This window comes from Chelonus insularis, unplaced genomic scaffold (assembly GCF_013357705.1).
Source record: "Chelonus insularis isolate UGA/USDA-ARS -01 unplaced genomic scaffold, ASM1335770v1 contig_399_pilon, whole genome shotgun sequence".
Classification (NCBI taxonomy): Eukaryota; Metazoa; Arthropoda; class Insecta; order Hymenoptera; family Braconidae; genus Chelonus; species Chelonus insularis.
Window position 1 is genome coordinate 2,310,680 of NW_023276554.1, and position 144,179 is coordinate 2,454,858.

General features: G+C 27.6%; 8 protein-coding genes and 1 non-coding gene across 30 annotated transcripts; 5 read left to right on the top strand and 4 right to left on the bottom strand.

Annotated features, from left to right (window-relative positions):
- Positions 1-5,593: 5,593 nt before the first annotated feature.
- LOC118068102 (homeotic protein spalt-major-like) lies at positions 5,594-80,760 on the top strand. Of its 13 annotated transcripts, none has more exons than XM_035085282.1 (9): positions 5,594-6,484; positions 11,459-13,254; positions 61,087-61,257; positions 62,349-62,432; positions 64,013-64,216; positions 72,896-73,114; positions 76,932-77,099; positions 78,943-78,984; positions 79,372-80,760. In XM_035085282.1, exons 2-9 carry the CDS (start codon positions 13,069-13,071, stop codon positions 80,665-80,667), a joined length of 2,370 nt encoding a protein of 789 aa, XP_034941173.1. In that variant the 5' UTR covers positions 5,594-6,484; positions 11,459-13,068; the 3' UTR covers positions 80,668-80,760. The 13 variants fall into 13 exon arrangements, with proteins under 13 accessions (XP_034941173.1, XP_034941174.1, XP_034941180.1 ...); XM_035085283.1 differs by having other exon boundaries at positions 64,031-64,216; XM_035085289.1 differs by lacking the exon at positions 11,459-13,254 and adding an exon at positions 44,576-44,634.
- Positions 80,761-87,954: 7,194 nt separating this feature from the next.
- LOC118068104 (zinc finger CCCH domain-containing protein 28-like) lies at positions 87,955-94,758 on the top strand. The gene is given in 4 exon segments (XM_035085297.1): positions 87,955-88,794; positions 88,797-88,874; positions 93,690-93,774; positions 94,445-94,758. Coding segments are annotated over 4 exon segments (327 nt in total). The 5' UTR covers positions 87,955-88,779; the 3' UTR covers positions 94,594-94,758.
- Positions 94,759-100,334: 5,576 nt separating this feature from the next.
- LOC118068085 (uncharacterized protein KIAA0513) lies at positions 100,335-103,772 on the bottom strand. 4 transcript variants are annotated; one of them, XM_035085254.1, is made up of 10 exons: positions 103,599-103,772; positions 103,051-103,397; positions 102,682-102,980; positions 102,502-102,543; positions 102,070-102,174; positions 101,859-102,019; positions 101,593-101,779; positions 101,265-101,511; positions 101,089-101,183; positions 100,335-101,009 (listed from the first exon to the last, which is right to left on the bottom strand). In XM_035085254.1, the coding sequence occupies exons 2-10, from the start codon at positions 103,389-103,391 to the stop codon at positions 100,945-100,947; spliced, it is 1,542 nt and encodes a 513-aa protein (XP_034941145.1). In that variant the 5' UTR covers positions 103,392-103,397; positions 103,599-103,772; the 3' UTR covers positions 100,335-100,944. The 4 variants fall into 4 exon arrangements, with proteins under 4 accessions (XP_034941145.1, XP_034941143.1, XP_034941144.1 ...); XM_035085252.1 differs by having other exon boundaries at positions 103,595-103,772; XM_035085253.1 differs by having other exon boundaries at positions 103,574-103,772.
- A 61-nt stretch (positions 103,773-103,833) lies between these two features.
- Positions 103,834-108,755, bottom strand: EMC1 (ER membrane protein complex subunit 1). Of its 2 annotated transcripts, XM_035085250.1 has the most exons (14): positions 108,530-108,755; positions 108,326-108,441; positions 108,072-108,252; positions 107,562-107,717; positions 107,149-107,488; positions 106,750-107,071; positions 106,281-106,304; positions 105,783-105,955; positions 105,555-105,719; positions 105,171-105,473; positions 104,909-105,104; positions 104,483-104,806; positions 104,177-104,404; positions 103,834-104,091 (listed from the first exon to the last, which is right to left on the bottom strand). In XM_035085250.1, exons 1-14 carry the CDS (start codon positions 108,673-108,675, stop codon positions 103,931-103,933), a joined length of 2,835 nt encoding a protein of 944 aa, XP_034941141.1. In that variant the 5' UTR covers positions 108,676-108,755; the 3' UTR covers positions 103,834-103,930. The 2 variants fall into 2 exon arrangements, with proteins under 2 accessions (XP_034941141.1, XP_034941142.1); XM_035085251.1 differs by lacking the exon at positions 106,281-106,304.
- Positions 108,756-108,932: 177 nt separating this feature from the next.
- Positions 108,933-116,103, top strand: LOC118068098 (ubiquitin carboxyl-terminal hydrolase 10-like). Of its 4 annotated transcripts, none has more exons than XM_035085274.1 (14): positions 108,933-109,060; positions 109,740-109,888; positions 110,461-110,674; positions 110,743-110,939; positions 111,049-111,326; positions 111,385-111,655; positions 111,727-112,412; positions 112,791-113,063; positions 113,463-113,723; positions 114,615-114,920; positions 115,027-115,244; positions 115,335-115,451; positions 115,530-115,648; positions 115,760-116,103. In XM_035085274.1, exons 3-14 carry the CDS (start codon positions 110,466-110,468, stop codon positions 115,930-115,932), a joined length of 3,108 nt encoding a protein of 1,035 aa, XP_034941165.1. In that variant the 5' UTR covers positions 108,933-109,060; positions 109,740-109,888; positions 110,461-110,465; the 3' UTR covers positions 115,933-116,103. The 4 variants fall into 4 exon arrangements, with proteins under 4 accessions (XP_034941165.1, XP_034941164.1, XP_034941167.1 ...); XM_035085273.1 differs by having other exon boundaries at positions 108,942-109,077; XM_035085276.1 differs by having other exon boundaries at positions 108,942-109,077; positions 114,627-114,920.
- Positions 116,104-118,547: 2,444 nt separating this feature from the next.
- LOC118068095 (follistatin-related protein 5-like) lies at positions 118,548-143,395 on the bottom strand. The gene is made up of 16 exons (XM_035085268.1): positions 143,312-143,395; positions 128,092-128,236; positions 125,561-125,782; positions 122,777-122,940; positions 122,577-122,711; positions 122,370-122,502; positions 122,114-122,274; positions 121,884-122,007; positions 121,477-121,764; positions 120,761-120,882; positions 120,495-120,632; positions 120,197-120,412; positions 119,928-120,078; positions 119,517-119,717; positions 119,282-119,428; positions 118,548-119,174 (listed from the first exon to the last, which is right to left on the bottom strand). Exons 1-16 carry the CDS (start codon positions 143,393-143,395, stop codon positions 118,945-118,947), a joined length of 2,661 nt encoding a protein of 886 aa, XP_034941159.1. The 3' UTR covers positions 118,548-118,944.
- Positions 125,277-125,378, bottom strand: TRNAY-GUA (transfer RNA tyrosine (anticodon GUA)). The gene is made up of 2 exons: positions 125,342-125,378; positions 125,277-125,312 (listed from the first exon to the last, which is right to left on the bottom strand). It is a non-coding gene; the product is annotated as a tRNA-Tyr (tRNA).
- On the top strand, positions 127,214-128,078 carry LOC118068097 (uncharacterized). The gene is made up of 3 exons (XM_035085272.1): positions 127,214-127,545; positions 127,611-127,714; positions 127,808-128,078. The coding sequence occupies exons 1-3, from the start codon at positions 127,497-127,499 to the stop codon at positions 127,979-127,981; spliced, it is 327 nt and encodes a 108-aa protein (XP_034941163.1). The 5' UTR covers positions 127,214-127,496; the 3' UTR covers positions 127,982-128,078.
- LOC118068096 (hemolymph lipopolysaccharide-binding protein-like) lies at positions 131,441-140,604 on the top strand. 3 transcript variants are annotated; one of them, XM_035085271.1, is made up of 3 exons: positions 131,441-132,084; positions 137,530-138,240; positions 139,629-140,604. In XM_035085271.1, exons 1-3 carry the CDS (start codon positions 131,710-131,712, stop codon positions 139,923-139,925), a joined length of 1,383 nt encoding a protein of 460 aa, XP_034941162.1. In that variant the 5' UTR covers positions 131,441-131,709; the 3' UTR covers positions 139,926-140,604. The 3 variants fall into 3 exon arrangements, with proteins under 3 accessions (XP_034941162.1, XP_034941160.1, XP_034941161.1); XM_035085269.1 differs by lacking the exon at positions 139,629-140,604 and adding an exon at positions 138,328-138,577; XM_035085270.1 differs by lacking the exons at positions 131,441-132,084; positions 137,530-138,240 and adding an exon at positions 139,047-139,560.
- Positions 143,396-144,179: the final 784 nt, after the last annotated feature.

A 144,179-nucleotide genomic window follows, 5' to 3' on the forward strand; every position in this document is an offset into this window, starting at 1 on the left:
AGACTAGGCAAATAGTAAAAACAGCAATAAGAGGAGCAGTGAAGAAAATTAATATTTAATTAATTAAAACTTACTGTCTCTCAAATATTTATTAAGATAACTTTTTTCAACAAAGGACCTTAAATAAATGCAAATAAAATTTTTAATTTTGGTCATATTATTTATGCATACACAAAATCATTTATTAAAAATACACGGAGAAAATTTTCTAGTAATTTTTTCTAATTAATTTATAATCAAATTCACTAGCAAAAAGGATTAAAAATTACTAGGTTGTTTTTTTTAGTAAAAATAGCTAAAAAAAATCAGTAAAAAGTAAGTTTCCTATTTATTTTTAATAAATAAAAATCCTAGTAATTTTTTGTGCTGTAAATTTTACTGTAAATTGACCAGAAAAAATAACTATAAAGTCTTTTTAACTTTTTATTAACAATAATTAAATAATTTTAAATACTTAAAAATCAGGACTTTAAAGTATTAATAAAAAATACCAACATTAAAAAAGAAACTCCAAAATGAGTTATACAACAAGACTTAATGATAAAATTTATTGATAAAGTAATTTTTTTTATCCATTAAAGAAGAAAATGTGCGTAAGATAATAATGTATATTTCTGTATGTATTAAAAACTAATGGTTTTTAGAATCGTTAGGTATGTGAAGTGAGAAGTGGCAAAAACATTTTTAGCTGTAATTTAACCGTGAGTGGTAAGAGCGTGATTTTTCTCGCGGCGTTTTCATCCTCATACTCAAGAACTCTGCTGTACAAGAAGCAGAAAAATAAAGAAAAAATATTAGACACGATGAGCGGTACAACCACTGCACTTTCTTTAACCAACCACCTATTTCAACGATTTGATTGAACATAAGAGCAAAACTTTCGGCAAGCAGAGCGAAAAGTTTTGTGGAATAAAAAAAAAGAAAAAAAAGGTTAGGTTTAAAAAAAAGTGAATAAGATGATGAAAAGGGGCATATGGGAATGGAAACGAAAAGAAGCAAAGAATAGTGGTTACGAAATCTTTTTCTCTTTCTCTTACTCAATTCTGTCGTAATAACGTTCATCTCAGGTCCACACTAAAATACATTATTCAAAAATAATTCCTTTTATCCAACGAAAATATTTATAATTTTTCCACCACTCTAATCATCAACATTACCAATACTCTTCTATATTTCAATTATTTTCTAAACATTTTGAAAATTTTTAACGATCATTATTAAATTTCAAAACAATAATACATATTAAACTATTAATAAAAAAAAAGAGAAAAAACTATTGATTTCTGAAGTTGCTACAGGAGAGAAAGAGACAAAGAGAGAGAGAGAGAGAGAGAGAGAGAGAGAAGAGAAACGCTTTCACAATTGACCTCGTTCTATCGTCTGCATATTCGAAATATTCAAAGGAGGGTCGTCGTCGTTCTTTTCGCGTGAATCGTTGAACCAAGAGTCCTAACCGAGACATAAAGAAATCGCCATGTAGAAAGGGTGATGGACAAGAAATCCGTAAGGGGTATATTTGTTGGACGTCAGAGAGGGAGAAAGTATCAAAGATCACTGCTTGCAAGTATTTGCAGAGAAGTGACCGTGCTAGACTGCTCCTGCTGCTGCTGCTGCTGCTATTACTGCTGTTAGCTCATGAACTTGTTGAGGCAAGAGGGTATATAATATGTGAAAAGAAAGTAAAGAGACAAGGATGCAAAAGGGGTGTAAGCGTGAGACTTTTTTGGACATAATAATTGCCCCCAGTGGTCAGCTATGAGCCCAAACTGACCGTTGAGGAATCTTTCATTTTTAAATATTTCAGTTGCTTTCTCCAACTTCAAATCAACACTCAACATTGTCGAGTGTAATGAGGGTATTGTTAAGACAATTTGTTACTCAGGCATATGTTTCAAATATGCTTAGGAAGGGGGGAGGAGGGGGAATTTTAAATGTATAAACTCTAGCGAAAAATGGATAAAAGAAACAACTGGCAGACAGGCAATAGCAACACCCAACAGTATAGTATAGTGTAGGTAAAAGTTAAATTTCGTGACCACGTCTGACTTTGTTCGTGACTCACTCTTGCGCATTCACTTCAACTAAGATTACAATCCTACCGCGAAAGGCGTCATGACACAAGAGTTTAACCGTTAGATTAAACTTGAAAAAAAGCAAAGAGTATACTACATCAAAATCAACTAAGATCGTTAACCTCGAAACTTCATCTTATTTGCACTCCTTTTAACGTAGCCTACTTTAATTTAGTAATCTACGAAGTTTAACGCATTAGAAAAAATTGTCTCCACTTATTAATTGTGGATAGAGGATTTTATTTTTTATAATATTTCAGTACATTGAGAAACAAATTTTTAGTATAAAAAAAATATTGATTTAATTGATAAAAAGAATTGGAAATATTTTATTGAATTTAATGAAATGTATTTGAATGCAAGTGACATTGGATTACACTGCAAATTTTGAATTTTAAAGTGTTTTAAATGATGTTATCCATTTGATTTTTAAAACACATTCAAGTGCATCAAAATTGACCACAATATAAATCAGATGAATGATGTTTTATTAAAACACTTCTAGTGTATTAAAAGAAAACAATAAGATTTCCATTTTTTTTTTATTTTATTCGAAATGAATAAAAAAATTATTAAGTTTTAATTATTAAATAATTTGATTGTAAAGTAGATTTATTATTTCTCAATATTTACTCGTATAAATGTAAATGGAATTATACAGACATTAATTCCCTGTGCTCTTTGCACTGATCTTATGAACTAGAATTCGTAACCTCGAGACCTATACACGAGCTACTGCAACTAAAATCAAGCCCAAAACAAGTTGTATGTATAGTTTAAAAGGGAAGGTTCAATTATTCCCGTAAAACCGGCTAGTAAAATCATTGTTGAGACTGGTCAGGAATTTGTGCATGAAAAATGAAGAATTATTTCAAAATGGTTAAATCTTGAGTTTTTTTATTCTCTTTTAGAATAATAACCAGACGATAGAAAAAAATCATTGTTAATATACAAATGAATAGAATTAAATGCATATTAAGTAGATAATTGGTTAACATAATTGTTATTACACCTTTCAGTTCTCATTACAACGTCAAACATTAACAAAGAAAATATTACATCATTATGTGTAACAGCAGAATAAAAAAGTAATTGTCAATTATAATCGTAAATTTATTCTTCTCACGTACTCTTAATCTTATTACGAATGTGCCATGACAACTAATACTAAAAAAAAAAAATCACATTGACAGAATTAAAATATATAAAAACTTATTTTATTAAACAATCAAAATTTTTTTATTTAAAATACCATTTGACTTATTAAATAATATTTTTATTAATATATTTATTATTATAATTATTTTATAAATTAACTCATAAAATATATCATTATTTTTAATGATACCAAAAATGTTTGAAGATAATAATTAATTTAAAAATGTATTAATAATAAAAAATATTAAATTAATAAGAGCAAGCTATTAAAATTAAATTTTATGTAGATTTAAATAAAAAATCATTGTTGGTATTTGAAATAATAAGAGTAGAATGTTAAATATAATATTGATGTATATTAATAAATGATTAAATTATAACAAGTTATAACTGACGAGTTCTGGCCTACTCTTTACAACTTATTATATTATTGTAATATTAGTAGAGTTGTGGTGTTTTAAGCAGGTTTCTCATGGATTCACCTCTTCATCTCTTATCCTTTCATTCCAAGCTTTCTACCATAGTTTCAACAAAGTAACCAAACAACTTTGCTTGCAGAGCTGCAGAAGAGAAAGATAGTATGTGAGATTTGTATATTGGAATAACCAATGAAATGACAATGCATAAACCTGAAAGAATAGCTAAGACATCGCTGTAATTATGCTAATTTTTCGAAACTACAACTGTCTATAACTTCAAATGAATACGAATATAGTAAAGAATATTTACCCATTTAAAAAACAAGATTAATAGTTTTTTTTTTTTAAATAGAAATTGTATGTTATAAGTACTCTAGTAAATTAAATGCCAACTGTAACTTTAAATGTCACATTTGAGTATTATTTTTCATGTCGGCTTTTTGTATATCAGATCAGAATTTTCTTTATTTCTTATTTAACTTAATACACATATTTTTAGTACCGACAGACTTAAGTAAACATTTATTACTACATGGCAAAATGTGTTTTTTTTTGTTTATAAACAAAATCACTTTTATTTTATAAAATATCTTGGAAACAACACATCGGAGATCAAAACATGCTAAATATAATTTGTAGAGATTTTTATAAGGAATAAAATGAAATCAGTCTCAACTTTCTACGATTAATAGTTCTTGAGATATTTTTAATTGTTTATAAGAACAAGTGCCGCTGTTTCTTAAACAATTAATTATAACTTATCAACAAATAAACTTTATGAAATTTTTTTTCTTCTATTTGGAAGCTACATTTATGCCGAATCTATAAAACAACTTGAGATTAATTAAATGTCATTACTTTTTAAGATAAAAAATAAAACATGTATCATAAAAATTTGTTTATTTGCAAAAATAGTAATTTAAATTATTTAAATTATGATTAAGTCTCTTTAAAGATATTATTTATCAATATTATTATTCATGCTGTGTTGCTTTTAATTTCTGATAAATAACAAATAATTATAATTAAATTGTTTATTTACTTAAATATTATAATGACATTCCAAATAACTACTTTGGGTGTATTGATAAAAAAGAAATAGCTTACGAGTGAATTTGTTGAAGATCGTAGTATTGGAAAGATATTGTGAATGCGGTGAACGAAAGCTTGCACAAAAAAGAATTTACAAAGTAAAACGCGAGCTGGAGGTGCAGGAAAGCTTCAAAACCTTTCAAGACGATGTACAAAGCATGAAAAATTCTTAGTAAAATATCGACAGCTCACGTCTCGGCGGCTAAAAAACTATAGAGGTAAGGCACACGGCTTATCGGAGTTCACCGAGTTAAAAAGAAATATATATCTGATTTTAATACACCAAATATCGTTTTTTTTTTTAATTATCGAGTTCCTTCCTCTATCCAATAAATCAACTATCACACGTTAATTGTATTATTGTTACCATGTGTGTTTCTTATTGATTATATCATCGTCTTAATCTAAGTGAAAAAGGTATTCTGGGGTCAAGGTTATCACAGGAGAATCAAGTATTTATTGTTGAGAAAGTTTGATTATTTTATTATAATAAATGTAAGAGGAAAGGAGAAGTAAAAAAGGAGAAATGAATAAATGATCTGAGATTGCATCCGCATTACATTGGTGTCAATGTATAAAGAATATTTCTCGAGTTGTTTTTTATCAATTTTTTGGGCCTTGGCATCTGAGTTCTCTTCTTCTCTTTCATTTGGACTTTGTGTCTCTTAGAGTTGGAGAAACGAGATTATGTCGATGTATAGTACAGTGTACTGGTGCGATTCCCCTCGACCTCACAGCGTTATCCCTACCAACTTCAAGTAAGTTCTCCTCATCACGCCGCACCCCGTATGACAATCCACCCACAAGCGAGGGCGATAGTCAGCAGTCGATGTGTAGTGCGTTCTACGAAGTTCAACCGTGTTGCCGGTTTTCCAGCAGCAACGGGCTATCGGCTGTTAAGCAAAAAAGGAGCGACAGAGGAGAAGTTAAGAGAAGTTAAAGAAGGGGGCGTTACGCATGCGCGTTAATACTCTTATCGAACGTCAGAGGGGTAACTAGGTGACGCGGCGCTGTCAGTATAGTATCAAGTTGTATAGTGGGGGTATTCAGTCATAACTACATTGAGTCTAAAGCATGGTTGTTTAAATGGTGGGGATATGAAATTCCGACAATCGAGCTGAATTTGGTATATCGAACACCGAAGGGGGATGGCGCTCAAGTCGTGAGCAGTCGCCGTCGCGCCAGAAACTTGTTCCAGTTCGAGCAGTCGCAATTCCGTCGCCTAACCAGCATTGCTCGCCTCTTTACCTTTCACCCTCTTGTAAACGCATCGAGGCTTTTCGCCGCAAAGCTGCATCAATTTGCCCGTGTTCCCCGTTTCCCCCACTTCCCTGAAGCCTCATCACCGCCACCGCCCCTTCCTGTCACCTCTCGGTCGCGTCGTTGTTCAAAGATTGTCGTAACGCGCCCATCGTTGGCGCTCAGTCGCGAGTGGTGTTAAAACGCTGGTGAGAAAATAATTCAACATTTTACTTTAAAATAGTCATTACAATTGGAATCGTGATCATTAAGTTTACATTTTTATTCAAGTATTAGTCAAATAAACATTGTTTGTGAAATCATCATTATTTATCAATCATCAACAATATTGTCATAAAACCAAACAGGAAGGATACTATAATTCCAGTACAAGGCTGATATGAAACGACGAAACACCAAACGTGAGCATTTGGGCCGGCGTTTTCAGTGAGATAGAGTGTAGTCACGTCGCAGTGTCAATTTCACCGCTTGGGCACGGTTTAAGTAAGTGTGATGACATTGTTTTACCCAAATTTCAAATCAATGTTAAGTGTTCCTTGGAATTAGAATGTTGGAAAGTCGCGTGAGATATAAGTTAACTCAAATCATATTCTATTTCCCCGAGTCACACGTCCACAGAATGTCGGATAATATCAACTCATTTCGAGATACATACTATATAATGTCACTAAAATAAACAAGTGCTAGTTTTGTTATTGTACGCAATATTATCATTTAAAAATTAGTGAACTTTTATTCTTCTCACATACATATATATATATATATATATATATACATGAAAAATACTTCAAGTTTCTCATTAATTTATTTTCAACTCCATAATCATTTTAATGTTATTCAAAATATTACTCCATTTCATGTATATATATTGTAATGAAATTTAATCACATTTTAAAGTTATTTTCACATTTATATTTCTTATACTTATTAAATTTGAATAATTGAATAATATTATGTGTAGTACAAAAAGTACTTAAAATTGAATACATAATATGATCAAAGTAAAATGAATTATTTATTTAAATAATAAATATAAAATAATATCTTTTTAGTATATATTTTATAAATGAGAACATACATAGTTGGAGTTTATGTTTAATACTACAAAACCTGATTCATGGTCGTGCTATCGTAGCACTGATAATCACCGCGTGTTCCGGTTCAAGATATACGTGTTAGCTAGACATTGTCTCGTTTGAGTTCTATGTAAACTTCTATAATCACAATTATTTCTTATTGTTTGAATTTTATTTTACATTATTTCATAAATATTGATTATATCACTATTTTATTTTTATCTTATTTTTAGTCCGTAGTGTAATTTAATACCTCTGAAATACGCAGTTTATTACTTGTCTTCTGTTACTTAAAATGACGTCATTCTTGAGTATTAAATGCTCTGTTTCCTTTTAATATTCTGAATTTATCTGTGCTCCTTCTCTCTCTTTTTATGCAATCAAACTCCCTATTGCTTTTCGTTTTCTTGTTAACACAGATATTAGAAGTCATTGAGAGTTTGATGATTTTTCCCATTTTTCAAACTTTAATATGTTTTCTACTTTTATTTTCACTTTTTTTTATAACATTTCTCTTTTAATTATTGTCACATTTATTTGTTATTATAAATAAATTTTAAAATTAAATGACATTTAAATATAATCAACACATTAGGAGATATTGAATATTAATTATTATTATTTTTAATTTTTGTATTAAGTTTTCTTAAACTTGCAATTAATTTGAATTTACACAGAATCATTTAAAACATTCAATTGACCTAGTAACTAGCTTTAATGTATTGGTCAGTGTCGATGAGGGTCACTGCTGAATAAATTCTAAAATATGTATTGTCTTTTCAAAAGTAATTAATCATCCTCAGTAGAAGGATTTATTAGGTGTGTGTGTGTGTGTGTGTGTGTGTGTGTGGGAGTAGACTATACATATTGAAAAGAAAAAAAAATTCAACTTTATAGATTACAGTAATAAAGTAGTAACAATACATTTACAATCTATCTGTTAATATATAGAGTCGAAAAATTTGTGTTACATATAACAAAAAACAAAAATTGATGTAATCGTGAATCGTGTGAATAACAGAGAGAAATAGCACCAGTTGCATCTTTACATTAAAACGACGTGTGACGGAAGAACCGTGAAAGAGAAAAAGTAAAAAAAGGGAGAAAGCGAATAGGAAAGAGATCTCGAGAGAAAAACGAATGGAGTAGAGAGGATATCACTTTGAGAGGGAGAGTATGAGTGAGAGAGAGAGAGAGAAAGAGAGTTGGGGAGATAGTGAAACGGGGATGCAACCGAGTGAGAAAGCACAAAGAAACGGACGCGTTGGTAACGCGAGCTTAAAGCATTCTTTTCCTGGTGTATGTCATCCTTTCTCTATTATTCTCTCCTATTTATCTTTTTTTTTTCTTCATATTTTGGCTACATTTTTTTTTTACCTTTTATTTATGATTAGACTTGAACGATTATTACAGTTAAAAACCAATAAATTTACAAATCTATCAGATTAATGTTGCCTCTGTTAGATACGTTTCTTCGTACAACGCAATAAGATTTTAAAAAGAACTTTTAATATATTATTTTCAATGACACTGATTTATATAAAAGCGTTAAAGTGTAAATATTTAATAATGTTTTATTTTTTAGAGTAAATTAATATTTTACTAGTTAATATATTGTTATGTAATTAGTGTTATTTGGTTATGAGATAATGATTATTTTAATTTTCAACATTATACCAATTTTTAAAAGTTGAATAAGGAATTAGCTGGGTGTGCCTTGTTTTAATTTTAGCCGTATGACAGAGCTGGTCACGCGTGTGCGAGTTTGTAAAGGGAGCTGAAAAGAAAGGTGCCGTTGACCTGGAGATATAACCTACAAATATTTTCCTCTCTCCGTATCTGTGTATATATTTCGTTGTAATACATCGATTTGACTTTGAGTTTTTTCTTCTTTTATGATTAGGCTATTTTAGAATTCTATCAATCACTATGAATTTATTTTTGAAGTTGAATAAAAATGATTTTAAAGGTTTTTAACAGACGATTTAAAGGCAGACTTGTTAATAAAATATTAAAGACTGATTTAGTTTATTTAAGTAACATATCGAAATGTATGAATGAATGTATAGTTAAAATATTCATTATCTTTCATATTTATGTATATATGAGTAAGGATAAACAAGTTTTAATTTCTTCATTTCTTTAAGGGAAATTTTTTGTTTCATGTCTCAACTGGTTGATAATTTCTTATTTCTGATTAAATATTTTATTCAAGTGTTTTACTCCATTATGATCATTTCTATAATTATTTTATTTAGAAAATCATTAATACATTAAATAATAACATGGTATTATTACGGCGAGAAAAAAATTTAATGTGAGCAAGTAATATTTTTTTTTCTTTAAGATCTACGGAGTCTTAGAAAGTAATAAAAATTAATTTAATGTCACTAGTATTTAAACTCATCACAATTTTAAACCAAATATTAACTTTACAATTTTTTTTAGTCTGAAAAAAATATATGTGATTCAACTCAAGATCTAGACACCTGAGAAAATAATGAAAAAAATTCAAATCCAATAAATCAATAAATATTTTATTTTTAGTTCTCATATTTTTTAGAGCTGTTTTTTAATAATATTGGTTATGCCATATAAGTCATGGGATCCAACGTAAGGTTGAAATAAATTTTTAAACAAAATTTCGTTATATTCCATAAAATATTTTTTTCCAATTTTTTTTTATTGATTAAATAAATTTTTTTCTCAGTGTATATTCATCTTTCACACTTTACGTTCCTTTTTTTATTTTTATTTAATAATAAAAATTAAAATTAAATACATAAAAATGATTTATAAACCCCTTCATTCAACGATTATGATTAATATTATTATTTAATCTAAAATATCATATACTTTGTATTATAAATATTTTAAAATACTGACCCTCACATTTTATTTTGTAGTATCCATTAAATATTATAACATAAATAAGTCATTAAAACTTCAATAATTCCGGTTCAAATTTTTTATTAAATCCTGCAATTAAATGTATATATATATATATTGTAGACGTGCATACTCAATAGTTTAGTATCAATAGTCGATAACGAGGTCTCTATTTTTCTGATTTCAATCCAAGAATATATAAATATGTATAGAACCGGTTTCATTGCAGGACCTTTGAGAGGATGAGTAATATCGTATTTCTCAAATCATAATATTCGTCGAATATTTTCCATCATAATTTTTTTTTTCAACTTTCAATATCAATCCTTCTTTTATAGTGATTCTTCTATTGTAATTCGCAAATAAACAAACAGAAAATAATCATTCAACCTATATAGCTAAATAATCAATAATTTATTGTTAAAAAAATAAGTATTTAGTTTTTTTAAGTGATTAGTATAATTTTAGGTCAAACAATATATTTAACATTTTAAAATCAAAATACGAAAAACTATAATAGATTTTTTGGGATCGATGTGTTTCTATGGTCATTACACAGAGAGAAATTTTCAATAAAAATTATTAGAAACTTCTAGAAAAATTACCGTGTTTTTTTATAAAGTAGATGCAGGAAAAATTACTATGTTAAATTATAAAATATATTACATTTCTCTCTGTGTAGGGGATAGGAGAAGGGAGGGTAAAGTGGAAGGCTCGCGAAAATTTATTAATTTATTAAAATAACTTTAAAAATACTTATTACACTTTTTGTTTATCAATTTTTCAATTTATTAATGCATTAAAAATCATTAACATTCGTAAATATAATGATTAATTTGTTTATTTACGTTTTTTCTTGGTGTTCCACTTTAGCCCACCTTCCCCTACTGGTAAATAATAGAATTAATTCAAAAACTATTAAATAATGGAATTACATAGATCGGTTTGTTAATTAATATATAAAATTGTCAATTTTTGACGTCATCAAAGGGTTAAAGAAGAATAAATCAAAATGAATGATGAAACAAATAGCATGTAAGCTCTGATGATTGCTGTTCCATATATTTTTAGGGTAGTCAGGTAGTCATTACGAATAGTAACAAGTCACTCGTATATACGATTACAAGTCAATAATATCGTGTTCTTAATATAATGGATGAAAATAATAATAATAATAACAAAGAGTCATTAGAGTAACATAATCGCACGAAAGAAAAGAAAGAATTCGTGCAATGGAACTGTTAGAGTAAATTCGCACGCGATATGGTGTTTGGCGTCGATTGATATCATCGATCAAGACTCCCCGCTTTTTTTCGAGCGTGCTTGCCTCGATAGATGCGCTTTCGAAGTAAACTTTAATTTCCCGTGCTTGTTTTTTTCCAACTATTCCTCTTTTGAATACCTTTTGCAAAATAAAAATACTACAATCACCCTGAATGTAAGCTTTTGCATCCGCAGTAACGCGAGATTTTGCTTTTTGGTATGTTTCCAGAAAAGTACCAGAGTACGGCCGCGGCACGTGCCAGGAGTGGACCGAATAAATGACGTAAATCTGAGGAACAGAAAGGGACGTAACGCTAACTCGCTGGTCCCCCCATCCCTCTCTATTCCTTTTACTCTATCTTCATCTCTCTTTCTTTCTCTCTCCTTCTTTTCTTGTTTCCTATATTTTTTACATCCTCCCATCGTCCGCAAACTGGCCACATTGTTTGACCCCATCTGCAACCCAACTCGACCTTCCGACTCATCTCTATAACGACTTACCATCGCATTCACTTCTTCCATCTTTTTTTGTCCATCATCATTCCTTGCTTTTTATCTTTCATTATCATAACCCAATTCGCACATCCTCTTTCCTTTTATACAGCTCCAGTGCAGTCACCAGTCCTGCAACTAAAAGCGAGACACATCAAGACAGCCTGCGCAAAAATCAATAGACAGAGAATTAATCGGTTTCATCACGTTAAAAACGGGGAATTAATCTTCTCACTTTCTGTCTCTTTATATATATATATATACATAGATATATATATATACTCTCTGTCTATACACCTGCTGTTGCTAAAACGCGCCTAGTGAAGTGCACTCGCCGGCCATTCAGCTTCCAAGCTTTTCCCGGGCTTTGGTATTGAAAAAATCATTCAGATTATACTGTGGGACGTCGCTTCTATTCATCGTCACAGATGCTATTCATTGATCTCCGTTTTAATATGGCCTATACTAATTAGAAGACAAAAGAGAATTACAGTGATTACAAAGAGAAAATAAGACGAAAAAAGAAAGAGATAAAGAATTTTTTTGTGCTTTGAAATAAAACACCGTAAAACACCAAATATCGACTGTGTGCAAAAAGGACAGCTTTAACCAATTTAATCTTTGTAAATGAATTTTTTGAGGAGTGATAATTAAACATACCTCACTATTCTACTATTAAGTGGAACTTTAGATTGAATATATTAATAAATATTACTAACGAATCAAGTTATTCTATCAGTCAAGTGAGTCAAGAGAGAGAGAGAAAAAAAAATATTGTTTTAATAAATATTTAAAGTGTGTAAAGAATAATAATCAAAACTGAATCGAGCAATTACGAGACAAAACGAAATAACAAATATAAGAAAAACACATACACACACAAATCATTTGTCATATTTAACGAGAAAAAATCATAAAGCCAGTTCGAATGGTGATAATAAATCTAGTATGATTGATGATTGAGTCAAAAAAAATCAAGAATTGTTGAAGAAAGTGTGGACGAGTAAATACACGTACGTTTAATAATAATCCTTGCTGTATTTATTCCTACAACAGATAAAAAATATTTATTTTTTTTATCATTATTATACGCCAAGAGTGAATGGTGAGGACGACTGTAGATATACTATGTCATTAACACACGACGTTATTTCTTATATATATTCTTAACTCAATCAATGCAAATAAAAATATTTATAGCCAAAAGCAGAATATAAACATTGTTCGATTATACACAAAAACAAATAAATATTAACATTATTGGTGCATGTTAATTTGACGACGTTGTAAAAGAGAGAAATAGTGAAAAACGTCAAGATAATTAAATTCATCAACTACGAACGGAAGATGGCAATGGTCAACATGAACAACTTACTTAATGGTAAAGATTCACGTTGGTTACAATTGGAGGTGTGTCGAGAGTTTCAACGCAACAAGTGTACCAGGCCTGATACAGAGTGTAAATTCGCTCATCCACCAGCCAACGTCGAGGTACAAAATGGACGGGTTACCGCTTGCTACGACAGTATCAAGGTAAAGCCAATTCTTTTCTTTTAACATCCAATGCCTATGTAGTTATTTATTGCATGCTTTTTAATTCGTGTATTTTTATTTTTTTATTACTTACATAAATACATCTTTTATATACATATATATATATACACACTCTATAGCTTGAAGCTTGATCGAAAGATAAGTGAGATAAGCTGATAGGAATTCCCTGTATGTAAGCTGCTTCAGCTTATCGTAAAAAGTGCCTCTTATCGACACGTAAAGTAAATACTATTCCATTTTTACAAATATGAACGAAAAAAAAAATACAAATCATTATTTAGATGAAAAAAATCAAATATAGTAAATAATAAATTTATTTATGATTAATGAATTATCAATAATTATTTTATTGGTTAATTAGTCATTATTTGTTTCAAATTTGAAGATTTATGATCAAGTAAATGTGTTTAAACAAAATGGAATCTTTCTGGTAATTTATGCATCGTTCGTATCATCAGAGATCAAATAGAAAGTTTTTATATTTTTTGGTGTGAGATAACAATATATTTAAATGATCTATTTTAATATTGATTTTAACATTATTTTAATGACTTAATTGTTGAATTGTCAGTCGTATAAAATATGTAATTAAGGTAGGTGAATTTTCAATGTTTTAAATTACTTTTTTTTATCAAACGTTCATGTTTATTTATAATATCGTTTTATAATAATTATAACATGATTGATAGTGATGTCTTTTGAAAGATATTCAAATGTTTTATTGAATGATAAGAAGTACTTGTCGATAAATCTATAAATAAGTCGTTTAATAATTAATTTGGAGTGGGTCATTGATTATAAAGAATTATTATATTTTTTTAGAAGAATAGTTTGAAAATTAGATTTAGTTAATTACATCATGAACTTGATAATTTTAGTATTTTTATATTAAAAATAGTCCACTTGCTTGTTCTATTCACCTAAATGTGGTTTTGATTTTTTATTACTTTAGAATATTAATTAATTCGGTTCTCAAATGTTTCGGTTAATAAGGGAATGAATGATCGATAGCTTGAAACGAAAGGAAATCTTATCTAATCTAGATAAAACAGTTAGGTTTTATAAATACTACAAATCCTTATTTACACTTATTTTTAATTAATGAATCAATTTAATCTTACATAATAATCCACATAGAAATTTAAAATGATCGTATCGTTCTGATAGCTTAGGATAAAATAGTCAGACATTTTCTATCTAGGGAATATCTTAAATTCGTCCATTTCGATTGTAATAAAAATTCTTTATGCTTATTTTATTTAAAAATTTGACTCGAGGAAAAAGTGATAGAAATTTTCTATGCTAGTGGATAAAAAAAAACAGGGTACAGCTGCCACGCCATTACACCTGTCGCGTCTGTTACTATGACTGAAATAATATAAAGGCTGGGAGTCTTCTGGTTTCGTGTTTGAAACTCTAGATATAGATATAGAAATATGAGTTGAAGACGTCAAGGCTTTCTCAAATCGTTCCTTTTTTTTTCGTCATAATCTTTAAAACGACTCGAAAAGTAGATTTTTCTACATTTGGTTATTTCTTTCGTTCTTTATTATGAGTTTGATCTATTTTTAGATGTAACGTAAGTGTCCGAGTAGCAACGAAATGTGACCGCCATGTGTGGGCCTCTTCACTACTTCCTTACTACCCTTCTGCTACCCCACTACTTCTATAGAACTACCCTTCAGCTGTTTTATTATTACACTGTAAATCCAAGTGTTTTAATAATAATAATGTACTTAGATTTGTCGTGTATTATAGAGTACTCGAAAATCAAGTAGACCATGTTTAGGACTCATGAAATAATTTTATTAATAACTCACACCATTTTTTTTTTTTACAATATTTTTACAATTCTAATTTTTGTAATCTTGATTAAAAAATTAACGTACACACTGCAAATCGTAGTGTTTTATTTCAATACACTTGAAGTGATTTAAGATGACGTCACCCATTCAATTAGCATTGTATTCATTTTTTAATCACGTTTAAATGCATCAAAATAAAACACTTGAAAATTTGAAATTTTTAGTGCACGAAGCTATGAATTTTGTAAAAATAAATTCGAATGTCATTCAAATAATAATAATAATCAATTGTAAATAGAAAATAGGGCCAAATTGAAAATGTTACCTAGAAGAGTAAAAATATTTCTTATCAATAAAACAGTCAACTTTTGATTCCAATTATATATTTATAAATCTAAATAATAAATTCATATTCATGTAGATAATAATATATTTCCAGTTTAAATTTTTTTAATATTTTTTCTATTGTTCTATTAAAGTTGATAGATGTGTAGTCCAGTTTTATTATAAATTTAATAAAAAATAAAAATCGTATAGATAATATATTGACATTGGATGAATATTTGAATGACATTAGTCGTTATAGTTGTCACAATGTAATAGAACGTTTCATAAGGAACCACAAAGAGGAATGCAAGAACGAGTGACACATTGCGAGAGAGATGTAAGGGGTTAATTTAGGCACGCAAATAGCATTCCATGGTCAGTATGGTATGTGCCTATATTCTGTTGTATATTATTGATTTTGGGGTGCATTGAACTATAATTGAAATTTACTGTATAACACAGAAAGAAATACATTTTAATAGGTAATTATGATGTTCAGGATTGAATTTCAATACATGATATGATTTTAATTAAAAAATTAATCATTTTATTTATCATGATTTAACGCGTTATTTTTAAAGTTATTAAATATCTATATTATCTAGAAACAGAAATTTCTCAAATGTATGTTCATTAACTACTAATCTTATTTTTAGAAAACTGTTTTAGTCACTTAAATACTGAGGTTATAGTCAAAAGACACTTCCGTCATTACGAGAGAATCTTGTCCCGCCAGTAATATAATATGAAATACAAAATAAAAATACAAAAGTCTCTCCCGGTTTAATAATAGCAATGTACACTATTTATTTTGTCTGTCACTATTTTCGTATTTCACATCTGTAAAGTTGGCAAAAAAAAATTACAAAAATACTTATTTTTCTCCATCTTTTATTTTTTTTTTATTTAAAAAGATATTTTTTCTTTTAAACAAAAAAGTTTAGCAAATTGATGATATTTTTGCACATTATTGCATGATAGTAAATCTTAAATTTAAAAGTGTTTTATTTCAACGCACTTGAATAGTTTTACATAATGACACCCATTTAATTAGCATTGAAGTCATTTTTGAAACACATTTAAATGCATTAAAAGTGAATACAATGATAATCAAATGGGTGACGTCATTTTAAATCACTTCAAGTGTATTGAAATAAAACACTACGATTTGCAGTGAAAATTTTTAATATTTGATATTTTTAAAATAATAAAAATGAGAACAGTAATATTTGACTATTAATGTTGTCGAAAATTTAAATGTGATTTATCAAATTAACTCTAACTATCTTTAATCAGTTTTCTTGTTCATTCTATTTCTCTTACTCACATGTTGGCATACTTTGTGCAGCAAGAGATAGTAGATTAACAATGCATTAATTACCGCATTCTCTTCTGTGCAATCCTTTCTCTTTTACCACTACAACAGGCACGTTACACGTCAGGGACTCACTTGAATTTTCAAATTATACCCGGCAGATTACTCGGATAAAATTCAACCATGGTCGTCGACATTTGCATATCAGAGTCCACACGTTGTTACACCACTCAACCACGACACTATAAAGTTACATTTTTCTTTTTAAAGACTGTGTTTGAGTTATTTCGTTTTCATGGTAGTTATCAATTTTACATTTGAATTAGGATACTGCAGTTTTTGTTACATTTTTTTCCAATTTTTTCTCTGCATTGGACAAGTACATTATTGATTGATGTTCCAGTTGCGATATTACAATGATTTTAATTTAAATTAACAATCAACTGCTGTTAATAGTCAATTTTATTCCATAAAACAAAATATTATGTCATTTATTTTATTGATATCTTTACATACACTGTGAAATAAGAGATTTAAAGTAACGATCGAGTTACTTGAGAATCGGCTTACTTGAGATTGGTATTTTTATCTGGATAGTGTGGAGAAGCGGATAATATACATTTATATGTGTGTGTAAAAGAATAAGATCGCTTTCTTATATTGTTATGTTAAAGACTAAAATTTTACTAAGATCAAAAGGAATAAAATAAACATCACACCCGCAAAAAAATTTTTGTAATTCAATCTTTTGTGGTTTTTAGATTACAGACAAGTACACTTTTACATGCATTGGTCAGATTAGTAAATATATCTCAAAAGTCGGTAATATATCTGTCTCTGTTTAATGATTCATATCACTAAAACATTCACATGTTTTAATATTCCAAAAAAAATTCTATGTAACCTTTTTTTTAACATTTTTTCGAATTTATAAAATTTCGCTTATAATAATTTATTGAATAGCATAAAAAAAAATTAAATACTACTTTTTTTTAGGTTATATCTGCGATTCCCTATACCTAATTGAGACACCATTTATGTTGCGTAGTTTCTTTCAACAAATTCTGTCGTTTGTCAATCATCATGTAAATGGAGATATACATTTATTTTACACTTCAAAAAATTGTTCTTTTTTTACTTTTTTATGCTCGATTAATTTTGACATTTATAGAAAAATGATATATTTGAAATAATGAACAAAAAACTAAAATTAAACGAGCTAAGTAGTTGGACTACAATTAACAAAGCAGCTTCGAGAAAAATTTCAAGTCGATAATATCTGAAAAATATATCATTTTTATCGCTAAAATCGACACTAAGTTTTTATTTGAATATTTCAAAATAAACGAAAAAAAAAAATGGAAGATACATGAATACTGCTTAGCACTATTGCACACATCATGTTGGATAGTGGAGTATCTTCTATGTGGTGGTACATCTATTTCAGTATAATGAGAGCATTGTTCTAGGAAACTATGCTTGCATTGTCGTTAGATATGTCCCTTATATTTTTCTCAATTTTTTTTTATTGTCTTCTCACTATTTTTACCATTTTTTTTTTTTTCGTGTTCGTTATTTCACAATGAATTATATGCTTCTTCGATTTTTTTTTAGAATCTGATAAATATAATAGAAAAAATCTTTTTTTTCTAATCAAATAAAATCAATTTCATAAACTTGAATTTACGAGTATTAATAACAATTTGTTTATAATTATCCAAGAAAAGAATTGAAATTAATTTATTATATAGTGCATTAGTCCATAATAATAATATTACGAATAAGGTCATTGTCCTTTATTTTTTACTTACGAATATATTGATGATGAAGCAGACAAACTTATACTTACACACATATCGCCCACGTTTATGAGGTCATAATTACTTCATCATATTTCCAATTACTCTCCATTTATAGTTGTTCATGTATAGGTCTCAACTACTAATTCAGTGATAATCAAAATTTTATTGTAACAAAAGAAAATAAATTTTAGATTGTTCTACTTGAATAAAACACATACATATTAAAATTAAAAATATAACAATAAAAAAATAATCATGTTTAGTAAAATTAAAATGTGTTATTAGGATGCTTAATATTATTTTTTTAACACTTATGTACTTTAAAATTATAAGTCATTAAGTGTAATCAATTGTGGGAAATATTTAAACACAGTTAATAATATTACTGAGAATATTTAAAAGTAATACATGAAAATCAGAATAATAATGAATGCGCAAGATTAAGTCTGTGTTAAAACCGGTTAACTCTTGAGTCTTCGACCTTCAAGATTTCAAGTATGGCTGCTGTGCAGTTTTTATAGATTCTTTTTTTTTTTATATTTATCACATTCTATTGTTTCATGCTGTTATGTTGCATTTGAAATTTGAAGAAAATTTTAGTTTTAATACACAACTATTATCACAATTATATTTATTATATTTATGCTATCTACACTGTTCAAAGTAAATCTAATTGTTTTCACGAAAATAGAATTTGCTACACGTCTTAAGATAATATATTAAATTCAAGTGTTTAGTAATAAAACATTTAAAGTGCTTACAATGTTAAATGCCATAAATAAATTATAGCATGTTGGTATACATTTAAAATTCGTCTAAAAAATAACTATGGTTTATTTATGGCGTTAAACATTGTAAACACTTTAAATGTTTAGTTTCAAATACTGGGATTTGCAGTGGAATATTATTGCAAAAATAGAGTCAGTTTAAAGTATAATCATAACTATAAAAAATACAATAGATGCAAAAATAGTCGTGAGTCCAGTGGTTTTTAGAGATATGTATCTAAAATCATTTAAAACCAGGAATTTTTTATCATTTTTCTCTGCTTTCTACATTTTTTCCAAGTACCTTTAAAGTCTGAAAATTATTCATGACTGTATTTTAGAGTTTCCATCAAGAGTTCTATCTCCATTGTGCATTTGTAAAATAATTACGTGATAATCAATAGTAGGCTTGGAATCAGTGTAAGGAGACTGATTAAATATGACTAAGTCAAGCATAATATCGCAAGTATAGTGAGTAATAACCAGTAAATTTTCTATGTATATATATAGTTACGTCAAATAATTGAAACCCACGCACATGTAGAAAAAATAATATCAATTTATGCGTATACCACGTAATTCTGATCTTCTGCTGCCATTGTATGCTTGTTGGCCACTGGCGTCAGTCTGACGTACTTAGGGGAATTGTTCCAATAATATGTTACTCACTTTTATACTGTAGTACTTCGTGATCACACAACGTTTGCGCGTTGTACTTTACGGCGCCGCAAGGTCTACGAGTCTCGTCGACGCCAGACTTGTGAATATTTTTTTTTGCTATTTGCGTTATGACTGAGACAGATTCCAAGAACTGTGCTTTATTAATCAATTTAATAATTACAATTATTCCCTTCTAATTATTTATGTACAGTAACATGATACAACAATACATGTATATTGTAGTTGATAAAGAAGAATTCTTTAATTTATTTGTATTTTTTTTTAAATGCTAAATTTGATTTTATTTATTCGAGATTTCGAACGTTTCTTTCATTTCAACCTAATTTAATATTTACCTCATCTTTTATCTGAACAAAAAATATTTTCAACGCCATCTAGTAAACCTCATTACCACCATAAAATGTTTAATAAATAAATAAACTCATGTAAATTGAGTCTTCCCATAAATATAAGACAAATAATATTAAATCAATTTCGATATAAATAAAATAAAAATTAATTCATTTTACATATATTCCAACAAACTAAAGCATAAAATTTATTGCTAATAATTAAATTTCTTCCAATTTTTATCTATCGCTTTTAAGAACTTTACAAATTAATCTTTAATTTTGCTTAATGCAACAACTTCCTTAGATATCTCTTCTCAAACCATTATTTTACGAAGAAAATAACGAAAAAGAATTAATTGAATTTAATTAACAACATAATGATTAATTATGAGTTAATGTATAAATATATAATAATACTTAGAACCGTTTTATTCTAACGGAAATTTTTATTATTAAAAATAACTCGAATCTACTCTTTTTATAATTCATTACCAATCTTTATTATTTTATTTAAACATATATTTAATACATTACTGTTCATTTATATTCATTCTAATACATTTGGCTATTTCTTTCTTTTTCAATGTAGCTGCATCTCTTACTGTTCTTTGGCACTACATGTGGTAGGCGAATGATTTGATTAGTGAACAATAGGTTTCCATTAACAGTTCCCCTTCATCATCTCCTGTACCATCTCCTCTTCTGTCTATATTTCTACTCCGAGTAGGTTTGTCTGTCAGCTGACTTCATCCTCTCTAACTTGTCGCTCTTCTGCTACTAGCGTTTCACCTGCCAGTTCTCCCATGCTGATGGCGTTATAGTTTCAAAAACTTTATCAATATTTTTTCTGATTGTACTTTTGAATTTTCCAAAAGTGTAACACTCAAATCCCTACATTTAATTAAATGAAACAAGAGATGAAATGAATATTTCGTCAATCATCATCTGTAACAATATAATTATTATGAGAATATTATGTATTATAATATTAGATAATTTTTATTCTGGTGTAATTAGTAATTAGGGATTTCAATGGAATGAATTCATTCATACAGATTGACATGATGTGATGATTGTCATCGTATAATGTAGTGGGAAATAGGAATCGTTCTACAATGTCATCTTTTGAAGCAGTTAATCGATAGAGGTCCAGAGTATAGCCAGGAAATAGGGTATCGATCCAGAAATGGAAACCCGGGTCTGTAGCAATGATGACTGTCACTATTTTCTCGGAATTTTTATTTCCAATATCGAATCACGTTTAAGTATTGGCCTTCATTCGCGTTCGGGAATTTGATTCGTGAACATTGAGTTGTGTTTCCTGAATCAAACCGTTCACAAAGTATTATAAAATGTACGGACGAAAAAAAAAACAATTCTCAACCATTCAAATGTGCATAAATAGTATATTAACATAAAGTTCAAAACCTTGTGGATGTAAATTTTTTAATAACAATCACATAAACAAAATACAATCATCAACAATTGTATTGATGACAAAATTATTCGAGTTAAAAATGAAAATAAACAATCCTTTTTATGTCTTTATTTTTAAATGTCATAAGATATTTATTTTTAGATCTATTGAGGGATTTTGGCATTACACAATAATGTTTTTGTTATTTAATTTCAATGAGGTAATTTTAGTCATTAAAAGAATTTTTTCAAAATAAATCAAAATGAAAAATATTTGTGAATTTTTTTCTTTTTGTGATGATGTTGGTTTTTTTTCAATTAAAAAACATTGAGGTAGTTTGGCATTGACAAAATTCACAGTTGACTACCTTTTTTTAAAATTTTTTTTAAAAGACCATACCTCCATGACTTGAGAGAAAAAAGAGAGATTTTTCTACCACTTCGTTTAGGAGATATAATTACTCAAAGTTAAGCAAAAGTATATGACTGTCCTTGTTTAATTTTACCGGAAATGGATGATTTATAAAAAATTTGCACAATTGACCCACAGTTAAAAAGATCTCATTATAAAGAATATTAAACAATCTTAAAAATATTATTTCTTATTAAATTCATTGTCATGATTATCCTTATCATGATAATTGTTATGCCATTCATACTCTCTTATCAAAAGAATAATACAAACAACAATAAAGTATGCAGATGTATGGAGTAAATTTTAATAGGTCTAGTGAAGCATAAAAATAGTTCGTTATGCTTGATCGGTTAATAGAGGTGAAGTTTCCGGTTACAAGTATTCAATAGCTTTGTAATTATGTCCGTGACATGATGACCGAGTCATTTTCGATCGAGAAAATTTGTTAAAAAACTTCATTAACTCTATTAATTTTGTTGCAATTTCATCTATGTGTGTTTTTTAGATTTATTTTTTAAAAAAACAATCTAAATTTCAATTGAAATGAGAATTAAATGTAAAATATTCACTTGTGTAAATGAAAAGATATTGTGGAAACGTGTTCTAGTTCGCAGTGTAATCAGAATGTTGTTTTTCTAGGTTGACAGCACTGCTTATCATCATGATCAACCTAAAATTACTGTAATGAGATTTTTATATTTAGGATTTTTGAACAATTTTTATATCAGTAATTATTATAAAATATATTTATAGCAAAAAAGTATTTAAAAAATATTTTTATTGTACCTAGAAATGATCGTAAATATATTTTGTCTGGTATGAAAATATTAGAGATTACTTTCTTTGTTTAATTATTTTTTTTTTTTTTTAGAAAAGCATATTTCGATTATCTGTTTCTATTCTACATTTTAAGTCATTCTCATTTTCTTTATGTCTGCGAGTCAATGGAGCGCTTGATTGAATTCCCTGCTTTACGCAAATAAGTCGGTCGTTGAATTAATATTGATCGATCACTTTCCCCGAGAGTCCACTTTACAGATAATTATATTAAAAAAATACATTTTTTAGTTTTATTGTTATTGATTTTTTCAATCTTATTTTATAAACATCAATCAAAATTACTCATCTATAATATGGTGGTAAATTTATGATAAAATTAGCGCTTCACTCATTAATGAAAAACCCTTTTAATCACATTATTGATGGATATTTTTATATTTAATACATTTCGAATCATGCAATTATTATCTTGTCATTTTTTTACAAATATAAATTATTAATTGCTATAAATTTTATTTATTTATGTTGACAAAGAAAATCTTCATAAAACTGACTACAAATAATTTTTTTTGTTCATAATAAATTGCTATTGTTGTTTAAATAATATATAATTATTTGAGGACATCAAGTTATTTATGACAACATTTTATAAATATTTATCGAATATAATCATAGTTATTATAATTCAATCAATTAAAACCATTATTAATTGTTTACAACAAATTTAAATTTTAATGCCATGTTTGGTCTGCAAATGTTTAAAGGATTAAATCTATCCTATGTCCTTCACTTTATTACTAACGTGTTATGATTTAGTAAACATTTGAAGTAAAACAGGAATTTCTTAACACATAATGTATGGCTTATCTGGTTAATATTTTTCTAGACATCTTTAGACCATCCATCATACTTGCAATAAATTTATTTTAATACACAAACTCTAAAAAAATATTTGAATATTGAATCAGTAAATATTTTAACAATTGACTTTTCAATGTCAATACATACATCATTACGTATGTCTACGTCGTGTAGAAAATCGAAAGTTCAGAATTATTTTATTTTTGTACAATAAATCTTGACGCTCAATCCTATTATGCAATCTTGTCTGTCATACAGTCTTTGTTAGGAAAATCGCGTAACGCACGAACTAACAAGCGCGAGCTCAGCATTCTATTTACCAGGAAAATGCACTGTAATTGTAAATCGAAAATAGGGGTTGTTGCTATGTATCTCACTGTCGTATCATTAACGCTATGTCACTCTTCTATCTCTTGATTATAATTCACATTATTTTTCATCTACAAACACATATATAAAACACAAAATAATAATAATAATAATGAAATAATAGCTCGAGTATGCATTAATGCAATAGCCAATGATGATGAATAAAAGAAAAGCTTCAATTTAAAATCATTTAAAAGAAAAGGGTTTTCAACTATCCCAAACTATCTTAAGACATAAAAAAAAGCCAATAAAATAAAGAAAATATAGTTAATACATTGAAAACACATTACCTCACGCTTTACTATGTGTGTCCTTTTCTAACGCATGGTATCATGTATAATGCTGTCTCGCTCAGATACATGAGAACACAAAAGTGCTTAAAAACATAGAAGGAAAAAAGATCTCATTTTCGGTCTTGGGCCCATTTTTTCAGTGTATTATAAGGAATATTTTCCCGTTGGAAAATTGAGAATTGCTTGTACCACTAAAAATGTGTCCATAAATGAAGTAAACTCTGTTGGGTTAATTGGACTACATTGGTGGAGACATCCAATTATTCGGCAACATAATGAACTTTTGATAGTGAGATGTTAAAAATCATTGTATTGTTGTCATTGATTTGATGAATAACCCAAGAGACTTTGAGTCCTTGAATAATTTGGACCAAACTTGAGTAAATGTTATTTAATACGGCACAAATTGTCAGTAACGTCTCCTGATCAAACATATGGACTGTCGACTTCTCTACAATCCCGAAGGAGGGTTAATGCATTTGCTTTGGTTTCAGTATGCGAATTGCCATATCCTATCTAGTACTCAAGCTCTCTTGATATCCTTGTATTCCTCTATACCGGTTATGGATCAAAGATTCATTACTGAGTCAACAGTTAGTTCTAATATGAGCTCTTTGATGTATCAATGACTAAACTTTACATTGAAAATTATCCAATTTATTTAACTTCAAACATTTCAATGCATTCTTTAAATTTACATAAATTAAAAGATTCATTATCACATTACTTACATTAGAAAGGATAAAATATATTTATAAAAAATAAAAAGGTTATCTTTCACAACGAATTACGTTTTAATGAATCAAATCTGATGATTCAAGCGTAACTTTTTGAATCGGCAAACTTTTTGTGATCTACTAAAGTAAAAGAGTGGACGTTGGATAGTCTACTCGGGCTGAAATAATGCTAGGACGTGAGATGTTTTAGTGTTGAAGAGATGCAGACGTTTATAACGAAAACGAAGAAGAGAATTGATAGTCGAAGAAATGGAAGAGAGAAAGAATTGAGGAACGTCTCCGTTAGTTAAGTTAAGGTCAGGTTAGATGTTGGAAAAGCAATAAAGAATTATTGCGGTACCATCGACAAACGGTGGCTACGTGGTTGTATTACGAAAGATTTTCGTCATTTCATTTGTCTTACTGGTCTCGAAATTCCCATCTGCTTTTACTATACTTTGCTACTTGCTTTTTTTCTACGTTTTTTCTTATTTCTTCTTTTATCTTACCAATATGTATGTATTACAATGCCTTTACATGCTTTATAAATACTAAATCATTTCCTTGATGATGTTTTATTTTTTTTTTAATCTTTTATTATCAGTCAAAATGATCATTTTTGTTATTAAGAATTGATTGACATTAAGCCATTAAGGATCATGGAATAACCACACAGGCCAACAAAAGAAATGTTTGTGAGAATTTTTTAATCCAATGCACCTAAATTGTATGCATTTTTGGACGCTGAAATCGAATTCGATATCATTTTTTTTAATTAGCCACAATTCTCTTACAATATAACATCAATTATCCATTTAAAAAAATAGGAAAAAATTTGATAAATAAAAATTACGAAATAATTTTTTTATTAGGTTACAATTATCGCATGCAAGAATATTAGGTTACTAAAATTACTGAGTATTTGATGCTTATTTTTTTAGATCTTCTCTTTCTTCTCTGTGTAACGTTTTCTACATAGCTGAAAATTCATGTAAATTAATTTTCTTTAATATTTAAATGTGAAAAATTGGTGAGTGATACAACTTTTTCATTATTTTTACAGAATAAGTATACCAAATTACACAGTAATTAACTACAGTTATTAACAAAGTTTTTTCATCGTTAGCCTGTGCTGTTTTTGTAGGAAAGGTGGAAAAACCCCCAAAGAAGTGCATTTTTAACCATTTTTTTATGCATATTAGAAAATTAAGAAAAAATATTGTGACTCGTGATTTCTCCATGATTTTGCAAACAACAATTTAATAAAAAATTAAGAAATACTTCAACCATTTTGTTTAGCCATGATTCTAACAATTAGTTAAGCGACATTTATGCTGTGTTATCTATGGCCCTTAATGGGTTAAGATATAAAAAAAGAAGATGAGTGTAGGAAATTGGGAAAAAATGTTCAAAGGAGAAATAAAACGAACATGAAGAGATAAACAAGGCATAGTCGAAAATAAAATAATAGTTGAAGGTTACTTGGAGTCTCTTTAGTTTCAACAATTTCGTCACGTACGCGTCATAAGTCGTTGACGTTTCTAAGTAAGAAGTAACACCCTACGAGTACTTGAAGTACAACTTGCTAAGTATCCAAGAGCTTCAACCACCAAGGGTGAGAAGAGAGTATGAGAGAGTGAATTACTTTCTTTTTCGTTTTCTCTCACTTGAAAAGATTCAAGTTAACTCAACAAAGTGGCAAAAGACTTGAAAGACACAAGAAAAAGACATTGGTAGTATTAGCGGTATTAAGTTGATGATGCTGCCAACTATATAGTAGTGTGCTAGTATATAGTGGTCAGGCGTGGTTGGCATACCTAATTCATGGGGGGTATTCTGGTCATGTAGTCTCTCAGGTCGGTAGCTTTGTATCAGTCTGTCGCTTCGACAAAGCGAGTTGTATGAGCTAGAGTATTAATTGGCTTACGAGGCGACACTCATTAGCACTTTAAGTAAGAGCCAACCACTCTCAACTCCCTCGATAGATGAGCGAAAGGTTTAGTGTAGTCAAGACAGTGTTATCGAAAGATGTGTTATCATCATCAGTTTATACTTGTAACTATTCTTCCATTTAAGTTATTTCAATTATATTATTATAATCTTATAAGACTAAACAAAAAGATTGAGTGTTTCCAACTAAGTTTTGTAGTTGAAGAAATTTAATCAACTGAACTAAAATTCAATTCGAATAATAAAAAAACGATTAGTTGATTTAACAACAAAATGTGGTTAAAAAAAATAATTAACTCAACTAAATAATTTATAGATTCAATTAAATGTAACAAATTGTTCGAATTAAATATTTGTTTTAATGTATTTACATTTTTGTTGACTAAATGACATAATTGGTTGGATTCACATATTTTATTCATTATAAATTCTAAAAAAAATTATGCACTATATTATTTATTATATTATAACATTATTATTTATAATTAAAATGTCATATTATCTATTTAAAAATCTTATTTGAATTAATTATAATTTTATTACACGCATATCCATTTACAAGAAATAATTATATCAATATTATAATAATTAAATTCTATTATTAATAAAAAATTTATTCTTATTTCTTATTATATTAACTAAATTTTTTAGTTAGCTTTGAATTTTAGTTGATCCAACTAATTTTTTGTTTTACTAATTACCATTATTATTAATTATATTTATTAAAGTGATAAAAAAACATTAAACTATTATATTACATAAACTAAACTGACCGATAAAGATATTTTTTCGTAATCAAGACGATGTCATATTTTTTTTTTGTTCTTGTTATAAATTCATCGATTTACTTGATGGCCTTAAGGCTTTTCTGCTGTGCTGGGCAACTCTTCGAGAATGTACTACAACTATAGGAGAGATGAGCTGGCAAACAAACTAAACTGTCTGTTTCACAAGCAACGTGCGTCGCATACTACCTACTAAATTGTAGAAGCATTGGTTTTAGTACCTCTAAAGTTGGTTGATTTAGCCTAGAGCAGAAGAGTGATAGTTGGTGAATGGTTTCGATGATGGGAAGTAAAGAGGTGGAAAGATGTATATATATATATATACGTACTTGTATGTATGGATTGATGGAGAACTCAAAAGCATCATAGCATTCATATAGTCGCGGTTTGCCTCAATACTATGAACTCTTGGTAGACTCAATTTGATCAGGGTACCACAATCTATCGTATTGCCGACTTTACTGCCTATCTAACCTCCGAGGGACGGTACAATGGTAACTGGTTGTACGATAGGACTGCTTGCGTACATTTACTTAGCTTGCCGAATATACCGAGTGCTCTTGCTTTCACCGCGGTCTACATCCTACTCTTCTCTTACCATTAATGATGATACTCGATAAGGTATTGTTTAATGTGTTTGCTGCTCTCTCGTTGTATTAGCCTTAGGGTATATAACCAACCATCACTGTACAATATTACTAATATACACGTGTCACTGGCTTTTCGTCTCAGTTTTGGTTTCCACAGTAACATGTATTTCTCCATGGAGAGAAAGGAATTGTAGATTTTACACCGATTCACTGGAATGATTAGAAGTAATTGTTCATAAAGAAGAATTACAATGATTTCTTGTAAAATTTCCATTAAATTATTTCTACAAGCTTAAGCTAGAGTTTTTAGGTGTGAGATTATAGATATTTCTTGAAGACAATTTATAATCAATTTCTCGTAATGTTCTTGTGGAGTTAAGACGTAGATCAATCACACTTTCATGAGTTTGTGATTTCGAGGTAAAAGGTAATCGCAATCAAGCTACTCTATTAGTAGATCCTTCTGAACATGACAACTGGACCGTATAAAATACCAGTTGCACCACAAATATTCCTGCTAGCTATTAGTCTACTGTAAGTTGATTGCAAACTCCGACATCGAAAGCTTTTGAATTAGCTTCTCATCATGTTATTCTCCTATCTTCCCTTGAGACAAACATTGATAGGTAACTAAACTGCACTTGACGCTTGTCACCAATTTCTATTTTCTCTGTCTATTAGATTCCTTTCTGAGTCGCTTTTCTGAACATGTCACTAAACTATCTAGGTATGCTTCTGACACAAACTTTTTTTTTTCAACAAGAATTCTTCTTTTAACAATGTAAATAATTTTTTAAATTACATAGCAAAGATATTTATATTTTTTTAATATATGCATACATTTCTACAGTGGAATAGCTATTTAGATCATAATATGTTTTAATATTACCTCATTATTTTTTAGTTGAATATTATAATTGAAAAAATCTGGTCTAAGTACGACCCCGAAAGTCCACACACGACTAACTTCCCAGTGGAAAGTAACAAAATGTTGAAAAAACAAATGAATAAATTTTGTTTATTAAATTGTGTCAATAGCTAACAGTTGATATTTTTTAACTTGGATTATACAAAAAGAGTTATAAAGGAAACAAATTGATGATGCGTTATGCTCAAGTGCAGTACGACAAGATTTATGCCGTGACCTACGTCTAAATCCGACATCTCGGTCAAACTTTCAAGAAATTGTAAAAATGTTCTGGAAACATCTACACTACGGCTATATAGAAACAGCAAGCTTGCAGTTGTTAACAGCAAACTATTGATAACAATGGTGAATATATTAGTGAGACATAATTATCAATTTGAATTAAATACAAGAAGGAAAAATTTTTTTTTTGAATGACGGATTTATGTTTGGACAACCTAATATAATTATGTATTTAATGAAACTGGTTCTATGTCAATAACATTATTTGTTCTCGAGATACATAAGACTAAAATTGATAACAAACACACACATACATGTGGACTCACAAAGGTCCTGTTAAAAACCACATCACTTGATTCCAAGGACCTTGAAACGTGTGTCTTAGTTATTTCATAATTATTTGAATATTTATATTAGTTTTCAAAATTTGATCCAGTAGATTGTAAACATTGTCTTACAACTTGATCAAACTTTAATTGAAGCTTTTCTTTATTTATATGCCCATTAAAAGACCACCTAGTGTACGAAAAAAAATTTTTTTAATGCCGTCTAATTTCAGTTAACTGAAGCCTCCAAGTTTTGCAAACAAGAATAAAACGAAGAGGCTAATTTATTTTTCACAAAGTCATCTCACTGAGCAGTTTTAATCTTACCAAGTGCACTAAGAAAGAAAAAGCGAATGAGTGAGCAAGTAAGCAAGTGAGTAAAAAAGAAAAGAAAGAGGAAGAGTCTCTTGGTTCGGTAAAAATTTTGCGGCGTCTTTACTCAAAATTATAGACTTGGGTTTTTCCCACAAGGAGATTATATTGTGAATAATCAAATAAAATAAAGATGCTACTTGAAATAGTTATATTATTAATATTTATATCTCAAGAAAGTACTAAAAATGAGTTTGTTTAGTAAATCAATAAATATAATTCACAAAATACTAAATAATGCCAAAAAGTCCGCTTTTTTATGTTGGTATGAGTAATAATTATTGAAGCTTACAATTTAGGGGGATATTCACAGTAATATTATTTATCATTTATTCATCGGTTCCATGTAATTAATTCATGGGTGTTTTTTTCAAGTACTGTTGTCTACTCTTTTAGTTGATAGAGAGTTATAAGAGAAGGGTGAATTGTGTGTACAGAAGATCCATGATAAGAGTATTGAGTCACGTAACTCTCATCCCTTTATCGTTCTATTGTACATGAGTCGCCAATTTTAATGAAATTAATTGAGCTTCCTGAGACATTTTATTGTCAAGATTAGAGTCTACTACAATAATAAATAAAACTCATTATTTCATTTATAATTTCACTTAATAATTGTTTCTAAGTTTTCATCGCCATTTCTTAACCTCAAAAGTTAACATGTTTATGTCAGTTCATTTTTCCTTGTCATGTTTTTACAAGCAACTTTTTTCTGATCTCATTTAAAATTCTAGAGTTACTTTTTTATGACTTGTAATGTTTATCTTTCTAGACTACACTGCAAATGCAAAGTGTGTTACTATGACACATCGGAGCGTGTAATTTCTTTACAGTCATTTTTAATCCCATTTCAAGTGTGTTATCATGAAAACACGCCATATGGTGTATTGTTTTAATCATTTTTATTCTTTAGAAACGTGTTTTTTGTAGTTTTAGGGAAATCTGTAATCTACACATTGATAGAAAATTATAAAATTATTAAATTATTGTTAAAAATACAAAGATTTGACTCTCTAAAAATAAAACAGTGAAAAAAATAAAATGAACTGCAAAATCAGTGAATGTTTATTACAGTGTTAATTAAACCACTGTTTCAATCAGTTGTATAATCTTCACTGATTTTACAGTTCATGCCACTATTTTTATTGTGATATAAAAATTACTTAGGATTTATGTAACTAACTCCAAAGAAAGCAATTAATACAAAAAATTAAATCTTATTCAATTATATGTATTACATAATATAATTTACGATATAATGAACTTTAAAAAATTAAATAAACTATTTTGAGAAATTGAAAAAAAAAAAATAATTAGAAGAACTAGAAACAATGATTTAAGAAAATTATGATCAATTGTTTATTTTTACTGTTATTAATTTAATAAGCATGCATATTTATGGCTATTATTGTTGTTATTATTTTAAAAAAATAAGTAATTATAAGCAGCTTTAACTAATGAATGTTTATTAACGATAGTAAAGTAAGTAAGTAGGATAAAAAAGGTATGGAGAATATAAAAAAAAAAAATTAACGATTATCGAAGAGCCACAATCTAACATCTCGATTGATTTACGTTGCTCGTTACGCGGTCCACTGCTCTGAAGAGAGAAAAATAAATTGATAGAGAGTGAACGTGAGAAAAGTAAATGAAAAAAGTGTCTTAAAGAGATTTTAGCTATTTTCAGTGAATAGATACAAAAAGGAATGTAAGTAAAGCAAGTAAAAAAAAAATGCAGTACTCTGGAAAAATGAAACACTGAAAATCACTACAAAATAATGAAAAATGCAAACTAAAGCATTCCAATTTGTCTCTTGATCTTTTATATATCAAAGTTGTAATAATATTTCAGTATTAAATTAATAAAAATGGAGTAAATACATTATTACAGTTGATGCTTCAAGAGAATAGAAAAAAAAAAAGACATGAGCTATTTGCGCTTTCATTTCTTTCTGTCGACGTGTTTTACGTTTTTTCTCCGCCTTCTTACTTTACTCCACCCTTCTTGTTTTTCTTTTTCATCGCCGCTCCATTTCTTCATACTTATGAGGGTTTTCTCCCTTCTCAACACAGCATAACCCCTTTCTTACAATCGCTTATTTTGCTATACCGCCCTTTTTCAACCCCTAAACCTCGCCCTTGAAAAATTCAAAAAGCCTGACGTTTTGTCGTTTGTCCAGCCAATCGTAAAACCTCGTGTGTGTTCCCTCTAGTTGTGTAAATGACTTCCGTTATGTATGTTGATGATTCATTCTTTGATCTTCATACCAATATATTCCTCTAATTTATATTTTTACGACCAAACTACGACTTTTTTTTCCATCTCATAAATATGTCATTGTTAATTGATGTAATTGCCTTGATAAATGCAATTCACTAAATTCCTTTAAGTTAAGTGAAAATGGACAAGAGATTATTGATAGTTTGAATGTTGGTTATTCGTCGTCGTGATGACATATCGTTGTGAAAAAGCACTAAAGCGCATGCGATAGTATATATAGCATAAGATATACTTAATCTATATTCAGGGCACGATCCCTGCCCAGCCGGATTGCCTAGCCAGTAGAATACAAAATTTCTGTATTCAGATGCTTCGCGACAGAAATTGACTTTATTGAGGTTTATTGATCCGCAATATTGTATGGTTCTATGCTGGTGTTTGTGAGTCAAGCTTTTGGCTTCACCTGGGGCGCAGTCTGCATTGATAAAAAAAACATCAAAGCTTTCTCTGAGAATATAAATTTACGTTAAAGTTGGATAAAAATGTGTTCATTGTTATTTAAAATAAAAAAAAACACTCAAATGATTCATAAGACAAGAATTAAAGAATCATTTCATTGAAATAAATACTGTAATATGACACCAATAGAATAAAGGGAAGGAATTCATTTATAAATTATTATAATTATGATAAAATACATATACACTACCGTTCAAAAGTCTTTGCCCACCCTATAGATTGCACAATATAAGCATGCTCAAGTATGAAGTGAACAAATAATATATAATGACACTTTTGTTTCGAGTAAGATCGTTTTCAACTTAGCTTGACAATTATGAGACGGAAATTCGGAAAAGAGTAATGTATTGAAAGATAATGGTTTAACGGGTGGGCAAAAACTTTTGACCTGTAGTGCATCTAGTCGTGTTTAAATTTAATTTGAAAGTTTTGTGGAATCAGTTGAAGCATCTTAATTAATTATTAAAGCATCTGTCAAGTGAAAAAATACGGGAATTAAGCTTTTGTGTACATTGATTGGAGGATATTGAGTATAAAATTAAAAACATCGGAAAAATTCTGATATGAATAAATAACTAATTATTTAATTATTAATAAACGAGTAAAAATTTAATAATTGAATACGTCGTTGCTAACGGTTTGTGTTGAATTTTCTAAAATACCACTAGAGGTCTTCTCATAGTCGATATTGCAAAAAAAAATATCGAATAAAAAGACTTGATATTGGGAATAATTTATCGATATTTCGATACATCGATAAAATATTTGCAATGTCATTTGGTAAACTTTGTTACCTCTATGCACTGATAGAAGGATTCCTTTGAATGAATCACAATTTATTAGTAGCTAATAAATATTTTATTGAACAAAAAAATCAAATTAATGTTGGTTAATAGTTAAGAGTAGATTTGAACTCAGGGGATAAAGTAGAATTAGCGATTAAAATATTATGTTCTCTTTGTGATGACTTAACAATAAATAAAGTAACAAAATAATTATTATTTTTTGCAAATATTAAAATCACAAGTATTATTCAATACAATAACGATTTTGTAATTTTTAATATTATAATATTTTATCAAACCATAGCTCAACAATTACATTACAACTACTTAATAAAGTTAGATAATCTTGCAAAGAAGATTAAAAATTACTAACAAGTTTTTTTTTTGACCCTACAAAATATGCATTATATACAAAGTAACTTTATTTGTCATTACGATATATTTATTTAATTATAAATAATATTTATTTGTATCAAAAAACTGGTGAAAAATAATTCTAATAAATACATTTATTCTCGTCAAATAAATTCTTCTATCAGTGTAGAACGTTTATAAAACAAATAAACTCGTTTATAGATATAAAGTGAATATTTTTATTAATTTATAACTAAATAATATATAAATTAATTTATTTTATATATATTTCAACAATAAAAAATAGTGGTATTTTTTGATCACCCGTTATATCACGATTTCTTGAAGTAACAACGGTACAGAGAAAACTGTCGAGCTCAGGACTTTGGAAGACCCAAAGGAACATCCAAGCAAGGATCTACTCTGCAAGACTGGTTTCAGTTCTCACAGACTCATCGGTCTTTTTCATCTTTCTCCTCTCTTACTCTACTCTTTTTTTTTCTCTTCTTCTTCTCCATCTTCTTTTCCTTCTCCTTACTTTCATTCTCTTATATAGTAGACTTTTAGTACGTCTCTGACCAATGCACTTTTTATAAGCCCCTACAATAAAATCAGACGGATAAGAAGATTCGGGTATAGCAAGTCGAGGCTACAGCAAATGAGTGGGAGGAAAGAAACGAGTTAAATTCAAGCGTATCTCACACGGAGCTTTCTTTTTCTTTGTCCTATTTGCTCTCTTTCTTTGTTTCTCGCTGACATTATAAAATAAAGGTAAAAAAATTTGCACGGATTTACGAATACTGTTTTACGGAGCAACGATTTATTTTACATCGAAATTACCATGATGGTTAATCTGCTAATAAATTCACGAGGTGAAAAAGATAAAAGTTAAATGTTCACTAATTTTTTTTTATTAAACTCTAAAGCTTTTTAATAGTAAAGATAATAAATTTTTTTTGTTTTTTTTAAACCGTAATGCTTGTGTTATTTTAATAACATTTAGTATTTAATTTATGAGTACTTGAGATGTGTGAAGAAAAGAATGATTAAAAAAAGAAGGAATAGCCTTAGGCTGCTACTGAAGTAAAACAGTTTCTATCAAGAGACCTCGATGAATATTTCTTTGAATATTGTGTAGTGTAATGTTTTCTTTTCTCGTGAGCACAAAAATTCTTTCGCGATTTACACATACTCAACAATGACGTCCGGCCTTCACTATTTCGCTCTCTCTTATGTTTAAGAAATACGAGAGAATGTGAAAGAAAATAAGAGAGACCAAAAGCATGAGAGATCCCTGCTGGAAATATTCGGGCACGACCGTTAAAGTAAATGGTTGGTGAACGGGCTCGCATAAACGTCCCCTAGCCTCTGACAAGAGAACATTTCGCGCGATGAATATCTTCGTCTTTCTTCTTCCCTCTTAGCTAGAGAATTCGTTAGGTCTTTTTTTCTCTTTCACAAACGAAATATTTCTCAGAAGAGCTCGCAAAATTTATTTCACTAGCCCCTTAAGTTCTATGAGCTTTCTATTCATAGCTCTTACTGTGCCACACTTTGTAAATATATGAATAATAAATTTTTCATTTTTGTTAAATACTTTATTCATTAAGTTCAATTAAATAGTTAACAAGACTTTACTGACACTTTATTAGAACATCTGATGATTAAATTAAATATCGATTTATTTCTTTCTTTCATTTATTTACACCAATAAACGGTGCGGTTTTGTGACGACAGAAACAACTAATTATTTAAATACTCTACACCATTGATCAGGATCAGAAGAATCTCTTACTTCCTCTTCTGCTAATGTAAACTCATCAATTGATCAGTAATTTCTCCAATCGATTTACCAAATGTTACACATTTATCTTCGAGTATCACTCCAAAATCAATTCATTCAAATTATTTGAGTTAGCATAAACTATAGATTTTTTTATTTCAACAAAATGGAGATTTCAAGGATGAGCTCAGCTCTGATAATCAATCATATTACATATTAGAAACAAGCTTGTTATAGATATCAATTGAGTCTTGACAAAATATAACCTATTCTATATTTTTTTGGTGTGAATTACGAAATACTTATATTTAGTTTTAGCTTTTAGTATTACAGTTTAGAAATGAACCTGATTTTGCTTCAGATTTAGATTTTTTTCGATAAGGTAACAAATTATACACAATACTGTATATTAGACGCTTTCAAAAATGTTTAAATACTATAACTGAATTTATTTATAAATTAATATTAAGTGTTCATTATAATATTTCATTGTTTTATCTAAATAATATATTCCAACTGTTATTTGACATTTTTTTTTATATTATATGATGACTCCGAGACATGATATTTGATTTTCTCGAGAGATTATAATACCTAGTGAAAATAGCATAGTCGTCATTTGTGCTTTAACAAGTCTGCACTTGAAACAGCGATTATGACGGAAAAGTAAATACTTGGTTGCCAATGGATACATAGGTAAATGTCAGCAGAATTTACTCTACTCAATTCTTCGTCCGTAAATCTCAAATTTGTTTATTACTTAAATTCATTTATTTTTCTTCTTAAATTTCAACTCGAAAAAATATCCAACAATTACTCACAAAAAGAGATGATTTTTTTTTTCATTTCAAAATAATTCCAACATAAAAATACTTTTAAAATATTCATAAATTTGAAATGCTTGAAAGTCTAAAAACTAAATATTTTATTTTGTTCTTACTCACAAGATGTACAAAATACCAGCAACAAAATATTCATTTTAAGCTATTATGAAGATACATAAAGCCAGTTTGAAAGTTTTTTTTTCATTGGTCCCTTCGTAGTGGGGATAAATGAGGATCATGAGCATCGGCTGTAGCTCTCAGCAACATGATAGTACGATGTACTGGCTTGTAAGTCTGTAAGCTTGACTAGCTAATACAAGAGGTCCCAAGACAAAGAAGGACTCTACTTTTCTCATGCTCTACTCAGCTCCTGAAATTAGAAAACTTTTTATGTACGCCAATTTTTAACCAGCAGGCGCTCTTCGGTGGTAATTACTTTTTAAGCTTCTTCTGCGGCCCCTTTTTCTGTTGCCCTATTCGGATACCGATGAACAGACAAATCTCTTTTCCTCTTAAACTCTTTCATGTTATTTTCAATAACAACTTGTGCACGTTATCTTGTTATATTTAAATATAATACATTTATAATAAAAAGTTATAGTACCAAAGATAATGTCGTTGTATCTCAAGCAGGGGCGGCTAAATTGGTGTTATCATCTAGTTATAGCCCAGTCATTTCCTCCGACTGGGTCAATACTAGTTAAAATGTACAATGATGAACTCATTGCATAACTCTGTTTGAGATGATATTTGTTCAGTAGAATATTAAATTTCTTTTTATGGACTAAGCAATTTAATTATATTTCAATGTTACTTATATTGCATATTAGATAAAATTGTTTGCACTTCATCATTTTATTAACGAAAAATATTAGTTTTATATTTTGTTTAACTATGACTTATATTTGCTATCAAGGATATAGTTCTAATCCAATTTTTACCCTTATGTCTTTATTATTATACTTAGAATAAAAGCATTTTATTAAAAATAAGTCCTTCAATATGGTAAAATAATGGAACAAACAGCGATATTTTAAAAGGAAAAATTTATTACAGATGACAGTTTACAATTAATTACTGTAGGGAAAGGTGATTTATATATATAAGACTCCAATTATTTATTATATATTTATTTAATAACAATTACTTATTTAAACATTAACTTTTAATTATAAAAATATAAATGTTGTACATAGAAAAGTATGAACTGAATACAATTTATAAAGTTATGTAGTCAGGAGTGGGGAGATGACCTCCACATTATAATATTTAAAACAAAATGAAAGACTGAATTTTTAAAATAGGTGAACAAAGTCATTAGAGAGTAGAAAAATTGATAGTAACAAATCAGTGATTCGTAAAAAATTTAATGATGTCTATTTCTATTTATGCATTCGAGTTTCTTTAATTTTTCCAGCCAATCAATTGATAAAAGCATTTTTTCTAAAACTACAGAAATCTCGAATAGCAGTTGTTGACTCAACAGATATTCTTTGAACATCAGACAATGTTTGTATCGATTAAGTTTATTCATCCTCTCTCTGTCTCTCTATTTCTCTTTGGTGGTGTTCCCTTGCCAATTAGGTTGTATCTTTCATTGCATGTCGCTCTATACACAAAGCTCTTTGAATACATCAGCTCATCTTGCTGTTGATATCTGTGGTACAAAGCAAATGGTGCAGTAATTAGTGTCATTATTTTCAGAATATCGACAATTTTACATGAATAAGATTTAATCATCATATATTAAACTTTTTTTTTTCCAGAGAAATTGTCATGTTCAATCGTGTGGAAATTTCATTTCGTATTGCTTACACAGTTTCTTGGAGAGTTTGTCGTCTTGAGGATTCTTCTCCTCTCCTTCATGACCCTTGATAGAAGAAAAGTAGGTAGACTTGGTACAAGTCACATAAGAACGTTATTAAAAACGTCGTAAGAAAGTCTTATAGTTTTCTGAAGCAATATACTGCCTGTTTACTCTGTGAGTCATTCGTTTTATGGCAGTAAGTGAGACGAACGTTAGAAAATCAGTGATATACTCTTCTGTACGTGTGTTTTGTTCAATTCACTTTTTTGATCATTTAATTAAATTTTATATAATTAATTATAATTGATAAATTTTAATTATCATAACTTATTTTATATCATTACATTCGCAATTAAATATTTAGGTTTAAATAGAAAATGAGTCACGTATTAAATGTTATCAACATTTTAAGCAGGTATTATTCGTTTCAAAATTAATATTAATCAATTTCGACAGTTATTTACGTGTGTAATATGAAAATGATAATTATTGGATATTTTTAGTATAAAATAATATGAAGAAAATAAAAAGTGGATTTGAAAATAAAATTGGTTCGTTGACTTGAAATTTTATGGTAAATGATTAGATAGAAAACGTTGAGTGTTGTCAAGTGAAAAATGTGAAGAAAGTAATAAGATTGCGTCGAGAGGCATTGCACGTTCTTTCGTTATTTGTTTACACGAACCTGAGAAACTTGTAAAAGGGCAACGTCTATAAATTTTCGTTCAAATGTCGTTGGTACTCTGGGAATCTGAAAGGGCGATCCAATCTCAATCCTTCGTTCAGTTCTTTTTAACTTTTTAACTTTCGTAACTTGGTTATTTATGTACGGCATGAGGTAAAATAGATTTTTCTCTGTCAGAAATTTTTCCTTACTTTTCACAAGTTATTCCAAAGAATTTTTCTGTACTTTACTGGAAGCATGAATTTGCATTTGATCTCGATTAAATTAATTTTTTAAAAATAAAATTATTAACTTATAAAAAACATTTATTGAGCAAAAAATAAAATTACTTTTTATATCTTTCAAGTTATTTGATTTTTATTCAAATAAATATGATAATTTATGTATAATTATATAAGAAATGGGATTTTTATATTTCATTATTTTATTAATAGGTAGCAATTTCTTCCACTACGTGCAACTTTATGTTAGATTATAAAGATGAGAGAGGGAACAACAGAAACTGTGGAGAATCCAGAGAAATTTCATGAGCTTATATACACCTAAGCGCGTATGGAGAGCTTTAAAATTAATCCTCTAGACAATTGATTTAATTTCACAACGGAATTACACTTGGAATTACTCATATTCTCTGAAATGCATAATAATTATCCACTAATTGAATAGAGATCATTGGTAGGGTTTCTATTCGTTAATCAAATTGCTCTTCATCAAAACTTCTAGTTTCGAGTTACTCAGTGCCGACTAAATTCAATATTAAATGCTGCATCATTTATTTATTTCATCATTATTATATTTATTTTCATTTCTTCTATTACATCAAATACTTGCTCATCAATTATCTCATTTTAAAAATATTATAAAATAATTGTAGAGACAGGGAGGGTAAAGTGGAACGCTTGAGAAAATTTATTACTTTATCAAAATAAAATTAAAAAAACTTATTGCACTTTTTGTCTTACTTATTCGTCAATAAACGAATAGAAGAATAGCAACGCACGATTGATTTGTTCATATTGGTTTATGACTGACACTACTGCACATCAATTGTCTTTCTCCATTATAAAAATCTGTCCTGTCATTTTTAATAATTTCTCATGCCATTATTTTACAATATTAAATTACTTATCCTCTATTTATTCCTTGCGAGGATTAATTATGTTCTAATCACAATAATCAACAAGAAGTCTATTTTTTTATTTAGTTTCATTTGTGTTGTGTTTACAGATGAAATATGTAAATAAATAGTCTTTAGTTTCGCTAGTAATTTTCAATATCAATTAAGTCGACTAATTGAAGTTGAGAATATGTCAAGCAACATTTAAATAGGAAGAAAGCCATCTCTTGGTTTTCGGTTTCATATACGAGCGAAATTTTCTAGAAACTTGGTGTCTACTCATAAAATGCAAAACTCGAATCAAGTTTAAGTTGGTGCGACTTTACCTTAGTCTTCTCTATCCTCTTTCCATCTTTGCACGCTTTCGTGCGCCTTAGCGTAACCAACCACAGCCCGACAATAATGAAATCCATAAATCCGTGAGAACGCAAGCGGTACACCAACGACTGTAAGACGTCCGAATGAAGCTGGAAGGGTAGCTTGAGGCGGCAAAGTAGCACGTCTGACGCAACTCCTCCTCTTTCCACTTGGCCGCATTTCTCTTACTCTTCTCCACTCTCTTAAGCTACTTTTCACAACTGTGCCTTTTCTTATTGCTTTTCACGTATGGCAAACCCGCAATACTATGTCCTCAACTTTTATTTTTTTGTGCCAAATCAACTTTTTGGACAGCAAGATATTAGTTTGGGGGAAATTTTTTCATTTGTGAAACAACATGACAATAAAATTCAATTGCTTTCTAATTTCATTCGATCGATTAATTATTTTAATTAATAAACATTTAATTATCGTTAATATCTTTCTATTGAACTTGATTCCCTTTTAGCATTGTAACTATCTCAATAACTCAAGCTTGGTCATTTATTTCACTGATGTGCATTACTATAATTTTACGTACATTAACAAAGAATTTAAATTCTTTTAAGTATCTACAATACGTTCATAATTGTAAATTTTTAAACATTTTTTTAAATACATCGTAAATCTTACATAAAATTCACTTTACGATCCTCATTCGTTCATCTTTGTTCTCCGTTTTACATTTGCATATGCACATTACATTTATTCTCTTTTTCTCTTGTGTTCTTAATCTTTTTTAAAAATAGACGCTCTTACGGACGAACGTTAACGGGGTGAAACCCTGTTTAGAGAACATGAAAGTCTCAAGGGCAATTACCTGCAACTATGCATCGCCTCTGCATATTGATTAATTGACGCGAAAAACCGAGATAGTAAACAGTGGATAGAAATTAAAACAGAATTTTAAAGTCTGTAAGTTATCAATATTGAAAGTGGAATCATGCAGAACACCAAAAAATTATTTCGAAAATTCTGATTTCGCGAGTTAAAAAAAAATATCACTTGTTCACAATTAATTTTTTTTTCTTAATTTTTAAACAGTTATGCTACTAAAATTTGAGTATTGACAATTACAAATGACGTAAGAAAGATAGCAATGATGTCAAGACAATTTGTATTGGCAGGTTGTTCATAAGTAAATAATTGGAAATGTAAATAGGACAGTGTGTTCTCTAATAGTTTGATAATTGATTCTGTTATCAATGAATAAATGTTCAATATTTTTGAACAATCATTCTATATTGATTGATTATATTCAGTGATACTTTTACAGTAAAAATAACGACAACCTTTTTTTTTATGTATGCATTAAATTTTTTTTAGATAAACATAATTATTTTGCTTCTAAAAAATATTAAGTATTAAATATAAAATAATAAATTAAAAATAGGTCTAGGGGCATCTTGTTATAAAAAAATAAATAGATAAAATTACGAATTTTACAAATCGACCCCATTACAATACATTTCCTAATGGAAAAGTTAAAAATTAATCGATAACATTATTTATCTTGTAAGTTTGAATGTATATACATATATATATATATATATTGAAACGCTCAGTAACACCAATGCTTTGTTGTTACAATTACCCACCTATGTTAATTACGCGGCTTTAAACTCATCCGCTCGACTTGATACTTCGCCCTCGGATTTTCCTCCCATTCTACCGTTCAACTCTTCCTCTTGCTCTGTAGCACATTATTTGTCACCAACGTGCGTTTGCATTTTCCTACTTCGTAGACTGATTCGTATTTGGTGTTTCGTGATTACCGCGTTCAACCGAGCGACACATTCTCTTCTGCGCTTTTTCTCTCATTCTTCTTTTGTATTTTATATCGAACATATTACATATGCTTCCTATCTACTTCAATATTCTCTTTCACCGTATAATTTCATATCCAATATCTCTACTAACAATAGAATCAAAAAGTTTTTTAAGTACACTGGAAAATACTATTTAATTGCACAATTTACAAATAAAAGTTTCATTTTTCTCTTCCGTTAATTATATTAAATAAAATTTTATCTTGTATTTATTTGATATTTTTGTATAAATTATTACAATTTATAAAAGTATCCCTGTAAATTATTGAAGTTATTTAAATATTTTAAAAGTGTATATATATATATATTAAATGGCTGTGGTAATTGAATTGAAGATAAATTAACATAAAAAGCAGAGACTCAATAAATCAATCAAATAATATCACAAACTTTATTAACTCAACTTGAAATATTTTCGATATATTTAAGTTTTAAATGAAAGATGATGTTAAATAAATAAATATTAACTAGGGTCAATTAAAAAAAAGTTTTTAATATAATCGATGTTGGCTGGAAGAAAAAAAAGGTTCCATCGTTAATCGTTGAAGTGATCAGTAAAGAAACGTCAAAAATAATTGGATCGTAGAATCACTAGAGAATGTAGACAAAAATAAAAGTCGTTTAAATTCAATTGAAACTCATGTACAGTCCCGGTTGCACCTCAGGGAAATTATATTCAAATACGAAAATGAGAAAGCTTGGAATAGAATATTTTTAACGTCTTTTTCTCATTTATTCCTAATTGTCGATTTCACCATTTATTCAAATATAAATATATTTTAAACTTTTAGTTCTAACTCTTCAGTATTTTATAGTATTTGATTACTTGTAAAATAGAAAAAGTTTTAATCGCGCAATCTCTTTCTATAAAATTCAACACCATTTGCTATTGTTTTGTATCATTGAATAGTCGCCTGAAGAGTAATTGAAATCCAGTCATTTTTTGGAGTCATGAACATGGCCCACTTAATGAGACACTCATAAGGAAAAAAATTCAGACCCAGAGTGATTGAAAAATACAAATCAATATAAATTATTTCAACTCACTAAAGTGTGTTACGTTTTTATATCCACATTTAATCACTTTTAATTATTTAATTAATATAATGTTGATCTTTTAACTTTCAATAGATATTTTATAATGAATAAATTTATCGGGAAGGAATATTTCTTAACCGTTAAAAAGTATTTTTTAACAATTAATAAACCTCCACATATATTTACCAAAACAATCTTATTTATCAATTTGCCTTTCATAACCTAACTTTTCGTCTAAATACAATTGGATGGAATAAGGAAGAATAATTAAGAATTTGGACTACGCATGCGCAGAAGCATCATAATGCAAAAGAATTGGTTTGTGCGCATGCGTAGTCCTAATTCTTAGCTTTTATGCATAAAATGCATAATGTAATAATTGTAAAAAACAACAAAGTCTGTTTGATGAAAACCTGTTTAGATATTATACGAATAGATAACAATATTTTGTAGTTAACATTTCTCATTCATAACGTCGCTAAGCCACAATTAACCACCTTGTTAGAAAGTTACCCTTGCCTGCTTTCCCTCAAAACCACTCGATTTCTCTCTTGCCTTTACCAATTTCTCTGCCTGTCTTTCTACTCTCCAACTATTATACCATCGTTTCAGTATTATGTCTCTCCTTATTCTGTCTTCCATCTCACTCACTTGCTTACCCACTATTCATTTAGGCCTACACATTTTATCGTCATTTACTTCATGCTAGCGGTACTCCCTATGATACTAAATCATATAACTTGAGAATTTTGCGTGCAACACGAGACACCTTTAAGACTTTAAGCCAAACTTGTTTTCAAAGTGTATAAGAGAATACTCTAGTAAACTCGGCAACCTTCTGTTAAATAAGGATATGTTGTTACACTAAAATTAATTCCACCCAAAGTTATCTTTGAATTACAGCTAATTGAAGTTTTATTTTGTTTCAGGTGAGCACCACTAAATCAAACATAATATTTATTTGCTAAATTTTCGGTCATCGAAAGGAGTGAGTAATTATCTATTTCATTATTATGATAAATAAATGCTAACATTATAGCTGACACAATTGCTGATTTAATAATCAGTAATAAAAACATGGGTCTGGGCGCACTTTATTTTTCCCTTTAACAGAAATCCGTAATTTTGTCATCTTTCAATTTTAATTGTTTATAATAAACTGAAATTTTTAGAAACAATATATAATTGTTTAAAGTCATGTGAAGTCATTAACAACCATACTGTATTGATATTGACCTTAGTTTTCAATAATATTAATCACTCAATAAGTTGCGTAATAGAATGTTTAAAAAATGAATATTAATTAACTTTCTAATGAGAAGTTGATAAAGATATTTGTTGAAGTGAATATAAATAATATTTATATAAAATGATACACAGTTGAGGTATATATGATCTTTTGTGGTCATTGGAACTTGATATGGAGGCTGCTTACGTTATTTTTATTTCTGTTCCATTTTTTTTTCCTCTTTTATTCTTCAAACAAACAAGAGAGTTATACACACGCCCTGAGCAAGCAAAGGGCAGATCTCATCACTATGTAGGTATATGTACAGAGAGGGTAGATGCGCTTGGTATGACGCTTTACGTCGTTCTTGCCAATGCATGACTGTTTAATTATGCGAATAATTAAGGGTGTGTCGTTTTTTCTCTTTTGCTTCTTGGTTTTTTGTGTCTTTCCACAGGTAGTCGTTGTTAACTGAAAATAATTGTGTTGATGGATGAAAAAATGAGTCTATAAAAAATCATTGTTCACATTCATCATCTCAACTTTCACTTCTATTGATATTATGAATATTAAATTCTCTTTAGAGACAGCTTGTAGACTTTAAGAATATTTGTTGGTTGTTTCTTAATTGTTTAGAAGAAAAATGGAGAATTGATTGAGTTGCGAATCAAAAAAATTCGATCTGCTGTCTCCAGAGATGAATGTTGCAAAAGAAATAGAAAAGGAACACTAAGAGGAAAAAATGTCAGTAAAACCACTACTGCTTGGCAAAAAGAGGATGAGAAGGGACGACTGACGAGATGGCGCAGGATAGACTGAATTCAATTACTCAGAGAACAATACCGCTTCACCGTCATTGTTTGCTCGACCGTGCAGTTGAGTTTTCCTGGTTCGGGACGCCCTTTCGCATGTTGAAACGTCACCCCCCCTTTTCCCCCACTATCTAGTCAACCACGATATTTTGTTTGCCATCGTAATACCAGCAACTCTATGTATCCTGGTCATGAATTCAATTCTTTTTATTTTCTACTTCAATAGTATTTTCAAACATGTCTATCCATCCTTTATCATATACATTTATAAATACGTATATATGTATATACGAATGATGACACAGCATCAATGGATCTTTAAAAATAATCTGAAAATACTAACGATCTAGCTTTGGATTCAAAACAAATACTAAATCCAAACATTGTGACTCTGTGTCAAATCGAACACAAAAAATCATTCAATTCACTGAAAGAAGAAAAAGCTCAAAGAGTCAAAACCTTTATTTTTTTTAGTTTGACATTGATATTGGTCACGTTTATCACATTAAATCTATCGTTATGCAAGAAATGGAACAAAGTTGAAATGATAAAAAGATGATTCAAAATAATTCAATTCAACTCTTTATTTGTTAAGTGTTTTTAAATGTATTTTTAACTTTTCATTAGAAAGTTATTTTAATAGGCTCAATTATTAAAATTTGTGAAGATAATACAATAAGGAAGATCTGGAATGAGTTTAAATAAATTTAGTTCAGCCATTTTTTTATAAAAAATAAATAGCAAAATAATTGAAAATTAACTTTACTTATTAAATGATAAGAATTGTTGCAAAATTTTTTCAATATTAATAAAACATTGGTGTTAATGATTTTTCTTAATCTAGAACAATTGTATATTGTTTATAAACATTTTGATTTATTATAAACGATTGAAACAATAATAATTCATAAGATTTTCATAAAATTGTAACAAAAAACGTGATTATAATCGATCAATAAGAATGGACATTTCGTGTAGCTGAACCTCATATTTATGGATCTTTTTAAAATTTTATTGCACATTAATATTTAAAATTTAAAATAAAAATAGGCACGTGGCTTCTTGAACGTGTTTTGAAGAAGCCAAAAAGTCTACGATTAATAATACTTTAACCCCTGTCAAGGGTTCTTCTGGTTGGAGTCCAAAAAATGAGATGAGAAAGGTATGGAACTCCAAGGGTTGACAAGGGACCGATATAATGATTATTTGAGTGCATTTAACAATGCATGTTGCCACGTGTCTCATGAATAAAATTTTATCCTCAGAAATGATCCGTTAAATAGGATCATCATGTTAATGACTTGTAAAAAATAAATTATACATTGATTTCGTGGCTTTGTTGAAAGTTGATTTATTCATCAACCACTGCTCTTTTTAATAAACTTCTTATATCGGTGATCTTCAGTTGGTAAATCTTCCGAGAATGTCATTCAGGTCGTAAAAATTTTATTCAAGTCAATATACCATATATAAAATAAAAGTTAAATCAATCAAAATATTTTATTTATGATATGTCCATATTTTTATCATTTTTATCAATACGTTACCTTCCAAGTTTTCAGTATAAATCTTTTATTTTGATCCCCATGTCTATAATATATTCATTTTCCTCTACAATTTGTATGAAATTTTATCATGATATATATTTTTTGAGTCTTCAGAATTATTATTGTGTTGATTTTTGACGTAAACATATTTAAATATGTATTTAAAGTAAAATTATAAATTATTTTGTTAATATCACTACTATATTTACTCTTCTGTGTAGTTAAACCACAATTCTCGTTTATACACTTTCTGAATATTCTCACCTCCCTTAAGTGCTGTGGAAACTTGTGCTCATATTCTCGCACGTACCATTCCACGCCTCCCTTGGGTCTACATTCGATAAGCCGACGTAATTTTACTATAGTACGACGAGATACCCCGAAAATTACCTTTACTCTGTGACAAAACCGATAGCTGGAAACACATTGGTGATAGTAGATCCTGTACACACACACAGACAAATAGAGTCATACACTAAGGCTTGTAGTGTTTCATACTAATCAAAAATTTGCTAACAATCATGGTAAAATTTTTTTCAAAACAACCTTACTATTTTTTATCTTTTTAAAAACAAAATTTTTTTAGAAATTAATTAATTTTATGATTGATTATTGTTATTTATAATTTGAAATATAATCACGAATTAATAGTTTTTTCAATTCAACCTAAATTTAAATAATGTAATATTGGAAATTTAATATGAATAAAAATCATTTCCGTGGTCGGTAATTGCTCATAAGATACAAACCAGATATTAATGCTCTTGAGTTTACCTTCAAGGTTATTTTGTAACGCGAAAAAAAATACTGCATTTCAAATTCTTTTTATTGATTAAATTTAAATTTTATTGCATACAGAAATTTTTTTCTTCAGTGTAATAATAATAATATTATTATTTTATATATCTAAATAGCACTGTCATGACTTACAGACAATTGTTATAAATTGATTTCAAATGGATTCATTACTTGTCACAATATCGGGCAGGTTTTCTTAAATATGGTAATATTCTCATCCTTCTAAATAGCTCAGGCTCTTTGACAAAATCTACTTTTCTTGAGACCCTAACAGCATAAGAATTCGCAGATGTCGAGAACCTTGTAACCCCGGGAATAGCAATGGAAGATATTTTATCCAGTCAACCGTAGCTTCAGCTTCGCTAAAATCCCTGTTTTGGATGCATCCTTTCCAACTCTACATCCTTTTTCCACTAGTCCGCTCACTCGAATTCATTCTCCCTACGTACCTTTTTTATCCTTTGGCTCTTTTTATCCTCCTCCATGCTCTCTCACCTATCCGTTTATATAACAGCAAGATTTCACAAGGGCAAAGAAGAGAAAGATGATTCTAAGCCAGAGACAGACTTTAGTTGCCTCACCAACGCATTTCGTCTCCCTTGTCTTCTTTTTCTCTACTTGGTTGGCTTGTACAGGATTACCAACTACCGCAATGCGCAGTCAACGCGGAAATATTACCACTCGTAAATCGAGTGGAACGAATTTTGAATCTCATAAAATACGTATTTCTTATTTGTCCATCATTTCAATAGTTATTTTCATTGATACAGTCAAGTTATTTTTTTTTTTTAAATTAATTTTATCATAACATTTAATTTTATAATAATTTTTCAATCACAATTAAACTCTATATTCTTCACAGTAAATTTTAAATTAAAAAGTGTTTTATTTCAATTTACTAGAAGTGTTTTAAAATGACGTGACTCATTTGATTAATACACTTTGTCATTAAAAATTGACTGCAATGTTAATTAAAGGGATGACGTCACATTAAAACACTTTAAGTAAATTGAAATGAAACACTACGATTTGCAGTGTTTTTATGATATGAACGACACATATTTGTTTAAATTAATAAATAATTATTGAGTAGTAGAATTATTAAATTTTAAAAATGCTTAAACATATTAACAGTTTCTTGCATCAATATTTGTCAATGTAATGCACTTTTTTTTATTAATAATATTTATTTAACTTAATATTTAAACGCAGCTAAATTCAACAATAGAAAGAAAAATGAAAGACAGAACGTATTATGAATATCTACAGATGACTCAGAGTTTTGAACGAGTTTATTTTTAACCAAATTCCAATTTTCAACTGCCAGAAAGTTTAATTACAGATAAAGTGACTGACGAGTGATATTTGTTAATTATTACTTGTTCGTTTCTGTCGTTTATTAAATAAGAATTGTTACTAAAATAAAATCTAAACCGATAAAAAAATTACTTGAATTTGCTGACTAAATGAAAAATGGTTGAAACTTCATTTTTGAATGTTGAGAAATAACACCGAGATAATTAATGAATTTTTTCAAGTCTCTAATCAGACAACGTTCTTAATGAACAGCTTAAGCAAATATTTGCAAGTTCTTTACTGAAAGGATAAATTGATTTATTAATTAAACTATGATAAAAAAAAAAATTGTTAAATTAAAATTATTAAATAATAAAACAAATGGGATATTTTTTTCTTTCGTAATACAATTTTAGTTGGAACAGGTTCAAATATTGATATAAAGTACTGCCAACTGGGAATTAGTTTATGTCCAGCCCTTTCTTTTGCACGCGCCGGAAGTCCAAGCGGTCGACAGCTCCCAAAGGGTCGTTCGATACAGCCGTCCGCATTTCTCAGAAGACCCGTAAATTTTTCATATATGTATGTATATTTCTTAGTATTCTGGCGTTCATTGCATAACATCCGGTATGCCTCATATCCTGTAAATCCAATCAAACACCCCTATTGTAGGGTTTCTAACATACATATATATTTGCACATGTATCTATTTAAGTACATTTCATTACAAATGGATAATTTTTAGTCATCATTTCTACTTTTTTATTATTCATTCCTTTAATAAACAGTTTCAATCATAAAAATAATATGGTAAAAATAAAATAAAATTTAAATTTAATAATTGTTAAAATATATTGTTTCAAAACAGTGAAATAATAAAACTCGAATCGATACTTTAAAGACAACGCAATTTATTCAAGTTATTGTAATGGGGTCGATTTTTGAAATTCGTCATATTATTATATTTTTACGTTTTGAGACATTTTAAAAATTTATTAGAAGGTTTAAGAATAAATTTACTATCTACTTACGTACAATTATACATACGGAAAATTGTACGTACGTAAAAATATTTATTTTCAAACCTCCTATTCAATTTTTATAAAATTGTAATAAAAAAAAGCGTGATTATAATAAGTCAATGAGAATAGAAAGTTCTTCGTGTGGGCACAAAGTGTACCCAAACCCCAATTGTCCTTTCTCATTTATTCTGTTCATAGCTGCAAAAAATTGCAACAAATCTGAAACTCAATAAAAAAAGAAAAAAAAAACAACATAACAATGCAAAAAAAAGAATATCTTAATTTAATGATGATTGTTACCAATGATAATAAAAATAATATTAATGTCATCATCTTTATAAAGAATGCAGTATGAATCACACGTCGATTGCTGATCGCAATTTCAAACGCAATGTCTCTCATTCCTTTCACCAGTGACGTCGAAATCCGATTCGAATTCACTGAGGGATAAGAATTGCTAAAGCAAGAGAAAAAGCTGAAGGAGACGAAAAACAGTAGAGAAGATAAAGAAGATAAAAAAGAAGGAAAAAGTCTAGCCTTTGGCCTCATCGTTCATTCATGGAGCATTTACTCTCTATTCTCGTAAAGCCCAAAGTCCTTTACTTTCCTGCTGTGTCTTCCGAGTCTATCGATTCTAGTTCTTGTATTCTTCTTTCTCTCTCTCGACCTTCTCCCCCACTCATTTTACCTCTCTCGTGCCTCTATCATTCCACGCCACTATTCCACGTTGAAAATTTCTCTATTATTATTACTTTAATTTCGGCTAATGATACCGAAAATAATTGTTATAATAAAACTCATCATTTTATATATATATCAATGTAATAACTCTAGATTGCATATCTATATATTATATAATATTCGATTGCTTCGTCAATCAATATTTTAAAAACTTTTAAGAAGATTATAAAACGCACATCGTAATGTGCGGGCCTTCGTTGATTCACGAAACCAGTTAAACGTGACAGTTCCGGGAGCAGCTTTTAAAGCTAATAAATTTTCAAACCCCCTCACCACAATTTACGGATTCTTTTTTCATCCTCGTTCGCTACGACCCATCTCATCGGGAAAAAAGATTGAAACTTAGTTGGAGCTAGTGAACGACGATGTAGCTAGATTTAATAATATACCATACCAATAATAAATCAAGTTTATATTTAGTAGCCTCTCGGATCTTGAAGATGAGTGCATGCTAATGGTTTTTTATATTAAATTGTATTTCGAGCATTGATATTAAATTTGTTAAATATACACAAGTTTAGGAAATTAAATAAAACAAAAGCAATATTCGGTTAATAAATGACTCAAGGAGTTATAGACATGATCACGTTCTGCTATGATACATCGTGTGTTGGAGTACTTTCTGATTAGTCTCCAACTGCTAACTAATGACCCTGATCTAATTTTATTTTTCGGATATGAATTTACTCTTCTGCGAGCACAAGAGTCCATTTGTAGATTAAAAGTATTTTTTATTAAATTCTGTAATTATAATTAATGTCTTATTTTTAACGAATTTGCGATTAATTATCATTTATTTTACATCAGTTAAATTAACTCGTGATTTTTTTATTTTTCTACTTGCCACATGATCCAAAACATAACTCTGCTAATGTATATATACATATAGACATAACAGGAGGTCAGAAAACTAGTGGACTCATAAAAAATGAAATAATAAAAAAAAAAAAAAACCTCGAAGGAAATTATACCGTTGGTGTACATTATGACTGGTGCACTTACGATTTATCACGCGATATGAGAACAAATTTCACTGGAAAGGTTATCAGACAATGGGGGAAATCACTTTTGCCTCGATTTTGTTATTTTATATTCAAAAAAAAGAAAAAAAAGATTAAAAATTGAAATCATGTGATTATTTATATTTTAATAATAAATATTGTAAAATAAATCGAAAGTTTTTTTGTTCATTTTGGGTATGCTTTAGGCCTCTTTAGAGCCTATTTAATTTTACTCAGGTAATTAATTCAAAAATTAAAGTAGTAAAATAAAAAATATAATTACTCAACATGTCAGTACTCCGTCATTCTTGCTGTAGCTGTTGTCAACATCATGCTTACATATTTTACTCCATCTAAAGTTTGTTGACGTATCGATTAACGTTTGACTATTTAATGTGTTACGTTCTATTCTTTTCTTGAAAGGACCATCGGCCCGACCGCGAACTGACGCTCTACACCCTTTGTTATATGATTATTGTTTTAATATACCCAAACGAACGCTACGATGGTAAACTCTCTGAACCCTTCGTCGTTTGCCCTAAAGCTATAGTCAGCTAGCTCATTCATTCACTCAAGTACACGTACTACTTTGGTCTTCTCAACTGTTTACTCTCTGCTTCTCGATTTATCTCACCCCTTTCCATCCTTCACTGCCTTGTAGTTAAGGGCTCGTCGACTTTATAAGGTATCCTATTAATTTCACCAATATAACTTTTTTTCTTTTTAATCCACATGAATTCATTAATCCTATTCCATAACTATACTATACTTCTTTCAATTCATAATGCATCTTTGAATATTGTATTTTATACACTTAAGCCACTCCACTATGTTGCCTTCTATTTCGAAATAAATGAGTAAAAATTACTTGAAAAAAATAACACTTAGGGTAGCAATTTAAATCTGGTCTTTTTCTGGAGTTCTGAACATGGTCCACTTAATAATTGAAACCCCTCGCCTGATATGGAGCTTATAGAGGAAAAAATTGAGGCTTAGAAGATACAATAATACCGTTTAGTAATTATTTATGTAGTTGGTAGTTCTACGGTAGTAGTGGAGTAATAGCAGTAGCAAGGTAGTAGTAGAGTAGTAATGAGTAAGGCAGTGCTGAGGTATTGATAGAGTAGTTTTGGATTGTTATTAAATACTGCACTAACATTACATGGTAATAAAGCTCGTGATTAGACCCATATGTAGCTATATTTCATTGCTATTCCAAACAGTTGGATTTATTATTATATATTATTTCGTAATTTGTTATGCTGTGGAAAGGATTCAGGATTTAAGTCAATTTTAACTCACACAAATTTATTGTCACACTAAATGTTTCAATATTTAGCATTCTTGTTACACATTTAAACGTATTGAGTATGATGTCATCCATTTTATCAACATTGTAGTTACTTTTAAATCGTTTCTAAGTGTGTAAAAAGTGTCTACAATTTTAATCAAATGAATGACGTCATATTTAATACGTTTAAATGTATAATAAGAATACACTTGAATGTGCAGTGTACGCTTGAGAAAAATAAGTAAGGATTCTGAGTCTTGGGACAAAAGCGTAAGAACACTAATGTCAGCGTAAATTTAATACATGAACGGTGTAAGGCAATTTCGGCGTAACAAATTCTACATATGATAATAAATTCAGCTGTTATATTTCTTCCAGTGATATATCAGTAACAGCATGATATCTAATTTCATCCTAATATGTAAGAGAATAAAAAAGCTTTGAAGCTTCATTTTTTCCTTTAATCTGTCTAAAGATAATTCCATTCATGCGCAAAATTGGCATCTAATAATCCTTGTTGAAATGTTATGAGAAAAGTATGCAACACCAAAAGTTCATTAACTCGCCTGTCATTTCTTGATGTAAAATAGTTGAAAACTGTTATTAGTTATAAATCATAAACGAGTTTATGGACATAAATAAGAAAAGGTTGTCAATGTAGCATAGGTTGCGTGTAGTCGTAATATAGTTACTTTTTGATGTGTTAAAGAAAGTATAACTTAATTTTAAACTGTTACAATTACGTTATCATGTACATAACATTACATCTTCTCTGCGACATATCATCCAGTATTACATTTTCCTGGTAGAAAACAGGATTGGTCCAACATAGATCCAAGGATGGCTAGACCATCTAAACGATGAGCCAGGAATAAATCAGGATTATTAATATTATAAAACTGGATAAATGTATCAAATATTTAAATATGACTTTTACGATGCTCGTGAATTTCACTGGGTGAAAAATCTAGAGAAGTAAAAATTTATAACATTTGTTGTCACAAAATTTTCGTCATATTGATTTCACGTTTCGATGGCGGCTCTACAAGCAAACCTCTTTAACCACGATCCCAGTAGACGTAAAGGGAATATGAGAGGAGTCGCGATGACGGGGAAGTAAAGAGAGCAAATACATACCATCATGCTAGAAATAACACGCGACTGGTACGGTACCAACAGCATTGGTACTAAATAAAAACTTTATATATGAATTGATTTCGTTCCAAATGTTAGCTGTGTGACTATTAGTTATTTCACTCCCACAAATTGCTTATATTATCATTCTTCAGTATCTTATATCATCCATTAATTATCATGCTATCCTAATAGCATTATATGCCGTGAAATTGACAGGTGAATTCAAAAATAATAAAAACTTTGATTTATTACATAATAGTGTGATAATGAAGGGATATTGGTATTAACATATTTAATATTAAAGCGAATGCATTGGGGAAATATTTAAATTTAAATAAAATCTCATTCACCATCTGAGGATTTCAAGATATTTTCAATCAAACGGTTGGAATGCCCTTAAGCCATGTCTATCAAATACCATGACTGCGAATAATCCTTAATAGTGATTCTCTAGTTTCTAAAAGAATCAGAGATTCTTAATGAACAAAAATGAGCCATTTACAAAGCATCAATGCTATTATAGTTGATGTAAAATGGTTAATCATGATCATGAGAATAATAAAATTGATTAATATCATTAACTTTCTCACGTATAAAATTTTTTTCATACTTCTGTGAGTATCAACAAAAAGTAGAGAGCTAGACCTTAGATTTCAAAAACTCTGCTGGTTAAATAGGTTGGTACTTGAAACTGTCATTACAAAGTTATCATCAAGCCAATATGGACGTGGAACATCTAGCTTTGGGGCTCAGCATGCATTAGCTCAATCCAAGTAATACAACGATTTCAATCCAAAGCTCTTAGCTTCGTTACAAACGAAAATATTCAGGACCTTGGAATGAGCACTGTCAAAGAAGAAATAGCACTATTCAGCATGAGCTACCTCCTGAACAGGATGGTCTCAATGATCCTGGATAGGAGTGATGAAACCACATGAACTCACAGAGAGGTTCAAGTCACTAGATCTACCATTGATAGGGTAAAGTCATACCACATCTCAAGTCGTACTCCAGTAATATCTGATTTTATATTTTTTAAAAAGTGATATCGAGTAGTCTTAAATATGACTATTTAATCGTTCGAGTTAGAAACAATGGAAAAGGTGGTCTGCTGGCTGATAGTAGAATAAATAAAAATAAGTTTTTGTTACATTATTCTACATATTTATTATTATCTAAATATGACATAGGTAATAGAAGGTATGAGTTAGGAAACCAGGTGTCTTAGTTGCACCGGAGATACTTTTTCTAAAAAAGTTTCAAAACTTATTTTGATAAAAGTTTCTATATCTTTCCAAATGTTGATTGATAGCTTAATGGATAAATATTCATTATCACCAAGAAAAAAGTTTTATTTCAATTACTCTAGAAAATACAGCTCAGTATTTTAAAATATTATCCAACTTGATATGCATAAATAAATCATCTTCATTACTTATTTTTGAATCTAAATAGACTGTAATTACAATTAGTTAATAAAAACAATAGGAGATTTTAGTAGGAAATTGACTTATCGATATAATGACAATTAGTGAGTATCATTAAAAATCTCTAATCATAATGAATGAGTCACATGTATGAAAAAAAAGAAAAATACTTAGTGCCACCCTTCTCTCAATCAATCGATTTCCCGACCTCGATTGCAATCGTAAAGAAGCACAACCACGTTTCACACGCCGACATTTTCAAATCCAATCTTCTACCTACTTTATATTCTTAGTAGTCGATCAGCCATCCGCTTGCCTTGTCGATTCGGCATTCATTTAATTCGTTCATCTTATTTCTTATTTTCTAACACACTTTGCACATTCACTCTTTTTTTGCTTTTCATCAAGTCAACATTAAAAATCGTTACTGTCAATTTGTGAAAACAAGTTTAATTCCATCGTATGTACTAAATAAAAAGAAATTAATTTATTACTTTCAGTATCTCGATATCACATCCATTGTCATCTAACTTGATTCAATTAGTTCATTATTGATATTACATTTATCACTATTTTACTGTCAGTATGTTTCAATATGGAAAATAGTTTGCTTTTTTTGTTATACAATATATTCGTACTCTAAATTAAAAATCAATGCAAGGATTATTGTTTACATGTTAATTATTTAAAAAGTTTAGCTTTTTTTAACTACTGTTAATTTTTGTTTTATTCGTAATTAAATTAACAAAAGCTACGAAATTGATAGCAAGATTAATTGGTATATACAAGCGATGTTTTCTGCAGGGTAAAGAGTCGTATGATTTAAATGCTTAATAGTTGATCTTGAACAGAGTGAGAAGTAAATACAAGTTGATGCGTCGGTGTGTGGTACGGCGTGTGTCCGATGTTATCTGTGGTTGCCATGGGGATGCTATTGATTGGCCAACGCGCCGACAGACGTCACGGGAGTCGTGGCGCCACTATGACTACTGCCATCTCCAACAGCACCCTTATACACCACCGTCTAGCCTCACTCTTGACTACTTTTCCTTCGTCCAATAAACCGTTTTAACCCTTATTTGTCGTTTCTTGTTTTTTTTCTTTACTGCTATTATAGTCGCTTACGTGTGTAATGTTTCATCTTCATACAAATATAATCCTCTTTAATCTTCAAAATTATGTATGTGTAATTTTATGGCTGACAAATGATGATCTACATATCTTGGAAATCTATTTTTATATAACCCTAAAGTATATTTTGCACGCACAAAATGCGGGTCGATAATTGGATGATAATATGAATTTTCTAACCAATAAGGGCAAAGTCACTCACTTTTCGATATATTTCGATTATCGGCTAACTTCATGTCTCCATGTTAACTCATAAATAAAATTACTATTCGGTTGGAAAAAAATATCAATTGCAAATCCAGAGAAATTTTAATTTTTAGTTATAACACGCTTAAAGTGTTTAATAATGTAACACCCGAGTGTTTATAATGTAAAAAACACCATAAACGAACTAAAGCATTTTAGTAAACGGAAAGAAGCGTTTAAACTTTGTCTACAAAATTACTATAGTATAATTTTTTTGTGGCATTTAAAATTGTAAACATTTTAAGTGTTTGGTTTTTAAAGATTTGGATTTGTAATAATTTGATTTAATTTTTGACTTTTTATAGAATCGTTAGATTTGAGTTATAAATAAATTTATTTATTTATTCATTGACATACGAGATACTCATTTTTCATGATCATTGATGGAAAGTAGAAAATCTCATAGAAATCCTTTCAGCTTGTCAGATTCCTAGTAGTATAGTAATAATGTTTTTTCTTTCATTACCCTTATGTCACATTTGTTTTATTCTATTTTTCTTTATCTACTTACTGCAAATATCATTGTCGTTTCTATTATTTTCTTTTTCTATTTTTTGACTTTCCAATCATAACGTTGTTATTCTTCAACATCTATAGCATGGTATTCTATCTATCTAGTAAATTTTATAACATGAAAATAGAGTAAGGTGGAACAAGATATATATACACAAAATCTATTGTTAAAATTAATATAAAAATTCAATTCATTATCTAAAAATATACTTTCTCATCTCTCCTATGAAATTTTATTTAAAATACGTGGAATGATGATTCGCTTTCAGTACATTGTAATTATTGTATAAATTAAGACAAAGTTTTCTCTTGCATCTGTTTGTCTGGTTATATATAATCTGCATTTACACTAATTTTGAGAACCACTGGACAGATTTAAATGCAGAATTTCCTAAAAACAATTTATTTATTTGAAATATTTCTTTTAAAATTATAAAATGATTCATCGCTGGTAAATTTATTCAAAAAAAAAATCAATATAAAGCAAATGATGCAATAAAATATACAAAACAGCAAAGATAAGGAGAGACATAGTGAGTAAGAGGAAATAGTTGGCGTTAGTTAGGGATGTGTGGCTCCCTAGTTACGAAAATCGATGTTTCTAGCCAATAACCATACGTTGTAATGTTATCACTCCCTTGGGATATATTGGTACCTCGTACTAACTTTGAGCTCTCTTATATTACTCTTCTCTTACATTTTCATATTAGTTTGCTCATTTTTATCAAGAAAAAAACTTCTAGCTTTACTTTAGAAATAAATGAAGTGGAAAAAAAATAGTTTTCGTTATTGCAAAATTGTTTGAAATCCTTTAAAAAAAGAAAGAAAAAGATATCCTTGACATAGAAGTAAAAAAATTAGCTAAGAGGTAATAAGAGTAATCTCCTCCCTCCAATAAAAAAGTTATCTGTGGTCCAAGTTTGAGAAAAGTAACTTATTTAAGATGCAGATAAATCTAAGATTTGCAAATAATTTTCAAGTATTGAAGCTTCTCCTCAGATACTGCTAGACTATAAAAATAAAAATAATCAATCTGTGATTATTAACTAATCTGTGCAAGCCACATTTTAGCCTCTAAAGATACAACCAACTTTCAGAGTTTTATAAAACTATAATTAGTTTTTATTAATTAATTATCAAGAAACTAGATCTAACAATTTTTTCTCAAAACAACAAAATTAGATCAATTGAAAGTCATTATCACTCTTTTTAGGAATTACCTTGATCCTGAGTTAGATAATTTTTATAACATTTCCAACTTGTTTTCAGATGATCTAAGCTAAAGTATTTATATCCAGCAGTTACAAATTGGAGATTGACCTATTTATATCGTCGGGTTGGATTTGGAACAAAGCTCCAGCATGCACTTACTCCTTTTGTTTTCCCTTCAGGGCTTATTTTTTTAAGGGTTCGTAGAGCCAAGCCTCTACCAAAGGGAGTCAGCAACAAAGCCCTAGTTCAGATAAATGCTGTGCTACAGAAAATTATTCGCAAATCCTTGATTCTACTACGTTTTAAAGCCACAAATTTTCATCTATCTTTTGCCTCGAATAACTTTTTCATCTAGTATATATATATACATTATTACTCTTCTTCTTATTTTATTTCATATTTTCCATTTCCTCAAATAATTTTTTAACCTCAATAATTTTGGTAAATAAAAAAAAATAATCATTCAAGATATTTAATTAATTCTTTTTTAATCCATTAATACACCAGGCAACATTTCACTAGGTGAAAGTTTTGCATAAACTGCAAAATTCAGTTAGGTTACCATTTTTTTTTAGTTTTTGGATTCTGCACGAAAAATGGCTCGACCAAAATTTTCTGAAAGCCTAATCAGTCTTAAGTAGCATTATTATGCATCGAATGCAATTGGTCCCACGTCAATATCATATCTTATTCTCAAGATAATTGAGACGAAATATAATTCCTAACGCACGTAAAAATATACGTACGTACACATATGCATACACACACAGAGACTTCTATTGGAAAGCTGTTGTATTCGACTCTAGAGGCCTTGAAATGTGAAGATGTGTCGAAATTCGGGATTCGCAAAATTGAACGGACTACAATAACTTCCTTCTAGGAAGTTACTAATAATTGTAATGAATTTCAGCTGGACTAAATTGATTGCTTTGAAAAAAAAAGTAATTTTTCGTATGACTGTTAGTTGTGCATTCTGCTTGCAACCTGTTGCTCTCCATCTCTCTTTGACTCTCCTTTTCTTAACAGGTACTCTTATTTGTTCTCATTTAAAACTTTTACTCAATTTTTATCCTTTGAGTTTTTTTAATCAATTATTTTCAAATATTCTTCTACGCATGAACAATTAGAAACTTTCAATATGAACAACACTCAAATAATTCTTACTTCTAGCATTGTATAATATTTTTAGGCTAATTTTTAAACAATACTAGAAAGACAATATTACAACTATCTACGAAAATCATCTTTTCGAAACAACTATTTTAGATACTGTCACTCAACTATCTAGATAATTTCCTACAACAATCTAATGAGATAATTAATCTAAGGGATACAGTTTTATTCCTAAAACTATAATCTTTTTCAATGTAATGTAATATAATAATATTTTTATTCATTAAAAAAAATAATATAATTATTTCTTTTTGCCAGTGTTTCGATACCAAAATACTTTCATTAATTGAAAATGAAATAAAATATTGACTACACTTTTAAATGTAACATTTATACATATTCTTTGACATTTCTAAGTACAAATCCTTTTGAGTTTTGCCATGCATTTACTAAACCCACGTAACGATAGTTTTCTTTTTCTGTTTCTATTCTACCTGACACCTCTTTCGTTCTACTTTCTTAGCATAAAGGGACTGAGTCACTCACATCTAGTGGTGAGTCTCAGCAATATACGTGACTCCATTTTGCTGTTGTTATAGGTGGTGGATCTTTGATGTTTCAAAAAACTTTTAGCACGTTCAACGATAAAAAGCCCTCTCTAGAATACTAGATACTTTGATATATATATAAGCAGTACTAAATAGAGGCATTATCAACTTTCTGTTTATTATTATTATTATTATTATTATTATTATTATTATTATTATTATTATTATTATTATTATTATATTTTTTACTCATTGAAAAAAAATAGTGTGCTTACAAAAAGAAATCAATGGAATAAATACTGTGTATTATTTTTGAAAACAATTTAATTAATTGTTGTTTATATTTATCTTACGTTTAATTACTCTTCTGTTTCCAGGGGCGATGCAACCGAGAGAAACCACCCTGCAAATACTTTCATCCTCCCCAGCATTTAAAGGATCAATTACTTATCAATGGCCGTAATCATTTAGCATTAAAAAATGCACTTATGCAACAAATGGGTCTTACACCAGGACAAGCACTTGTACCTGGTCAGGTGCCGACAGTGGTATGTTAATTCAATGAAACTAAAATAATTATATTTAATTTACTAATTTATTTACATCTTTAGTAGTTATTATTTTCACTAAATAATTATTATCATATAATGTTAATGATATATTTCAAGTATATGACAATTATTTTTTAGTAACCGTTGAATATAACGTGAAGCCTTTCAGACATTTTTCCTTTCTTTGCTGAAGCTTATATGCTTGACTTAATATCTATTTAATCATTTTTGAATATTGTGTTGCATGAATTTATTGTTAAATATTTAGCATTTTATGCACTTCATTAGAATAGTTTTTCTTTTAATCATTTTATCAACTACTAAGCATACAACCATTAGCACTTTAACAGTAGACTCTCGATAGATGTTTCATTTTTCCACTAATCCTTTTTTCGGTCTCCAATTTCACCTCCCACTCTGCTACTTACACCTCCCCCTAATCTGTATCTTCAATTTCCAAATGACTTTTGCACATGTATTTAAACTAATATAAATTTAAAGAAAGTAGATGTCCATTCAAATTTCTTAGAATTAATCGATAGGTTGTATATTTCTAAGAACCTACTCGTGTTTCAGTCCCAATCGTGTACACCTGTCAAGAGTCTACTGTATTATTATTTTTGTGTTAAACTAACGAATTGAATTTGCATTTAATTAATCTCCACTATTGTTTGAAATATTTAAACACAGACAATTAAATAATATTTATTATCATGGTTAAAGTTTCCTTTCAACAAGATTTTTAAAATTATTTTGAATAAAGTAATGAAATAACTAGAAATATTGAAAGGTGCATGTGGATAAAGGCTTATTTACTTCAAAATCAATTTCATATTAGTGAATAAAAGTGAATTATTGAAATGATTGTCGAGTCGCGAATATATTGACAACGTTTTAACCAATAAATCAACTACTCGTTGCATAATTTCACTATGTCGCACAAATTCGAAATTAATGTAGAAAATATTTTTGTTCGATTATTATATTACACGTATGACCGGCTGTCTGTCCCTTATGTTTGCTGCTGTGGTGCTCGTGGTTGTGGTTGATTGTTGGTGTATTCTCCGATCGCTACAAATGGCGAACAGGAGGGTCAACCTCCTCCGTCATCTACGCACCATCACCTCCAACAGCAAATCCAGCAACAACTTCTCGCTACCCACGCCTTTATGGTAACTTTTGGTTTTTGGTTTGGCTTTCACTGAAAATAAATAAATAAATCCATAATAAAGATAAAAATAAAATTTATAGAAACAATATAAATATATAAATAAATAAATGTAGTCTACGTAAATAGGAATAAATTTTATTTAACAACTGCAGAAAGCTTTAGTAATAAATTTAGTGTGGCATAATCTTTTTTATTATTAAATGTTATTTTAAAATGAATTAATGTAAATGAAAATTTAGATGATTATTAAAATTATAATATAATATATGAGTAACTCGTTATCAAGCAGTTTCTAAAGTTTATTCTGTTACGTAGTTAAAGCTTTTCTACGAACGTAAAGTATATTTGTATACGTAAAATCATAAATAAATGTGTTCACGCATGCTTGCAAGTACTAGATATTTTATGATACAACAATTAATATATTTAACATATATATGTATTAATATAAAAAGTAATTATAGTGTAATAGATTAAAAATATTTCTCAAATTTTTTAAGGTAGTTCTAGCTTTGACAAGGGTCTCTAAAATGAGTTAAAACAGGACTAAAAAAGGATTATAATATTTAAAAAAATTTTTAATTGAATAATTACTGTGTTGATACGATATGTGAATCATATGCTTAACCTCGAAGAATTTAAATACTTTTTTTAGTCCTAGCTTTTCGACCAATCGACAAAGAAGAAAGGATCTTCGATTTTTGAAATTTTTATCACTCTTCTGTTTTAAATAAATCTTAGCAAAACTCCAAAAATGACTTTTAGTTATAATCATTAATGTCAATTCTTCAATTTTATTACCATTTATTTTTAACTTTGCTTAAAATTTATTTAATAATCATTTTAATATTTTTTTATCGGTGTTTTAAAATTATCTGCAGTATATAAATCTTGAAAATTGAATAAAAAAAGACAACAAATAAATTTATCTCGCAGAAATCAATTAAAGCAATTAATATTTGCAAATGAATACATTATACTTAAAAATTGTGCTTTTTTGCAGACACTCGTCAAGTGCTAGAACTACCTTAACAACTTAATGAACTATTGTTTTTTTCTTTTTTTAAAAAAAATATCTACAAAAAAACAACTTTATAATTATTCTTTTTTTGAATTTTATTCTAAAAGTGAATATTTTCCTCCTTATTTGATGAGTTTACTTTAATTCAATAATACATATTTTAAATAATTAAATGACAACAATAAAGAAGGGAAGAATGATTGAAAAAAAAAAAAAATAATTAAAATTGTGAGATTAATTTCATCGACACTTGAAAAAAATTTACAGCTGTAGGAACAATATTTTCTAATTAGAAAAAAAAATTATTTTATGCCTGTATGATATTCTTTTTAATTTAACGTGATCTAGATAATTATAATAATTATCTAAATAATCAAAATAGACATAAAGATTCTACCTCGGCTGTACCTTGATTGTTCCTACAATAATAAATTTTTATCGGTATAATTTTGAAATCAAATCAGGAGAAATAAAAAGAATATTTAAATACAATAGACTGATATAAATGTATATATAAAATAATTGTAACTAATTTTGACGCTCCTGAAAATTATCTGGAGCATTTCTTTGTTTCACAGGCTACCAATCCGTACCTGACTGGAATGCCGCAAGTAAATAACACGTACACGCCATATTTCACACCAAGTCCAATAATGCCAGCTATAATGGGGCCAGCTGACCCCACGGGGGTTGGTAGCCCGCTCGGAGTGGTGCCGCAGACAGTAGCGATGCCGCAGAAATTGGCACGAACAGATCGTCTCGAGGTATGTCTACCACCAAACTACATTCAGCACGGCAGCCAACACGGCGCCGGTGCAGCCCAGTGCTCGATGACAGGGCCTAACGCCGTTTACCAGGTCCCAACAGGTCCTCCTAATCAGGTCTCGCCTGTATCCACGATGCAATCAGTCAATCAATCCCCATCGCCCACTATCACAAGTACTGTATGTACACCCCTACACAATCCTCATCCACATCATCATCCTATTCATAATCTTGTTTATGTCCATGCGTACTACTAAAACGTGACATTTTATTTTTTTTTATTTTTAATATTATTGTCATTACTACGAAAATTATTTCTTTATCATTTTCATATAATATATTTAGTTGTTTTTTCATTATTATTCCAACTTGCAATCAAATTAGTGAATGCTCGGAGATCGAACGTTTATTATGGCTTAATTATTTTTATTTCTTAAATGATCTACTTTTTAGATTTCACTAAAATAAATAGACTCTTATGAATTTAGAAGGTTAAATAATGGATATAATTAAATAGATTGGATCAGAAGAATACGTAACGGCCTCTTTTAGTGTCATCGAACACTTTTTCATCCTTTAACATACATAGGATTATACATATACTATAAATACAAAAATTTATTATATATATGCATAAATATATATATATATTTAGAAATACCGTATTGATTTATTAGTTTTGTAAAACAATCTGATAGTTAGAGTATGTGGTAGGAAATGATGATTTTTTAATTTATTATTAAAAAAAAAATTATTGAATTCATTAAACTATTTTGTTAAAATACAAAAAAAAAAAATTGAATTTATCGTTATTTGAAAATTTTATGATGGATTGATATTGATTTTTTATAATGTTATAAAACAAAAGAGTCAAAAAATTTATCTTTATTCGATAATTATTCTACTTTATACTTTACTATATTTTAGATATTCAATTTTCAAATCAATTTAGAATACGAAATATTAAACAGTAAAAAATAATATGCATAATCAGCTGTACATGTATATATATATATATCATGATAAATAATATTTCACTCGACGTAAGTACTTGTCAACGACGATAGATAAACTCAAATTTTCTCATAGAATTTTAATTAATAATTTTAAGTAGAGAACAATGATGATGACGTGAGTAAATAATTTTTAGAAATTCATTAACAAGTCAGATATAAGCCTTAATTTACTCCCGATGAATAATATTGAAAAAAAAAATATTAAGGGTAAATTATGGACGGAAAAAGGATAGATATTACAATAATTTAAAAGTTTAATACACCAAGTATAAGAGCCTGGACATAATAAGAAATAATTTTTAAGAATAACATATTGAAGGAAAAAGTTAATTTTACAAACGGTTTTCAAAATCAATTTAACAAATATAACAAAAATTATAATTGTGCAAAGATAGTTACTATATGCGGATTATAAAATTATCCACGAAAATGGGAAACGTATGAGTGAATCAAAGGCTGATAAGTTGAATTGAAAACATAATTTTTTTCTTTATTTTATTCTTATATTTGTTTATTGTTTTACCAGAGTATTGTAATAGTTTAATAATTTTTTATACAGTTTTTAATGAGTTTAAATTACACATGAAACAACAAATAATAAATTAAAAAATATACTGAGAAAAAAATTTTTGCTATTCAAAAAAATGCTGATTTAATCAATAGAAAAAATTGGAAGTATTCGTAATAAAATATTTTATTCAATTTAACGAGATGTATTTTAATATTTAGTTAAATATTGTATTTCAGTGCGGAAAACTCTAAATTTCTGCAGTGCGGAAAGTAATCGTTTTCTGCACTTAAGTGTTAAAGTGTAATTACTTGAAAAAAAATATTACTTGTTCACAGTACATTTTTTTCTCAGTGTACATAAACTTACATCAGACATAAAAAAGTTTTTTTTTTTCATACAATTTTTTTTAAAAAATTAAAATTATTGTATAATTTGAATAATCATTTGTTCTCTATAAATAATTGAGTTAACTAATGAAAATTCATTCTAAAAATAATTTAAAAATATTGAAAAATTGATTGCTAGTATAATTCGAAATATCATGCCTAACATAAATGTCAGAGGAGATTAATTAGAATATATAAACATATTGCGTGATTCTAAATATTAATATAATGGCAATTTTTTATATATTCTTGTAAACACATAAAATTTTTACATTCACTAATACGTCAAAATAAGAAAAAAAAAATAATAAAAAAAACTGACATTTTTGCTACATGAAAATTTTAAAAACCTGACAATGGTTCGATAGCTACTATATAAAATATAATAAAGTAACATATTTTGTATTTGATGTTTTGAAACGAAACTAAAGAACACGCGTGAAAAAAATAATTGATCTATACATCGTGTAAACTGAGTCAACTGTGACAATGTTATATAAAAATGAAGCATCTTCATACTTTCTTACAATTGAAACAAAACGTTGACTTTGATTGAACACAACTAGAATTTACGTAAATAAATTATAATTTTAAAGGAAAATATCAACGATGTTTTAGGTACCTTTTCATAAATAAATTCCAATCGATAGATTATATAAAAGTCATGAGAAATAAGTATAACTATAATAAGAAAATAATAATTCGTAATACAATTAATATAATTACATTTATTTATTTCATTTTTAATTCGACGTTTTTCCGAGTTGAGATTATTTTCATTTCATTCACATTTCCTCCTTATTACTATAACAATAAAAAAAAAATAAATAAGAATAAATGCTAATAAAATATAATATTCAATATAATATTTCTTAAAACAACGCCGAAGTAATTTAATTAATTAATTAATTAAATAGAAAGAATAATGAATTTGATGACTTATCATGCAATACAATTGAATAAAAACGAATATTATGGACGAATTTTTATAAATATTAAATATTAAATATCATTTTAAATTAATTATGTGTAAGCAGAATGAAGTTAAATCTGGATGTTTAAAATTGAAATATACGGAAAATAGGCCTGTCGTTTACTCTGTACTTGTTTTATTCAATCAATTTTCTATGCTTTAGTTGTCTTAATACATATTGAATTGTATTCAAAGACAAAAACTATGAATAATTATTTATATAATTCATGAGTGCACGTTTGATAAAATATTAAATTATAAAATCCACAAAAATGTACATGTACGTATGCAATTTAATAACTAAGTGTATTACATTTAATGTAAAATGCTAAAAACAAATGTTATGGCTATAAAAGTCATGTGAAATGTGTTACTATATGCATACGCACATTGAAATAAAACATATTTCATATGTATATAGTTAGGTAGGATAACAAATTAATCAATTATATTTTGTATTAATAATTAAACCGGTAGCAAAAATCGAAAAAAATTTAAAAAGAACGAAAGGAAAATTTTTTACCCTTAGCTATTGAAATAAAATCAGTTGAAAAAAATTATGTTCATAATAATTGTCTTTGTTTATTATAAAAATTTTTTTTATTTTCAATAATTGATTATTAGTAATAAAATTTTGGTAGAATTGTATTGTGATAAAAAATATATTTATATATATAATAAATATAACTAGACGATTAGAACGTGTCAATACTCTAAAACAAATTTTCGAAATTTGCTTCCGGAAGTGACATGATTAAAGTGTTTATTACTTGCCGTGATAATTAAACATTCCTCATATAGTTTGTGCATTATAATTATTTATTTTATATTTAAAAAAAAAAAAAAAATAATTCATGTACTAATAATAATGATAATAATAACAATTCCCTATGTTATATTTGGATATTTTTTTGTTTAATATCTGACATGAGAATGCAAACAAGCCCATTAGAATTACTTGTAGTAAATTTGATCGATAATTAATAACAATAATTAATAAATAATACAGCGGGCCATACGTCATAAATATTATTAAACATTGAAAAAAGAAAAAAATTAACAAATAATTTTAAAAAATAAAAAAAATGCAATAAAAACAAAAAATAAACTAAAAGAAAAAAATATACACAATGTGATATTGTTAATTGGATGATATTAACTACATTATTACTCATTTATTAAGTTAAGATAAAAAAAAATAATAAAAAATGAAACTATCGGAATGATCGATTGTTTAACTAATCACAATTGGTTTAACAATAACATTTATTATACTATTAAATAATTTAATAAAATTAATTATGATTGGAAAACAATAATCATATTCATACCTAATTGTGATCATGTATTGCGATGACTTGCACTAAGTCCGGGTCACGCGAAATCTTTTAATGATGGAATTCAAATAAAAACAAATGTAATTCAACTAAAATTACTTGCTTAAATTGTTTATTATACATCAAATTCAATTATTTTATTAATTACATTTTTTTATTCATTATATTTTATACGTTAAATAATATTTTACTTTATTAATCATTATTTTATTTAATTATATTTATGTTTTTTCTCTCTTCAACATAAATTGTTAATATTATGTTAATATTCAATTTTATCAACCGTGATGAAATTTGAAAAAGCTTTGCTAGAATTAATTATAACAATTTTTGAATGCATTTTTTAGTATGCTTTCATAGTAATTTTGTTCTATAAAATTTAAATATTAACTTAACAACAAATTTAAGTTTAATGAGAAATTTATTGGTTTAAAAAACAATTATAATTTAATACCCCACGTATAAAATACATTTGTTAAGTCCTTTTTACAACGAAGAAAAAAAAAAATCACAATTGATTGCTTAATCACTGCAAAATTTAAAATCACTTATACTTTACATCAAATTCATATCAATTAAATAAAAATATTACTAATTATATTCTATTTAAAAAGCAAAACAGATGATTAATTTATATATAATAATAGAATACAAATTTAAAAAAAAAGAAAAAAAAACAAATGATGAATAGCAATAAATATTAATTGAAATATATATATATATAAAAAAAAGAACGGATGCAATGCTGATTTAAGTGGTGATAGAATGTACACCAAGTAGACATGCGCAATTTGCTGTTGTTATTTTCACTTTTGGTATCTTTCTGTCTATCTATTCATCTCTGTCTATATATACATACTTTGAGCTGTCGTAGAACAATTGATAATATTTATATTTCCTAATAATACAATGCTCTGTATCTTCTTTTACAAAAACATATTTTTTCTAGCTTTTTTAATGTATCATATCCAATTCTACATGACATTCGGAATCTTCAGATTTTGCTAATAATTATAGCTGTCTTTTTTTCAAACATTATAGCCGCAAATATTATTTTAAATGATTGATATTAAATATATTTTGTTTTTACAATAATTTTAAGGTCGATATAATTTTTAGTGTCGATGGAAAAAATTTATTGCAATTATGAATGATAATTTTAGTTGTAGTAATGGATAAAATCTTGTTATATTACCAAGTGTTATTTTTATTATTTTTATTTTATTGTAATATATACATAGTGTATTATAAAAGTGATATAAAAAAATCGAGATTATTGTAAGAACAGAATTTCTGCATTGATAGAAGAGATTTATGACTGTTAAAAAATGATTTATTCATACAATTGAATGGAATAAGGAATAAAAACTAAAAATTAGGTCTACACATGCGCAGAAGCATCGTAACGCAAAAAAATTGGTTTGTGCGCATGCGTAGTCCTAATTCTTAGCTTTTATCCTTTATTCCATCCAATTGTTTGAGGGCCTTATCGTTTATTAATCGAAATATGCATAAAATGGAACCAAATTCTAACCTTATTTTAATATTAACAAACATTTTTTAACAGTAAAGAAGCCTTCTTCACCATTATAAATCTCTTCTATCAGTGTTTCTAAACTCATGACAACGTAATTTATTTTGAATTGAATGTCAATTATTTAAATATTTAATTTACATTATTTAGTACTAATCAATCGACTAATAAGACTCTATGTCTACTGCATTTACTATAAATATGGTATCTAAGTAATTTTATAATCAATTAAAAAAAAAAAAAAAACTTAATTTACACATTACAGCCAAATGAATGCATGTAACTTAAAATATACATTACAGTAACGGAGCTTGTATACATTTTTATACACTCTGATTGCATACATATAAATTGACTTTTGCTCTAAAATACTCACGTCACGCATTGCTAATACGTGTTACATCTCTATATTAGTACGCACAGTGTCATTTACAATTTATAATCATGCTCGTAATGTCAATTAACGATATTTCGATATGATTGATCAGCTAAAGTACTCGAATGACATTTTATTATATTCGTAGATTAGTTGCTTATTTATTTTTATACTTTACATTTAATTACATTCGTTAAATAATTTTTATTCAACCGTGTAATAATGTATTATTTAATTCACGCCATTATAAAACAAGACGATAACACTGATTAACGTTTTGTACATTCGGACATTCATAGACATAACTTGATGTCATAAGACATGATTCGCATATCATATAGAAAATAATTGAATATAAATTCCAACATCATATTAACGTGAATTCAACACACGTACTCATTTAATTATGTTACAACGGTAATTCATAACCATATTAAAAATAATTGAAAAAGATCTGGAAATTAATTAATATACATTTAAATATTTAATTCAATAAATTATTTATTTTATTTATATATATTAAATAATATTTTTAGCGGTTAATTACTTAATTTTCTCCATTTTTTAAAATGAAAAAATTTTTCTTGTTTGAATATGAGTATCAATATTAAAGGAACATGAATGTATCTTATTAAAGATCAATCGATTAATTAATTAAATTGATTTTTTATTGTCTGCTTTAACGCACGTGTTTATTTATATCTTGCTTTATAATTCCATCTATATATGACATATATACGTTCGTATTTTTCGTATCTATTATGCACACACAAACAATTATAATATTTGTTTATAAAAAATATTATTATCCATTAATCAATTGTAACAGTAGCACATATAATTAGTTTATTTCGTAAGTGTTTGTGTGTATATATGTTCTGTAATATTTTTTATTACCTTTTGTGTATTGTATTACACTGACAATGATGTTATTTTATACATAGAGTAATGATTATTATATTAAAAATATCTCAAAGAGTCAAATTTCGATCGTTATTATTTTTATTGTGAAATAATTATATAAAACATGTGTTTAAACTCTTTCTAAAATTGCTATTATATTCTCAATCTGTCAAATAATATCAGAATAATATTTTTATTATTAGTTATTGCACTACAGATTATCTAATTATTATTTTTCTTTAAATAGAATAAATGCTTCAATCTAGATATGATTATGAGATTTAATAGAATGATTATTAGTATGTGCTTTTTATGAACTTATTAACGAGTTCTGATAATAAATTCAATTTATCATTGTCGTTAAATTGAAAATTGTATAAAAAAATAATACGATACATCTAGAGAGGTAATCACTCATTAATAATTGATTCAAAATAGCTAGAAGTATATTATTAATTTTATTTAATTCCAATTAAGATATTTAAAAATATAAATTATTTAGTATAATAACTGAAAGGTAATATCTGATAAATATTTATCTGTTAATAAGCTGAGAATAATATTATAGTTACTAAAGAAAATCAGTTAAACATTTTGTTTTTATCATATTTAACTATGTATTCGTATTTTCTTTTCTTTTAATTTATCCATCGTTCAATATTTTCATTCACAATGTATTTACATCACTCTGTAATATTATGACACATAATAACCGGACAATATAGTCTCCCTAAATGCTCAGTGAACTTATTTAAAATGATATGAATTCATTATTACTGCTACCACCGAGCACTCGTATAGAATTAGTAACATTAGCAATTAAGTTCTTATTGTGGATATTATTTAATTTATTAACTTCCCATTAGAAAGTGTATTGAGGTCGATTTTTGAAATTCGTAATTTTATCATATTTTTATGTTTTCAGACATTTGAAAGCATGTTTGAAGGTTTAAATATAAATTTATATACGTACGTAAAATTGTCCATACGTATAATTGTACGCACGTATGTCCGGCTTTTTTTCATTTTCGATATCTCGAGAACTACTGAAGATATCGACCCCAAATTTATTTTATTGGACATACATACGTATGATACGTACGGACAATAAAATTGCTAATGACTTCACATGAATGTAAACAATTCTATATTATTTATAACAATAACTATTTATTATAAACAAAAAAATTGAAAGATGACAAAATTACGGATTTCAATTAAAGGGAAGTTCGTCGTCAGGATACATAGTAAGCCCGGATTCATTTTTTAATAAATGTTATCATGAATATTCTATTATTTATAGATGAATAATATTGAAAATGTTGATAATTAAAATGATATCCACTTGATAAAGAGCTAAAGTTTATGTAGATTAATGATATAATGATTATTAATGATTTAAATGAAGTTAATTTAATTCACAGTCGTATACAAAATTGATAGAATTTGTTCATTTTAGATGATAATTTGTTCATAATATTCATAAATTACTTTTATAGATTAATTTAAAAATCCTTTTGAACCCTTTTTCCATTTTATATCCCGAAGCTAATAAGCCATAAAGTAATTCACACGCCCTTTACTCACAACAATGACCCTCATAGATAGAGTGCTATGCCATGCGTGTTCGCTCTTGCTGTAGGTATGTCGCGAGTTTCAACGTGGGGCGTGCAAACGCGGCGAGACGGAGTGCCGGTTTGCGCACCCCCTCGAGACGGTGCAGGCGAACGAGGACGGTTCTGTGACGGTCTGCATGGACGCTGTCAAGGGCCGATGCAATCGGGACCCCTGCCGCTATTTCCACCCCCCTCTGCACCTTCAAGCCCACATTAAGGCCGCACAATCTCGGGCTAGCATTGCGGTAATGCATTCTCTCTCTCTCTCTCTCTCTCTCTCTCTCTCAAACACTCTTTCTTTCTCTCTCTTTCTCTCTTTTTATTTTTTTTTTTTGCTTTCATTCATTCTATTTATTTTTTGTTGAAATTTGAAATTTTATCTTAAAAATAAAATATAAAAAAATTTTTGTTTTGATTATTTATTTTGTATTATAATATTTACTTATTTTATAATTTCTTAATCAACTATATAAATTAATAATAAGTTGAATAATTATAAGTAATAATGAATATTTGAAATATTAATTTTTTTTTTTTCTTTAAAATAAAATTTTTTTATTAAATTTCTAATGAAAATTAAAAAATTTTTTCTTAATTTCTGATTATTTATATTATATTATATTAAATCTATTTTATTTTTCTTTTCATCCTTTCCTAATTTGCTAAATTTTGCATAAAAAAGCTTCAACCACTGTGTCGCATTTTATCAATACTCAGTATGTTATGTGTTTTTTAATAAGATTTGCCCATCCATTATAAGAAATTAAATATTTATCTATATTAAAAAAATAAAAATTAATATTACAAGAGATATTAATAAAAAATATTGATCATTAATACTTAAGATGATCAAAAATGATATACAGTGGTTACGTTAACGAATTTGATCAAGATACGAGAATTATAATGATAATTAAATTGAAAATAAAATTAATCGAATTGAATAAAATGGATGATAAAAAGAATTAGTGATGAAATAAAAATTGACAGAGTCTCATATCTCGATATATTCTAGTTTGTTGCTTTAGTGTATGTTCATCTGATGTCTTTTTTGTTTAACGTTTAGTCATGAAAGTAGTATGTAGTGAGTAGATAGAAAACCCGAAAATTATCTCTCTGTTATCACAAATACCACTATTTCTATTTCTATTTCTGTCTTTCTAGCAGCCTCTCGCAGTTATCCAGGTGCAAAATACCTAGTTGCATAAATACACCAATCACCTGTTTGATTATTTAGATTATAATAAATTATTACTTTACTGTTATAATTCAACCGTTTCATTTTCACTTATTTTCACAAAATAAAAATTCATTAAGTCTAAATATCTTATTGGTAATATTATTTATCAATTGATATAATCAAAATTTAATTTTATTTTAAAAGAATGAGGATTAGAAAAAATAATTGTTATTGAAATAAAGTGAAAATGACAAACAATATGAAATTGTAAATAAATGTAGTTAAATTACCATGAATGACACATCTGAAACACAACCTTGCTGACAAGCTGTGCTGCACGAATCCTGGCTATCAACCCCGCTGCTGTTTGCTGCTCAAAATTTAAAAAAAGAAAAAACAAACGCCTACACATATTTCAAAATTATCTTAAAGAAAGACTAAATAAATCATTAATTGATTTTAAAAAAATACGATTGTGGATTTAACAGTAAAAATATCAAATTTGATCAATCGGTGTTGTTACACATTTTCAAAACATCTTGACAGTCTAAAATAGCTTTGATATTATTTTTTATTCTATACTATTATTTTTAACTTATTTTATTCTTATCAAATACCACATTCAAACGGGTAAAATCATTTATTTAATTAAATTGATTACTTACATTTCTAATTACAAAAAAAATCATGTGATATGATTTAATTATGAGTTATTTTAAATATTTGTTAAAAAAATTTATTTTAAATGAAATTTAATTAATTTTCTACCATTTTTGAAACTCGGTATTTAATCTTTATTTTTTTTTAATTCCTTTTTTTAATGTTTATTTACTCTGATTTTCAACAATTAATTCTCTATTCGATCTTGACAACCGGAAGATAAAACATAGTTTCAGCCAGATCAACACAGATGACAACATCATCACATCGGAACAAATAAGAAGAAATTACAAACGGATTCTGGCAGACCAGCTTGTTGGCAGGGAAGTCTCATTTTCTATGGATGGTTTTTAACAACTCAAGAGTGCATAAAAGTTGAAAAATAATCACCGTGGACAATATTTTTTTTTTTGTTCATTACTTGCTTGGTACACTGATAGAAGAGATTTATGATTGTTAAAAAATAATTTATTTTGCCTTATTGGCCTTATCTTGTATTATAAACGAAATATGCATAAAATGGAACCAAATCCTAACTTCATTTTAATATTATATCATTATATTAAAAAAATCATATAATCCATAATAAAATATGGATTGTATTGGTTACATTATGTTTCTTAATTGTTAAGAAGATTTACTAACTATTAAAAAATATTTTTTAACAGTAAAGAAGCATCCTTCACCATTACAAATCTCTCTTATCAGTGTATAATATTTTATTGCCATTAAAAAAATATACTCCTAATGAATAGCTAAGAATATTTATATTTTCCACAACAATGCACTCTTAAGTGTTGGAGAATTACATAATTGGATTTCAATTACGCGTAAAGTATAGTTATTTTTAAACAAATCCATTAAATATATTTTTATTATTGACATCAACACCAAACATTATTTAGTAGACTTGATATTTATCTTATTTTTAAAAAAAATATATATATAAATAAATTATATATATATTTATACATATTTCAGTACCATTGAAATTTTAATTCAACATACAACATAAAAATTTTTAGCAACAGTAATACAAACGACGTAATTAGATACTAAATAGTTGAATGACAATGACATAAAACAAATTATTTTAAAAACATGCTCAAGAGAAATTAACGTCATATTAATTTATTTCATTTTCAGGATCCATGAAAAGCTGTATGATATCATATAAATTACTTAGATATTATAATTATATTTATTCATCAATTAATTCTCCATTACAAAAAATTTATTCAAATAGTTTATATTTATTACTAACAATAACTCACTATAACCAAAAAAAAAAAACAAAAAAAAACAAACTAATACAAATATTATTAGATGCTGCAATTAATGGAGATTCAAAACTCAACACAATAATTTGCTGATTACATATATTCATACTACAATATGATAATTTATTTCAGATATATAATGGGATGAACAATATCACCATCGATTATCATTTATATTATTTATACATTTAATTTGATGAGTTATTAATATTTTTCATGATTTTTTAAACTATTTATTATCAATATTAATAATTTAAAAAATTATATTTTAAATCAAATTGATTTATTAGATGTATTTATCTAAATAAGTGATAGATTTTTCTTTAAATTATTCACAGAGGAAATGGTAGACATGAAAAATAAGTTTTTTCCATTGCCACGAATGTCGATGATCATCGAGCTTTTATTGCAAAATGATAATTTTTTTTTATAATATATATATATTCTAGTTTGATTATTATTATTATTACGATTATTCTCATTCTCATATGTTATTGATTAATTTATTTCAATATCAAAACCACGTATTATATGTAATTATTATTAAGTATTTGAAGAAAAAAAAAAAAAAATCGGTTAACGACAACTATATTTTCTGCCTAAAAGCCTCAACTTATTCTTTTTTCTTTTTTTTGATTTTTATCTTGCCCTCTTGCTGACGATGCTTCATGCTTGCTGAAACAAAATCTTCGTACGCTTCGCTACCTGCCAATTAATGCCTGTGAAAACTGCCGACGAAAATTATCTCAAACGCACGACTGACCAATCACCGCTCATCACATTATGAACCAAATAAATGCTACAATACAATGGCTGCACCTAAAATAACATCAAATATTAAATTAAATAAAAAAAAAAAAAAACCAAAAACAAAACAAATTTTGATGACTTCGGAATCAATGGAAATGGAAAAAATATACAAAATAATCTTGGATAATCCAGACCGGACAGTTGTCGACCGGGAGTGTGCCCGGAATTGGTGCAATCGCTGGCGGTGTGTCAGGTGTACCAACATCAGCAGTACCTGGAGGACTCCAGAACGCGAGTATGGCAGCAAGCATTGAGCTCGGGAAGAAGCGGATGCGTGACACCAATGATGATCTGCTAATGGTACCACGGCTTTTGCATGATCTACACTTTCCTTTATTTCAAATGAGTATCGAGAAATTATTATATTGATTTTAAATGTAGCTTTTTAGAGGTTATGTTTTATTTATACATTTTTTACATTAATGCATTTCTATTGTTCAAGTCAATTTATTTATTGCTCGGTACTCATAGTCTACTTTTAAGTTGAAAATATATTTTAGATAATGGCATTGTAAATACACTGCGTGCTTAGAGCTCTAGCTCTTCTGTCTCTCGTCTCTAACAACTACTCATCATTTCGTAATGTCAATTTTCAAAATATTCTAAGATAAATTATTGAGAAGCATGATTGGTTCTGATTCAACTGATTTCATTTATTTTTCAATTCAATTAATTTGAAGAAAAAAGAAACTTTTAAAATAATTCAAATACTTTCTTTTATTTAAAATATAAGATTTATTTAGCATCGTTATTGTATTGCGTAATGAAATTTATTTAGAGCTTTTAAAGCTTCATGTTGTATTTATGAGTGTTAAATTATTTTCTTGTTAAAATTTTTTTTTTGATGTTAGAAACATAATAACTCATTTAAATATCATAGTTTTTACAATCTAAGCTTTTATAAAATTGTAAAATTGATAAATTTACTACACTGAAAAAAATTTATTGTTGTAGAAACATTATTGTACTTCTTAGATTAATTATCTCATTAGATAGTTGTAGGGGGCTATCTAGATAATTGAGTGACGCTATCTAAAATAGTTGTTTTGGAAAGATACTCTTCGTAGCTATTTCAAATATTAATTAGAAATTAGCCTAATTAAATTAAACAATTTTAGCAGTGAATATTTTCACAATAATAAATAATATTTTAATCAAATGACGTTAATATTAGAATGTTATGATCAGAGATGAGGTTATGTACGCCACTAGTCACTCTGGAGCGTTGTAGATGGCGCTGTTGTAGCTATCTAGCGATTCATCTATAACAATACTTTAGATAATTCCTACAACTATAGATGTTTTTCAGTGTATCAAAATATTAATTAGCAAAAAACATTAAAAAAAAAAGAAGTAATTATTCAAAATTCATCTCCAACACAGTGATATAAAAATAAAAATTCCCAAGATTATGATAATTGGCTTTCAAGCTTTCGCATTTATTAACAACTGTTGATTACTCTATTTTAATAGTTTTTTCTTGCTGTGCATATTAAATTAAATTTAAATTACCATTAATCATAATCTATTAATATTATCGTTTATTTATCATCATTTTTATTATCATCAATTCCATGAGTCTTCATTCTAATTTGTGATTCATAAATTTTTTATTTCGCTTTTTAATTAGTGTTAACAGCTACAATTATTTGTTTAATTATTTTATTTTACAATTAAACTTTTTCATACGTGCAATGAGTAATATTATATTTATGTTTCTTTTATCATATCGTATTATTAAAAAATCGCTCGAAGAAATATCGGCTTCGTTGGCACTTTTGTTATCGGCGTGAGTTACAAATTTTTTATATGTACATATATATGTATAAGAGACATACAAAAGTATACGTATATATATACATATAAATCTATATACAATAAAACAATAATGACGTAAAAATACATACCATCACATTATTATTACGTGCTAGAGTGAATTTCACAGTTAAGGCAGATCAACGTAACGTGATTTCTTGGGAATATGTCTTCACAAGCTGCTGCGTCATCGGCACAAGTTTTATGCACTAGTAGACCCATTATTCCTCTTCTTTCGGTTCCTAAAAATAAATATTAAACGAATGATAAAATTCGTATTGCACCTTATCCTCGAAAATAGTTGAAACCTATCCTATCTTTGTTACAGATGGATTCAAAATCGTTTGGATCGTTCTACTACGAAAATTTTGTAAGTGAAGAATAATAAAATATAACACCTCCGTATTCAATTCGCGCCAACTCAGATCATCATCTAGATGAATAAAAATTGATGTTGTTTATTAATATCCCTTTTCTTTAACAACCGGCGCATTAACATTAATAATATCATTATTAGTATGATTATTTAGATATTTTATTTTGGTAATAATACCTTAATGTATCAATACTAATAATGACTTTGCTGGGGTAAAAAAAAAGAAACAAATTAAAAGCTTAAATTGGATAAATAATATGAGCGAAAGATAGAGGCAGCAGTGATGCGTGATATGTTTCTCAACTAAATTAACGGGTGGTTAAGATAATAAATATTTAATTTACAAAGTAATTTAATGTTGATATTTTTAAATGATTTCAGGCCTTTCCGGGAATGGTACCTTATAAACGTCCAGCTGGAGACAAGTCTGGTATGCCAGTTTATCAGGCAACTGGTGCAACAACCTATCAACAATTAATGCAGTTGCCGCAGCCTTTTGTGCCTGTGTCATGTGAGTACGCTGGAACACCATCCCTTCCTCAAACCTCTAATCAAACAGTTACAAATACCCAAAATTTAATAGTCTCTCAAGCTAGTGTGAATACAACGACTGAGACTAACGGTATCCTAGTTGATCCTAATAATCCACCTCCACCGCCTACAAATAATAGTTCAGGTGGTGGTAATGGAGGAGGCAGTAATGACGCTAAAAAAATATTAAGTAATCATGAAATTGAAAATGCTCATAACTCTCCCGAATTAAATCATACCAGTTCACCACAGGTAAGCCAATTAACGGCTCATCCAGTTTCTACAGCAACTATGAGTTCTATGGCTAATCTCACATCAGTCCCTAATGTTACAAATCTCTGTTCAATGGCAAATATGACATCTATGGCCAATATGTCATCAATGGCATCAATAGCAAATATGCATCAAGTTAATTCAATGGCCAACTATACTATGGCCAATATGGCTAATCTAAATGTCCTTAATACGCTTGGGATGGCACCAAGTTTTGCATCAATGGATCCAGCAATTCTTGCTAAAGAGGTTGCTCAGAAAAATTATGCTAAAGCTATTAAATTATCACAAACATCACAACAATATGGAATAAATCCTTTATCTGCATTGAATTATACTGGTGTTACTTTAAATAAACAAGCTTTATCAATGAGTCCTCAAAGTGCAGCTGCTGTTGCTGCGGCTGCCGCTGCTGCTGCTGCATCAAGCAATGCTCCAAGGCAAATGCTTCCTCCTGGACTTGCAGGTATTCCAGCAGGTACTGCTTTAGCTTCTACTCTACCTGCTAGTTTACTTCATTATCCAAGACCTCCTAGTGCTACGACTACAATCAATCCTTATTCACTGATTAGACAACATACAATCTTGCCTTCACCATATGTACAAGCTTCTTTATCTGGCATGCAAAATGCCACAACCATCCAACAAGCAACGAATCCCTATATGCAGAATCCATATGCAATGCTTCCGGGTATGGCAGCAGCAGCGGCTATTCATGGTGTCGCTGGAATGTCTGGTGTTACCCCTGGCGTACCAGGAATACCTCAATTACAAACTGCTAATCAAGCAACGATAGCCACACAGCCACAAGTTGCTATCCCTGTTAGCACTGGTGTCATTATGCAGCCTTATAAAAAAATGAAAACTACATAAATAGGGAAAATAATTTATCAACTCTTAGCTAGGGCTAATTAATAAATAATTACTTGTTTCTATTAAAACAAAAAAAAAACAAAAATGCATGCATGCCATTTTATTTTAATCACTTAGTAAAACGTAAAAAAAATTACAAAAAAATATTTTCATTCAATTTTTACATTAAACGAATATTAATTATACAATTTACAAAAAAATTATTTATTGTTTTTAAATGTCAAAAATTTTAAAAATACAAGATATTAATTTTGTTAATATATTATATAATAATAATTTTGTATTTTTGAACTATTTTTTAAATTAGTTCTTTTTTTTTTTTAATCAATTGTGACGAAATTTATATTTAATTGAAAATGAAATATTTTCGTGTGATTTGATTTGAAATTTGTTTCAAAATTAAAATACAGAAATAATATTTATTATTAAATTAATATGAAACCTCAATATTAACATTAATTTTTCAAAATTACAGTTTCTTTTCTAGTCAGACATTGTCAGCGAACAGTGCCTTATTTATTCAATATTAATCAAATAATTTAGCTCGAACATACTAATTGCTATTGATCATTTTAATTAAAATGTCATTAAAATAATAAATAACAGATACTCACAATTTTTATTATTGTGTGATACACTTCAGTTCAAGTACATATTATTAAATTTAAATAAAGACTTTATTGTCATTTTCATGTTACTTATCGATAAATAACTATTACTGTTTAAGAATTGTTATATGGATAGTAAGAAATTTATCAATATATTATGAATTTTACAAACTTTAATCGGTAAATAAAAAACCACTTATTATTTCAATATTTTAACTTTTACTCTAGTGAAAATCATTATGTTATTTTATAGATAATAATATAGAATTTTTTTTTGTAAAATTTTCTTTATAATAGTAATTTTTATTAATTGAAAAATCGTACTATGTAGTAACTAATTAGCATGTCAAAAATAAAATTTTAAACTTTTTCAATCATACTTGTTGATGTTGTAATGATGTAATAAGTTATATTTATTATTAATCAAAAAAAAAAAATTCTTATTTTTTCTTCATTATTTATTTATCCATCCAATTATTATTATTATTATTATTATTCTAATCGTTGTTTGTTATATTCAAGTTTACTAGTTTATTTTCTATGAATGCTTATGAAGCAAAGAATATTTTAATTTGGGAGAGTATTGCATTTTCATGAGCGTCGAAATAATAATTCATTTTATTTTTGAATAGAAAATAAATTTTTAAAATAATTAATATTGATCATGAATGACTGAAAGAGATATTTCGAGAAAGATCGAGGTGAAAAAATAAGAGGAAAGTCAGAATTACTGCCTATCAAACAAAGGAATTATATTGAAACTTTTAATGTTTTTAATATACAATGAATAAAAAACAAAATAAGAATAATAATTTGTGAATCTTACATAAGATAAACATTTAACAAATAAGAGAAGGTAGATAAAATCATAAACATATTGTATTTTTGTTAGTTAATATGTATTACTTCAATAATGAATATTTCTAAAATATATTTAAAAAAAACAACAATTGCATGCAAAAGAAAATATTTTAAATGGTAAAATACCGAAACAGATATTAAAATAAAAAATCTACTCATACGTTTCATCTATACGCATGTACATCTGTGCTTTGTTAGGTAGTTTTGAAAATAATTTTGCCAGCGATTTGAATACTTTTTAAATTAAAATATAAAGAGAATATATAAAGTAGATATATATTATTGGAAAAATAAAAATCAATAGATAAAGTATATACATATATATATATATATAATTAACAAAAGTGATAACAAAAAAGTTCTATAGGTACTTGTAAATAAACTCCATGCGTTATAGTAAAAATGAAAATTATGTTTATATAATAAGGTTTAAGTAGTTTAAAACACACAGTAAGCTACCATTAACGCATGAGAGAAAATTTAAAAAAAATTTATGCTAAAATTGGATTACATAGATAAAATTCTAGAGACAAATATTTATCTATTAAATTATTTCTCAAAAAATAAATGAATAAATAGAATAAAATAATAAAAACAATTTAATGTTATTAGGCATTCTGTATTCAAAATTATAAATAACATTATTTTTTATCTTTCTTAACAATTGAGATAATTAATCACAAAGTTATCTAGAAAATTATCTTTTCCTCTCTAGAGTTTTATTTACAAGAAAATAAAAAAATTAACGTAGCCATTATTAGAGGTGATGTGTACTCATCAGATAATTATAATAAATAATGTTTATTGTATGTAGAAGATATCAGTAAATATTGTACGATCGTATAAAGTAGATCCAAGACGGTCATAAAAATCTTAATCGAAACTCTTTAAAGGAATAATGATGGAATCATAATTTTAATAAGATTAATTAAATATTTTATTCACTTTGTTACCTTACACTTTTTTAATTTAATTTAACAGACTTTTTTTAATATTTTAAATATCAATAGACTTATTTTATTTTTTTTATATTATTTTTATTATCTTTTTTATTAAAAATTGAATGGAAAAGAAACCTTGTGTCTATTCTTATTCCTTTTTTAATGTTTCGGTTCAGCACAAGACTAAAAATGGCTTCCCCAACTTGAAAATAAAGTCAATTTTATTTGCACAAAATGAATTGACATTGCTAATTAAATAGCTAATAAATATTATTTTTTTATATTCATACGTTTATGATGGAACATGTCCTTATTTGAAGGCATGTCTAAAGTCTTCCACTATAAATTCATCTTTAACTTATTGTCAGTTTTAAATGAATACAATAAATGACTTTACACCAACTATTTAACTAAATTATCACCGAAAAACTAATAAATAATTAAGAAGGTTTTTGATAAGAATTTTTTTAAAAATATTTTTTAAAAATAAAAAAAAAAATAATAAAAGGAACCATTTTTTTTCTTGATAAGGTTTGTACTAAGGCCGTCCATTGTGATAGTATAGATTTTACTATGTAATCGTAAGCACACAAAATAAAAAATTTCTTATAGAATGGCGATAAAAATATGTATGTAGAAAAAGTAGTCTTTCAAAAAAAAAAACAGATTTGTGAAAGCTTATTAAAAGTGGCTGAATGATAAATACCACAAGAATATTTTCAATATCGTCATACGAATAATAATTATAGAATTATTAAAATTTTTCTTAAAATATTTTACTTTCATCCATCATATGGATAGAAAGAATATTTGATAAATGAAAATAATAAAAGATTTTTCAAATGTTATTTGGTAAAATTTTCAACAGCCAAAACTTATTTATAGATAAGCTGATATAAATGACAGTCCAAGATCTGAACAATTTAATTAATTTATATATAAAACAAATTAGCAAAATTATATTAATAAAATAATTAATTATAAATTAGATAAAAAAATTTTTAGAAAAAATTCTTGTCAAAATTAAAGTTTTAATAATAATAGAAAATATTTTATTTCTTTTTATTAAATTAATTATATTAATTATAAAATTAGTTAATTGTCTTTGGCAAGGATCTTGGACCCTAATTTATTAAAATACAGCGAAAGTGCCTTCCTCTGCACTTGTAATTCACGACACATTGTCATAAACATAATACCATGCGATTCTAGATTACCGAAATGAAAATCTTCAATTCTCGAGGCATAAACTTATTACGCAATATTATTGTTGCATATGACTCAGATGCAACGAAAAATTAACCCACATTATTCCGACGTATATATATATATATATATATATTCATACATATATATATATATAAACAATTTAGTAATACGAATATAAATAAATAATAACAGAAATAAGGAAATAAATATATATATAAATATATAAACCAATCGTTTTACAATATAATAACGTATTATACCTTCAGGTACTATATATTGATATTTACTGTACCGTCTTCAATTCTTCATGTAAATTATTGGATAAACATTTACACTTATTCACGCATTATGTATAGTACATATATTTGTCGAAATGCGCTATTTGCGCATGATGTCGGGAATGCAAATGCAATTTTAACGCGTTCGTCATAATTATATTCCTATTATTTAGTTGAATAAAAAATTGAAAGGTGATTTAATGAATTATTTTAAGATGAAAAAAGATGAAAATAATTATACGAAAAATAATTTAAGAAGATATTAAAGTGTTTTATCATTGTAATGGACTGTTACGTATAAAGGAAATTTTATCAGTCGAACGTGTTATTGCGCATGCACGCTCGTAGAAATTTCGTCATCATCAGGATCAGTCGATATTTGTAATAATAATGCTTGAAAGTTGCATGAATATTTGTTTTATTAATGCTTTATCTTATTTCATCTATTTATCTATTTAATGACAAAAATACTTGACAGCTAAATATGTGTATTTCTGTAATGTTTATTTTTATTATTATACTCGTGTAATCAATACTGCGTCTATTGCTATTGCCTTTTATAACCTTGTCGCTTCCTGCTTCCTTAAAATCCTGTCATAAAAAATTTACAATAATGCAATATAAGACTTTGATGCTTGTTTTTAAGTTAAGACTGAGATTATTAAAACTCTCATTTCTGTTACTATTGTTATAATAACAAATAAATGTGTTATTAAGTTTCATTTTTGGTAAAGTAATAATTGAAAAAGAGCGGTGTTTTTTTTTTACTAAAATTTAGAGATAAAGTAATTTAATGAGAAATTATTTATCAAGAGTAAATAATTATTTTAAAAAAACTCTGGATAGTGTACACAGAGAAAAAAATTTTTGCAACACAAAAAAATCTTGATTTATTCAACAAAAAAAATTGGAAATATTTGCAATAAAATATTTTATTGGATTTAATGAAATGTATTTTGATGTTTGGTTTAAGATTATGATGCAGTGCAGAAAATTATTACTTTCCGTAGTGCAGAAAGTAATAATTTTCTGCACTGCAAATGGTAGGGTTTTATTTCAATGCACTTAAATGTGTTTAAAGAATGACTAAAATGCTAATCAAGTTGGTGACATCATTTTAAAACATTTTAAGTGCATTTAAAAAAAAACACTACCATTTGAAAGAAAAAAATTACTTATTCACAGTGAATTTTTTTCTCAGTGTACAATTGAATGAATTATTAATCAATGTAAATGGAAAATTTTAAATAATACTCTCACAATGATGACTGTATTCTTTGGAATTAATGAAAAATTAGTGAAATTTGTGCATCACAATTCATTATCAATTCAAGCACAAAGTCTCTTTTCTACTCTATAATAATTAGTTGCTTTTAGTATCACGAGTACCACCGACAAAGCTCAAGTAAACTTACTCGAACTTTCAAGTTCGCTGGTGATTGTGCACTAAAACTCCTGCACTCCTAGCGTCCTATTCAAAAGCTTTTCAGCGCTTCAAATGCGAAACTTTATAATACACGAGAAATCGAATCTAGTACGAAAAATATCATAAAGTAATAATAGGAGCACAATTAGCGGAAAAAAAAAAATCAAAGGAATAAAATAAAAAATAGATGATAAAAAATAGTTACAAAGTTTGATAGATCAAAAACTGAAAGAAATTAAAAAAAAAAAAAAAATAACAACGGTGGTACCAAAATTTTCCTTAACCTTTGAATTAGCTTAAAAATATATTGTGCAACAGTAATTAATGCACGAAAAATATGTTACGTGCATCATTACTTTATTCGTAAAACTTTCATTGCGCTTAAATCGTCATTTTATTATAATGTATTATATTAATCGCATTAGTTTAATATAAAATTCGCGTAGTAAAGTAAACTATTGTTGGCGAAAGAAAGAATATGTATTTAATCGCTATATGGCCTCAATAAGTCTATCCAATGTTTGTTTAAATGCACAGTATTTCTTTTTCTTCAATTGTAAGCTCTGCATAGCAAGTAAGTTGTTGCAGCTTTACCGCATCCAGGCTTTTAAAGGTACATCGGATGCTGACTGGACAATCGAAAGTGAGATTCCACCCGGAATCAAGTGTAGATCACCTTATGCTACTTTCAAAATATCCAAGTGAGCGAGTAACGAGTGAATTTGCTGTTTTTTTTTTTTTCATTTTTTTTTCAACATAAATATATACATTTTTGGATGGTTTTTTTTTTTTTTTGTTAAAAATTATGTTGTGTTATTTATCACCTATAAAATAGTATTTTTTAAATTTTATTTCATTTTTGCACGAGCATGGAATAATTTATTTTCTAATTCTATTCAATACTTATTTGTGTATACTAATTTGCCTTTTTATAACATTGTCATTGAAATAAGTTTCATGATAACTAACAATTAAAATTATTTTACAAGCACTGTTAAAAACAAAAAAAATACCTTTTTCAATTTATTTCTATTGAAAGTGAACGTCAAAATGATTTTATCAACTATTTTTTGAATTATATATTTATATGAGTGCATAACAGCTATCAACAATCTCCAACAAAGTTAATTATTCAAACAATTTTTAGCTGATGTGTATCATTCTTTTAACTGGTTGATTATTTTTCAGTTAAATAGTGATATTTTTATTCAATTATGTTTCATAAATTGCATGTACTTTAAATGAGTTAAAGGATTGTTTTTTTCAATTTCTGTTTCATGCTTGCCCTCGCCTGGATTTGCCGCACGTCTTTTATCAATTGAATAAACACCTTAAAAATACAAACACCATGGAATGCTTTAATCCTTCAACTAATCCTAATATTGAAACTCGTCTGATCAAAAATAACTGAATCCTCTTCCATCTCCATATAATCAATTCAATAATCGGTAATTCACTATATCAATTTTTATTATTATTATTATTATTATTATTATTACTAATATATATATATATATCTATACATATATATCTTTCACTAACAATCATTCGATTATTATTATTTTTATGGTAAATGTAAAAAAAAAAAAATTAAATCTGTGATAAAAAAAAATCAACTTGCACTACAAAATTGATAATGTGCTATATTCACAATTATTAAACTCATTATTTACAATTAACAATGATTCAATTTGACAATGCATCATTTTCATTGAATACATAAATGTTTTTATTTTATGTAAAAAATTATTTGGTGTTGGATATGATATCTTTTATCACGTCGGTGTTATGCTGGATTTCCTAACTGATGATCTGCACATGGTTTGTTTTTCCTTCAAACTTATACATGATTAAATTAATTTTTTTTTTGTTAACAATTAATAAATAATATTAATAATGAAATGAAATTGAAAATAAAATTATTTTTATTGTGGATCTGCAAATAACTTGGCTCACTATTGGCATTTAATAATTGTCATTAATTCAATTTGACAATAATAAATTATATCTTATAAAATTAATCAATAAAATAATAAATTTTATTTGCATTAATTAAAATTTTCCATCATCGAATTATATATGTTGATATTATTATTAAATTAAAATACAACACTGGAAAAAAAAATATACAACATAAAAAATAACTCATAAAATTTATAATTGGATATTTTGAAATGTTGGCTTGGTCTGTATACACTATGGCCAAATTATTGCGCAACTTTTTGTTTATTATTTTAATTAATATAACAATATAATAATTCCTTTCAAATATACCTTGGTACATGCAAAAAATGTCAACTAATAAACTTATTATTTTTTTTTAATGGAATTATTTCTTCAAAAATAAACAACAATAATAAAAATAAATAACAACGAACAACAACAACAACAACAACATCAACACCAACAACAACAACAACATGTCATAACAATTATATTAAACTGTAATTTGGCCGTTTATAAATTACTGGCCTCGGTCATTATGACCAATTATATGTGTATGCATTTTATCAACTTATTAACTTTCTATATTCATTAAAAATTTTTTATATTTAACGCTTGGAATATTTAAATCGTAAACAATTGTATTTATTCTACACGCTATTGTAATTGCTATGATTTTGGAACATGTACCTGGGTGGGCGCCTGGAAAGGGATATTCAACGTGTTTTCATTCATTCGGTGCATTTTGTACTGAATTTGCTATTTCGAATGGTATTAAAACAAAATAAAATAAAAAATAAATCCATAAATAATAAAAATTATACGAACACTGCCTCGTTTGCTGCATGTGGATCGCCTTATAGCAGCCTTAGCCACTGTCGGGGCCTATGTGGTCCCTCAAAATGCTCACTGTGTCGTCTACACAGACAGCTGCGGACAGGTAGATTCATTATTGTAACCAATTTTTACCTAACATCAGGCCTTTATTATACATACATTCATTCAAACATTTTATCAACTAATTTCATGATAAAAAAAAAATATTATTTAATCATTAAATGGTAGAATAAATATTTATTTAATAGATATAATGCTATTTAATACAGGCCTGATTTGTTAATTGCTGCTAACTTTTATGAATAAAGGTAAACAGAGTAAATTTGATTCGTTTGAATTTAATAACAAAATAAAATTAAAATGTATTAAATGATAGTTGTGAAAGTTAATTGATTATTTAAGTTGTCGAGTTTAAAAAACAAATCATTACTATGTTTTGCCTTTATTATCTTTAGCTAACACGTAGCTTTTTGGGGGTATTTCCCTCACTGCAACTGCACACCGCAACTATAACTACAAATAACCACTGCATTATCTCTGGTGTTTGTTTATTACAAATGTAATTGTTACTTTATTATTATTAACATAATATACATATTTATTTATATGTATTAGTTGATATAATTATACATAATTTATCGATACACAGAAAGGAGGATTGAGTAAAATTTACCTTGCAAGATTCATGGACCAGCTATCGAGGTTCATGTGATATCGAGATGTTTTTAGGCTGAACTATTATAGATAGAGAAAAATAGTTTGAACAAAAAATATTCTTCATTTCAAAAGGAAAAACTTTTATTCCAACCATTTTTACTTTATTTTCATTATTTTAGAAGCTATCTGTCATTAAAAAAATTTATATGGCTCACAGCTCCTTGTAAAGGAGAATTTTTATTTGAAGAAAATTATTTTAAGCTAAAAAACAGCTTTTCAGGATTTTAAATTGTTTATTCTTTCATGTAAAATACAAAAAAAAATATAAAAACATGATTTAAAGCTATGAGACTATTAGAAATCGAAAAACCAGATGACCGTAAAAGTGTATAATTACCAAAAAATTATTGAGGATCCTCTAGCAAAGTAATTCGAACTCGATTCTCCTCTCCATGTGACAAATTTATTTAAAATCTGCATATATACATATCATAAGTGAGAATTAAAATTAAAGTACATTATTCAAATCATTTCGAGAGTATTTATATTTCAATTTTAATAAAAGAACAACATTGTAATTTAAAAAGTAAAAAACAATATCTATATTTTGAAGCAGAGACATCAAAATATTTTATATTATTGTATTCACGCATTCATTAAGTTATTTATTTTATATGCATTTATTTATAATTATGTTTCATTCTAATGCTATATAATTGTTTTTTATCTTAAAAACTTTATTGATATTACAATATGATTATGATGTATTGTAATATAATAAAGTGTAACGAAAAATTTTTTTTTACTTGGCTGTTATGGTTGCGGAGATTGCAGTTGAAATAGAGTGTTGAACTTATTTGCAGTAGAATATATTGACAGCTTACAACTACCCTCATCTTCTGTACATGCCAAATTTCGTTAACTTCTTTCTGTCTATTGGTTTGTTGCGTGAAGCACTTGATTTTTGTATTAGTTTTCTCTCATAGACATCCTATTGTTTCGGATAATTCTTTTTAATTAACTCTAATCCAAGATGAACTTGATCATTGTTGTGACATTTAAGTGAAATTAACTTGAGAATAATCAACTAATTAAAAGATAATTATACACTAGAATTAACCGAAACCAATAGTAGAAAATTATGAATATTTTCTAAATATATTATTTTTGCTCTAAAGTAGTGAGTGAATGTGTGTATTACGATCGAAAATTTACGCATACGAACCAATCGGCGGTAGTTGGCGCTTGGCGATAACTAAACATGCTTGGGTGACATGTGCGAAATAAAATCACTATGGATATATAGATCATTTATCATATTAAAAAAGAAAAATAAATCTACAAAACTTTAAATAATACACTACATTACATTATTTTAATCTTTATTATTCCGAATGTAAGGTGATAATTTTGATAAAATGACCCTTTATTTTTTTTTTGTTGTTTTTACACAGTATTATTTCTGTTAATCGGTCATATTGTTTATGCACCATTCATCACCCAAGCACTGAAATAAAAAACCCTCTCCCGGGCCATTTATTTGCATGACCAGACTTTGTGTTTGTAGACAATTATATATCTTTCAACAATTGCAAGAATTTTCACTATAAGCAAGTACTCTCTATTTGTACTCAAATAATTCATTTATTATTACGTATAAACATACATACAAGCGTATATAGTTGACACGGTTTCATTTGTATTGTATATTACGATAATATATATACATATATTTATATATATATTATTATCAGAACGCAGAGTAAAATTTTTGAGTAAAAATTACCCCAAAGTATGTATAAAATTTATCATCCAGTAAAGTAACCGTGGGAGACAATGACCGTGATAGTTAAGTAATTTTTTACTTTAGAGTAATTTTTACCCCATAAGAGTGTAAAAATTACAAGGCTCCAGTGTAAAATTAATTATGTAGTAATATTGACCATCATTATGGAGTTATTTTACATTCATGTGGGGTAAAAATTACCTTAAACTAAAAAATTATTTTGTAATTATGGAAAATATTCCTACATAAGTAAAATTTACAAACAGTGTAAATTTTTACACTGGCATAAAGTAAAAATTGCTTTACTCTAAAGTAAAAAATCTATTAGTCGTTGTGTCCTATGTTTACTCGACTGCAGGGTAAATGTTATGCAATATTTGGGGATTATTTTTCCCCGAAAATTTTCTCAGCACATATCAGAACAATTATTTTTTTAATATATGCACGCTTTGAAATGCTAAAAAAAATTTTTTTTAACGTAACGGTTGATACTTATTAAAATATTAAAATACTTGAAGGTTAATCAATCTGATCAAGTAATTCGAATTTAACTAGATAGAATATTTTTCATTCTTAAGTGTTGTAAGCTTGTAAAATTTTTTTTTTTTATGTATGATGTCACTATATACGTCACTTAAATACGTTCATTACATAATGACATTATAGTGCCACATAATACGTAGATATCAATAATTGGACATCTTTTTGAGTGCAATTAATAATTACTCTGTTAATTCAGTAAATTTGAAATCACTCAATGTTTTTAATAACAATCTTTTATTCAGCCAATTGAATGATTCATCATCGTCTAAACGTTTGATTTCATTTTGTCTATTCTGTGTAATAATTCAATTGATAATTTAGTTTAAAAATATTCACACATATTCACTCTTTATACTTTTATATCTCGAGTATCTAATATCTTTTTAAATTAAATTAATTTTATCATTGCTTCTAAATAAAATTGCATGGTGTCTATTTTTTTTTCTTTTATTTGTATCTTTAAAATTCAATGAAGCATACAACTAAAAATAATTTTCAGTTTGTTCAATTTTTTACATGATCTTAACATAAAATGTAAATAATTTTTTAATAAATTTTAATCTTAAATATTGTCACACAAACAAAATCAAAAATATGAGTACACAGTAGTGGTGAAAAACGGGTGCAGCTAATAGAGTAAAAATATACCAAAAGAAATTAATTTTTTCTTTTATAATTATTAATTACTCTACGAATGTAAAACAAAGTTTTTTAAATAATTAAAAAAAAAAAATTTACAGTCTAGTCATTACTTAAAAATGGCCCGTTGAGAAATAGGGCTTGTAAAAGTGATTCGCAAATAATTATTGCTGTGAAATTCTTTGTTAATATTAGCAATATAAATGACGGTTTTTAGAATTTACCCTTAAGCATATTTATTTCATTTAATAATTTAATTAACAGTAATTGTTGTAAAAACTTGAATAAATATTACGAAGAGAATTTTAGAGTAAAAATTACTGAAAAACAATTAAAAGTAAGCCTACAATGCCTTTAAAAAATAATAATCACATTAATTAATATTCAAAAATGATTTTTACCTTTTCCAAGATTCAAATTATTCTCTTAAGAATAAATTCAACCTTGAATAAAATTTATCTTAGCAACAAATATTTTTTTTTTTAATCGATAAGATGTTAGGCTGACTTTAAAAAGTGATATAATTTTTATAATACAATTTTCTTCGTATATAAATGATAAATGTTTATTTATAATCGCAACTAGTCAACAGAAAAAGTGTCATTTTGAATGATAATCTTTATATTGATAGTATTATTAATTTGCGAATCAAATAAAAAATCCTTCTTTCAAGGTACGTCCTGTATAGTAGATAAGTTTTAAAGAATGCTTTGAAAAATCGTTTATCCGAATAGTAGTAAATAATTTATATTAAATTTGAATTGATTAATATGATATTTTTTTATTTATAAAACAACAAACTATTTTTATCTAAACATGAATGAAATAAATAGTATAATAACGTGAGTAAAAATAAATTTACAACTCCATTCGAAGTAAAACGTGATAAATTTTTCTCGTCAATGGCAAAGAAATTACGTTCTACTGCAAATTTACATTTTAACTATAATACACAAGCGAAAGAAATGGAAAACATTGAAAGATAAATGGTTATTTAAGGTAGTATTGTAAAAAGTTTATTGTATTGAAAAAATGAAAAAAAAACATTTCAGATGCTTGTGTATTGTTTTAGTAATAAATAACAATAATATTCATATATAATCCATTTTCTGGAGCATGTAATATACAAATAATCATGCTCTAACAAATTGGAAATATTCAGAATGAATGTGAGTGATTTGATGCAAGTATGGCTGAGAAATATCGATAAGTTTTTTTTTCTTTTTAATGACTAATTCTACTGATTTTCTATCAAGTCAATACGTGTACAGATACCGGAATGTTTTCTTTCAGTTACTGGACACCCTCCCGGTGTGCCAAGATTTTAATCGACATCTATGCAACCGTCCTGCCTGCAAATTTATCCATCTCTATGACGGTATTATTAATTTTCTTTACATAATTAATTATTACAAAAAATATCTCAATTATTTAAGTGTACATATAATCTTTTTTCCATACTACTGCGTAAAGTTGAAGTTTGCTCCCTGTTTTCAGGTTTGAAAGTAACGTATTCCATCCCGCATAAGAAAACAACATTCCTTTATGGGAGAGAAAATGTCACTTTTCTAACCTTAAAATAGACAAACTTCAATTTTGGACAGTGATATGATAAAGAATAGTATGTTGACCATGGGAACACTGCAAATCCAAGTGTTTAGAAACTAAACACTTGAAATGTTAAATGCCATAAACAAGTTATAGTAATTTTGAAGACAAATTTTAAAGGCTTCTTTGCCGTTTACCAAAATTAGGTGCTTTATTACTAAACACTTTAATTTGCTCGAATTTGCAGTGAACAGAGTGAGATATTCTTACCTAAGTGTTTGCCACCCAGGTAATTTCACACCCGGGTCAGAATGTCATACTTTTCTCCCTAGGGTGACAATCTATTATTAATATTTAATATTAAAAGTATTTGTCTATTTCTTAACTGTAAAAAATATATGTAATTATTCTATCAAAGACAAGAAGAAGATGAGTAAGATAAATAATCTTAGAGTGTTTTAAAATTATTAGCAATTGATGTATGTTTAATTGTGTTACAGGAAACGTGGAGGTGGTAGAAAACCGTGTTACTGTGTGTAGAGACGCAGTAAAAGGCGTCTGTACGCGGCCTCAATGTAAATATTATCACATACCGGTGGCATTACCCCCGGCACCTTTGATGGCTATCAGCGCTTCCTCAAACTCTTAGTAGCTGATAATTTGGAATAAATAACAAAGATCTAGATAGGAAAGAGTTGTCATACCTTATATAAAAATATAACATTCTTTCAACATATTTGAAATCGTACTGAAATTATGACACTAAATATAATTGCGAATAATAAATAATCAAGAGTGTCATTAAGAGAAATTACATGTATTAAAGGCTTAATTAATTATAATTCTGGTGCTGTTCTATTGTTATTGTTTTTACATAATGAAAAATAATTCATATATGGTTTTTATTAATGAATTTAAGTTTACAAAATTCTTTTTAAACTATTAAATTATTTCTTGTACGTTGTAAATATGTATTCTATTTTCATAAATTTAAAAATTTTTAATCTTCGATTTTGTTTCTTAATAATACATTAAGTAACGAAGTGTAAAATGATATTTAAAATTTTTTAATCATAATTAAACAACAATCATGACAAAATACATTATCATTATTATTATTATTAAACAGACATCAACTGTCAATTAGTCATACTTTCTATTATGTGTAGCTTATGATTTATTATTTAGCCATTAATGTTCAAACAAATAAAAAAAAGTTGTGAAACTAAAATTGATTATTGCAATAACATTTTTCAAACATATGACAACAATAGAGATTAATTATTATTTAATGCCTTATAAAAAATCCAAATAGTTATTATTAATATTGAATACTACTATTTATTTTATATTCAAATGAAAATATACTCATCTTCATATTTGTATTAAATTATTTTTATATATTATTTATATAATTAAAAATATTTGCAACGTACAAAAGAATAATTAAATTTAATTGTTTTGAATTAAAATCAATTATGCTTCCAAAAAATGATTTTAAATTGCGAAATTTCATTAATTAAATATTTTAATAATAAATAAATAATTAAAAATTAAATTGTGAAAAGAATGTTGCAAAATTTTTCGTCACGGAAAACATTATAAAACCATTAATAGTTCTATAAAAATATAATTATATAAACATGAATATATATTATTTATATACACAGAGACACTTATAAATATAGATTATTAATAATAGGTATCTTGCGTGTATATAAGTGCTAGTAGTAAAATAAATTATACTGTATGTATTACATAAGTAGACTAGCTAGGGCCATAGAGCCATTAATGGAATTATGAATGATCATAGAATATTTATGTCAATAAGATATTAATTATGAAGAGATTTAAAATTATGACAATTTTTATACTCGTTAAAAATAATATGTGAACTTTAATTAATCAATATCGTTTATATATAACTATACATATATGTGCGTGTCATTAATGGACGTTGTAAAACAAAATTACTAAATCAAGAACAACGTTGAGAGTGATGTGATTAACCAACGACAACAATACAATACACCAGTAACAGAAAAAATGATAATATTTTAATACAAAGTAAATTTTCAACTATAAATCTACAATGAATTGTGAAAAATATAACGTTTAAAGTAATGATAATTTTTTACATGGAGACTGTTATCGAGAAACATTTATTCTACGATAAGTTACAATATACATACTGCAACGATATCCCAATGTAATTTCTTCTCAATCAAGTAGAAATTCTACTCTTAATCGTTGTAAATATTATCCTATGGCTACAAATTAAATTTATTGTGATCTCAAAATGATTTGACGGTATAAATATTTTCAATCAAATAGGATAATTATCTCCGTGTACGTATTTTTTTATTTTATGTTCAAACTATTTTTCATCTTTCTTTTTTAGTTGGATTAATTAGTACATTGTTAACCAAGGGAGCAAAGTATGATATTCTGTCCTAGGTGTAAAATTACATCAAGTAGCAAACACCCAGGTAAGGATATCTTACTTGGTTCCCATGGTCAACATACTATTTTTTATCATACTACTGTCCAAAATAAAAGTTTGTCTACTTTGAAGTTGGAAAAGTAACGTTTTCTCTCTCACAGAGTAAGACGAAAATTTTGTCTTCTTATGCGGGATAGAAAACGTCACTTTCGAACCTGAAAACAGGGAGCAAACTTCAACTTTGTGCGGTGGTATGAGAAAAAATTCAATTATTTAATAATAGTGTATATTATTTTTAAGAAAACAATGTAACACTGAATAGTATTGCTGTTTATTCAATTTTGAAGAGAAAATTAAAAAAAAAAAAAGGTAGTTTACAACATCGAATTATATAAGGATTTGAATAATTAATAATGATTCAAAGTTGAGAAAAATTTTTCAGCTATGAAAATAAATTTAGCTGTTAATTTCAACAAGTTTTTAACCGTCCAAGAAGAGCTGGAATGTCTTCCTAGCAAATATATGGGATGATGAAGTAATTTATTATAACATAATAACAATCAAGAAGTTATTTATACACTAGTCATTGTGGTTAGTCGGGGTGTCTCGCGTTCCTCTCAACCATTGCATTCATTTTTTTATTTATTCGAATCCGTAAAAATAAAATCAATCATTATTCAATATATTATATATCAGTTTATTAGGATTGATTTAAGCCATTATTAATTTGGTCTCTGATTAATTAATTTGACTCTCTGATGAAGTAAAGAATTAATTATAATAATGATAAAGTGTAGATAATACATTGTTCTATAAATTATAATTAACCGATCGCCATTACATGGATAAAATTGTGTAATTATTTATTTTTAAGTCAATACAAAAATGAAAAGATAAGGAAAAACATTTATAGACAAATTTAATTGAGGCTTAATTACTCATGTAAATAATTTTAAATACTACAATACAAATTTAATAAATGAATGAAAAGAACGATAATTTTATGATCAAGTAAATTATTACATATGATATTAATTTATTTATATGAATTTTTTAGGACTGTTTTTATATTAACATTATTTAATTTTACATTTCTTTTTTAAGTCTCTTTTTTTTTTTTTTTTGGGAAACAAATACATTTTTTCGTCACATACAGTGCACTATTGAACAAACAAATAAGTGTAATTAATAATAATAATAATGTATATTAAAATAACAATGTATCTAGCTGTGTAGTTAAAAATGAAATCCATCTCATTTTAATCATGAAAATTAAATATTAAGATTAATTTCATCATTATTTCCTCGTAATATTAAAGTTTTTCATGACTTAATGTTATTTATGAAAGTGAAAATGATAAATTGATCTATTTCGAGAATTTTCCTTCTAAAATTTTGGATGAAATTTTCTCAAGTAATATATTATTTGAAAATATTAACCATAAACAATCATTAAAAATAAACAGTGTATTTGATATATATACATCATTGTTAATGAAATTTTGTAACTTTAGCCAACGATATTTAATACAGCCACAGAATGTCTGTTCAAGGCAATTAACAAAATTAGAATTATAAAAATTTAACTAAAATTTTTCTCCTAATATTTAACATATGGTAAAAATTTAACTGATTTCAATTAATTATAAACTTTTAATTCATTCGAATAACAATTAAATTTTAATGTTTTGTAATGTCTGTTACAATTTAATTTAAATCAAGCATTTCGATGTATTATTTGAAGTGATATTTAATTTTTTATATGAGAAAATTGACTCCAACATAGTTGAGTAACATTATTTTTATTTTAATAATTATCAAGTATAAGTATAATATGAATAAAATAATCGATAGACTCAATAAAGTCATAATAAAATAAAAACATGATAAAAATGAGAATTATGCTTAAATAAAAATTGTTATAAATAAATATTTTTATTATTAGCTTTGTGTCTAGATAGAAAGCAAAATTAATTTATTTAATGAATTATCAAAATAATTAATTTAATTTTCAAATTGACACTTTTCTGATATCAATATTTTTTTTAATTTTGTTATTAAATAACTGTCAAATCATTTTTTTCTTATCCATCATAACCAATGATAAAATAGAATAATAATAACATTATATGCCATATACCAGTAATACACAAATGTAATACACATTAGATGAATTATTTAAAATTTCTGTTAGATTATAAAATGTTTTTTATTGATAAATTTGCTGGGAAATTAAATTATCTGTCGACTAAAGTTCCTGATAAAAATGAAAAAAAAAAATTTTGAAAAAAAACGAATCAAATAATAAATAATTTGAAATATAAAAATAAGGTTCACATTAGTAACATAGTAAAATAATTGAATTTTCAATATAAATTTTGATTAAAAAAGACATTTCCTTAATAGCACAGCATAATGAATAAGAATTATCTAGTAATAGATCCAATTAAAAATAGTAATAACGAAAATTATACAGTGAGATCTATATAAGATCATGATTATTAGTAGTTATAAATATATAGAATATTGAATTCTGTGGTGATGTAACTTATCGATATATAATCTTTAATGTTATAGTTTTTTAAGATGATAAATTTAGATTTACATTAAAATTAGTAAATTTACCATTTATTATTAGTAAAATAAGACTGACATTTGTATACAGTGTCGTGTCCGTCATCATTATAAGATAAAGACTATCAAGATAATGTATATTATTAATTATGTGATTTTAATTTTAATGTAAAACTAAAATTTATATTAATCACCACTTGTTTGTGATATTTTTAGTAAAAAGAAATAAAAATCGACAAAAAATGGTTGTTATTTAAAGAAAAAGTGAGAAAAAAACGCTTAGCGTTCACACTTTGATATCACAATTATAGAGTGATTAAAAATAGTGAACATTTAACAAAAAAAAAAAAATAACATTTGCGATAAATAGAATTGCAGTATGTGTGAAAAAAAAAGAGAGTGACATTGAGAGAATCGAATTCAAAATACGTAACTATTTGGTACGTATAAGCAACTATTTAGATTATTTTATTCTATTAAGCCATTAAAAACATTCTTATGGCAATTAAAAAAAAAAAAAAATAATAATAATGATAGATAAAATTATTTACATAAAAAGAAATATTGACTTTTAGCATGATAATATAGTAATTGACAAGTCAACGAATGGAAATGAAAAACTAATCTGTAAAAATTTTCATGTAGATGAACGATTTATAATTATATAAAATGAAACGAAAGCAAAAAAAAAAAATAATAAAATACAGAGTTTAGAAAATTTTTAATTAAAAAAAGAAAATCATACAATTATGCATATAAATATTTATATATATATGTAGGTATGTATATATACATATTTATATATATATTATTTTCTGAAATAAATAAGGTAATTGTAGATAATGTAATGGAATTTACTATAAACATCAAAAAAAAAAAAAAAAATTAATTAAAAAAATAAGTAAAATAGCAAACAAATAAAGTGCATTTGTGGATATCAATGTATGTACCATGCAATTTTTCAATTGTAATTTTTTCAATTATTAAGAAAAAAATTTTGAAAAAATACTCTGACAACTATTGATATTTAATCGAAAATTAGACATCAAAATGAATTTTTTTATTTTAAATTTTCAATATAGAATGAATATTAAACATTCGAGATCACATTAATATTTTGAGAAAAGTTAGTTTCTAATAATAAATGTTTACAAATGTGTTGTCAACAATTCAATAAATTAAATATTTTAAATATTCATTCAACTTCACCCTCTTTAAGTTTTATTATCACAAATAAATTAAAAATGAGTAATATTAAAAAAAGGTAATCACAACAAAATTAATTTTTTATGATTTTATTAATTATGATCAATGAAATAAACATTTTTCAGTATGTTTGTTACATAAATGTATAAATAACAAATAAACCGAGATAAATAATTGATAATAACAACTGTCTTGTCAAATATTTAGGCATTTTTCGATAGTTATTACTTTTTTATAATAATAAGAATAATTCAATTAATGGTTTCACTATAATAACATAATTCTATTCAAATATTTTATATTATATTATTGTCAAATACCGTCTTTCCATAACTTCAAGTAGATAGATTGGCAAATAAATTTGATAAAATAACAAATAAGATAATGAGAATATTGTGATATTCATAAACATCGTGTTTGATAAAAATGTAGGCCCACTGGTTGTGGCTGAATTTTCATGGATTATTAAATAAAGAGAATTCTGTATAACCCATTGATTTTATCATTCAACCTCAATTGTCGCAATTCATAAAAATTTATTTAATATGGTTTAATTTTTCGTGTTTTCTTCAATTTAAAAATTTAATCATTCCCAAGAATTTAAAGAATCAGCAAAAAGCTCATAAATGTAATTGTCATGATTATCTATTCCATATTAATTATATTTTATTAATTATCTTCTTGTTATAATTGACAATTGTATCGAAATGGCGACTCATTAAACCATAATTACATTGTAATTTATTAAGGCACCACATTCACAAGTTCATCTTATTATCATCTCCATGGCTCCGATTCGTCAAACATTCGCATAATATTATCTCGTAGTGTTTTTTCTTGTTCTGTAAAATAGATAATTAAAAATATTAATCGAAGAATATCAATTGCTTCAAATCTAAGTACAAAAATCAAATTATATACCTTGTGTTAAGTTGGCTATCATACATTGTTTCCTTAAAAATTCTAGGCACAGATTCCTTGATAATCCAAATGCATGCATATTACATGTGAAAGATCTATATAATTGATAGAAAAAGTTTTAATTATATTAGAAGCATCTATTTATATACAGATAAATAGATAAGTTTATTATGTACCCTAATTGTCCGAAGACGATGTTTGCTAGAAATTTTTTATCTTCTACAGCATGTGCTTCATGATCTACAGACTTGGATTTATTGGAATGGGAATTGGAAGAATAAGAAGAAACTGGTCTAGTAGCTCGTTCATACTGAACTGCATCAAAAAATGCAGCTGTCCAAAATCGCATTGATTTCCATATTGGTTGGACTCGTAAATGAATGTATAAATATTCTTTGTAAGGTTCTAATCCAGGAACATTTACTTGAAAAACACATTATTCTTCATTATTATTATTTAATTTATAATATAAACTTAGCTAATAAATTTTAACATCATATTTACCTTCATGATAAAATGTAAAACACATATTCATCAGACTCTTAGCAGGCGCGAAATCATCTGCTTCATGGCACTCAAATAAGGCGACTGCAAAATGTTGTGCTAATGAATAAAAAGATGCTTCAGAAACACACGGTCTTGCTCGTCTAGCATTTACAACTCTTGCAAACCATATCCTTCCTGATTCAGTCTACGTAATAGTTTATTTTATAATTAAAAAATAGAATAAATTGTGCTTATATTAAAATGATTAAAAATGTATTACTTACTAAAACCATTTGACCAAAATGAGCTTTTTGTTCCTGATTTATAGAATTAGGTGAATCAAAAAGTAGTGGAACAAAAGATTTCATAAAATCCGCTGCTGCTTCTTCCGATTGACTGTCTGCAGACAAACTAGAAGCCCAAGATTGTACAGAACCAGAAGATCCTAAAATATAATTTTCTTTATAAAAGATTACTTTTGATTTATATCTATACCTGATCTTTCCCATCCTATTCTACGACCATCCATGTTAGAATCTAAACTGGTGCTTGGTCCATATCCATCTTGATCACTTGTTGAATCACTACTACAAGGGATATCTGGAAAAATGTATGATACTATAATCCATAATATATCAACACTACATAAATGCACATTGTTTGAACACAGATTTGTATTCTAAGTGTTTGAAATGATTTAATTACTTACATTTGATTAAAGAGATAACAATCACTATAATTTGTTATTTTAAAATATCATTATACTATTTATATTAAATATATACATAAATTAATATAATAAAAATAAATATTAGATTAATTTAATAATAATATATTTAGATTTTTAAATTCGTAAATTTTTTAATTAATTTCATTTTTTTTTGTTAAATAATAAATAAAGCTCTTTTACACTATTATTGCATTTACCTATACGAAAAATAACAGTCTCATAGCGATCTGGAGCTCTTGCTTTATGAAAAATAAAAAATAAAAATATTATTGAAATTTTTTTTCAACCAGCACAATAATAAATAACAATAAAGAAAAGTACAATTTATATTTCTTAATCAAATTCAATAATTATTCGGTTAAAATTATTTATATTACCTATTTTATAATTCAACTTTTCATAAGGATCTGGTCCAGTTGCTCGAATATCCTTTTCTTGTAGAGGTTCAATACTTTCAATGCTATCTCTATCCGGACTATTAACAATTTCTTCATTTATCTGAATTTCTTTCTTCTCACTTTCAATTAAACTCCGTGAAGAACTTATTTCTTCGTAGCTCATTCCAGGTGGATATTTTTTTCGGGACCGTGAAGCATTTGCATAATTGTCTTTTTCTAATTTGTGCCTGGTCATTGATTCATAATCTTCAAATGAGCTATCTACAGCATTATTACATCTATTTATGTATAAAAAAATAATTAAATCATCAAAATGTGTTATTATGTTCGAAATATTTTAAACATTACCTAGGAAGCAAATGTTTCCGTTTAATAGCAGTTGTCTGATCATAATGTACATTTTTGTTGTCATTATGGTAAGGAGAAGAGGGTAAGGGTGGTGGTGTTGGTGGTCGCATTAGTGGATGACCCAAAGATGATGATGACGATAAATTACTATTAATTGTTTCTTTATTATCTTCAAAGCTACTCGTAAATACTGAACCAATTTTATTGCTCAATTCTTGTAGATACTCGCCACTTTCTCCCAAAGCCGACCGTACTGACTTAAATACAGCTCCTTTTGTACGACCTATCAATGATCCACTTTTATTTGGCGATGATGATGGTAGCATAGTTGCAACATTCATTGTTTCCTTTTGAACCGAAAGAAAATTAGTATTTAATTAATAAATCAAAATAGTATCAACGAATATTTCAGACAAATATTGAGCATTTTTTTTTTCAATAATAAAGAGTTAATTGATCAGATGTATTGCAAAAAATCAATTGCTCCAAATAATTGATAATTAAAATTATAATAACAGTGTACACTATAAAATAATTGAATTACAAACTGTCCACTGGAATAACTCAATTTTTTTTAACGCATATGACGTGTATACTGGAAGTCATACATGCCTATGATAACGACTATAACATATGATTGTTTAGTTGCATGCGCAGACGCTAGTTCTAATCAATAGTTTTTGTTGCATCAGGAAAAACCTTTTTTGTGGAACTATTAATTCATTCCAAAAAAAAACTTTAATAGTATATTACGTTTTACACATGACATAATTATTTACATAATTAAATTTATATAAATAATTTATTGATATTTTTAATTAAGTATTAAAATTATTATAAAGAAGATTCTATGTATAATGACAAATACAATTATGTTCTATTATTTCCATGCTTGTTTCTGTGCTTTTTGTGATGCCAATTTTTTGGTAATATAAGAAGCAATCATTAGCGCTGTGAGAACAATGACAATGAGGTAATAGTCAAAATCTTCTTTTAATACATCGAATGTTTTAGACGGTGCCACTCGAGTATAGAATATATCTGTATAACAAAAATTTTTATTTTAAAAAATCTTTACAATTAAAAAGAAATTTTTATTCTTACTTTGTAATATTTATTTACTCACCAAGACCATGAACAAAAACTAAACATGTACTTTCCAGACCACTGGGACTAGTGTAAATGCCTGATACTCTAAATACACTTTGGTTATAATTGATAATTGCATCCATTTGTATAGGAATTTCAGGAGTGTAAGGAATTACTCCTTCTTCTCTTAACTCTGGATTTATAGGCCTTCTTGGATCAAGTAACATCCAAGGTAATTCCAGAATACCACCGTTAGCAAGAGACACTGTATAAAATAGTTTTTATTAGAAATATTATCATTATATTACTAGTAAATATAAATGTAAAAAATTTTTTTACAAACCTAATATGTGTTTACTTGTTATTCCTTTTTCAGTAATAGTTTCTTGTATTGCTTCTATAGATGCAGGAAAAATAAATGCTTGCCTTTCTACTAAAGGTAATTGTGTAGTCGTTAGGGATGAAAATACTGTCGTATTACTTTGAACTTTACCTTCATAAAGTTCTAAAGTAGCTATTTCAGTTCTACGACTTTTATCATTAAAATAACTGTATACTACCCAATTTTCTGAATGTACTATATGGAATGGCCCTCGTACTCTTTTGTGTACAATAGAATATACTATTCCTCCTGACACTACATCTAAGAGGTACAAATTTAAAGTGTCTGTAATAAAAAATTTTTATTAAAGACAATTAATCCCAAAAGTATATACATCATCAATAAATAAATCATTTATAAAAAGAAAAAAAAAATTGGTAAGCTTACTTTTATGTATATTGCCTACACCCTGAGAAATAATAGCTACTAAATTAGGATTAATATATTTATAAAGTACAGATCGATCGCCAAGAACTCTGCCCTGAGAATGAACATGTTCTAGAGGATTTTTTGACACAATGTGAGTGATTTTTTGGTTTTTTGGAGATAAAGTAAACTCCCATACTTTGTTTACTATTAATTCCTGAAAATTTAATATGTGCTTATTAAACTCAGACGTTTATTTAATAATGATAATTTGAAAAAATACCTCTTTAGTACTATAACCAAGAGAATAGCCAGATAAGACTCCAGTCTCTTTATCCCCAGTAAATAAATACGTATTCTTGCTTGTTATAGACGATGAATCAGTTACCACTACTGTAGTTGCATTTTCAGGATACACATGGATTTTATCCTTCGAATCAAGGAGTAAAACGGGACGAAGAAAATCATCGGTAGTTGTTTGTAAAAGCATTGATTGTTTTAATTTATATCCTAATTTAACTAAACCATCCAAGAGTGGTTGACCAGTTATTGGATTGAATGTATAAATCATTCCTTCTCCAGTTGTCTACAAAAGAGAAGTTTAATTCTTATGTATTCAACAATTTGATAGAATAATAATAATGATAGTAAATGTTTGAATTATTACCTTATCTGTTGCAAGTAATAGACACTGCGGAGAATGAGGAAAATGTCGACTTCCTCTTTGAATATAGAGAAGTATACTTTTTGGTGGATTAATTGTTAAACTATTGTTGTCAATTATTCTTGATTGCCAAATGATTTCGCCTTTCTTCGATTCAATACCGAAAATCTGTGATAATAAAAGGATATAATTTTTCAAGTGCTAAAGTAATTAAATATAAATTAAAATTACCTTTCCAGCAGATGTAACAGCAACAATCATTTTGTAGAGTCCAAATTTATCTCTTACAAGATCTACTCTTTGATTAGATTGTTGATTATTCATATCAAATGCTGATTGAACAAATGATTTTATTTGATTGAATTGAGCTGTAAGCCTTCTCATTATCATTCCTAAGATATTCCCTGAGAAAATATAAACAATTAAAACAAATATACAATAATTACTATCCTTTATATTGTTGAATATAGCATTAATCTAAATAATTGGATTAATCTCTCATTTAAAATAAACTTACAAAATAAATAATTCAATGATAATTTATTCATATATTTATTCTAAAAAATATTAAAAAATAGGTTTTAGTCATTCTTGGCATCATTTTGTATTAATATTATTAAAGATAAATAATACCATGCAGATTGTATTTATAAGGAGAAAAATTAAAAAAAAAAATCATGCGATCACACGGTCATCAAACTCTTGCCCATCTTGCAAACTACTACTTACATGAACTGTCTATATTGACTATACCTGCCAGCAGCCATTTACAAAAGAAATTTTATTAATAATTGTACCACGAATGAAATAATTATTTTTAATTAAACACGATTAACGAGTCTGAATAATTTTTTGTAACCAAAACAGTCTAAAGAGTAACCTATTGAGCTCTTCTTGCTATTTAATAATTTTCTATTGATTATGCGAAATATAAGAAACATTTATAGAATGATAAATTAAAATTAAATATTGATGTAAAATAATCCTAACGCAGTTAAACTTATAGACATTTATAAAAATTCACGAGAAAAGCTCAATGTATAAGTATATTATTTTTACATAAATTAATTGACAAATAATTTGTGTTCATGCGTTTCTGTTGCCAAATTCATTGGTCTATTTGTAAAATATTTCAGTAAGAAATATATTTATTGTATTAAAAAAATGTTATGTTTATACAAGAAATGATAAAACTTACTGTCTTTTGTATCGAATTCCGTTTCAATTGTTTGATCTCTATCAGACATGGGTAATTCTACCATCTCTACGGTAATTATATTCGCAAGTGCTTCTTCTCTCGACCAGATTAACTTATTATTGTGTAACAATGCAAAGCTGTGATCTTCTGAAGATAATAAATATTGACAAATAACTCCTTGATTATTTGAACGTTGTGATGAATAACATGTTGATGCCATTATAGTTGGATAAAAAAGCCCGTCATGAGTGATTTTTGATGAATACTCTTGTAATGGTGGTAAAGATGATGTTGAAAGTTCAAAAGCCTTTAATTCTGTCACCTAAATGTAGACAACTTCATTAATACCTTGTTTTTTTCATCACTATTCATTAAATAAAAGAAAAAAAAATTACATACCTTGTTTTCATATGTTATTTCAAATAATACTAGCTTATTATCAATTGTCGTTAGATATAATTTTGTATTACCATCGATATCACGGGGTAAAATATTTGATTCATTGCTAGGAATGATAATTCGTTTCCTGTTATCACCTTTAGAAGTTATTGAAATGGCTTCTTTTTTACCAGGTATTACTTCTATATGAAAAGGACCCTGAGCACCAGCTCCAAATATATTATTGCTAGTAATAGATTGAGGTCTGGCTTCTTCATTGAATAAATCAACTATAAATAATATTGCTAATGATTGATCACCCTTGAGACAAGTCAAATAAGATGGTGAAGTGAAAACGCATCTGAAAAATCATTATTTGTCTTAAATAAAATAATTAACAATTATAAGTTGAAGTATTGAAGTAAGAAACTTACTCAGTCTCTGGTGTCAAAAATGGAGCAGAAACACTTTGATTTTTCAGTTTTTCTCCAGTTTTACTATCATATGAAATGATTTGTACACCACTACTATAAAGTGGTAAAATGTGATACAATATTCCGTCCTTTAGATGCCATTTTACATCCTTTAATCTGTGCCAAAATAAAAAAATTAATTTAAATATATATAATTCTGTGGTTGTTATTCAAATGGGGTAATTTATAAAAATAGGAAATAACACGAATTAACTAGTGTGTGTATATGTGTATAACATTTATTAATGCTGATAAAGTGCATTATATTGTTATTATACTGAAACAACCTTTCAGTAGAATATAATCCATCTGTTGAAAATGATATAAATGGAGTATCTAGTCTGTAAATAAATTTATAGACAAATCCAATAATGATTTCAATTAAAAAATATCCTCAGTTTATGTGTTTATAAATTATATTATATGTAATATATAACTTATCAAAACTATTGAGATATTATTATAACTTACCTCTCAGGATTTTGCTCAGCTAATGGCCATTCATTTAAAATATGACCAGTAGCAGGATCCCAAATTCTAACTAAGACAGGAACACTCCCACTTACAGTTATTAAATCACCACCATCTGATACATCACTTAAAGCATGAATTTTTCCTTCTTTTTCAAATACTCTTCTCCATAACAGTTGACCTAATATGTATTATTTAATGAGAAATGATTTCAATAAATCATAATAATGATGAACAGTTTATGGGGTACATACCGGATTTTAAATGAAGTGCTGAAAATACATTCTCTTCAGTAACAACAATTATTTTTTTGGTAGTAGACACTGTATCAAAACTAGCAAATTTAATTCTTCCTACGTAATTATGACGCCTGTAGATGTATAATTCATAATTTAATAATTTATGAGCAATGTATTCAAAACTTGTACGATTATTTTTGAATTAAAAAGTTAATTTACCAGTCAAACTTGCCGACTTGATCTTCATAAAGGCATAATGAATAGTTGAATAGTCCAAACAATATTACTATGAATTGAAGTAATTGTATATCAAAGATACCATGGTTTATAATTCCTTTAACACTCCCATACATTACAGAAGCCATTACTCTAGTGCATTATTACTCCTGTTGTGAAGGAAAAGAAGACTTCACTTTATCAGAAAATAGAAACGTACATAGAAAATTTGATCCAGATTCGAAAACAATAAGCATAGGTAGAGACCCTTGAGGTTGATTTCCCAATTAAAGGAAAAAAAATATATAGTAAGAACAGCATACTATATATATATATATATATATATATATATATATATATATATGTATGTAAATGTATATATATATACAACTGTACTCAAACGTGATGCCAACTTTTCCAGTCACGAATTCAAAAAGTTATGAAATAAAATACTCCACATGCTGCAATTGTTAACCAAAAACTTTATGCGTATTAGAAGTAAAAAATGAATTATTGTGCAATATATTTATCCAGGTAATAAAAACATATTTGTAAGTATTTCTTTAATTGCTGGTATGCATATTGTATGAGTGTTTAGACGATAAATATCATCGTAGTGAAGAATCTTTATTTTAAAATTACTAGAATTGGTAATTGAGGTTATTAAATAATAACATTATTTTCAAAATAATATTTTGCACAGTACTAAATAATTAAATAACGATGTTAATATTAAAATAACAAAAATAAGAACACATACGTTTCAATTACTTCATAATTATTTTAATTATTTGAAACTGATCATGTTTATAAAGTAACAATTGTTATTTTGTTTTACTCCTTGATTCGTTGAATTTGTTCTCCATTAGTCACACTGTAAAATGTTACAATTTTTATTTCCATTTCTCCTACCTCCTCTGTAGAATTATTTTAAAAAAAGTCAATTTTTTTATAAAAAATAAATTTAGTATTCAATAGTAAATTAAATATTTATACCTTTAAGCTTTCGTGATAATTCGACTAATTGCTTGAGTTTGGTTATAATTTGGTCAAATTTCAATATTTCATCTTTTCCACATTCGGAAAATGCCATAATTAAATAATTAAATCTAATTAGATTATTAATTTAGATTATTAACAATAAGATAAATATTGTTGTGTTGTTTTTTCTGAAAGCCAATTTTTTGAAATGTTTCACTTAAATAATACCTAGGGGGCAGCACTTGACATTTCTGATGAAATCACAGGCGGTAGGTGGCTTTTCTAATAGTTTTTCTGCACACCCACCGGCCATGCCGTTTTTCGCAATGGCGGTTTAGATACATGATAACGAGAGATCGTAACATTTATTCATCAAAAAAGGTAAATTTATATTTATTATGTAAAAATTTGAATTTTCATAAATCAATAATTTTTTAACTTGATTCGTTATTTGTGCGTATCTGATTTCTACATTAAATAGCATTCATTTTAAACGGCTTATGATGATATTTTTTCTGTCCTTTGGCTGTGTATAGAGAGAGGACCTGGCGCCTTAAGATTTTATATTTTCCAAATAACATTTTCTTCATTCTCCTTGATTCGTAAACTTCATTTCAAGTTTCAATTCAGTTAATAATTAACTATATATCATATCATTGTTTCAAAATATTGATTAACAAGTGAATTTCGTTTTAAAAATCATAAAATATTTTATTAAAAATAATTTTTTTCTACCACGTGTTAGGTTAACTGTATTACAAATATAATCATTCTTCGAATTGAATATTAAAATCAATGACTAAAAGAATAATACTTGCTATGAAATATTACATATGACTAAAGTTTTATTTATTTGAATTTCAAGCAATTGATTGAATTATTTAAATGAATTATTGAAACTACTCATGTGTTTTCCTTCAATTTAATTTATAATCATTTTTCACCAAAAAAAGACCTAATGGATAATCAGATTGGGGGTGTTGAAGTGCAAGGAGGTATATCAATGGTTGAATCTTCAAGTATTGCTGATCTTAATGACATTCCTGATTTAGAAGTTTCTGAATCTACCAGTCTTAGTCCACTTACTTCATCTCTAGATCACAATCTTATAATTCAAGAAGATAATGTACCTTCAACGGATGTAAATATGGGCATTGCAAATAGATGGTTAGTATCAATAACTAAGATTTTATAGCTTGCTTTAATTCGGTATTGACTAATTGCATTTTGTATAGGAACGAAGCAAATCCTCAAACAGGAGCGATTCCTCTTCCTCCTCCATTGTCTTTAGATGATTTTTCTGATGTTGGTGCTGATCCAGTTGGAAGTATTCCACTAGATGAAGGTCCAGAACATGGGCCTTTTTTACCTCCCCAAACGTTTAATAATCTTTTCACTGATTCTTCAGACATTCAAGAAGAGTCTGGTGTAGGTAAGTATTAGGAATATATAAACCTATTTATAATAATAATAATAATGATTCTTTGATGCTATGATTTATGTTATTGTGTTAAGTTTATAATTTTTCAATATTTTTAAAGAAACGGCAACTTTAGCTGGTGTATGTGGACTCAAAAACCTTGGAAATACTTGTTTTATGGCTGCTGGCTTGCAATGCTTAACAGCCACTCCTCCAGTGATGGAATATTTTTTATCAATGCAACAAAATGATGACAAATTAATACCTTTTGGATCACTTATGGCAAATTTTAGTTCACTTCTCAGTAAAATGTGGTCTGGCAGGTATAGTGTGGTAAAACCTATTGAATTTAAACAAACATTAGGTGCTCATCACTCGCAATTCAAGGATTATCGACAGGTAAATAAAACGAGAAGACAAAAAATTGCAAAAAAATTTTTAACATTCACTGTTCTAGCATGATTGTCAAGAATTTCTTGCATTGCTTCTTGACTCGCTACATGAACAAATGAACTCCGCTAAGTCGTCTAAAAATTGTCAAGTGTCAGAAACTATAACCACTGCCAATTCAGTTAATTCCAATAGGAAAATTGAAAATAACATGTCTTCTATAAGTACTGTTGTCACTGCCTCAAATACCAATGATGATTCTATGGATACATACGATAACTCACCGTCATCCGATTGTCAAAAAAGTCCGAATGTTACAATGCCAGGATCACCTAAAGGTATTAACATTTACCATACATATATCTTAGTATTTTGATGATTAATAATACAGATAATATTGTTTTGATAGAGTTTGAATTTTGGGAAGAAATGATTTCTGAAGTAAATAGATCAATGTTTAATGAAGATGAAGAAACGTTAGATTCAAATGAAATAATTGATACCAAATCCACTTTTATTTTTAATAAAATGCATGAAAATTCAGATGACAATGAATTACCCATTAAATTTGCACCAGAGCCAATAAGACTTGGATTGGACGACATTCTTCTCAAAGATGCAAAAACAAGTAATGCAAATTTTCTAGTTACTCAACAAGAATGTAATAACGAAATTTGTTATGATTCTCAAAAATTTCCAAAAGAAAATTTGCGTAGAACTGCTTTAGATAATTCCAATTTAACTGAAAATCATGATTTTGATAATAAAAGTCTGAGTATAAAAAGAATAAAAGAAGTTAATGTGCAAAAAAGTAATAGTAGTGTCAATTGTTTATCTATCGATCTTGACACAGAATGTGGAAGTGGTTTAGATAAGTGCAATGTTAAAAGAATGAAATTAGAAGATCATGAAAAGAATCATAGGCATAATGGATTTGATTCTAGTGATATTCAATGTTTAAAAACTTTACAAAACTGTGGAAATGGTGCTTTAGCAGAACATGATGAAATAGAAGCAGATAAATATTGGGCAAAGCATTTACGATCTAATCGAAGTGTCATTGTAGATACTTTTCAAGGTCAATTTAAAAGCACGGTAAATATTGATTTTAATTTATTCATTTATTTATTACAATAATTAAAAGTAATACCATTCACTTTCTACATTCCTAGAAAATTTTTTTATTTATTATGTATTCAAAATTATAAAAATTATCCGGAGATAACGTCGGAGTGTCATTTGCATTTAATAAAATGATACCTGTAAAAATTCTCCAATATTAAAAAATAGTGAATGTCCTTCCTTTCCTATAAAGAAACAGGTTATAGGGCTCACAACACTAGACATGCAATTTATTATCACTCTGTAATATTCATTAAATAATAATAGTAATTGTTTTTCAGTATTATTAGATTATTATTATTATCAGTAATATTATTGCCTGTATATTAAATCAATATTCATTTATTGTAGGTCGTATGTGCGGTTTGCAAACACGTCTCAGTAACTTATGAGCCTTTTATGTATCTCTCAGTTCCTTTACCACATGCAATGGAGCGACAACTAAATATTACTTTTATACCTATTAATAATGGTCCTTCGGTGAGGTGTGTTTTATCATTTAATAAACAATCTCGAATTGGTAAACTCAAAGAAGAACTTTTAAAAACTCTTGGTAAAGAAGATATTATCACCAACAATATTGTATTTGCTGAAGTTTTAGAGAATCACATATCAAAAATCTTGGTAAGTTTTTATAAATAACATTCATTGATTTTTATAAATATACACCATTTAGACAAGATTAAAATTATTTTTGTCTTTAAATATTTATTTATTAACCTTAATAAGGTTGTAAGAAACATTTGATAAATGAAATTGTTTTCTTATCATATATAATTTATTAAAAAATAAAAAGAATAAAATAATATAAATAAAGGAGGGTTGAGAAGGTGACATACTGTCAAGTATGGGTTGTCGTCGATACTGCCTTCCAATAGAAAACAATGGAAGAACAATTTCGAAAATATAAAGTCTATTTTTGAAGCTACATTCCATTAAACACTTGTAATTAAATATTAAATTGCTATGTTTACGTAATATTTAAAAATTCTGGAAAAAATAAATGATTTTCTTCTTTTTCAGGATGATAATATGTTGTTGAAGTGTATTAACGACACTAATAGATCTATATATGCCTTTGAATTAACGGATCCGCCTAATGTGAGCATATCAATATCTGAGAATAATGGAGATCAAACATCTGAATCGGAAATATGTCAAAATGGAACTACTACGAGTGACGATATCGGACCGTGTCCTATCTGTCTTGAAGAAACTGATGGTGATCTGAAGAAACACAGTAACGATATGTGTAGTTTTATAATGTGTGAACCTTGTATTGAGGTAAGAATTTATTTAAATTTAATTTTTTATACAAAATTTGCTTTCTCATAGATCTTTAATCCATACTTTTAATCTTTTATTATATATCTATTGACTTCATAAAAATAATGTGATTTTCGTTATTACATTATTCCCAATGATGATAAAAAGACAGTATCAATCTAGCAGTTGGGGTTTACAAACGAGACACATAGTTGTCAAAAATTGAACCTCGGGAAGGTCTGAGATAAGATTAGCAAATATTCTAGACGGATAATGTTTTAATAACATGCATGAGAACCAGAAAAAGTTTAACTTTTGTTATTTGCTAAGGACGCTTGATATGAAGCAGAGGCAACAGAAGTTAAATTGAAAACTCATGTAATCCGCTAATGGAGTCAAATCTGCAAGCCAATTATTAAAATTGGAACTCAATTCAGACTAATCTGATACTGTCTTGAACTGAGGGATTTTTAAATGATAAAATAATATCTTTATTTGAAGAAAATACGCTGATATATTTATTAATAATAAAATATATTAAAAATATTATAAATAAAAATTTTTTTAATGTATTGCAATAATAAATTATTGCTTCCCATATTGGGAATATGATCAAATGGTGATTGGGAATGAAATATTTTTGATTTACACGATAGTTTGTTTCACAAATTTGTTTCCGTTGATTAATTACATAATTTTCTATAACAACATAATATTCAATTGATTAATAACATAAAGTGAGTAATTGAACTTTTTTAATCAAAAAATTTGATGATAGATAGTGAAAGATTATTTTTGTTTTTATGAAAAAAGGTGAAGTTGTTGAAAATAGTGATTTACCGCGATATGACAATCATTTGTGAAATAAATTAACGTGAAACTGAGAGAGCAGTGCATATTACCCAACAGAACTACTTCAAGACCCCGTCGGAACCTCGAAACTGCCCAATGTGTAATAAACCAGCGGAGTCTTCATCCTTTATGAAAATCAATCAAATTGGTCGACCAAGGCCAGTTGGCCGAATACTCAATGTACCTTTGGTAATGCGCCATGACACTAACGAAGCATCAAACAATCGTAAGGAAACAATATTATTTGGTCATCCACATTTAATCCGACTGCCATCAAGAGTTAAAGCAAAAGATTTATTTGAGGTACTTAAGCGAGTAGTACCTCAAGAAGGAAATTATACAGTTCATTTTGTTGATGGTCAAGTAAGTGATATACAATAAATATTTATTAGTCTATAAATTTGTTTAATTATATATCAAAATTTATTTTAATTATTCAATTGTGTTAAAAAATATAAAATGTTTGTAGGGCCATCGTTGTTCTCGTTGTATATATACATCTCATTGCACTGGATGCAATGTTCCTGAAGAGGGAATAGTAGAAATTCGAACAAATGATACTTTAGCAATACGATATACCGAAAATATACCGAATATTGAACCTCCAATTGATCACATCAGTGTCAGTAAACAACGACCACCACATCCGTTGTCTTTATATGATTGTTTACAAGCATTTAGTCAAAGGTTTGTATTTATATCTATTTACATTAAATTATAATTATTTTATTATATAAAAATTGACTTATTGTCTAATTAAAATATTCATTATTTCAGTGAGATGTTAGATGAGCATAATCCATGGTTTTGTCCTAAATGTGAACAAAATCAATGTGCTACGAAGACGTTAACTGTTCATCGTTATCCCAAGTACCTCATAGTATATCTTAAAAGGTTTCCTTACGAATTTTAAATTATAATCTCTAGTATTAAGTAAAATAAAATAGCTAAAAGGTAATTTTATTTTTACAGGTTTGTGTTTTATGAATGTATTAGTATGAAATTAGACGATAAAGTAACATTTCCATTGGTTGGGCTCAGCGTAGGACAACATTTGTATGATCTTTACGCTTGTGTTTGTCATTATGGAGGTAATTTATATATTAATAGAAATCTTAATACTTTTATTATTAATAAAAGAAGTTAATTATGCAAATAATTTTATTAACATTACTGTTCTTATTATTTAATCTTATTTATAGGCGTTTCTGCAGGGCATTATACTGCATATGCAAGAAATCCAAATACGGGTATTTGGTATTATTATAATGATGAATTCACGAACAAACAAAAACCGCAAGAAGAAGACTTTAGTAATGCGTATATTTTATTCTATTGTCGACAAGATGTCAACACAAAACCATGTAATTTATAAATCATTTAGCTCGAGAGCAACGAAAACGTAATGTAATAAGAATTCAATATCAAACTGCGTTGATTCAGGCGAATTATATCTAAGTAACGTATTTTTAAAACTAAAATAAAATTTCAAATATGAGAATTATAAATAAAACAAAATAAATCAAAGAAGAACAATTGTAATAAAGAATTAATTATTCCTATTATTTATGAAAAAATCCTTTTTGTTATTATCGTACTAAAGTGTCTCAATAATTGATGCGGGATCACAATAGGTCTGGATCAATGTGATATTTACGATTGTTAAAAAAATATTTTTAATGTGCTTCAACTTAACTGTACTAAAATTTCAATATTCGGTAGTGATTAAAAAAAAAATGTATTTAATTTTATTGGTATATGGAAGATTTATCATAAGGTAATTTTTATTTTAAGAAAATGAATTTATATAAAAACCGGTAAAAATAAGTAATTATATAAGGTATGAATAAGATTTATTTATGAAAAAAAAAAATATACATCATGTGTAAAAATGTGTCAAGTTTATATTATAAAATAAACAATAGATACATTAACTTGAAACCGATCATTATTCATTGAAAATAAAGAGAATAAGATAATGTCAATTTTTATAATTTTTTTTATATACTTTGAATATAATTTAGATATATTGATACTAAAAATCATTGTATTTTTGATGTTTTTCCAATCCATATACATATATAAATAAATATTATTTTTATGGGAATAAAAATAGAATCAACTTACAAATCATTTATTAAATTATTCATATTGAATTTTTATTACAAGAAATGTATCTTAACAATCACACATACGAATATACAATAATCATTGTTGTATAACTACGTTTTACTTAACATTTTTTAGATGTTATACATCATCGATCACATTAGAATTGATAGATGAGTGTTATTTTAATTCAAATTAATTTCAACATTAAATTAAAGTGAATTTTTATAAAAATGTTTATTAAGTGCATAACTTAAAGAGTTACAATATCATATTTACACTTTTTTTTGCACAGTAAAAATGTTCATTACGATTCAGTATATTTTCTATAGTTGAATATTGTAGTAAAATTAATGAATTTTAAATGATTTCTATTGGAATAAATATATTTGAAAATTTATTAAATTCTGATGTAAATTAATATTTAATTATAATCATACTCATTGAGTTTCCCGTCTAACGATTGACCTCTTCAAATTTGCTCTTGGTTTTACTTTAAGCTATAAGCCTTTACAAAATTTTAGTCAAATTTGAACAAGAACATTATAAGAACACAAATTATATGTAATTCAGAATAATTTAAAAAACATTTTTAACTATTATAAAAATTTTAGAATATTTTTACGTGCTTCATTTTTATTATAATGACTATTATAAAATAATAATTCTACATAACACTTCTTACTTTGTCAATTTTAAGATGACTATGAAATGACTAGAAGCTATTAACGATATAGTGGAATCATTGGTAAGTATTTTTTGACTAGAATAATACACTTTGAATTTCAAAATGGAAATTGCATTTTTCATATACACTGAATTCTACTAGGCGATTATAAAGCAATAAATATCATCATTAATTTTCATTAACCAAGGGAAAGTGAATTTTATTATTATCAGTTGCATTACCATTGCGAGCATCAAAGTTACTACTGTTTTTTCTTACACTTTCACAGTAAGTTAAATACTGTAATTTGCCATTAAATAATTTTTTTCACAAAAGTTCATTTTTTACAAATATATAATATATTTCAATATCTTTCCCATATAAGTGTATTTCATCATTTTATAATAACATTAATACCATTTTTCAATTTTATATTAATATCGTTCAGTACTTTATGTTTTTATGATAATCAATATTCACTTATAATTTAATCTAAAAAACATAACAGTATTCTGTTATTTATTATTTTTTTACCAGATAGAAATAATGAAAGAAATTTCATTTCTAAATTGAACAGTATAATAATTTTAAATTAAAATCTTTCTCATTTCATAAAGTTATAAATTAAAATTAATTATTGAGACGAAAAATATTTTGAATTATCAAAATTTCATATTAATATAACAATTTTCATATTAATAAATATTAAAAACAAATATAAATGACGATCATACTTCATATGTATTTTATATATAATAATTTTTAGTATGCATTCCGATATGGACAATATTAATAAAATAATTATTCGTTTTTTTATATATTCTCTTTTAATATTTATAGTAAATATTATTAAATTTATTGTAATAAATTTATTGTTATTCTTGTCGTACTTTGTCAAATGATGCAAATGTATTTTTTCTAATGATACACAATGTACGAGTTGATTATTGAAATGAAAAACATGATGAAAATAAGCGATTATCTAATTATTATTTAAAAGAGATTTCAATTTTCTTTAACTATAATTATTCTAATGTAGTTAAAGCCGTATGACTGATTTATAATCTATGACAGATAATACATCCTTAATATTATTTTATTTGAATGTATTTTTCCATAAAAATTTTTTATTGGTAGATCTTATAATAAACGCATAACAATTTAATAAATAACATTATGTAACCTTGATTTATCACTAGTTATTGTATATGGTGGACCTTAATTATTATATATGAAAATGATATTTTATAAATGGGTTTTATATATGTTATAGTTGCGATTAAATATTGGCATATCAACGTGCCATTAATTTATAAATTAATTATTCATATTATTATGCACTTTTATTATTCAAAAGAAATATTTTTTCTTATATTCATGTCATGATTAATGGCTCTATATGTATACATATACACATGTATTCTCTACCTATGTATATATGCATGCATTTTGTTATGTGTTTATTGATTCTTTTTTTTTTTTAAATATTTTTATGTATACAACTTTATTCATTTTTTTTTTATTCTTATTTGTGATCAAAAGACGATTCGAGGCCACTTGTTCGGTAAAAAATTTATGAAGATTTATTTTGGTAATTTTCAATGATGAATTTTAGTGAATTGCTACTGTAAACCATACAACAGCCCCGGGATGTACAAGTCCACCAATTTCACAGTTCACTGTTCGAGTTTCTCCATTTAAAACAAAAAGAGCTTCATTTGAAGGACTTACCATATATTGCCCAAAAATTCCACTCTGAACTATTGGCCTATTTGGGTTACCCCATTTTGTCAAATTCATTGGCATTGCTTTTCCAACACCAGTTATTATTTCCACTTTACCTAAAAATATTTCACATTATTAAAATCAATGATATTGCTTCATTCCAGTAATAGAAAAAAAAAAATATTGAAATTTGTTTGTAGAGATATTTAATCAAATTTATTACCTGTTGCTAAATTTAAAAAGAGAATATCCTCTTTGTCTGTAGATGAAGCATACAAATCATACCCATGTGTAGTTTGTGATGGATAGAATGTTATATCACTAATATTAAGTGTTGTTTTCACATCAAACGAAAATTTTAATCCATGTGCTATCATACAATTCAATTAAAAATAAATAAAAAAAGTTTTTATGTTATTCTAAGTTTAATACTATTGAAAATAAACATTGTTACTTACATAAAATTTCTTGTACAACTAAAATAACTCCACTCTCTTGTTTATCCAATGTAACAACGTGACGAGAATCCGGAGAGACCATAGGTTTTCCCAAAAGTCCAGGTTTATGGGAAAGAACAGTATCGGTTAGATAATCTAATAAAAGTTGACCAGTTGCTTTTCCAGTGATCGGTTCTTCACATTGAAGAATTACAAAACCATCTAATAAATCAGAACATTATTACATTACCGATGATCAACTATCTTCTAAACAATAAATATTGGATTACATATATTCACACCAAATAGATAAATAAATTTATTCAATGGCGTAACAATTTTATTTGTTATTTAATGTAAATAACTATTTAATTACTGTTACGAATACAAAGTATACATTTGCAAATACGAAAGATTGAATTTGATACTTACACAAAGCCGGAAATTGAATGTGGGCGGGTACGCAATTGTATGGCGCAAGATCTGCGCTTCTGGTGTACCGCATGTTTGCTAGATCAAGCTTATACATCCCTCGTTGATTTGTATGAGTGACATATCCGTATTTAAACAAGTGTCCAATATCCTGTAATAATAGATAAGACATTAAAAAAAAATCCACAATTCCTTATAAATAATTACAATTTTTTTTCATTAGAAGAAAGTTTAAAAGCAATAAAACAGTCAATATTTATCAGCATTACTTGTACATGAGGAATATAGAGGCCTCGAACTAAATCAAATTGGCCATCAATTGGTTCTGGATGAACTGTATGGTGCTTCCTTTTTTGTGCTGCATCCCTTATTACTTGAATAGTCTTTATTCCTTGATCTTCTTCATTTCGCCAATTTAATACCCAAACTTGATCTAAAGCTGGGACATATTGAAGCTCTACTGGATATTTATCTGTTGCTACAACCTATTAAAAATTTAAATTATCATCATTCACTTCTTGAATAATCAAAATATTGTGTATTTTTTTAATTAAGAAATTTACTTACATCAACAACAACCATTTGAATTTTGCTAATTACAAGAATCCTATCCTTCTCTGGTTGTGTAACGTAGACATAACGATTAGCAACATTTATAGCACGACCCCAACTGCAAGGAATGTCCTTTTCTCCACACACATATTCCTAGATAATAAAATAATCATTTTTAAATGATGAAATTTATCTTTCAAAGAGAAATTTTTGTTTTCAATAATTAATCCTTTTAAAATTTCTCAACTATCAGTAATAATAATAATAATCAATGGATTTACTTGTGTCCCTGGTATAATATCAGTGGAATAAATTTGATGATAAAGATGACAGGCAGATGGCTCATAAACCGATATTCCCCATTCATGAAACGAAAAGAATCTTCTTTCTTCATTTGGTGCGGCTGGAGGAAATTTAAAATTTATCATTTAAATGTAAAATAATAACAGTGACAGTGAAGAATAAGTTCATTTTAATCGTTCCAAGTTTAAATAAAAAAAGAAAAAAGTTAAGTAGAATTAAAAATTCTCATTAAATGATCGCATGCTTTTATCTCATTAAAAGTTGAAGTTTAATCTAAAAAATGGTTTTTAAAAATAATTTATTTGTTTATGTTATAATTTTGCTAAGGTGTTATATATATCATGTAAAATGTCGAGAGGTAATTGAAGTTACAAGCCAAAGGAGAACCACAAAATCCACAATTTGGATCGGATCAAGAGTCAAAACTAGAAAGATATCGATCGATCATTGGTTTGGCGGTAATCGTGGTTTTGTTACGTCTCATTGCTTTTGATAGAATGGCCTAAACTTTGCTCATTCAATGAACTTAACTCCATTGAATTATTTTCATCGAATTACTTGGTAAATTAACTTTCAAAAAACAATTATATAAATATATATAAAGTTACCTAACATATTTCAATAATAAGAAGCAATGAAATATATAAATAATTAATATTTTATAAATTTTTAATATCATCAAACAAATACATACTTGGCGTTGGTTGCTCCTGTATGACTAAACTGCTGATATCTCTAGTTAATCCACCAATGCTAGTTGCTTGACACATATAAGCTCCAGTGTCAGCATATCCAATATTCTTTACAACCAACTTGGTACCATTGCCAACAACTTCATATTTATTCTCTTCATGAAGTGATTCATCATTTTTTAACCATTCCACCTTTGGAAGAGGCTCACCAACTACATGACAAAACATTCGAGCTTCTTCTCCAGGGCGTTTTGATTGAAGTCTAGGTGTTACTCTTACTTCAGGAATTGCTACAATTCAAGTAGCATAAAAATATAAACAAGTTCATACCAACAACCTTTTTTGGTTTAAATAGATAAACTAAAGAAATGTAATCATTTATTCAATGATTAAATAATTATTTACGTACTGTAAACAGTAAGAACATGAGTTTGAACAACATCCTTATTTCTCAATGCATGACACGTATAATTGCCTGCATGCAAAAGTTGAACCCGAGTAAGATAGAGACTTCCATCCGTAAAAACACGAATCTATGTAAAGTAAATAGACTCTTTTGATACATATTTATTTATAATTACTTAAAATATTCAAATTTATTGAAATGTTATGTTATTAATTATTTAAATAAAGGATTACCTCAGGCTCTGATAAAGCTTCGAGATCAGCATCATTACGCCTCCAGACAAGAGGTGGTGGTGGTGTACCTGTGACATCACATTTGATTTCTACGTTATCACCAACTCGTGCTGAAATGTGATTGATCTCTAGAGATTTATCGAGAGAGACAACTGATACACCTGTACACAAATAATAAAAAAAAAACATTTATAGAAATTTTGTTCAAGTGTATTATTTCGTCTGTTATAAAGAGATTATCGTTCATTTATCTTACTGTAAAGTTTACTAAATGCCATGTAAAATTCATTAATATTAAGTCGACCATCTTTATCAGCATCGTCATAGCTGATCATGTGTCCCAGAGAGCAACCTTTACTTAGTTGTTCCAAATCTTCTCTTTCAGCAATCTGCAATTTACGTAATAACACCATCACAAGTGTTATAGATTTACATTATTCAGTTTCGAATGGGATGAACTTACCTGTTCCAATTCCTCCCGTTCTAAATTACCATTATTATTCTGATCGTAATGAGAGAACATTATACTGACTAAATATTCCTTACTATGATTATCTTGAGTCATAAGTCGTGCATGATTATATAATAATAAATTATCCTGAAAGTAAAGTTATTGTTGATGATTAAGTATTGATTTCATTTTTATTTCAATTGTAAGTTTACCTTCATTATTTCATATTCCTGAGCTGAACAATCATCTAAATCATTGACATCAATGTCTATTATGTTATCTCTGATATCTTCTTGATGACTTTCCTTTTTAACTTCTGTACTTGGAACTGTTGCATCACCGACTGGAAGAGCTTTGGGAGTTTCTCGATGTTCATCTGTAATAAAATTAAATAATTTTACAAATGGATAAATAAATGTTCTATTTCTATTTTAATACACTGTAGAGTAATTTTAACATGTCTTTATGCTTCAAGAGTTAAAATTGATTTCAAGTTGCTTTATGTATGCATGGAAATAAAAAATAAAACATGAAAGTTTTTTTTAATTAAAATTAATTAATTTTCTAATAAGAATAGTTAACAATAGATAGAAGGTTTTATGATCATTTGGTTATTCAGATGTTTTATTGAGTATAATTAAAATGTAAATTACATATTATTTCAATTGATATTGGTATTTCATTCAATTGAGGTAAATAAAATGATGGATGATGAATTGATATTCATTTGAAAATCGGATATGGGTTACAATTTAGGAATGGGGAAAGGTGTAATTAAATCAACGTGCAATAACTGTGGGATACATATTTATGAAATGGCCGTCAGCCAATTACCCAGAGAATTTATGAAAACGACGATGATGGAATTCATTGGTTAGTAAATTATTTAATTGAAAATATTAATGTATTTTAAATCCCATTTTAATATACCTTTTTATTTTAAATATTTGTGATTTATAATTTCTCAATTTTTCCTACATATCAATTAAATAATATTAAAATAAATTCCCGTACGTATAATTGTACGTACGTACGTACATTTATTTTTAAACCTTTTAATAGGCTTTTAAATATCTCAAAACGTAAAGAAATAATAAAATTACAAATTTCAAAAATCAACTCCATTTTAATAACTTCCTAATGGAAAATTAATAAAGTTTGAAAGTTAATCACGAATAATGAATCGAATTTGTTTGGAGTATCACAATAATATTATGTTGAAATAATTTTTTTCTTATCATACAAACAATATTCAAAATAAATAATATCAATGAGAGAGAGAAAGAGAGTGAATGAAAGCTGAAAAATAACAAACAAAAAAAAACATTTTCACGTGTGATACTGGAAAGTAGTTATTTTCTAATTTTCTTGTACTTTATCTGACACAAATCGAACAACCAACTGGTAACATTCAAAGAGAGATAGATAAAGAAAAAGAGAGAGGACACAATTTGTTTCTAGCATTTGCACCATACCCAGAGGGTGTACGCGTCGCGTAATTTGCGATGGAAATCGCTAGCAATATTCTCTATGTAACTGGCATGAAAGCTCCAGGCAAGTTGAGCTTTCCAACGATTACATGCGGTTGTGAGTTCACTCAATTCCTTTCAACTTTTTCAATGTACCTATTATAACTCTTTTATTGAATAAAAAATTTTGAAAATTCATGACAAAATTTTCAAGTTTAATTAACAAGTTGAAAAGTTATTATATCATCATTTTCAAATTTTATAATTTTAATAACTCATTACTATTGGCATGTTTCATGTTTTTTTTGAATAATTTATTTGTCTGATCTTGGAGTAAACGGATAAGCAATATTGACTGCACGCAAATACTGGAACGATAAGAGCACGTAAAGCTTCGATTAGTTAGTGTATGCCTCTATATTTTCGAGGGGTTATCGAAGTTTACATAATTCGGTAAGATTATTCTAGACACACTGCATGACCATATTCGATCAATCCCTATCTTCCTTTTCTCTCCAATTCTACACAAAACAATATTAATCCACTAAATTCTCTATGACAACCTTTACACTTACATAATCTATTATTTAAATAATTTCATTCCTATTTATTCAAATAAATAAAATAAAAATATTAACTATATATATATCAATATGAGAGCATATAATGACAAATTCCTACAACTTTCGTGAGTACCATCACACCTAATTTTGTGACACACTAATGCAACAGAAAATGAGATTTAAAATTGCTCTCTAGTCAAAGAGATCTACCATTTCCTTAACACTATTATTATTATTTATTATTATTATTATATTAAAATAGGAGAAATAATTGAATCATTCAATTATGTTCACTTAACTTTGAGAATTTTTAATGGAAATATCTGTTCTTTTTTACTGAAATTATTCATTTTTATTTTTAATATGCTTTTAATTCTTTTTAATTTTTATCATATAAATTTTATCATTATCTATCAATATTTTTTATCAATGTATTATTAAGTTCATTGAAATATATTCATATTTAATTTATTTTTTAATAATTATTTAAAAACCTCTTAAATAATAGTTTGCGATTTATAATAGAATATTTCTATGTAGTTTTTTTATAAAATAATATTAATCTATTGTACTACGTACATGAATTTAAATATACTCTACGTTGCTAAATAATGAAGAATTTAAAAAAAAAATAAACAGGATGATTTATTAATTATTAAATAAATAATTATTAAAAAATTTCCTTCGAGCCGGATTTGAACCAGCGACCTATGGATATCTTTTTTTTGTTTTATACATTATACAACTACAGTCCACCGCTCTACCAACTGAGCTATCGAAGGCTTGAATAACTTGAGAAATTATAATAATTTTAAAAAAGAGTCAAACAAAATGTCATTTTCTAAATCAATTTCGAGTTACTTCACATCATATTTACATAACAATCATATCCATTTCATCATCTCATTTAATTGAAGTTTTAAACTTTATTAAAAATAATGATAATTGATTTTTTGTTGAGTACCTTGGTGAAGACATCTCATCAATCTGCTGACAGTAAGTGGTGTGCCTGTGTTACAAGCAGTTCGATGTAACTCACAGTGATTTGCATAAACTTTTCCATCACTTCCGCAAACTGGTCTATGTCTTATACCACACTTTTTTATACATACACATAATGCAACTCCTCCGTCTGGTGAGAGTCGACATTTCCTTCCTGCTCCACAGTATTTGTCAAGACATGGATCTGCACAATAATTTATTATTATATTAAAATGATTGATTATCAATATAAAAAATTTGTATACATAAAACATATAATAAACTAAAGAATAATTTTTACTGTATTCCTTTAGGGATACTGAATTTAAAGATGGAAATTAATTTTTTAAAATATTTAATTCAAACTCTTTTTATCCAGTGATGACTTATATTTGATAATATCTTATACGATTAAATAGATAAAGTTTAAGGGGTTGTATTAAATAAAAAATATTAAACCACCAAATTCAGGTCACAAAATCGATATCTATGCTAATATCTTTCAAGTTCAATATTGAATTTGTAATCAATCACTGACTGTGTACCAGATGTCTTAATTTTCTAGTTTTTCCATAAAATACTTTCAATGAAAAAATTGTTAACTATTTTGAATAACAGATTTTTTTAATATACACTAGATTAATAAACATTTCGATTATATTATCAAGACTTAGAATCTAAATCAGTTTTGATTATTTAGAACTTAATATGGTATTTCAATTTTAAAAGAATTATGAAAATTTGCATTGTGTAGCATGGATAAGTAAATTATCGATAATAGAATTATTGAGTAATTGAAGCATGTAAATTAATTTTAGTTTCATTTAATAATTAATCTGAATTTCTATTTTACTATTCAACATACAAGTTATGTTTTACTAATCTATTTTCTAAAATCAAAAATAAATATAATGTAAAATGAGTCTTAACTCAGATCTTCATCGAGTTTGAGTAATGATAAGTAATGTATAATTTTTTTTTACAATTTATTTTTTCCTTATGCCTAAGTATGAATATTTTAAAAATAATGACGGTAATGAAATGTTTGTTTTCATGATAACTTATGTATATATACATGTTTATTTATTTTTATGACTTCCTCATAATGTCCGATAAGAAATACTTTGAATGATATAAATACAAGTTTATGCAACAGCAACTGAATTTATAGTGTGATTTTTATCAAAAATTCATAAAAATGATACAAACAGTGATGATTGTTTTATTTTTAACAACAGCCTTAGCTGGTACATCAATTTTTTTTTTTAAATATTTATATTTTATAATTAATTTTTAATACTAATCTATCATATTAATTATTAAATTTAGATGAAAATAATGAATGTGGTATCAATGAAAGTATATCTCTTTGTGGAAAAATGTGTGAACCATCTTGTGAACGTCCTTCTCCTAATCAATTATCATGTCCAAAGATTGTAAGTTTTTTTAATAAATAAAATTGAATTTTTTATTATTAATATTGCTTATTATTAATAATTACGAAAATAAACTGTTGTTTTATAATTTATTTAGCAATGTTCACAATTTACAAGTGGTTGTCGTTGTAATGAACAATATCTACGGAATAAAAATGGATCCTGTGTCTTATTACACAATTGTGATGATTAAATATAAAAAAATTTTAATGTTTAATTTATGTAAATCATGTATAAAATGTATTATTAAACATACCATGTTATTGTAAAGCAAAATTATCAAAGAGTGCAGTAAAAAAAAATATACAATCTTATAAATTATCATTACTATCGTGATATATCTTGATATTGTATCAATTTGGATAATTTTTGTGTATTTCGTAATACTTTTAAGAATGTTTAAATAAAAAAGCACGCAACTTGATATTATTCTCTTTAAATAGCAGGTAAATTTGTCATTTTTTTCAGACTGAAATATTTAAAATGTCGAGTATACTTTTAAATACTGTTATAATAATCCTATTCTTTGCCTGTAAGTAAAGTTTTTCTTCTTCATTGAATAAATGTCATTCTAATCAGAGTCTTTCTATGTGATAGATGTAGATAGTTTTTGTAAATTCCCGGAATATTTCCATTTTTGTGGAAGATTAAGAGAACCTTCCTGTACTCATCCTGAAGTTACTGATAATCTCAAGTGGGACGTAAGTATGAAGTAATTAAATATTTTTTAGTTGTGCCATATGACTTTTCAAAATTAATAAAAAAATTATTCTTTTGATTTTTAAACTATTCAGGAATGTTTAACCAATGGTCCAGGATGTCGATGTCATGACGGTTACGTTAGAAATTATCAAACAAAAACTTGTATGAGAAAAGAAAAATGTTTTGTAGTAACTTTAGCTAATGCAGTACATAAAACTTTGGACAGTCTTTTCACTTCAATAATGACACCTCACAAATGTAAATAAATACTTAAGTCATCAATCTAAAAAATAGTGCCATTAATAATCAATCAATGTATGAGTTAAAAAATGTATAACATTCAATAAAATAAAATCAATTGAACAAGTTTACTTACTATGCTCAAGAGCTTTATCTTGTAGAAGTGCAGATGTTGGAGAAGTTTTCACAAAATTGTCATGAATATTATCACTCAGAACCCCATTTGTTGGTGATAATGATTCCGTGGATGTTATTAAAGAATCACGATGTCGTCTTGAATGCTGTAAATAGAATAATAAATAATTTAGAACTAATGGATTATCATACTAATGTGAGACATAATAGAGTAAAGTTGAATTAAAGAACCCTCAAGGTACTAAAAAATAATAATGATAGTAGTAGATAACCAAGAAGTTAAATTTATTCAGAACTTATTGGTTTATATAGAGGAGAAATTCATTTTGTTACGTTTATTTCTCTTGAGTAAAGTGGTTGGTGGTTTCCATTATTGTACATTTATAAAATAAAGCTTCTTGTCTAACATACTTTATCACTGAGTAAATATTATTTATAAAGTGAAATTATTGTAATATTTTATCTTGAAAAAAAGGTATTATAATTTATAACGATTTATAAATTAAACAATGCTAGATACTTTTAGTTTAGAATAAGTAAAATGAACATTCAAATAATGATGAAAAGATTCATTATAAATAATATTGATTTTTATTTGTGTTTTATTTAAATGAAAATCGATAAATAAAAATAATCAAGTAGTAATTCACGGTTCTTTTTAAACAGATCATTCGTTATTGGTTTTCTGTACATTAACCGATTCTTTGCATCAAATGCTTGTTAGTGCAAAATCAATAGGATTTAAAAAAAATAAGAAAAATGTTACAGGTACGTGAAGTAATCAAGTGTACGAATGGTTTTGGATAGCTCCTCTTGGTAGTAGTTTTGGAGAGTGAAAAAGCTTGGATCACCTTCATCGATTTACGTTGGTAATCGGTAGAAGAGCCATTTTGTACAAGAGCAAATGGATTTCTCTTACCATCGACATAAAGTAATGTTATCATCCGTGTCGAATGTCTCTTCACCGTTTCGACAGAATTCATTGGTGATAGTCCAAATTGATGTTTACAACTTGCTTTTTTAATTCAATAATTTTATGATAAATCATTTGTTGTATATTTGGTCATTAAATTAAAATTTAAATAACATTTCATTGATTCCTTCTGTCATTTTTATTCATTCTAGATGATAATAAATTCAAAAAACCATCCTTGGTTCTTTCATTTATCATATATTGATTTTACTTTCTCATTTGGTACGTTCATTACAGCACTTTTATCAAGTATAAGTCAAAAAAGTACTCTATCATTGTGGCAAAATGAAATATCAAAAAGTAAGTTAGAACTTTGTCAGTAAATTTTCAACGTATGGCTGAGTAGTGTAACACTTGCTCGTTGAGAATTGGAATATTTCAAAGTATGAACCTAGAAAAGATAAAGTCGCAAAAGCAATCGAAAAATGCTGAAGTTATATGACTAAAAAAGTTCTTTTTTAAATCTAAAATGTCATTGTAAAATCTTTTAAAAAATATATAACACATAAGAATTTTTAAATTTATCACATAATGAATCTTTTCCACATCATTTTAAATATGTTTATATGCTGTTATAAAAGGAATCTTGGTTTGTTTTAAAACAGTCGAATCTTTCCTTAGCAGGCAGGATGGCGCCGAAAGCATCCAAGTAGAAAAGCCTCGTTACGGTACTATTTGCTCTGCACCTTTGGCGATATGTCTTTCTATTTCTTTCTTTACTACTCTTTTATTATTTCCTTTAGTATCCTGCTCTTACCATTCTTCTCTGTCACCTCTGCTTGCACTTTAATCTTTTCTTTTTCGTCCTGCTTGCTTTGCTCCAGACATTTTAGTCATCTGGTTTTCTTGCCAGAAGAGCTTGGTATAAATTTCTCTTCCGTTACTTTCAGGGTGCATTAATATCCACTTTTACTTTCTTTTTCTCTTCTACTTGACTGCTTTAGTAAGATCTTGAATTGGTTTAATGTAGCTAGAAGCAACCTGCTTACGATTTCTGGGCAAATCGTTAAAACCTGTTGATTTCTTTCAATCAACTTAACTAAAGTTATATTGAATATCGAGCTTTTTGTGTTTATTTTCAATTTATGACGATGACATATAGACATTGTTTATCACATGTCAAATACTTTTCAAAAACAATTGATGACCTAGATATTTTAGAATGAAAGTACTTTGATAAAAGAAAAATATGATAAAAAACAATAGAGTTAAAAGTTGCTGATGTTAACTTTTAATGTTGAAAAAATAGATAAAACAAAGGATTGAGTAAAAGGGATGTAGAGTAAAAGAAAAAAGAGTCCAGGTAGTACTGAGACAACTTGCGGAAAACTCTTCGAGTTAACACGAGTGCTAAAAGCAGGAACGTGCTTGCGATGTCATTCACATCAACTCACATCACATAGCTTGTGAGTTTCTTGTTTCGAAAAAGGTATTAACCATATATACATACACCCAACATGGATTTCACTGTGTACCTTCTCTCGGGGTTTCGTTCATGTGATAGTATCACTTTTTGTTTAATATAAATAAACTCACCAATGAATGGATACTCGTTTCCCATACTCGTTGTCTCTATATATATACATTATATCATCACTTCTATACTCTTCATACGTGATCGAGAATAAAGAGGACGCACATTCTCACTGTCTTCCCTTTGTCTCTGTGAAAACGAGGTCGAGATTTTTAATAGTTGACCTCTCTTGTTATCCTGCTTTACAGACATCTATTTATTCAACAATCCATTCCCAATTTTCGCAAATCTATTGTGTTACATAAGTTTGTAGTTTTATAGATACACATAGATGCTTCTGAACCCCGTCTTTATTGAGGCTAACCAATCTTACTAGCCAACTGGACCACAGGAATCGAAATGGCGAGAGATTTCAACTAAATTGACATCTTGATAGATTACTTCATTAAGTAATTAATGAAATTGATCAAAGTTATTGTTAATTATCATACTGATTTCTAAAGAATTTTAGAAAGAACGAAGTTTATATAGTATCTGTGGGTTATATTAAATAATGAAATAAATTAATTTTCACTTATTAAGTTTTCAATAACTTGAAAATAACTGACGTTTATTTTAATTACAACGAATTATTAAATCAACACGTTTATGATTACAATGCTTACAATATAAACAAAAGAAAATATTGAATTTTAAAAGCGGAAAGTCGTTATACTGATGAGCGTAACGAGAATTGAATTGCATCAGTTTTTCAATATGCATATACATAACTTACGTATATTTCATTATTGAATGAGTATTTCTATTAAACTGTATCCTCGAATAAATAATTGAACAGTGTTACGATTTGTCGATTCAAAACAGTGACATTTCAATACACGAAATTGTCGATTACTCGGCGAAAATTGAGTGCTGATATTAATATCACGAACAATAAAACGTGTGCATCTGATGCACAATAATACACCATATCTCTACCATATATAGACTATTCATCAGTACATAAATATAGTTTTCAAATTCGCTGAATTTTCGTCATATGTAAAAAGCTAAATGTGAGAGTAGAAGCTTTAGTTTATTAAAGTATCAATTGTTTTTTCAAATTAATATTCATGGAGTTTTTGAAAGTAATAATTGTTAATCTTCGAAATAATAATAATAAATAATCAAATATGGCCATTTATTGGATACTGATTTTTTACTATTATATAAACTGTCAAGTTTTGCTAGTTACTTCTGGCAATTACGACGAATCATCTCTAGAAGATACTCAAAATAATAATGATGAAGGTTCTGATATTCAACAATCTGGATTGAGCAGTAATGAACAAGAAGACAAAGATAACACCATTATGGAACCTTTTTCGTCTGAAGAGAAAAAAAGTGGTGACCTTACTGAATTGAAGGAACCAGAAATAAATCATGGTCAAATACAAAATTCTCATGATGCACAGTTATCTCACAATCAATTCAAAATGCATGCATTGACACATAATAAACATGAAGAAAATCCGAAAACTTCTAGTAATAAAAGGGTAAATAATGAGGTTAGCAGACGTTGTTTTTTATTGGGTAATTTATTACATTCAGCTAATAAGTTTTTTATTAATAAGCATAAGTTTTGGATGCATCATTTCGCACATCATTGGCTACGTCCACCGGTCATAGTACCTACACCATCACAACCATTACCACAACCACCGCCACAACCACCCCCAGTGACAATCGCAAAAACAACATTAACAACTACTACTCAGAAAACTACCATAACTACAAAAGTAACAACAACGATAAAGCCAACTCATGTGACCAATACTGAAAAAACAACGCCGTCTAAACAGTCGGATGGAAATGTTATTAATGAACTACCATCACCATTTGCACCACACGAAGAGATTTTCCCGACAAAACACCGATCGGACTTACCAACTACAGTTGTAGAAACCAGAAAAACATCGCCAACACTAGCCACCATCACTCAACATCCAACATCAAAATATTCAACACTCATAGTGCGCACTAAGAAACCGACAACAATCACAACAGAAGGTGGGTATTCAACTGAAGTACAAAAGACACCCTCACCACTGGATATACATACAGTTGCATCAACTGCTCAAATGAGCACATCAATTCATAAGACAGATATCACTCATTTATCTACTGTGCTGAAAACAACTACATCGTTGAATCCTACAAGAACTATACCTACTTCTACATTACTAATCTCGAAATATCCATCAACATCCAGCACCATGCGACCATCCGACAAGAGTACTACTACTCAACGACCTACAACGACAATCACGACGCATGTTGTGAAAATTACTACCCGAAAAGCCATAACCACCACTGCTACTACGATAAGTACGGTGTTACAAAAAACTACAATACCTCAGACAACGAGAAAAACGACAAAAGAACCTAAAACAACAAGAGCGCTAAAAACTAGCACAATAAAACAACATACTACGACTACGTTGCAACCAGTAACGAAAAAAGCGACATCCCCTTCGATGATATTACGAACAACTAAAAAAATTCAGACAACGATTAAAACAACAATGAAGCCTAAAATAACAACACCTCCAACAACTAAAACAATTCATACAACAATTAAAACAACAAAGAAGCCTAAAATAACAACACCTCCAACAACTAAAAAAATTCAGACAACGATTAAAACAACAAAGAAGCCTAAAATAACAACACCTCCAACAACTAAAATAATTCAGACAACGATTAAAACAACAAAGAAGCCTAAAATAACAACACCTCCAACAACTAAAATAATTCATACAACAATTAAAACAACAAAGAAGCCTAAAATAACAACACCTCCAACAACTAAAAAAATTCAGACAACGATTAAAACCACAAAGAATCCTGAAACAACAACAACTCCAACAACTAAAATAATTCAGACAACAATTAAAACAACAAAGAAGCCTAAAACAACAACACCACCAACAACTAAAACAATTCATACAACGATTAAAACAACAAAGAAGCCTAAAATAACAACACCTCCAACAACTAAAATAATTCAGACAACGATTAAAACAACAAAGAAGCCTAAAATAACAACACCTCCAACAACTAAAATAATTCAGACAACGATTAAAACAACAAAGAAGCCTAAAATAACAACACCTCCAACAACTAAAATAATTCATACAACAATTAAAACAACAAAGAAGCCTAAAATAACAACACCTCCAACAACTAAAATAATTCAGACAACGATTAAAACCACAAAGAATCCTGAAACAACAACAACTCCAACAACTAAAATAATTCAGACAACAATTAAAACAACAAAGAAGCCTAAAACAACAACACCACCAACAACTAAAATAATTCATACAACAATTAAAACAACAAAGAAGCCTAAAACAACAACACCTCCAACAACTAGTACAGTAAAGCAACACACTACGACTACTTTACGACCGGTAACAACAGTAATTACATCCTCTCCAACAACTGAATTAATTCATACAACGATTAAAACAACAACACCTCCAACAACTAGTACAGTAGAGCAACACACTACGACTACTTTGCAACCGGTAACAACAATAATTATATCTTCTCCAACAATATTACCAACAACTACATTGATACATACAACGATTAAAACAACAACATCTCCAACAACTAAATTAATTCATACAACTCTTGAGATCAGCATAACTAAACAAGAACCTGTAACAACAGTTTTCACGACACAATCAACAGTTATGCAAAAAACTACCCTACCTCATTCAACCTTTAAAATAACCAATAAGCCTGAATTATCAATACCTACAACATCGAGCACAGCTCAGCCATACCATGAAAGTACTACTACTCTACAACCAGCAATAAGTATTTTACAAACAACCACACTACATACACCAATGATTAGAACAACACAAAAACCAGAATTTTTAATACCTACGTACTTATCATTTACCACAACACAGAAATATTATGAAGAAACTAGTACTCTTGAACCCTCAACAGCAATTATCACTACGATCCACACTGACCTCCCAACCACAGCGTCACGGCATCCCACAGCAAGAACCCCACAAACATCTAAACCACTAAACCCGACGACATTCTTATCATCTTCTACAACAGTAGAGCTATATTATACAAACATTACTTCTCTTCAAACCTCTACAGCAATTATTACAGGACCTCATACGGATCTCCAGACAACAGTGTCACTGCATCCCACAGAAAAAATTTCACAAACATCTAAACCATTAATATCAGGGCTCCCATCACCTTCTACGACAGCAGAGCCATTCTCTGAGACTGCTACTACTCTTCAACCTTCAACAACAATGATTGCTACAGTCCACACTGACCTCCCAACAATAGTGACACTGCATCCCACAACAGAAATTTCACAAACTTCTAAACCATTAATACCGACGCTCTCATTATCACCTCCAACAGCAGAGCCATATTTCACAACAGTTGTTACAACTCTTAACACTGATCTCCAAACAACAGTGTTAGAGTATACCACAGCAAAAGCATCACCAACATCTAAACCATTAATATCAGGGCTCTCAACATCTTCTTCGACAGTAAAACCATATTATGCAAACGCTACTTCTCTTCAAACCTCTACAATAATTATTACGACTTCGTATATAGATTTTCCAACAACAGAGTCATTGCTTTCCACAACAAAAACCCCACAAACATCTAAACCACTATCACCAACGTACTCACCATCGCCTTCGACAGTACTTAGTACTCTTCAACCCTACACTACAATTATTACAACACTTAACACTGATCTCCGAACAACAGTATCACTGTACTCCACAGTAAGAACATTACTTACTTCTAATCTTCCAACAACTGTGCCACTGTATTCTGCAGCAAGAACTGTACGAACCTCAGAGCTATTGATATCGACGTTATCATCATTTTCTACGACAGCAGAGCCATATTATGAAAATGCTACGTCTCTTCAACCTCCTACAACATCTATGACCACACTCCATACTGATCTCCAAACACTGTTTTCCATAGCAGAGACTTCACGAGCATCTAAACCATTATCACCAACGTACTCATCTTCTTTTACAACATCTATGACTATACCATATACTGATCTTCAAACAACAGTTTCAGGGCATACTACAGCACGAACCTCCCGAACGTCTGTATCATCAATATCAACGCTCTCATCATCTACTTCGCCAATAAAACCATTCTATGAGACCGTCAGTACTCTTCAACCTTACACAACAATTGTAACAACACTAAACACTGATCTCCAAACAACAGTGTCACTGTATTCTACAGCAAAAATTTCACAATCATCTGAATCACTGATATCAACACTCTCATCATTGTCTGTAACAGCAGAGCCATATCACGCAAATGCTACCCTTCTCCAACCCTTCACAACATTTATGACTACACCCTATGCCGATATTCAAACAACAGTATCAGGTTATGCCTCAGTAAAGTCTTCACAACCATCTGAACCACTTAAATCGACGTTTTCATCATTATCTCCAACAACACAACCACACCGCGTAAGTACTACAGCTACTTCTCTTCAGCCCTTCACAACGATTATTACAGCACTTCACACTAATCTCCAAACAACAGGATCACTATATTCCACAGCTAGGACCTTAGGAACATCTGAACTACTCATATCAACATCCTCACCATTACCATCTACAGTTCAACCATTTCATGAGACAGCTAGTACTCTTCAGTCATTCGCAACAATTATTACAGCACTTCACACTGATCTCCGAACAACAGAATCATCATATTCCACAGTTAAGACTTTAGGAACATCTGAACTACTCATACCAACATACTCATCATTACCATCTACAATCAAACCATTCAATGAGACAGCTAGTACTCTTCAGCTTTTTACAACTATTAAAGCACCTGACACTGATCTCCAAACAACAGTATCACTGTACCCTACAGCAAGAACTCTACGGACTTCAGAAATATTATCATCATCTACTATAGCACCACCAAACCACGTACATGCTACTACTCTTCAACTCTTTACAACAATTATTACTAAATCATTCAACAATTCTCGAACAACTTCAGCCTCATATCCCATGTTTGAAATGACACAAACAGTCGAACTTCCATCAATTTATTTGACTGAATCTAGTACACTGCATCCATACCACGCAAGTACTTCCCTATCGAATACTACGTTCATTCCGTCTACTTTTCTGGTCACATTATTTACTCCTGCCGTTACTTCTTCTGTGAATGAATCGTCTCCAACATCTCTTCCGACATCCTCAACTATCGTAAATGATTTTTCCTTAACGCCTCCTGTCATCTTTATGACACCTTCACCTTCCTTCGTTCCATCCGAACTCTCAGCAACAACTTCCCAATTTCTTTACCCACATAATTTAACGATTTCTCCATTTCTTTATGGTTTACTTTCCAGTAAGTCTCCAACTTATTCAACTGATTATGTCTCTTCACTCATGAATAATTATGTTACTAATGTAACTCTCTTATTCCCAATTTCCACAGAAATACAAGTGACTCATTCATCGATGAACAATTCTGCTTTAAAAGCAGGGAATGTAAACAATAATCTTACACACCATCATGTAACTATCAAGCATCTTCGTGATCAAATGCCGCGCTCTCAATGGCCACAAGAAACAAAAAAAAAAGGTTTGCAATTCGAGAGTTTCAATTCTTATGATCACACACTTCCTATTACTGATTATTTATCAGATTCTAATAAAGTATTTATTCCTTTAAAAAATAAGAAAAATACAATCATTGTTAAATTAAAATTATTAAAAAGAAAATGCAGAAAATGTAATTTAATACGAAACTCATCTTGCAAATCTTGTGGTAAAATCAGATCGTGTTGTAAATTTTGTAATTATGGTAATCAACCTTATTTAAATAGTCATCAAAAAACAACAATTATTCAAAAAATTGCCACAACAAAATTTCCACTTCAGACTCATCAGAGCAGTGTAAACGTGCACGCCATTCATTCCAGTAATCAACAGGATATTTATCGAAGACGAAATAATTTACCTACGTCAAAAAAACACAACTTCAACACTAATTTCAATCAAAATATTATGGATGCAAGAGTCGAAGAGAAAAAGAGATATCAAGACATGAGATATATTGCTGATCAAACTGAAAAAAAAGGTGAAACTTGGAATAAAATTTTACCATATCTTCCACCTCGATTTAAGACCAACGAATTGAATGATGATAAAAATATAACTCAAATTGCACATACGTTTGCCAAACATATCGTTGGTACCTTACCTTTGGATTTACGAAATAATAAATTAGCATATGATTTAGCTGTAAAAATGATTTATGAAAGATTGAAAATGCACAATGATGCTGAATTTCTAGAACATGATCCATATAATAATTCAAGATTCAATCAATCATCAAATAGCAGCAATCGAGTCAACAACTGCTGTTGTTGCGATGACGAAAATTCAGCAGTTATCATGAAAATAAGTAAAGAAGAAAGTTATAAATGCAAACCGATTATAAATACAGCACCAAGTGATGGTTATATCTTACTTGAAAATATTGGATGGTTTAAAATTCATACCATTCCAAAAACATGGAATCAGGCTAGAAAACAATGTATTACTGAAGGCGCACATTTAGCATTCATGGAATCTTCAGAAGAAATAGAAGTATGCATGCATTTAATTTGAAAATTGCTTTATAAATCAAATGTAATACCAATCATTGATCAAAATATTTAATTTCATTCTTTTCAGTGGCTTCTTACAACAACATTAAATCTACCAGAAGATATATTTATTGGTGTTCATAATATGTTTGATCAAAATGAATGGATATCAGTCCTTGATACTCCAATCGAAGAAACTGGCTACATTAAGTGGTCGGGCAATAAACAAATCGACTCTAAGAAAGCTCATTGCGGTGTCTTGGTGAAGAAAACAAGACAAATTATTCATGAAATGTGTGATAATGCTCACGTATTTGTTTGTAAAATTTCTATTTAAATATAATATAATATTGTTTAAAAAATAGTTACATCATATATTGAAATTATTAATTATATAAAACAATATTTCATCAATCGTTATTTTGTGGACATTTTTTCATCAATAAAAAATGAAACATTTCATCCACACAAATATATAAGTGTATTTATTTATTTAAATATTTGATATTGAATGAATAAAATCGGCTTTCAATGTAAACTGCTTGACATAGAGAACTATATTATATGTTCTATTACGTATTTGTTATAAAGATAGACAGGCAAAAAGAAATAGAAAAAAGATATTTTCACAAGATATACAAAAAATCAGGTAGTCTGAGATAAAACAGAACAGAGTTTCTTTTGTTGGCATTCTATTCAAGACTTCTTTCTGAGTCATCTACATGATGGGGGGTTGGTTGTGTTACGGACCGTCTTTATTTACAGCAAAAAACTAAAATATACCTCTTAGAATTCTCAGTTGCTATTAAACCTTCATGGTGACCATTTGATTCTTCATCTGTGGATTCACAGTTAGAACTGAAACGAAACTTCGTCATAAGTGATCATCATTTGTGTATAGACAATGGAGTTGTTTTTGTTGATTTCTTTGATAACAACTATCTTTGCAATGCCAGAACATGGAATAAAAAGAGCTGTAGATGTAGAAAAAATTCCATCCTCAACAATAGAACCAGTTTCTACAACTTTAGCACCGCCATGTCATGATCAATCAAAGCATCGAGGTATTCCACAATTAATTTTTCCAGTGTGCACAAGTATACATAGTTCTGAAGCTCTACGTAACGTGGTGATGCATGGAATGGCATGTACGTGTGATCTCAACACCCATGATGTACACCAGAGAGACGATTATCAGTATACACCAGGAATAGGTGCACATAAACTTCATGCTAACGGAGCTACTTTCAATGAAGCGAGAAAAATTTGTAATATCGAAGGAGCTCACTTAGCAGTTATTGATTCTATAGCTGAAGAGCAAGTGAGTTATAAATGGTTAAACTTATTGTTCAATACCAATGTATATTCATTAAAATATTCTTTTTACAGGTACTATTGGATCTTTTTAAACGAACTGTAAATATAAAAAATGCGACCAATGAAGAGCAGGCCTTTATTGGTATTCACGACTTGTTTCGTGAGGGAGACTGGGTAACAATTCTTGGCGATTCTATTCATAAAAATGGCTATACAAAATGGAGCGAACGATGGGGTGGACAACCAGATAATGGTAGTGGTGTTCAGAATTGTGGTACTCTATTAAAAGAAGGAGGAATGGATGACGTTAGTTGTAGTGCACAGTTTGCTTTCTTTTGTGAAATACCAGGAATTCGTATTGTTCATTGAAATTTTTATATTTCATATATATATATTGTATGATATAAATAATTAATAACATAATCTTTTTTAGTTTTAAAGAAGATTTAAAAAAGAAATTGAAATATAAATATCAAGTAATGCATGACATAAATACACATGTATATCACTTTATACGTTGCATTATATTCTAAATACATAGAATACTAAATCTGATAAGTAAATCAAACTATTTCAATATATCCATTTGCATATTGAACTTCTTCACAGTATGAAAACTGTCAATACCATCTGTAATATTTATTCAAATCATACAATATTACTATCAGTTAAATTTCAAAACTGTCATGTTGCTAAAAAAATTCAACAGTTCAATAGAATACTTACGAATTCTATTTTAATTTTCCTGCATTCTGTCATTTAAATATTCTATTTCAACTTTCGAGACATCTCCATCAGACACATCAATATGATAACTGTTAAATCAACACTGCTATTATATTTGTTCATTATCATTATAGAAAATAAATATTAATGCATCAAACTATATTTATCATAGAGATTACCATAATATCAAGACCTAAAGAATTTTATCAATCACATATACATTGTATCCATCATGATTACTCATAAATTAAACCTGATTACAATATCTATCATTTCGTATTCAAATTACATTATTTTATGTGCAAATTATAATAATGTTATAATTAATAATACCACCTAACAATGTATTATCAATTAAGAATAAAAAGCAAATTCTTTGTGTAAATGAATAATTAGGTTTTATTGAGAATGTATGATAATAGTCATGTTTCCAGATAAAATCAATGTAACTAATATCAGGTGAATGTCTACAATTTTGTGGGATATAATATATAAATACTAGTCATTCGTGCAATGAAAGCTCTATAATGTATTTGCTGTCACGTGGATTCGTTTACGAGCCACAGTGGGTAGTCGTGGTCCACAAGGTACTACCAAAAACCCAACAGCTTCACAAATAGCATAAAGTAATGTCAATTTATGATGCCTGCATACCCACAACATGTGGATACTCTTTCAGTCTGGTTGTTGAATTTTAGCTAATTAACATCTACTTATTTTTAATTATAATATCCGTCATGTCATCAAGTTTTTGAATACTTTTGATGAAATTAATAAAATTAAAACACTTCACTGGTAATCATTGATGAATTAATATTAATCAACACTGATCTGTTGATGTTTCTGATGATTGCAGGTCTTCAATTATGATAAAATCATCATCTCAAGTTCAATATGATCTTAATTATGAGGTTGAGATTTTTCTTGTTGATGTATTGATGGTAAGTTTGATGTTGAAAAATACCTGTTTGAGAGAGTAATTATAAATCTGTTTTATAGGCTTATTACAATTTCTATTTGCATATCATGATCATTGAAACCATGGAAATGTGCTCTCTATAGTCATGTGTTAGTAGGTGAGACAATTAGATCCGCTAATTTCGACGTACCGAGGTTAATTGGGATAGCATCCAAATTAGGTATTCAAGAGGTCATTCATACAGAGACAGCATCAATCGATTATGTATTATGTTTATACAAACTGATGATGTTTTTATAAGAACTATAATACGTTATACATTTCTCGACAAAGTGCTTTAGTACCACTGCTAATCCAGTTTTTTAGAAATTTCTTTCACACATTTTAAAGTGTGTGTTCAAAAGATGTTTTTGAGATAGAAATTTATTGTATAAGTTATTATTTGTGTTCTATAGTATTTTTCTGTTCTGAATAAAAGTTTCACAATTTACGAATGATTATTAAGTGTGCAGGCAAGTTTTGATGAATTTTTATTACTTTTTGAATTATTCTCATTATTTTTTTTATAAAATATTGTTTAAACAATAATAATAGATTCTGAGTGAAAAAATTTGCTCTCCTTGGTAACTTTTACAAGAATCTGTCGTCAGAAAATTTTTAGCATCATTGAACAGTTGCTCCCTAGTAAGATTGGGTTTGAACTTATGGCTACTGGACTATGAGTGAGAATAGGTTCATGAACGACAGTGACCTTATCGAAAACATAAAAAATGTCAACAATGTTAATCGAATAGATGACATGAAATTTTTGGGTGTTGAAATACTAAATTTTCAAAAATAGAGATTTTTGGAATGTTGATTGTGATAAAACGTTAAAAAAAATTCAAAGAGAAAAATGTAAAATTGATTATATAATAATATTACATGAGATGTTGTTTTATTCATTCAATTTCCACACCATTAGTTTTCGAATGTATGAAGAATCTTAAAAATTATTATCCTGGAAAATGGTATACTGAGGCGACTTGAACGAAAACGACTCCCCCAATATATTCTATGACTCTTGGTTGGATTCGTATGCAAATTCGTGAGTCAGTTGAATCCTTCTATCTTCTTCTTTTACTTTTATGCTTTCTTCCTTCAATCTCGAATAAGAGAAAGATAAAGTGATGGAGGGACCAAAGTCCACGAACCTAGTATTCACCACCATTTTACTTTAATGGAATTTCTCTAATTTTCCGTATAGTTGAATCGTCCCTACCTATTAGACTTGTCCGTCCACATCGTTGAAGTAAATTGTTCCATAAGAAAATGAGGAAAACCAGAAATAGCTACTTTATATTCGCCGATCCCCTCTATTGTTTAATGTCATTTTTATTTCAACGGTTTTTTTTTGTCAACTATTATATTTTCCATCATAAGTCTTTATATTTTATCTCACTAGAATTCGCTTAAAAATTTATCTGCTAAAGTCTTATCATATTTTCTATTAATTTCATTCTATCAAGAAAATAATTTAAAATATTATATAGACTATGTAAAATAGTTTGTCACAGGTATTCCTATTAAAATTCAACTAAAAAAGCTTTCCAAAAGACATCTTTTGAATTCAGATAAAAAGATATACAATTTCTATCTGAATTATTTTAGATAATCGAAAATTCATCTTTTTTTTTTTCTTTTTTTCGACATTCAAATAATGTCAAAATGATGTCTAAAAAAGCAACAACATCCTCTAGACATTTCTGACATCTTAGAGACATCTTTTCAGACACCTAGATATATTGTAGACATCATTTGTTTATTTAAAAATTAATCTACATATATCAATATATTTTCAAAAAGTTTTTGTTCCTAGTTGGGCAGGTTTTGTCCAACTTTTATACAACTTCAGAATATTCTAGCAAAGTAAAATGTCGTGTTTGGGCCAAAGGCATTAAAGACCTACCAAATATTAATGAGCAAGCATTGTTGCTAATTGTAACAATTATATTTCTAATTAAAATTAAAATTACTTAACAAAGATATTATTTCAAATAAAATTCTTTCTCTCCATTACTGGACAATACTTTCTAGCCAACTTAATATTAATTAATAAATTGATACTTACTTTTAAATAAGTCGCTGATGATATTGAAGTGTAGAGATGTATTATGAAAATATAAAAGATGAGTTTCCATGATTTTGTCCACATCTGAAATAATTAAAAATAAAAATTAATTATTCATTTTGTTTATAACAAAAAATAATGAATCTGTCATTTAAAAAAATTAAATCATTTCTTATTTGAGGTCTCGTTAATGACTATTTTGAGGTAATCTCTTGAGGTTTTAAGGAATCCCTTGATTTCAGGTAGAATAGAATATATGTTTGTGAGATTCACCACGAGGACAGTATGGAAAGTAACGATACGTAATATGGTAGAAGAAGAAAGGCAAAGCTATATTCTCAAGTCCCTTATCACAACCTTCTCACCCACTAGATACCTGACTATGTAATATATACCAAAGGTATAGTAGATTTGCACTTAAGCTTCAGACGAAAGACGCGATAGTCTAAATATACAATGCAATGTATTGTCTCCTTTAGTCATTTATGCTTCATGATCCTTCCTTAAATATGGATGTCTGAAATATTAAAGAGCATGAGAAACTTATGAGATACATAAATTATTACTTTAAATGTAACACGACGAAATCATTTTAAATTTAAATAAATAAACTCAAAATAATGTTGATAAAAGAAGATATAGTTAACTTATTTTTTATGATTAAATTAATAACTTTTACATTTAATTTTTTAATATAAATATTTTTAAAATTAAAAGAAAAATGAGATAATAATTATGTAGATAATAGGTGAAAAAAAATAATAATTTACTTATTATAGAAGTAATAAGCAATAAAATTTATTTAAAATTATGCACTTATTCAATGTAAAATATTTTCATAAGCTTCAAGGAGCACAAGGACAAGAGT

Coding starts and splice junctions, on each gene's coding strand:
- LOC118068095 (XM_035085268.1), bottom strand. CDS start 143,395: ATGTGGACAAAATCATGGAAACTCATCTTTTATATTTTCATAATACAT. Junction 120,883..121,476: donor ACAGGAGCAACCAACGCCAA/GTATGTATTTGT, acceptor AATTTCCTCCAG/CCGCACCAAATGAAGAAAGA. Junction 119,175..119,281: donor CTTTTTAAATTTAGCAACAG/GTAATAAATTTG, acceptor AAATATTTTTAG/GTAAAGTGGAAATAATAACT.
- LOC118068096 (XM_035085271.1), top strand. CDS start 131,710: ATGGCCATTTATTGGATACTGATTTTTTACTATTATATAAACTGTCAA. Junction 132,085..137,529: donor ATAAAAGGGTAAATAATGAG/GTTAGCAGACGT, acceptor TTTCCACTTCAG/ACTCATCAGAGCAGTGTAAA. Junction 138,241..139,628: donor AATCTTCAGAAGAAATAGAA/GTATGCATGCAT, acceptor TTCTTTTTACAG/GTACTATTGGATCTTTTTAA.
- LOC118068085 (XM_035085254.1), bottom strand. CDS start 103,391: ATGAATGTTGCAACTATGCTACCATCATCATCGCCAAATAAAAGTGGA. Junction 102,544..102,681: donor AAAGTTGAATTATAAAATAG/GTAATATAAATA, acceptor TTTTTCATAAAG/CAAGAGCTCCAGATCGCTAT. Junction 101,184..101,264: donor ATCGTCTTCGGACAATTAGG/GTACATAATAAA, acceptor TCAATTATATAG/ATCTTTCACATGTAATATGC.
- EMC1 (XM_035085250.1), bottom strand. CDS start 108,675: ATGGCTTCTGTAATGTATGGGAGTGTTAAAGGAATTATAAACCATGGT. Junction 107,718..108,071: donor GCTGAGCAAAATCCTGAGAG/GTAAGTTATAAT, acceptor ATTTTGGCACAG/ATTAAAGGATGTAAAATGGC. Junction 104,807..104,908: donor TGTAGGCAATATACATAAAA/GTAAGCTTACCA, acceptor TTTTTATTACAG/ACACTTTAAATTTGTACCTC.
- LOC118068102 (XM_035085282.1), top strand. CDS start 13,069: ATGGCAATGGTCAACATGAACAACTTACTTAATGGTAAAGATTCACGT. Junction 13,255..61,086: donor CTTGCTACGACAGTATCAAG/GTAAAGCCAATT, acceptor TTCTGTTTCCAG/GGGCGATGCAACCGAGAGAA. Junction 77,100..78,942: donor CCAATGATGATCTGCTAATG/GTACCACGGCTT, acceptor TCTTTGTTACAG/ATGGATTCAAAATCGTTTGG.
- LOC118068097 (XM_035085272.1), top strand. CDS start 127,497: ATGTCGAGTATACTTTTAAATACTGTTATAATAATCCTATTCTTTGCC. Junction 127,546..127,610: donor AATAATCCTATTCTTTGCCT/GTAAGTAAAGTT, acceptor TCTATGTGATAG/ATGTAGATAGTTTTTGTAAA. Junction 127,715..127,807: donor CTGATAATCTCAAGTGGGAC/GTAAGTATGAAG, acceptor TAAACTATTCAG/GAATGTTTAACCAATGGTCC.
- LOC118068098 (XM_035085274.1), top strand. CDS start 110,466: ATGGATAATCAGATTGGGGGTGTTGAAGTGCAAGGAGGTATATCAATG. Junction 114,921..115,026: donor TTCATTTTGTTGATGGTCAA/GTAAGTGATATA, acceptor AAATGTTTGTAG/GGCCATCGTTGTTCTCGTTG. Junction 115,649..115,759: donor TTGTGTTTGTCATTATGGAG/GTAATTTATATA, acceptor TCTTATTTATAG/GCGTTTCTGCAGGGCATTAT.